Here is a 143,014-nt window from a genome sequence, read left to right as displayed (position 1 = left end):
ACAAAGCATTCCTCACAAAGATAAAGTGACGGAAATGAAAATACCTGATTTTGTTTCAACTAAAAACATTTAATTGTATTGTATTTACAAATCTTCAACTCAAAACTATGATTCTTTTCAAAATCTCAGCCTCAGGTTTATTCTTAAAAATTCGCCAATTTCAGCCTCGATATTCTTATAAGCTAGATGCTTATAAAAAAAAGAGTGTAGTTCCTTTAGATTTACATGAATGGCAAAGTGAAATACTGGCGGAGTGTACTTTTAGGTTCGGCGGAATCTGATTGCTGAGTGTATGAACGGCAAATAACCTGGGAGCTCCGCTTTTAGGCTTGCCTAAATCTATATATTACATTTTTTTATGACTTACCTTTACTGTCTGCCTTGGGGTGGATGCTTCAGGCGCACTGTAAATCATAGCTCCAGGGTCTGCTGTCATGGCCTCTTGCAGAAACCTAGCAGTACCATAATCTGACACCTTACCTCTCCATTGGTCATCACGTCAGTATAACAGCACATTAGCACTGCTGACGTCACGGTGAAGGATGGGAGTGGGCTTCTTTTGATGAAGATAGGCTAATGCTCGAGCCACGTCCAACGAAATAATGTAGACTTCTGCTGGGGAGAGAGGTTGCTGCTCTAACAATGCTCGCAAACTTGATTCCATGAGCTCAGTTACAAACAAAGGACTTCTCTCGTCATTTGTTGCTCCAATGAACTGTAACAAGCAAGGATGGCGGCATCTTGAAGCAATGTCCATTTCTCTTTCAAACTTTTCCTGGTTGTAAGGAGAAATAGCAAACTGGTCGAATAACATTTTCACAGCTACAGTACAGCCACAATATTTACCCTCCACAACATACCCCCAGCCTCCCCAGCCAAGGCATTTATCTGTCAACACAGTGATTTCCTCACGAAGAATAATCCAGTCATGTGTCTCTTTGCATTGATATTCCTTTAGCTTTTCCTTCGTCTCGGAAAGAAATTTATTTAGGTTAACCACGTCTTGGTCTCGGTCTCTGAGCTGTCTTTCTAGGTTATCAACTTGTTGCTGAGTATTTGTAAATCGTGCCTGTAAATTGCCAGTTTCTTTTTCTTTGATCCTTAATTGTCCCTGTAACTGCTGTTCCCTCACCAAAAATTGTTTTCGTAAGCTTTCTTCTTGTTGGTTTTTCGCCAACAGCTGCTCATGCAAAAGGGCCTCTTGTCGAACCTTTTGATACAAATGACCTTGAAAATGTTGCAACTGTTGTTGCATCTCCCTCAACTGTCTTTGTGAGTTTTCTTCTTGTTGGTCTTTTTCCCACAGCTGCTCAAGCAAATTGGCCTCTTGCTGACTTTTCTCCTTCAGTTGTTGTTGTACTGTTCTCAACTGCATTTCAACGGTCCCTTTTTGTTCTTCTGTCACTCGCAATCGCTCTTCCGTTTTTGTCAGTTTTTCTTGCAAATACTGTTTTTTCCAGTAAAAAAAATAAAAACCTGATTGTAAATAACAGAAATAAATGATACTGCGATTATCTTATCACTTACTGTTCCTAAAGGCAGGAATCGAACTTCTCCCCAGTAAACTCACCCTTCGTCGGTAACAGGTATTGGGGGGAAAGTTGTTACGACACTAATCTTTGCACAGCACGGTTGAACTAATCAGTCCTTACCAGCATACCCATCCTCCATCAGATGCAGGCTGTGGGGCAATTGCAATGTTTATATTAGCCCGAGAGTCGGGCACTCTATCTCAGGACAGTACAATGGGGACACCCAGAAGAAACCTGAAAAAGAGAATGGTCACGCAGATTCCCCTCACATTTGCAGCAAACAAGCCAAGAGATTTACTCCGCTTCACAGTATGCTCCTAAATGATTTCACTTACGAAAAACATTTTTTTTATTCAGAAATTTAAATTGGAATTACGTTCCAAAAACTACGCGCAAAAAATACATTGCTGCTTATGCCGTCCCGGAGCGAGATACGTATCATCATAAAACCTTTCCTGCCGTACCCAGTAAAATACAGTCGACCCGAGACGAGAAAAATAGGCCTTTGTGCGCCGCATTGCGGGCCTATGATGCTAGATTCCACACTTATTTTTGTTTTGTTTTGTGTTTTTGGTCTGACTCTTTTTTCACTGCCTATTGTGAGAGTCTATTCCTGCATTGATTCGCAGCTGCTTTTCAAAGACGTAAACGTTCCTCGGCAACTGTTAATTTTCCTAATCCTAACAGATTCCTACCTGTATTAATTGCACACAACTCAGGTAGGTGTTCTATTTCAATGACACACCGTGAAAATTGACATGGAGTTTAAAAGTATTACCATTTCGCAGCACTTAAGCACCATCTTGTTGCAAATGACTGCGGACTATGGACTGGGTATAAAACATGGACTAAGGTATAAAATGCGGGCTACGGACTGCAGACCAGGTATAAAATAAGGACAAGGGTATAAAATGCTTACAAACGCCAAATGAGTGTAACCAGTGTAGAACCAAGCCTATATGCAGAAAATTGTCATTTACCTTACCTTACTGTGCATACAAAACAGCTCAAAGTTTTCACTCAAGGAAAAGCTATTAATCATTCACCAATTAAAAATTTTACCAAAACTCTGCACTCTGTCATTTAGCCGGTGTGAAATAAACATTTTTTATTCAAGCGTTTGACATGGGGCGAATACTGAATACAGCAACTTAATGTTTATCACTCATGCATTTTGAGTTTATTTTTTTAAAAAAAAGCAACAACATGTTGCAGCACAGGATTCACATCATCATGACATTGTTTGACTTGCGTGACTGCTTCCCAAAAGCAACTGATAGCCATGGTTTTTTGAGTAAAATGGCAGTTAAACTTGAAGAGCTCGCTTCTACATGTAAGCTTGTTTATTTTTCTGAATTCTTTTTTGTTTTGGCGTGACAATTTTTTAAGCCATTCAACTGTCTTGTGTTTATTTAATTCAAGACTCAGAACAAAACAAAAATTTGCAAACCTTATAGCTAAGCAGGAATTTGTCCAGTGAGGGGCATTTTGGCACACTACTACAGGGCACACAAACGGCATGACTCATGTAAACCTGGGACCCCGGGGGGGGGGACTCGCATATGAAAGTGACGGGGATGCTCGTCGTCTCGCTTAGGGGTGTAAATTTCGGACTTTTGGTCTCGCTTAGGGTGTTCCGGGAAAAAACGCCCAAAACGCCAATATTTTTAGCCATAATGGTCTCGTTTAGGGTTACACACAAAGAAATATACAAATATAAACTCCATTCTTAGTTTTTTGGTATCTTTTAGGGGTCAAGAAAGGCTTGAGCCACACCCAGATTGGTCTCTTTTAGGGGTTCTTTTAAAAATTTCCGACGAGCATCCCCGTCCGTTTCATATGGGAGTCCCCCCCCCGGGCCTGGGACTTGTTTGTGCCATGGATACTCACTCCCAAAGCTCTGCGGACCGACACACACACCAAAGTGCTTGGTGGCGGGGGGGGGGGGGGGGGAGTGTGGAGGGTAGCATGCCTGGTAGGAAAGGGTAAAGTGAGAGGCTGCAGGGGAAGATAGGGAAGGGGAGTGGAAGAGGAGGGATTGGTACGGTAAAAGGCTAAGGAGTGGGAAGTGGGTAAGTTTAAATCTATGTTTGGTTGTACTGTGCAACCCTTGAATTCTAAGCCAAATCAAGTGGTTAAACATTAACTGCCTAGTTTTAAGCTTCCTCAAGCTTCTTGTTTAATTATAATAATTTAATAATAATTAATAATTATAATTTAATTTTTTACAGCGCTTTTTACATATTCTGATCGGAAGCGCTTCACAGGAATAGTAATTTGTCCATGAATACATGTTGAATTTAATTTTACATTATTGTTAGTTATCCGCAACTGATAACAATTTAACCAATTCCATACCTGCATTCACATCATTTCCAAGATTTTCAATCTGGGAACGGTCCACATACTGGTAATGGGTAGGATGTACAGGTAAAGCCTGCAGTGGCAGATCCAGTCTTGCAGTGGCAGATCCAGGTGGCAGATCTAGGCCCTGTTCATCCAGACCCTGGAAAAAGTGGGGGGGCTGCTCTTGAAGAAAATTTTTCTTGGCACTTTGAGCCTCAGTCTGAGGGGCCCGCCAGGCCCCTCTCCTAGATCTGCCTCTGGCATGTGGTCTATTTATCGCCCTCCGTTCGTCAGCATAAGCTGAAAGGAAAATTTTACTTCCATTTGCATCCATCCATGAAGTGTGACGAATTTAGCAGGGAGTTTTACTTTTACAACGTTAACAGTTTTATCTGGTTACCTGTCACTGAGACCAATGAATCAAGCAATTAAAATCTTGCTCTAAAGCAAATCCTGGAAGATAACTTTTTTTAAACTTGCTAATTTTTCTCCTCTCCATTGCAATAGAGCAGACTTTCATTGAAGTGAGCAAGCAAATCTTGAAAGTCTTGAAACATGGTCGTATGACACTAAACCATTGTCAATTTCGCGACTGCAAACGTTTCATTGGTTGAAAGTGACACATAACAAGACCAAACTGTCAAGGTATTAAAAGTAAAAGTACGCATTAAATCGCCACGCTTCAAGGATGGAAGCAAATGGTAGTGTTATTGCTGTTCAGTTAGTTTGTTTGTTTTCAGCTTGGATTTGTACTTTTGAGTTAAGTGTGGACATCAAGAGTAATAAATTTCATAATCTCGTATAAAATGTGAGGTTAAATGTATTGTCATGTACCACACTGTTTATTGTCTTTACTGCTTTTCAAAACAAAATTATCCACTGAAATGAAATTAAATCACTGAATTTCTTTCATGTATAATACACCCCTAATAATTGAAAAAAAATGAATGAAAGTCATCTGTCATGACTCAACAACTTGAAGGTCACAACTGGATTGTTTGATTTATAACAAAGGTCAAGTTAAATTACTGTTTAATGCTAATCCGTGACCGTAGAGTGAATGAAATAATGTACTTTGAATGTCCTTTGTTTCTATACTCATGTTTTATTCAACTCACAGAGTGAACACAGCCAAAACATCATGACATCTAGTTGATTTATAACTTTAGAAAGGAAATTGATTCCAGTCAATTCCAGTCAACATCCAGCATTTGATTTCAACTTATTGGTGTTAGGGAAAAAGACTCAGCCAAGTTCCAGTGTTCAATTTGCCTTAAAAATTCCTCAAAGTTTCCCACAAAAAATACTTCAACCTCCAATCTGCAATGATGTAGATTGCACATTTAGGTGAAACCCAATCACAAATATTTTGTTTCTTTAAGGAATAACAACATGACAGAATTACATAACACTTCGAAATAGCTGCAATTTATTATTCTAATCCATTAAGTGCCCTTTAGGTCATAGGAGTGCAGTCAAGGACTGTGTATTATTTTTGTGTAGTAAAATATACATGTATGGCCTATAAAAATAGCATACCCTTCCCATTGTTTTCTTTTACGACTATACCCTATTTTGTACTGGCTATTTTGCTACACAAAAATTGTGTGCCCTTCCCTGTTGGGTTTTCTAAATTTTGAAATGGCATTGTACAATATTGGTTTCTTCTTTACGTGTATGTATACTGGACATGTTGCACTGAGGTTAAATCTGTTTCTGACCTAGATTAATCTGCTTCAACTTGAAGATAACACTTTTACAGTGGCATGAAATAACTTGAATTGATAAAAAGGAAGTCCAATAGATTGTTCCTTCAAGTTGAAACAGATTAAACTATGCTGGAAATGGATTTAACCTGAAAACTGATTTCACATGCAACAGACACAGCACAGGCAGCCCAGGAAAAATGAGGGAAACTTTCATATCTGCATCAAATAGTGGTTATACAGCAGAACCCTGGTAACTCGAACTCAGATCAGGTGGGGATCAAGGAAAAATGATGACCGTTTCCCAATAACAAAAGCACTAAAAGTGCAAGCCTTCAGGTCCGGGAACATACTCCCCCGACCAAAAAATAGATTTTGACTCCCTCAAGTGCCATTTCCGGGTATTTTCGGACAGGATGATAACAAATTATTTGTTTTTTGGATGTTAAGACTTGGAAATTTTCTTTAACATAATAAACACTAAAAATATTTATTTGTAATAAAAAGTTTGACCGATTTCCGTAAAACGGTGAAAAAGGGTCTGGATCCGCGCCTGCGGATAACTCAAACACCCCGTTAACTCGAACTAACTTCCATTTCCCTTGGATTTGACCCCACTTTTCAATCATTTTTACACGGTTCACTCGAACTCAAATATTTGAAAACCCCGCTTAAGTACTCGAACTAAATTTCATTTCCCTTGATGAAAATTTGGGTCAAATTTACCCCGATAACTCGAATTCTGGTTCTTGCAACTGGCCGAAAATGCCCATTGATTAGAGTAACGAACAGATCACGTAATGGACAGCCATTTTCTACTCTTATAATAAGAATTAATGATCGTGTTAGAGTTTCTGGTGAGTTAAGTTTAATTTGCACTGTACTGTATAAGGAAGTGCTGAAAAATAAGTAAACTTGGCAAATTTAATATCCAATCGACCCGGATAACTCGAAACCCCACTAACTTGAACTGTTTTTCGTTTCTCTTCAGAGTTCAAGTTACTGGGGTTCTACCGTACTTACAGGCAGTTGCAAGGCTACACAGGGTAATTTTTTTATGGTCCAAACAGCAAAAGAAAAGTTTAAATTTACTAAATAAAGGTTCTTTACCTTTACATCATTGTTCTTCTGGTATGTCCTGGCTGGTTTAAATACCAATAATAATTGCATGGTTCCAGAAAATATTCATACCCTCCCCATGGAGGGTCATTGCAAATTCCAAGGGGGAGGGGAAAAAGAAAAGTACATACAGTGTATGATTTTTAGATGGGAGGTGGGGTTCAAACCAATAAACCCCTTGAGGAGGGGAGTATGGATATTTTCTGAAACAACACATTTTGTTGCTTTTTGTCATTAATTTTTGATGTGTGACAAAAATCCACCTCCAAGTGACATAAGCGACTAAATGGCATTTAATTGTCCACACTCTGCCTAGTTGGGTAAAAAGCATAATCGTTACACACTTCAGACTGCTGATCGCAAACACTTTTTTACAATAAATTAAGTTTCATTTATTTTGAGCCCACAGTTAAAGGAGCCCAAAAGTGTGACCACTTTATAATTTATTCACATTCTTTTGTGTAGATCCAATTAGATGGAGAGGATAGCTTCTAGCAAGCCAACACAAACCGCAAACGATCCTGCATATGAAGAATGGGAAGGCGAAGTTGACTGTTTTTTAATGGCTACCTGTTTTTGCAGCTTTTTCATATAACCTTTTTAGTCTATGGCTTGACCTACCCTAGACTAAATTTGCAAAGTTCTACGAACATTTTTCTATGAGAATTGTGTAAGTAGGCATCCACTTAACAGCTTTTCTACTGTAAATATAAACAGCAATTCTCAGTCATTAGGCTGTAAGCGTTACTAACTTTAAAGGCCAGCATGCATTTATTTATTATTACTTACTTAACTCAGAAATATCATGAGATTATTGTGCATATTTTTTAAGGTCAGTTTTTTGGGTATAAAAAAATTATTTTTTCTGCAGAGACATCAGTCAAGGCTGATTTCTCAGCAGGTTGACTTCTTAAAAGAGGTGATCCAAACTTTTTTGAAATGGCTGAGATAATAGGCTTAATTACCAGCCACTGGTTGGGGAAATGAGCCTGCACTCCTATTGGGGAAAAACAAAGACCTGACTGGAGAAAGCGGTGGAAATTAAGCCTACTGAGACAACACCACAAGTCCACAACATGTTAATTTGTCGCTTGATTTTCTTCTCCAAATTAACAATTTCTGAGAGAATAATTGTCTCCTGAGTAAACTGTTAAGGTATGTGCTGCTGTGAAGGGTGTGGTTTTCAAGCAGTTTTGTCTGGGATAGGGTATAGAAATCAGAGAGTTTTGTTCTAGAATAGGGAAACATTTGCTTGAAAAACAAAAGAAACTTGGAAGAGAAAGAGGCTTTCCTAAACGTAAACAAAATCATCGCAGCAACGTTGTCGACAGATCGTTTTCCATTAAAAACACTAATAGTGATACAGTTCTAAACAAAAGTTGGGCTAGGGCAGGAATTTTCGGTGTCTAGTCTAGTATAGGGTTGCAAAATTAGCTGAACATGGTCTAGTATAGGGTAAGGGTTTCAGAGTCCCAACGGCACACCCCCACCCAAGAATATACAGAGTTCCCCCGGGGGGTACTTTTGAAGACGGATATATTTGGATATATTTTGCTGCCGAGCTAAATGAGCCAAACGAGTCACTAAATCTACACACCGAAGACTTCAGCGCACAATGCAATAAAACGCATTACAACGTCTTCTCATTCTTTACATCCACTGCCAAACCAAACAAGCAACTAAGGGCCATTCCATTTCATATTCACCCCCCCCCCTCCCCCTATCGATGAGATTTTCTGAAGGGTTTTTTTTGAAGTCATTTCGGAGGGGGTAGCCATGTCGGCGCTTTTGATCTTTTGAATATTTTTGAAGGGGTTAGAGAAAAGTTGGCTTTTATTCTGAAGGGAATTCAAAAATTGGATTATTTCTGAAGGGGGGTATTATGCCGGCACTTTGATCTTTTTTTCTAAGGAAGTAAATTTTGACTTACCTCATCAATAGGGGGGGGGGGGGAATATAAAATGGAATGGCCCTAAAGCTACACACTGAAGACACAGCTCATATAATTGACCATAATTTCTCGTTCGTTACATTCACTGCCGAGCCAAACGAGCCACCAGATACACCGTCTTCAAAAGCGGCCTTGCATTCTATAGTTGCTCAACTTTTAAGATGCATGTCGATTTGCTCACGGTGACGCCAGCCGCCATTGAATAATAATCAGTCAATCGGTAAAAAGAAATTTAGATCAATGGAACGTTAGTTTTGTTAAAGAAAAGGTAAAAGCCTACCTTTAGGCTCCGAGGCTTGATACCAACTCATTTCTAGAATCTGGTGTGACGACTATCCCAAAGAGAAAGGAAAATTAAAACGACTGCCAGACAAAACGTCTTGACCTCCTTGATGTATAAGCTGTCACTTATTTCGTGGTGTATTCTGCACGAAGTGTCTCTTTGGACTTATCGTCCCCAGGGCGACAGGGCCCCAGGGGGGTACTCCGGCTTGTAAATGACGGGGATGATCGAATGGAGGCAAAAATCAGGACCCAAAAAAATCCCTTAGTCTTCCGACATTACCCAAAAAAATCCCTGGACCAAAAAATAACACCCAAAAAATCCCTTGTCAAATTACCCCTAAATTGCCAGGAGGGGCAATAATATAACACAAAGAAAATCATAAAAAATTAAACGCTCGTGTTTTTTTATTCATCACACCATAAATACTCCAAGGCCGCGCCAAGGCACTTTAGTTCGTTTCTTAATACCCAAAAAAATCCCCTATTCAAATCAAGTTACCCAAAAAAATCCTTGCCAAATTTTCCAACCCAAAAAAATCCCGGAATCGAAAATTTCAAACCCAAAAAAATCCTTCGATCATCCCCGTCATTTACAAGCCAGAGTACCCCCCCTGGGGACAGGGCCCTTGAAAGAGTAAAACGCCCTGAGGACGGGCTGGAACGACTTATTCTACACTCTGTACCGAAAATAACATTTATAGTTTCAACTCGCACTCCTGAAACCACAGGCCGCCCAGACGTTGTATTCGATTTAAGTGATTATAAGACAATGTATGAGAATACTTTGAAAATTGCTCTAAATAGTACTTAAATGCCTTACCTTATGTTTATCTTGCGTTATTTTGACATTTCTGTGCTTCTGGAGTGGGTTTAAAGCCCTTTAGACAAGTTTTCTTTCCGACGTTGTGCTTCCCTGTCGGAAAGAAAAACTTTAAACTAGGTTTATTAATAAAGCAAATTCCATTCAGACTGGCTCCCCGACAAGCAAAACTTTTCTTCCCATACGCCGATGGTTAAAGAAAATTCACTTTCAAGTCTTGCCTTCTGTTTATTTTATAAAATTTTTGACACCAACATTTGAAAGACATTCGATATAAATTGCTGTTGATTAGTGCATAGGGTGAGGAAAACAATCAATATAAATGGTATATAATAGCAGTACATGGCATTTGATATTAGCCATTTTTAATACCGTAAAATTCCGGCTATAAGTCCCTCCGCTTATAAGCTTAAGCTCCCCGGTTATTGGTCCATCTACCTGGAAACAAAAAAAATCATCCGGTTTTAAACCCCCCGGATATAAGCCCCCCTCTGCTGGATGACAGTACTGAACAGAGCTAAATATTGCTTTTTTATGGCCTTTTAACATAAAAACGTAATTCGACCAACACTGCCGGGACTCGTTTTGAAACGTTTTTTTCATTACGCTTATAAGCCCCCCCCCCCCCCACCAGATATAAGCCCCTCTGTTTATAAGCCCACCCAAAACCCCTTTCGAAGTTGTTTTAGCCCAGGGCTTGTAATCAGAATTTTACGGTATATATTTTAAAAAAATTTATAATGTTCAAAAATGGTCTTTAAGGAACTGGTCAATAAGTGTGTGGGGTTTGTGGGCCGGAGTAGAAAGTGGTGGTGTGTCAAGTAGATTTGGTCTGCACATAGGGGGTGGGTCATCTTAGCGACTTAAAACTGTTATAGTTACAAGAAAATCCCCAGTGTTATTCATCAGTATAAATTGATAAATTTTTTGAGGTGAGCAGTTTTAGATGTAATTCTAGCGATTTCTGAAAGCCCAAATATAAAAATTTCCCGGGGGAACATGCCCCCGGACACCCCTAGAAGGCTTGTGGTCATAGCTTCGGTTTTGGTGCGCTCTCTCAAGCTACCATTTTTCCAATTGCTCCGACCAACCCCCCCCCCCCCCCCCCAGTACTTATTGACCAGTCCGTAAAGGATTAAATCGATGTATAACAACATTTTGGGGGAAATATTTAAACTATATATTTAGTAAATGATCAACACTGAAAACAACATTCGTCAAAAGCATGGTATAAAGTAACAACAGGAGCCATAATTATGGCTCCCGGTAACAATATATGACATCCGGTCTAAAAAGAAAAACTTGTCTAAAAAAATTTGTCTCAAAAAAAATTCGAGCAAAGGGTTACACCCGCCAAAAAATTCCTGTACAAGCAATGGACGTAAAAAAATTCGTGCAAGCCGAAAATCCCCCTCCCTATCACTTTTCTAATCGTCCGTCCAGTTAAGGAGGATTTCCACTGTCGCGTTTTTGTTGACGCACGTTAAGGTACGTAAAAATTGTAAACGTACGTAAAAATGAAATTTTACGCGCGCGATTACGTGCGTCGAATTCACGTTGTCCAATTTCCAATGCCACGTTTTTTTCTCGGTATTTACGTACGTTACACGCACGTATACGCACGTAGCGATCGCGAGTGTTTTTAAAAAAGTTGAACTGAGTTCAACTTTTTCGCGGCTGTCTGCGGTTACGCAGCGATTTACCCAATCATACTTTTGGATTTTGTCACATGCCACCACTTACCATGTGGAAAACCATTTTGTTTTAAATCGCCGTCGATCTACATGGGAAAACAATCAGATGTAGAAGCACTTCTCATCGAGAAAGTCCGAAAATTTCCAGCAATAATCTATAGAACTGACTACAGAACCAAATTACACGAACGAAGTAGTGAAAGAAAACGCCTGGCGTCAGGTCACGTAGGCTTTGAACCGGTAATCCGGGAAGGTCGCCTCAAATCTTTTTTTACTTGATGGTGTCTTTCGGAAGTATTTATAAAATGCCTCTTGGTCATATTCACGCATTTCTTTTACTAGCGTGTGGTACAAAGTGTTTTCATGGCAGCCATGTTGGAAGAGTCTGACAAGATATTTGCATAGAAATGTTAATGATTTTTTCCCAAAGGAAAAACAATTTATTGTTTCACTCCTCCAATATGGCCGCCAATAACACACTCTATTCACCAACTTGATAATTCAGGATAGCGGGCATTTACGTAGATTCAACGCACGTAAAAAAGAAACGCTTTTTATTACTTTTTACGCAACAGTGGAAATTTACCTACGTATCTTTTTTTACGCACGTTTTACGTACGTAAATATTTACGCGTCAGTGAAAATCCACCTCAAAGGCTAACCGGAGTGCTATTCAGGCTTACCGGAGCGCTTGCTAGGTTAACTTGGCTCAGATCCTAGCTCGAATCCTGGCTCGAAGTTTAGGTATCCCCATAATTTTGTACAGATAAGTAATTAAAGTGGTACTAGGACCAAAATTTTACCTTCCCTTTTCTCGTTCAAATTTTCCCATGTAAATGGGCGATTTAAAACACAATGGTTTTCTACATGGTAAGTGGTGGCATGTGTCAAAATCCAAAAGTATGATTGGGTTATAAATCGCTGCGCAACCGCAGACAGCCGCGAAAAAGTTGAACTCAGTTCAACTTTTTTGAAACACTCGCGATCGCTACGTGCGTATACGTGCGTGTAACGTACGTAAATACCAAGAAAAAAACGTGGCATTGGAAATTGGACAACGTAAATTCGACGCACGTAAAATTTCATTTTTACGTACGTTTACAATTTTTACGTACGTTAACGTGCGTCAACAAAAACGCGACAGTGGAAATCCACCTTTAGGCAATCAGAGGTTTCGTGATCGTAACACTGCAAACTGCAAAGGATCCAGACGAGAATTATTCAAAATGTTGGCGTGATTGACGCAAAGTATAAAACACCTCAGTCAATCGTATGATTTTTACTTTTCCTTCCCGCCATCTCGTTTAGCTGTTATCGAAGAAACGAACCTTCCTCCCGTCAGTGTTTACGTTTGCTACAATAGTCGGAGTGAGATAAAAAACGGAAAATGCAAGCTCACCTCCGTACAAATGTTAACATGCTATCAGGTGCACGGTAATAGCAAAGCGTGCAAGGTCTAAAAATAGAATGCAAATGAATATAACCCCCACGAGGCTCAGAAAACACCAGTGTGTTCTAAGAGAAATAGAAGAAATCTAGGCGAAGTTTTCGTGTTATGAACGTGTTTTAGGAACACCGGCTGTTCTGGAAAGTGTTTTAGGAAAGTCGTCCGCCATTTCGGTTTGTTTGTCTGAGTCTTGTCTGAGTCGTGACGTCACTCGCGCGCTTCGCTATTGCAGACAGCAAATAAACTCGCACGAGGCGGTAAATTATGTGAAGTACATACAGAAGGATGCAAAGCTTATTTTCTGCAATATCGTTTTACTGTTTATATAGGTACTGGGGATATTCCCCATGCAATCTCCTGTATACTCCACAGTCTTAACATTTGAAGTTTTTTTTGCTCACCAGCACGTCTTCTGTGCCGATTACTTGTTTTTATTTCTGCCATGCAATGTAGAAGACTACAATGGGACTGTACTTTATTGTGCACTTAAGAGTAGTATGCATAAACATTTTCTGAGGAGTAAACTCAGGATAGAACACTGAAAGCCTGTCTCAGATGCATTATAAGGCTATCCTGATTTTACTTAGAAAATATATATTTATACTTAAGTACAACCAAGGCCATAAGCCATATATTTTTGGTGATTTTTAAAAACAGCATGGGCAATATGGCCTGTGCCAATCACTTATGTTGTGTGCAACAGAGCACTGTTGAAATCCTAGCCACCCAATATTTTAAGTTTTCAAAATATATATTTTTTGCATGCTGTCTTTTGTTCTGGTTTGTTGTTGTTGTTATAATGTTATAATGTCATCTTTACTGGTGTATTAAAAGGAGTTCATTATTTATTGTTAAATTTTATTTTTTTGATGTTATTGCTGATTATTTTAGTTGTTGTTTTATGGTAAAGATTTCATCTTTATTGGTGTATTGAAAGGAGTTTATTACTAGTACTGTATTGTTGTCTGAAATGATCATATTTTTATTTTTATAATGGAGATTGTGCTAGGTCTTATGTTAAGTATGATGTTAGGTCTGAGCTGAAAATGTATTATCCCAATCCAAATCCTATTAAATCTCAAGTGCCTCATATAAAAAATAAGTTTTAAGTCCTGAAATCTATGCACATAATATTCATATTGGTTTCTGACCGATTGATTGTTAGTGACTATGAAGTTCAGATGGGCATTTCCCAAAACAGTTGTATCTTTATTCTAATAAAGGTTGAGTCCTAAGTGCCGAAACCCAAGTGTCGAGTCCTAATAAACCTTTTGAGTCTTGAAAATGATGTACATAATACATATAAATCTGTTGGCTTTGACTTCCGACAGATAAATTAATAATATATCATAGTAGATAGCAGTGTCAGTTCTTGCCTTTTCCTTTTCCATTAAACTGTAATGCCTGGTTCTGTCTTTTGCTTTTCATTTAAAGCTGTAATACTTAGTTCGGATTTTTGCTTTATCTTCCTTAGATTGACCAGACATTTTACCCGGGGGGTACTCCCATATGTGGGCTATATAGGTATATGCCGCGGGATAGGGTATGGTTTTTGAGGTTCTCAGTCCTTAAATAGGGTATCATTTTTGCTCCTTTTGGCAATGTGTTCCCAGTATCCGTGTTCCCTCCTTATCCTTAGATAGGGTACCTAAATTCTATCAGCTAAAATGTTTACACTTCGAAATCCTTGTCATAGTACCACTAGCGCTTTTTTAATGTTCAAAATACCTTGACTTTCCTGGTGAATGCTTCTGGGGTCTCCATTGTCCTGATGCTGGCTACAACAATTCTGTTGGCTTCAGTTGGCTTTCGTGCGATGCAGGTTGAGAAAATGACCGAGTAAGTACACTTATTATTTGTGCAATTAATCAAATAGATGCCGACCCTACCTAACAGTGACAATAGATTCCCAAAGCCTTTAACACGTATTCGTTCAGCCGACAGGCAGGAACGTTTAAATTAAAAAGCGCAAAAAGAAGTACTTCATGGGGGAGGGGCCTCTTGGCTGAAAATTTCATTGCTGTGTACTAGCTGAAAATAGGAAATTGGCGTTGGCACTATATCAAGAATTGATTAGTATGTGAATGCTTGTAATCCTGCAAAGTTTGGTGCTTGTATCAAAAATTGCACAATTCAGGAGTTAAACCGCCGGACTACAAAAATCATCTCCAAGGTCCTCCATTAAATTATAAAAAAAAAAAAAAAAAAAAAAATCTCCAAGGTCCTCCAAAAAAAAGCTTTGTAAAACTATACACGAACATTCTTAGGAATAAATCAACCGTTTAGAACGGCAGAAGGTGATCAATTAACAGAGAATATTACAAGCTAAGTCTGCTTGGAGCGGCTGTTTTTCCAAGTTAGAAACAACCTTACCAGAAATATCTTAGCTGGTGAAAACAAAGGTATAAGAAAATACATCTCTTTATTATATAGACGCAAGTATTTTACTTGAATATAGAGACTGATACAATTCATACGAAACTACATCCGGGACTGACCGTATAAGTGGCCTTCACTAGTGAGGATATCGATGACATCATTTCGCGAAATTGCACGGCTGCCAAGCTTTGCCAAACGCCGGTTTAAAAAGGTGGCGAGTGATAAATCTGAAATAGACAAGTAAAGTTCACTGAAGCCGACTTAAAATCGTTCACTAAGAAGCAATTAGTACAAACATGAAGAAGAAAACTTCACATGACTCAAAACAATTCAAGGAGTTTCTTGCAAAGTAGACCAAAATAAAGATATTTAAGAAATTCCAGCTGCCAAAGTGCAAGACTTTACATAATTTATTTAAAGTTTGTGCTTTCGACACTTCTGTAGTTTTTGTCTATATAATTAAAAGAACATTACACGTTGGCCCAAAGATATTAATTTTATGTTCTCGTGGAAAAAACAATCTCACTCCTTCAATGCGCACTCGAACATAAAATTCATATCTTCTCGCCACCGTGTAATATCCTCTAAATAATGTATTCTACAAACGAATCTCATCCACATTACTAGTACACGGATCGCTACTTACTACTGATATAATGTCATTCAAAAACTGTACAGTATTTACTGACGACTAGAAAATTATATTCATTGTATTGTTTATCAATTCTAACTGATAAACCCCAACGCTGGGGGATTCCTTACCTCTTTACCAAAAAATTATCCTTTTGTAAAAGCTATTGCGCAAATAGATAAATATGTAAAATATATTTTCTGTGAACTTCAATAAGGCTACCCTACTTTAAATATTACCATTTTTGTATAAATAGAGCCTGGTTTTCACTAGCGACGCAAGCACAAGCTCAAGCACAAACGCAAGCGCGCGAACAGGAAAAAAAAATGACCCTTGTGTTTGAGCTTGACACAAGTTATAAGGGTTATTAAAGGAGCTCAGTCACGGACAACTCATTTTGAAAAAACTGGCAAGTTGTTTCAAGTTTGTCGTTCGTAATCCGTCTTAATCTTAACCTGCGTTCACATTTAACCCGAAACATGTTTAGAATAAACATGTTTCAACGGAACATGTTTCACCTAAACATGCTTGTTTTTGCATTGTTCACATTAGGTGTGAGTTTTAAACACGTTTCATGCCTGGTGTGTAATTTATGCGGCTTCACGGTTCTTGCATAAATCTTTACACTTAATTTAACCGTAAAAATATAGCTCGAAATTACAATAAAGTTTCCATTAAATCTTTGTCTTTCTGTCTATTTTCAAGCCCTTCGATGAAGCCGGGTTTTCAAGCGTTTAGCAAGAAGACAGTTTTGTCCGAATTTGCGCTATCAGTCGGTAACAGAATATTTTTATTTTGTGAAGTTTGTTTTTGCATTGCAATGCTGCAATGATGCGCGCTTGTAGCCGCCGTCGTAAACTTTCCTGGCGATATTCTGCCAAATATTCTGCTTTCTTTCCATCACCGATAATTCATATTACACCGCTTTATTACGCCATATTTTAAATAAACATTTTGTCACATAGAAAGCCCAAATTTGTAGCTTTTGGGCACTCGCCTCCTCACCGCATGTCCGCCATTTTTAACTTGTTTAGTCTGATCATGATTGAAACTACCTCGTGAGGTAGTTTCAATCATGATCAGACTAATCATGTTTCAATCATGATTCGCGCAATGCACTGCCTGATGTGAACACTATTCACAACGAAACATGTTTCATTCGTGATGAGACTAATCATGTTTCGGCCTAATGTGAACGCAGCTTTAGTCAGTCAAAACCATCCTTAGTTATTTTCGCGTTTTGTTTACTCCTTTGTTGTTTCCTACATTACACAACTATTATTTTGAGGTTTCCTTGAATTTGGAAGTAACCAGAAAAATGACTTAAAATATCATGAAAATGCTCCTTTAAGATGTTATTTTGCTAGCTTACGAGGATACTCATGCTTGGGTCAGACGCACAAGAGAACGAATCGGCGAACATGAAAGGCAGCTCCGTTCCCAAACGTGAGCCTATTCGCAAGCTATTATTTTGCAAAACTTTTCTCTTATCATGTAAATTGCTAAAGAAAACTCGTTCTAAAAATAAATTTGAAACTTACATGTAATTTGATCATAATAATGTAACTATGACATGTCATTAAGCTGGTTCTTCGAGTTCCTCAATAATCTCTTCCATATTTGGTCTCGTCTCAGGCTCTGTTTGCACACATCTCCGCACGAGGGCTCGAAGCAGGCGGTTTGTAACCATTGCAATTTGTTGATCACGCCTTTCAGGATCTGGCAATTCCCGGATGCACATTTCACAGAGGAGAACACCAAAACTGTACACATCGACCTAAAGACAACAACAGTTTGAAATAAAGTTACAGTACAGTCGAACCTCTTTAATATGGACGCCAAAGGGACACGGAAGAGTGTCTATGTTATAGAGGTGTGCGTATTACAGAGGTAGAGTTCATATAAATTGTTCTCACTTTCGCACCAGGTGAACTGTCAATAATAGGTAGGTTTCCGTATTATAGAGGTGTTCATAAGGAGAGGTTGGACTGTAGATTTCTCACAGTCATCCAGGCGAAGTCCTATATTACTTATTTTGTAAGGGATCTTTTCAAATAACTGTACATGTAACATGTAACAGAGCAAAAAAGGAGCGACTTGGAGCAAGACTTGGAGGTTTTGTGTGAACGAAACTTCGACAGATAACTAACACAAGAGCCTCCATTTCCCCTTCAAAAAAACGTTCTCAACACTTTACCCAATATACAAAAATATAAAGATTCTAGGCTCATCCTATTGTTAAAATTTCCTGTTACCTAATGAAATATCCAATGAAAATCCGACCCGTCCGGCGGTAACTCATTTTTAAGTTATCTCGTGGATCACTCATTACATATACCGCTCTAACCGGACTTACATTGTAAACATGGCAAACTGATGGAATAAACCTTAGAGCGGTTTTCGCATGAGTGCCAAAAGAAATTTGCATTCGCCTTGGTTTGCATTAACACGCTTAATGATTATGATTGGTTTAAAACACTCGCACCACTTTCTCAGCCAATCAGAAGTAAAACCAAAGCCAATCGTGACTGGTTCGCAAACGTTTTCGCACGCTTCGTGCCGGCTACATATATTTACTTGGAGTTTTTTTTGGTCCAATTGGAATATCTGTATCCTTTGTGATTTGCCAGAGTGATTTTTGGTTGTGTTAGTTTTACAAAACTTGATTGAAAACCGCTCTAAAATAAGACATAGCTTACCTTGAATGTTTGATTTGAAGTAAATGCTTCAGGGGCGCTGTAAATCATAGCTCCAGGGGCAACTGTCATGGTCTGTTGCATGAAATTAGCAGTACCATAATCTGACACTTTGCCTCGCCATTGGTCACCTTGTCGCCATAGCAACACATTAGCACTACTGATGTCTCGGTGAATAATGGGTGGTGTCTTGTGATGAAGGTAGCTTAACGCTCGTGCCACATCAAGAGAAATAATGGAGACTTCTGTTGCAGAGAGAGGTCGCTGCTCTAACAATGATCGCAAACTTGATTCCATGAGTTCTGTTACAAACAAAGGACTTCCTTCATCATTTGTTGCTCCAATAAACTGCAGCAAACAAGGATGGCGGCATCTTGAAGCAATGTCCATTTCTCGTTCAAACAAACTTCGGTTGTGAGCAGAAAGAATCAACTCATGGATTTGTTTTACAGCTACAGCACAGCCACAATACTTACCCTCGACAACACTTCCCCAGCCTCCCCTACCAAGGAGTTTAACTGTCAGCTGAATTTGATCACGGGAAATGACCCAGTCAGGGGTCTGTTGGCGTTGTTGTTCAGTAAGTGCTTGCTGAGCTGTGGACAGAGTTATCTCCAGTTCATCCACTTCCTGGTCTTTTGCTCTTAGTTGTCCTTCTAGTGTAGTAACTTGTTGCTGCAAATTACTAGACTCGTCTTCTTTTTGTCTAAGCTGTCCTTGTAAGTTAGTCAACTGTTGTTCCATCTCCCCTAGTTGTCTTTGTAAAGTCTCTCCGTGTTCATCTCTCTCTCTCAGCTGTTGTTCTATCTCCCTTAACTGTCTTTGTGAGTTTTCTTCTTCTTGCTCCTTCTCCCTCAGCTGCCTATACAAGGTCGTCTCTTGTAACTCTTTGTCTTGCAACTGTCCTTGTAAGTTTGTCAACTGTTGTTCCATCTCCCTCAACTGTCTTTGCGAGTTTTCTTCTTCTTGGCTTTTTCCCCTCAGCTGCTCGCGTAAGCTGGCTTCTTGTAACTCTTTTTCCCACAAACGTCTTTGGGAATCTGTCAACTGCTGTTCCCTTTCCCTCGATACTCTTTCCGAGTTTCCCAACTCAAGATCTTTCTCTCTGAGTTGTTGTTCCCTTCTTGCCAACTGCTGTTGCACCTCTCTTAATTGTCTTTGTGAGTTTTCTTCTTGTTGCTCCTTTTCCCTCAGCTGCCTAAACAGGTTTGCCTCTTGAAACTCTTTAACTCTCAACTGTTCTTGACAATGTGCCACTTGCTGCTCCATCTCTCTTACTTGTCTTTGTGACATTTCTTGTTGATGGACTTTTTCCCGTAGCTGTTCATGCAAGCCGGCCTCTTGCAATTCTTTTTCACGCAATTGTCCTTGGAAATGTGTCAGCTGTTGACTCATCTGCCTCAATTGTCTCTGTGAGTTTTCTTCTTGTTGATTCTTCTCATCAAGCTGCCAATGCAGCCTGACCCCTTGTAAATCTTTACCTCGCAATTGTCCTCGAAAAGTCTTTAACTGTGACTCCCTCTCCTCCAGTTGTGTTCGTAAATTTTCGTTTAGCGCAACTTGTTCTCTCAGCTGTTCGTGTAAAATGGCTTCTCCGGAATGGTACAGTGCTGCAGAAAGGTGACCAAAAAAGAGGTTTTGCTGTGTTTAAAACAAGTTTCATCCCTCGGTAAAGTCTGCGTTCGAGCTTAGTGGCCCACCAGGCCGGAGCTTATCCCGTTTTCCGTAGCATGAAGCAACCAGGAGTATTTCTACTCCCCCCTGGATGGGATGCTAGTTCATCGCAGGGTTACCCCAGCAGTAAATTCGCCGGTACCCATTTATACACCTGGGTGGAGAGAGGCGCTATAAGAGTAAAGTGCCTTGCCCAAGAACACAACACAATGACCCCGAAGAGGGCTCAAACACGGACCGCTCGATCCGGAGTCGAACGCGCTTACCGTTAGGTCACCGCGCCAGCCATACGTTTCATCCCTGTATAGCTACAATTTTCAAAAATGGCATGCATGAAGATCGCGAGGTGCAGTTTACACACTCTAGAAATGGTTTGGTTTGTTTATTTGGAGAATTTTAAATAGGCTTAATTTTGGCACCATGCCAACAGTGTTTTTGCAAAAAATAGCCTATGGAAATTCCTTTAAACTTTCTCTAGGTTTCTATCGCTCCAGCGCTTAAAATGTCTGAATGGTCAATAGGTTCTTAAAGAGTTACGTTGTCAGTACACTACAATTTGGACGTCTGAGTTTGAAAAAATATGTTTCACAAAAATGTTTTTAACTTTACCATTTGACACTTGGGATGAATTGAGTCCAGCCGGTTCTGGGATTGCAAACCGAACTTGAAAAAGTTCAAACATGGTCTCAGTGAGAACTCTCGCCTGTCAAGCAATTTAAAACAAATTAAACGGTGTTACACACACTGTCACACACTGTAACATTGATACGTGTGAGAAGTTGGCTAATGTTTCGTACACTGTGCTAGGTACGTTTGAGCTTACGCCATGGCTTCATTGTATTGTGTGTTTGATTAAACCAATAAAAAGTATTTCACTGAGCCACTTGGATTTCGGTACTATTCACCATTTTGTTTTTTACTTACAGGTTTTTCTGACTTTACAGCAAATAGCTTGTATCCATGGCGAGGTTGACTGAAAACCCACGCAAATATATTCTTGTCCTCTGGGTCAGGAGTTACGTATGATATTTTGTTGAGTGGATGATCATGATCTACTTCCTGCAAAAATGTACGAAAAAACATGGTTTGAAACGCATCTTATTGGAACTGTTCTATTCTGTCTTATCCTTTTGGACTGCCAAGCAAGCCAGGAATCAGGAACACCGGCCAGAGAACACATGAAAGTTTTGGTTAATATATAAGGAGCAGGATTATGGTAAGTCATAAGTGGTTTGGTGTTTGTGTTGAGTTGTCAGTGGTGGTTAAGGGTCACTGTTCTGGGCTGATTCAGAGAACTCTTACGATGTATTATTTAGGCAGTTTAGGCTCACTTATTCCAGGGTTTGTGTGTGCTTTTATGTCCATTTATTGTGGTTTTATAACTGCTATGAAACCTGACACTTTAAGGTCTATCTCTCTTTGTTTTAGTTCATGAATATGTGTTTATTCCCAGTGGCGGATCCATACCTTGAACTAAGGAGGGTCCCGAGACACTACTGCACTAAATCCGCCACTGAATCCTATCCTATTTCCCCATTTGGGGAAAAGGAAGACATTGCGAATGCCATGATATATTTACTTACAATACCAATACATGTGTGGTGAGAATAAAATAAAGAAAGTTATCAAATCATTAACAAGTTGATGTTTTCTTGCTGGATTGAAAAACAACTCTGCCAACTGTATGGCAAACAGTTTTGTATATCTTGGAAGGAGAGATGATATTTCTAGCTGGTTTATAGGTACACTCACCTGAGTTTTTTCGTCCACTATCCTGATACCATTTAATGTGACATACATCACAATCCTCTGCTTATGTTCACCATTATCTTTATTTAATTTTGCCAGTAACTGGATGCAAAACATGTCGAGAAAAAATAAAAAATACCTTTGAGTTCTAATACAAACAACAGATACGTTTGGTACAGGTCGCTGTATTTGTACTTCCATTGTTTCTCATAACAAGTCAAGTTACGTTACAAAATGCAAAAGCAGTCAGAAAAAAGTTCCCAAAGTACCGATAATAGTTTAACGTCTCTTAGAACGATTTTCACTTGAATGTACAAAGAAGTTCGCGTTTGTTCTGGCTCTCCATTACTACTCCTAGTGATTGCTTTGAAAAACGCGCAAGTGCCTCGGTTCAGTGCCTCAAAGCGGCTACGGCCCTGCATCTTCTCAACCAATCAGAACAAAACCGAAACCAACTGTGACTCTCTCGCGCACGTTTTCTCGCGCTTCCTGCTGGCTACATGTATTTCGTCAAGCTTTAATTGGTTTACGTACTGTATTGTCTGTGTTCATTGTAATTGGTCAGGGAGATTACTTTGGCTTTGGGTTTACAACACTCAGTCGAAAATCGCTCAATCAGTTTGTTAAACATAATTCATGGCGTGGTGAACTGTACAACTGAAACCGACCTTTAATGTCTTGATTGCATCGACGCACATGCCATCGCCTTCCGCACTACCGACATCTATAGCACCTACAAGCTATAAATAGAGAAAAAAGAGGGTTGTTCAATAAGCACCATCTGACTTGGGTCGTCCGACGTCCAAGACGCGTGTCGACTCGGATAAGAAACGATCCGACTCAGTTACTTTATATTGGACGTGTGTGAGGCGAGAAACTCGTTTGATATGAATCCGGCGAAGAAGGAGTTTTTTCAGTCTTAAATTTTTCTGGGATAGAATGAGCTAAAATGGTTACTCTTTTGAAAGAATTTCGTCTAATTTAAGACGAGAACTTCGTCTTTCCCTCTTCTTTTATGAATTCCATAAGTATGTGCTCAACGTCTAATTTTGTACTTCAGTTGTTGGCTCGCAAAATCGTACAAAAATTTTGCTTTTCTCCACAACCTCGAGTTTTGCCGTTGTTAAGTTTCGCCGCGGTTTTTAAGGGCTTCCTCATGACGTGCAAGTCCAAGGTTCAAGCAAGTGTCGCTCTAGTTAAAGAGTTTTAAAGGGAGGTGTCACGTCAAAGGTTATCGTCCAATAAAAAACTATATTTCAGTTGGAGGAATGACAATACTCATTGTTTCGCCTTTGATCTTTCGGCTCGTAACGCAATCTTTCCTTCCTTCAATGGGGAGGAATGATTTGTGACGAGCTGAAAGATCGTCTGCGTAGGAGGCCACCCGTCACCCTTGTGTTGTGAAATAACAAATATCTGGCTCATTTTTATTCAGTAACAAACTAATGGCTAATGAGTACTCGATTTAGGTGACCTGGCGGAGAACAACGGAGAAAGAATTGGTGGAGCGTGGCCTCACGCTCGAAACGGCAAGACAGCGGGCAGAAGACCGGCAGTAGTGGAGTACCCTTACGGAAGCCCCATGAGCCACCAGGCACTCTGGTTCCTGAAGAATAATAAGAAGGGGGGACTCGATTTCATGTTCCTTGTGAGATACATGCAAATCAAATATAATTAAATACGAGACAGAAGAAGGTCCAGACCTTGCACTTGAACTTTACGCCATCTCCTCGGAAGCGGTCAGCATTAAAAGGAACTTCCTCTCCTAGACATCATAAAGAAACTGTAAAACTAACATATAATGTCAATAATCAAGGATTATTGTATTACTGAAGTGCCTCTTACGCCTTTTAAAAATTCGGGGGGAATACTTCCCTACATTCACGATAATTGAGTGTCGCAAAAAATAAAAAAAAAAATCAATACCCCTTTGAGCCCCAGACTCAAAGGAATGAGACCCTATTCAAGGGTAAAACAATAACTCACCGCCAGGTCGTTTCTATTCCCTTTCTGCAGCATAAAAGTCTATCTGGTAGTTCAGTTTTTAGCAGATCGTATCTTTTTCGTCTAGCTTGACACCCTTTCTAAGGACGATTACACCGGCATCATAATGCCAAAAGGGACAAAAAGATACCCCGATTATGTCCTGAAAAGCTCAAAAAACGTCTCCCTTCCCGAGGCACATATCTATATAGCACACATATAGGAGTACCCCCAACCCTCTGGCCCTTAATTGCGTTCATTTGATTGTTTCTTGTATGTCTAAATTCAGCCCTTTTCAACTCGTGAATTACGAAGACTCCCTCTACGAAGCACAAAGCTTGCTTGCTTACTTCTTCAGTCAGTCATTGTTTTTGAATGTGATTTTGCTTCCCACGACAGTGGCCCATGGGGTGACAGTAACCAACGGCTAACATTTGGTGAAAAAAAAAAACGCCATCACCACGAAAGGAAAATTTTCGCGTGGCAACAAAATAACTCATCAAGTAACCGCGAACCTTAGCTTGTTTCAGGCCTCCGGTAGTTGGGGAGCAGCGCGATAAACGGGATAAGCGCGAAAAACGCGCTGCTTCCCAACAAACCGCACGCCTGGAACAGGCCACGCGAGCCTCGATTAATTAAAATTAGGCGCTTGACAAGCGGTATGATTGAAAGTCAGGGATTGGCTGAAGCTCGGTGGCCCTAAAATTTTGGTCGTGGAGCCTGGAGCCCCTTCGTTTTGCTGCTTGGAGCCGTAATATTAATAAGTGGAGCTTTGAAACGTTTGTCACAAAGCCTGTAGCACTGTTGTTTGAGGGTTCTGGAACCTGAAACTCTGCTCGTTTGTGCCCGAAGCCTTAGAGCCCTAAACCTTCTCGGGACCAAAAAAATCCGTTTAGAAAAGCAAGGCCAAGGTCCTGAAAAACATCTTCGGAAATTTGCGTCGAGAAGAGTTAACAGGAAGATTCGATTCGTTTCGCAAGAACAGGCTTGCGTTCTCCTTCGTTGAACGCAATTAGTAGGCAAAGCGTATCGCGTATGATTGGAATCCACTCAACAGAATAATTCAATAAGTGATGGGGAAGGGACGGAAGTGTCTTAAAAACGCACTATTAGAGACTACTTATTCTGTTACGGTTTATACTTCATCACATAAAGAATAACGAGCTAATCAAAGCTAAAATCAAGCAAGGAAAGACGACGTACCTCTTGCCGACTTTGCCTCTTTCTTGTTCTTGCCTTTTGGAAGCTTTTCTCGGAAGGACATGATTACAAAACTGTTCCATATATATATTACCGGTACACTCCTAAGTCGGCAGAAATTAGTCACTTGGCCGGCGACTTTCAATGACACACGTTTGTTTAAAAAGCCTTCAACGAAATAACAGATGGAAATCGACATAAACTGCCATCAACAACTGATTAACCGTGTTCGGCCATTTTCTCGCTGATGCATACAAACAATGTCACACAATGCATTATTACTCAGTGGCAAGGCGCTTCATGCATGAATAAGCGACTTCAAATGTGTTTATCAAAAAGTTTACAATAGTCACCTTCGCAGCCGTTATTTGCATGGGATATCACGTGACATTTCTCCCTGCGTTGCCTGATGAGCCAAGTAACGGCTGTTCACAGCGTGTAGCGGACAAACGCCACTTCCCGTTTTAGTTGCCTCAAAGTTTATGAGTTTGAAGCGAAACGTGTAAAGAGTTTGCGAGAAAACGTTATTAAAGAGCAGTGACAGACTAAACTACGAGCTGATAAACTATAGGTGGATTAATTATCTTAATTATCTTATCTTAAATTATCTTATCTTATCTTTATGAATCGACCGGTCGGTAGGTCTGTTCGAGATATTTCTGAAGGTCTATTTAAATACCCCAATGACAGTTTCCCCACCTTTTTGTATACTCAACTCGCAAAATTCGTACTTAAACCTGAAAAAGGTACTCCCCGTATAGTCCACAAAAGGGAGAAGTCCCCCGCCAGGGCCCGAAGAAAAATACGAGAACTGATGGAAGGCGGTTAGCAGCATTTATTCGTGCTTTTCCTTTCTGTTTTAAGCATTCTTTCATTTAAACACAAAAATGCTTCTTACAATACGATTTCTTACACTTCCTACTGTACAATACGATTGCTGAGACTACAATAGGACAATTACAAAACCTTTTCTGCTTTACAAGCTTACACAAAATACACGGTCAGGTTGGTGGCTTAAATGATAGTGGAATACACATATGAAACAAATTTTCACATTAAACTTCACTACATTATAAAATCTATCCTTTGAATTCCTTTGTATGAAATCAACTCTACCCAGCGTGACGGAAACTTTCTTCGACGATATATGGGTTTCACCAATTTCACTGTCCCTGATCAGATTTGGTCGACTTTATAGATGTAATGCCTGCAAGTCTAACTAACACAGCAAGCCGCCTGTCACTTAAATGAAATCTACAACTGGAATCTACAAGAGAATTTCCGAAAATCTGTATAGGTTAGCTGAATGATATTGGAGGGGCGCGAAAAGGCTGGCGGGAACCTTGGAGTAAATATTTTGCAATTGGAATAGCGCAGAAGGGCCGGAACCACTTAGGAGGTGGTGGGAGCTGGGAGTAAAAGGTAAGAAAGCGGGCAGTTCAGACGCCCCGTCCCCCTCCGAACAATGTTTATTTCTTAACTGGCCACCAACCTGACACACTAAGCTCTAAACCTAAGAAAGGTTCAGTTAGAGCAGTTTTCAATCGAGTGCCGTAAAACCAAAAGCAAATTAATTACTCGGGCCAATCACAAAGGACACAGATAATCTAGTGAGCCAATAAAAACTCGAAGCAAATACGTCACAAGCACGAAGCACAGGAAAACGTGCATGAGCGAATCATGATTGGTTTTGGTTTTAGCCTTGTTCTGATTGGCTAAGAAAGGAGCGCGAGATTTTTAAACCAATCACTAAGCGTAGTAATGCAAAACCAAAGCAAGCGCAAATTACTTTTGACACTCAAGTGAAAACCGCTCTATATTTGTATCAATACAAAGGACTCGATAAGCTATTCTATCTACACTCAAGCTTACGTAGTAATTTAGAGCAAGAGAGTATAGTTTAGAGCAAGATAGTTGTTAGGATCCACGCAACGCGCGTTCACATCTGCGGAAGTACTGGGTACCATGTCTAAAAATAACTTAAGAGGGATTACCTTTGGAATAAGGCCTATATGGGGGATAGACTCTCTTATCTTTATACTCTCATGTTTAGAGTCTATTTCACATGACTGTAGTTTCTAAAATAACTGTTGTGTTGCGTCGGCGGCGAAATAGAAAAATCTTTGCTCAGTTATCAGCATGAAGTTGATAAGGAAGAATTTGAAAGAATTTGAAAAGGTGACGCCTTTCGATCGAGCAAAATAAAAGTAAAAGCACTCTTTATAAGGTAATCTTGGCAGTCATTAGTTTGGTATTTTTGGACATCACGTAACTCTTTCTTCTGAGCGTTGCGTGACAAACCAAGTGATGGGCTAGCTGTTGGCCAATTAGAAATTGAAGCGAAACAAATAACAGAAACGGGTCCTGCAGTGCTTGTAGGCACGTTCAGTGTCACATACGAACCTAGTAAATAGCCCTACTCATTATGAGTCTTTCTGTAGCCCTGCCCAGTGTTTTGGAAGGTCTTGGGTTCGATTCCCGCCTATGCATATCGCACAACAGATCGCATATCGCAGATCTGAATGCAGGATATTTGTTGTGTACGGTTGACGGATAAAACTGACTGTCTGACCATATATGGGTATCGTGATAACTTTTTGAATAATAAAGGCAAATAAATCGCCTTAGCGACTTTTACGAATATCAACTTCCAGTTTATAATCAGCTTTAAGTGTTTCATTTGCCCGCCGACGCCAACTGTAATAATTACAGTCCGTAATCTCGACGAAAACGTTTCGCTTAGTGTCTTACACGAAATCACTAGCATACAAATTATAAAAGTACAAGAAAAATATACCTCTAAACTTTCTAAAAAATCTCATCCAAAAATACAGTACCTTTTTAACACGATGCCGTATAGACTTTCTCAAAGTCCTTTTAATTTTTTTCTCTCTGGTTGGTTGGGCCTCGCTCGAGACTGCGTCGCTAGCTCGGTCGCTTCGCGACCGTGCTCGCTATCGATCGCTTCAGGTTCTCATCTATTATTAAATACGAGGTCGACTTGGAGCAAGTCTAGATGCCGTACGAAGCTGTACGGTATAATTAAGATTTAGGAATACAAATATATGTTTATATAAAACTGTTTACTTCTAAAACATTAAATGCTGGAAGAACCTGTACTCTAAGCCCAAAGTCTTCCATCACTGAAATTTACTGTAACTTACTATTATTTACTAGTGATGCTTTGTAAATTTTTAAAATTTCGCTAGTCTTTCAACAACAGGCTATACAAAAAGAAGAGTACTGGGATATACCTCTTTTAGAAGGTTCGTGAATACGGCCCTTGGATCATACACAAGAGCAATTTATCCTTGATGAAAAAAAGGAAATAGGCCTGAATAATAGATTAGGCTATTATTTAAAAAGGTAGAGTATTAAATAATTAATAGTTTTTTGTCGTAGCTATTTAACAGGAATTGAACTCAAAGTCGTGTGATTTCCTTTATAACCTCGCATTCTATCATTTTCAATCCTTGAAATTGTTTCAAACAATGAGTTGCTTTCATAAAAAAAAACTTACTTAAATTCAGTCCGTAGTCGTTTGGTAAATCGTTACCATCAAGAAACTACAGATAGCAAATCTTACCAAAAAAGATACCTTGGAAACGATAATCAAACTTCTTACATGCCACGTGAGAAAATATCATAGCTATGACCTTTTATTCAACTCCTCCAGTTCCTCAATAATTTCTTCCATACTTGGTCTGTCCTCAGGGTCTGATTGCACGCATAGCTGTATGAGGGCTTGAAGCTTCTGGTCTTCCACCATTGCAATCTGTTTAATACGCCTCTCAGGATCTGGGCTTTCCCGGATGCACATTTCACAGAGAAGAACACCAAAGCTGTAGACATCAATCTACAAAAACAAAACCAACTGATCAACAGTGATGACAACAAAAACGTCACTAAAGAAAATGTTCCCTAAAAGTAGAACAATGCCTCTGCTACAATTCTTAGCATTCCTCTGACCTCCTTTAAACAAACAAACAAAATAAAAGTAAAAAAAAAAATAATAACTGCGAAAGCACAATTACTGCACTTCTGCAAATCTCGCCAGTTTCTGGCAGTTTTAGTTAAGTTGATCTCGGTGCTACCATAAACGTACCCAGCTAGTGGCACGATGCAAGGCTTAAACCCTGGAGCTCCAGATTACAAGAAGAGCTCCCTAAACCACTTGACCACGCTGCTACCATGAACAAAAACGCGACGTGACCAAATTCTCGAACTTATGGAGAACGTCAATGCCATATACGATCGTAAAATTTGGACTCAAACGTTGTGTCCTTGGGTTTTAACTTTGTGACTTTGTAAACGCTCTTTGGGACGTACGTGAGCTGATTCCTTCATGGAGGATGAACGTGATAACTAAATTGTAACGGCTGCATATTCACAAAAGAAAAGAAGAGGAGAGGAGAGGAGAGGAGAGGAGAGGAGAGGAGAGGAGAGGAGAGGAGAGGAGAGGAGAGGAGAGGAGAGGAGAGGAGAGGAGAGGAGAGGAGAGGAGAGGAGAGGAGAGGAGAGGAGAGGAGAGGAGAGGAAACAACCATAACATCCAATGCGCATTTCCGAGAATAAGCGAACAGGTTAATAAGTCAAGTCAGATCGGGCTAGATCGAATTGCAATCGTAGAATATTGAAAATACGCTTCTGTTTACTTGTTCGATACTGTGGCGATAAAGGGCCTTTTGCTCTGCTCCTGGGGTTTCTGAGGAGAGATACCCAGGAAAAACAGTACTCTTAAGCAAATCCCATTCGTGCTTCTTATTTTAATTGGAAGGGCGAAGCGCTAATAAGCCCGCGCACGCAGGGAGAGTGAGGCGACTTAGAGGGTTAAGACGTATCTTTCCGGTCTTTTCCTCTCGCTTCAGATCCTTTTCACAACCGCGTTTTGCCAAACTAACTAGCACTAAAATACAGAATGTTTTGCAGTCTGGCAAAAAGTAGAAAATCACTGACATCAAGAAAAAAGATGCACTGAACATGTAGCCTAGGAGCAGCCCGCCTCTGGGGATACCATCCCCCAGATTTTGCACGGCTATTTTTCCACAAGCGCTTTTTTTTCACTTCACGCTCGACGAACTGGGGAAAAAAGGACTGTTCCTAGGCTACATGTACATTTAAAGGTTACCGCTAAAGGAGAATGAGCAGATTTCTAATCAACGAAATGAAATGTTAATTAGTGCACACTGAGACTCAAGGCATAAAATTCATCTTTCTCATTTATGCATGTAAACAGAAGGAAGCCCATTTAAATACATTTTTTATGACTAACCTTAACTGTTTGCCTTGGGGTGGATGCTTCAGGCGCACTGTAAATCATAGCTCCAGGATCTTTGGTCATGGCATCTTGCAGAAACCTGGCAGTGCCATAATCTGACACCTTGCCTCTCCATTGGTCATCACGTCGGTATAGCAACACATTAGCACTGCTGACGTCACGGTGAAGGATGGGAGTAGGCTTCTTTTGGTGAAGGTAGGTTAATGCTCGAGCCACGTCCAACGAAATAATGTAGACTTCTGCTGGGGAGAGCGGTTGCTGCTCTAACAATGCTCGCAAACTTGATTCCATGAGCTCAGTTACAAACAGGGGATTTTTTTCATCGTTTGTTGCTCCAATGAACTGCAACAAGCAAGGATGGCGGCATCTTGAAGCAATGTCCATTTCTCTTTCAAACTTGCTCCGGTTCAAAGGAGAAATAGCCCACTTCTTGAATAACTTTTTCACAGCTACAGTACAGCCACAATACTTGCCCTCCTTGACATACCCCCAGCCTCCGCTACCAAGTCGTTTATCCGTCATTACAATTTCCTCACGAGGAATTATCCAGTCATGTGTCTCTTGGGATTCATATTTCTTTAGCTTTTCCTTCACTTCGGAAAGAGATTTATTTAGTTTAACCATATCTTGTTCTCGGTCCCTCCGCTGTCTTTCTAGGTTATCAACTTGTTGCTGAGTAGATATTAATCGTGCCTGTAAAGTCTTTTCGTGTCTATCTCTTTCTTTCAACTGTTGTTCCATCTCCCTCAACTGTCTTCGTAAGTTTTCTTCTTGTTGCTCCTTCTCCCTCAGCTGCTCATAAAATTGAGAGGATAAATTGAAATCTTTGACATCATAGTTACAACTGAGAAAGAAGATTCACCCAACGTGCTCTAATAGATAAAGAAAATATCTCTTCCATGTAGCAGTTGAATCATTTTAAAAATACTCTCTGTAGCCATCCTAACCTCAAAGATCTAATCATGCAATCAACATCTATCATTTTTAAACCGCCCCTCTCATAATCGTTTATTACAGACACACGAGTTACTTTATCTACACCTTTCCACAGAAACTTGAAAAGCAATCGATTCAGTTCACTTACTACTTCTGTTGGTGTTGGTAATATCGAGCAAACATAAACAAACTTCGAGATCAAGAAGGATTTGATTATTGTTACTTTTCCATAAAGAGATAGGCCTCTCGAGGACCAGATATTAATAAGCTTTTTGATACTGTCAAGCCTTTCAATAAAATTCTTCTCCTTTAGAAGTTTCGGATCGTATTTGAAATAAACTCCTAAAGCTTTGATCGGGGTTTTAGGCCACTTAATGCCGAATGGTTCTTCTATTTTTCCTCTAAATGAACCGACCCACATACCTTCCGTTTTTGAGGAATTGGTATTGAGGCCAGAAATATTTTGAAAAATCTCCATCAGTTTAAAGAGTGATTTTGCTGAATCGACAACGGCGAATGTTGCAGTTATATCATCGGCATATTACAGGACTTTTGTTTCCTCTTGTCCAATAACAAAATCTTTGATATCAGGATTCTGTCGAATGGCGATTGCCAGCGTTTCTACCGCAATTACAAAAAGGTATGGAGATAAAGGATCTCCCTGTCGAACGCCACGTTCAAGTGGGAAGAAGTTTGATGTTGAGCCGTTGTTTATGATACAGCTTTTTATGTCTTTGTAAAAAACTCTAACCCAGCGAATGAAGTCTGGACCGAAATTGAATTCTTCGAGACATTTTAAGAGAAATTCCCATTCAACACTATCAAAAGACTTCTGAAAATCGATAAAAACCATTAAACCGGGAATATTTTCCTTTGCAGTGAAATCCATACTATCGTAGATAGATCGTATTGTTTCGCCTATAAAACGATCTTTTACATATCCAGTCTGATTTTGATGAATTATATCAGGTAGAACATTTTTTATCCTCCATGCAATTGCTTCAGTCATAATTTTTGTATCTACATTTACAAGAGAGATAGGGCGCCAATTTTCTAGAAGCGAACGATCTTTCCCTTTTTTTTCAATAAGAGTGATGACAGCTTGTTTTTGAGAGTTAGACATCTCACCTTTTTCAAAACATTCATTGACACATCTAATAAAGCTATCCTTAAGTACCGCCCAGAAGGTTTCATAGAATTCAATGGGAATACCATCATTCCCAGGGGTTTTATTAAGATCAAAGCTGTTTAGAAGACGAAAACATTCCTCTGATGAAATGGACCCTTCGCATTGCTTTTGCTGTTCTTCAGATAATTTTGGAATAGTTAGATCGTTTAAGAACGCAGAGATTTTTTGTGTAATTTCTGGATCAATGTTTTTACTCTTATAGAGGTCTCGATAAAAGCGTTCCCGCTCCTTTAATATACAAAACGGATCTGTCTTAATTACGCCACTAATAAAAAGTTTTCGTATATGTTTCTTTACGTGATTTCTTTTCTCCAGATTTAGAAAATATTTGGTGCTTTTTTCCCCGTATTCATGCCAGCGCGCACGCGCTCGTATAATGATTCCTTTGGTTTTTTCTTCGTAGAAGGTTTCCAATTTTTCCTGAACAGCCATATCGTGATGCGTTTAATTCACTTGGTGTCGTTTCAAGTTCTTCCTTTGCCTTACTTAATTCTTCTTGAAGAGTTTTTTCTTTCTCATTCCTTTCCTTTGATTTTCTCTTGGAGAAATTTATTGCGTGAGCCCTTATATTGTATTTAATCCAATCCCAGACACTCCGATGGTCTGAAAGTTCCTTTCTTCCCTCTGCGGCCCATTCTGGCAGCAGTTCTGTTGCACTGTTTACATACGCATCATCCGCTAACAACGAGCAGTTTAATTTCCAATATCCAGGACCCTTTAGCCCATTTTCTAGCTTTCCAATTTCTAGCGAAATTGTGTCATGGTCTGTCCTAATGGCAGGAATTATCTCAGTCGATCTCACCATGTCAAATAAATTGTTAGATATCAGATAATAATCAAGTCGACAAAATATTCTTGGAGATTTTTGACTCCAAGTGAAACTCTTTGTATCTGGGTTTTTGATTCGCCATAAACTTTGTAAGCATTCGATACAATTAGTAACTGATTTTCTTTGGAGCAGCACGCCCCCTTTTTTGTCAAGTTCAGGATTTAATGGACAGTTGAAATCCCCTCCTATGATGATATTTTCTTCTGATTCTAGGTTTTTTTTTTGTAAGATTGCAAATAGATTTTTGAAGAAGATTATAAGATCTTTGTCTTTGTTTGGAGCGTATATGTTAATTAACACATACGTTCTATCTTTGATGACAGCTTTTACAATGATATAGCGCCCCATAGGGTCAAGAATCTGCTGATGAATAGAACAATCAAATCCAGCTTTAATCAAGATTGCAACTCCACGTGCGTTAGAGCCTCCGTGGGATGTTATGATAGATTGATATAATAGATTGTCTCGAACTTTGACAACCAGAGCGGTTTGCGGAATCGGTCTGCGGTCGTCTTCAGAAACACCAATTATGACGTCACAAACTCGTTTCATTCCCTCCTTTTTCAGTGCACGGTCATTCAAGAAACGTTTTTGTGAAGCCTTCGGAAATCTTCTTATTTTTGTGCTGTAATTCACGCTTTAAGGCTCGGAAAGCAAAATTTTTCTTTAATTTTACTACAAAATGGATAGTTTTAGTTGGTTAAAATGGCATTTTAAGATTTTGGTTCATTTGACCTTTAACGTGGATACAAAAATAATGACTAAGGCAATCGCACGGAGGATATACACAGGCACGCTAAGCGTGCAAGAGTTATTTTTAGGTGATGACAAATCGCCTTATGCTGTGGCCCTAGTTTTGGTGTGAGAATTACCCTCGTCCCCAGGTTCTTCTCGGCGACGAATGTTCGAGGTTGAGGATTGGTAACTAAACACATGCGACACGTTTATCTGCATTCTCGTCCCCATAGCCCTTTCGAAACGAAAGGGCTATGGGGACGAGAATGGTCAAGTTTAGGACAAGAAATCCCCGCGAAAAACACAAAGCAAAATACTCCTTGAAAGTTAGAAAGGACTTATACAAAATATAAGCGAAAGGGTCAAGTTCTATCAGATTCAGTATACAAACTTCTTCTGTAATTTTTTCTGTTTTAAACAATTACGAGACCGCGTTTGACCTCGGTCGTTCAAGAGATTTATCTTATATCATATATCAGGCTTATACGAGATGTCACGCAAGGAGATAACACAACTTTTGTTTCGATTTTGATGAACAGTCATTCAATACAGAAGTTGTCATGTTATTTAGTGTACGTTATTTTTTTAACAAATTTTCTGAAAATATTAAAGATATTTATTTAAATGTCATCGCCTCTGCATGCCGTTTATTTTAATTGATGGGGTGGCTTGGGGTGAGACTAGGTGATAGTCCTATTGGGATAGTTTATTTCATGGGTTGAGCTGTTTGTGTATGGTGGCTCACTGACTACATAGCCTCTTGCGACGACTAAGAGGCTTTTTTTTGAAAAAAAAACTGCTTGCAAACAAAACAATTTTTACGAGCACTTTGTTACGTCAGAACTGTCTCGTTCAATAGTAAATTTTCATCATTTTAAAAAACAAGAACTAATTTAGTTCTCAAAATGTCACGAAATGGGACATTTTTATTCTGTTTATAGCGCTTATTTTGTTGCTAGCTTTTTTACAACCGTAACTAGACTTGCTACAGGTTGACTCTTGTCTTAAGCGACGAAATCGCAATAACGAGCGACGAAACGGGCTTTGAGAAAGTCTAAACCGTAACGTGATACTTTTGTTTGTTACAGAATACTTTCGTCTTTTTGACAAACACTGGCTGTGGTCACATCTACGACGTAACTAAAGTTTAACTTTAGTTAGTCTCAAGTTACGTGACGTCATACCTAACTGTAGTTACTGCTTTCTGTCATCTTTGCGATCACATTAATGCAGTTAACTATAGCTAGTTCTGCCTAGCTTTTGGATAATTTCAAATTCAAATTAGTTCATGGCAGCCCTTGTTGTTGATCTGTGTCTTATTGTTCCTTTTATTTTTTTTCTATTTTTGCACGGCATCTAGGCGTTAAATAAAATAAAATAAAGTTAGAATGCTAGACGCCGAAGAAGTCAAGCTTTATGTTTGCTAACATTGGTGATATGTAATTTCTTGGCATGTTGTTTTTTTTCCCCTTCCCTTCACGCTTTGCATATTTATGTTCATCTTACACATGCGAAAAGAATTGTCGCATTCTGATTGGTTTTTCGTTTGTAAACTTAAGACCAACCCATGAACCCTGCTTGGGTATAACTATAGTTAGTGTGTATTGTTTTGGATCAGCGAGGCGTAAATTTTCTAACTATAGTTAGAGTGAACAGAGAAGCGGTCACATAACCGAAATAGCTTACTATAGTTAACGCCGTCTTAACTATAGTTAGCAGTCCAGATGTGACCGCAGCCAATGTAAAAGATACTTTTGTTTTTCTTTTAAGGTGGCTCGACCCAGTTTTTTTCTAGCGATACCTATCAACTTTGAAACCCTCATACTTAAAGGGATTAATGTCAATGACATATCCACTATATCACATGGATTACACATATACTGAACTGCAATATGATATAAATTTTTGGGAGATCGGAATCAATATCACGTGTCAATGACGTCAAACAGGTTTTTGGCTCTGAATCGAATTTTAGCCCGTAACCGCATTTTCTCTCGAGATCCTCCACGCTACGTATACCTTGGGTGTTTGCCTTCAGCTCTGCGGAGTATCATTGAAATCTACAAGAGGAATTTTGAAATATCTTGGAATTTCTTTTTAGATGGTATAATTTATGCATAAAATAAAGACAAGACTTCATGTAAAGAAATTTGCTTCTTTTTTGATGTTTAATGAGAGGCTTTAGCCCTCATTCCTTTTAAAAATGTCCCATATCCGCTATCCAAACCGTAAGAAGTAGGTAGACCTGCGCGATTTCGAAAAATATGAAATATATGAATCATAGTGAAGCTCAATGTTTAGCTCTATTTACCAATTTTACGCCTACTTTCGCAAAAAAAGCGATTATTTTAAAACTCGTCGATGAATTTTCTCCAAAATTTATCAGGGTGGCATTTGATCAGTACACTACACAATCCCTGAATTTCATGCTCATTGAAAACTTCTAAGGTTGTCTAACATAAACGCAAAATTGAGTAAATATTGAAGCGATCTCGTAGTTTTGAATAATTTTGTGCTCTGGGATTTCCTATTGTTTCGAGTTGAGCACAACATCGAATTCCTGTGCACCACGCGTGAAATGACTACGCTTGGCCACCTTCCGAAAGCTTTCCGAAATCTTTCGGAATATGGTAATATTCTCGAGTTCAAGTAAACAATAATGAATGAATAAAACTCAAAGCCGGTTATGTTTTGACGCCATTCCAGTCATTTACAAATGACTTGACAGCATACTCAGAAACTTACCTCGTTTACACTTTCTTTCTTTTGATGTTTAAATCTCTTTAGCGAAGCATTCAGTACGGTGCCCTTTTTTGTTTTGCTTTTCTTGCTCTTGGCATTTTTAACTTTCAACTCAGCCATGACGTCGACCACACAAGAAAAGTTGTTGCGTGACAATTTATTTTCAATTGTTTTCTTTAAAATGTACCATATTTCGGAAAGATTTCGGTAAGCTTTCGGAAGGTAGCCGAGCGTATCATATTTTTACACGTGGTGTACAGGAATTCGATGTTGTGCTCAACTCGAAACAATAGGAAATCCCAAAGCACAAAATTATTATAGAGCTGAAGGCAAACACCCAAGGTATACGTAGCGTGGAGGATCTCGAGAGAAAATGCGGTTACGGGCTAAAATTCGATTCAGAGCAAAAACCTGTGTGACGTCATTGTCACGTGATATTTATTCCGATCTCCCAAAAATTTATATCATATTGTAGCTCAGTCTATGTGTAATCCATGTAATATAGTAGATATGTCATTGACATTAATCACTTTAAGTATGAGGGTTTCAAAGTTGATAGGTATCGTAAGAAAAAAACTGGGTCGAGCCACCTTAAATGCATGTAACATGGCACTTTTTATCTCACTTTTGTAACATGATACTTTATTTGTTTTTCTTGAAAACGCCATGTCTCCATTAAGTAATTGAAAAGTAATAAACAAAGTAATAAACGAATCAAATCAAAAACCATCTTTTTGGGAAAACTTTAAAGCATAGTACATCTGGAGTATTTGTTTCCTGTCGTAAACGTAAATTTTCATTAAACAAACAAGAACTAATTTAGTTACAGTTGTATCAAACTGTCACCGAATGACATGCTCTTATTCTAGCCTGTGGCCACTATCGATCGTAGTTGACTTTAAGAGCAAAACCATTTAAAATTAATACCCATACCGGTTAATTAAATGTCTAAACGAGGTGTATGAAAGGTATAAACATAAACGCTACTTGCCCGAGAGTTAATTCTGAATTCTGAGTCAGTTGGCACCACGGAGTCTCAAGCAATATTTAGGATGTTTTCTTGTCACAAACTCTTAAAACAACACACTCTGTAGAAGATTCCTTACCATTTTGACGATTCTTTGTTAATATACCCACAGTATTACTCTTCAAATCTGATTTGTGCAAATGCTTTATGCAATTTCTACTAGACCCTTCTAAGGTTAGCAAAACTAGCCCGTCCTAAACAAACGCTCGAATAACTATTTAAGTGTTACTGACAGTAAGAGCCAAAGAAATGGCGGTCACAGGCCCAAATTGGATTTCGCCCATACTTTGTATATTGGTAGGCCCAAGTCCCATACATATGCCAAGGATATTTCTTTACCGAAACATTGACTTGTTTGGGAGAAAAAAATTAAAACAATTTGCAATATTTTCTTCAAAAAATTTTCGCAAATTGACACAATTCGTGACATTGTCGAGTCAGCCAGGCGACAGTTTGAAATGATTTTCACACACGTCCAGTTCGATTGATGCTTCTGTAATTGAATGACCGTAAAAGCGGCCCATTATCTCTGCTCACAAGTTTAATATAATTTTTTTAATAAGTGTACCTAAATCCTCTCTGAAGAGTGTTCGTTGGGACTTCAAACAAACACGCCAAAAATGCATGTGGTACGCAATGAATCTCAAAAGAAAAACCTTCTGAGGGAAGTTTAAGGATGGCTTTAACTTTTTACCGTTAAATTTTATTGGGATCTTTTATAGCAGTACAGTAGAGCATTCCCGAAGTTAGCGAAATTACACTATCCGCCATTATCCAATATGCAAATTAGGTCAACACTCCAAAGATTGCCGCCTTCGCATCGGCAAAGAATTTGGCAATACAAATCCCCCTTCGCATTTACTGAGCGACGTAAAACAAGCAGAATGAAGCAAATATATGTCTGAGCGAAATGTAGAATTAAACTGGTAAAAAATTCGTCGAGCATTCGTAAACATTTTGAAATTTGCTTTCACTCACCTCATGACCACATTCAACAATCCTTCGTGATGTTAAGCTGCGTTTGTTCGTTACGCGGTAATTTCTGCCATATCCTTAACACAAGTAATACTGCAAGAAATCCACCTCATCCGACAATGTTTCCTATCAGAGCAATGTTCGCTGTTGCCTGGCAGAACAACATCTCGCCGTAAACATCCTGACAATTATTTGCAGTTTTCACGGTCCAGTTCCTAAATGTCACGCAATACGATAGCCGTGACTAGGTTAGGAGAATTTGACGCTGAAATAGGCCGGACTTTTTATTAACATATTAAATAAAAGCGTACACAGAGTGTGAAGTTTGTTCTTTCTTATAAACTGCTAAAGTTTGGCCCACTATACGTCCTTTAAATGACCTGGTAACATACCTACTTATTACCCTAATATTGGGGTACAACATAATAAAAGATTGTCAGAGATTAAAAGTATCATAAAATTTCAAATAAGCAATTAAGATTGCTGATTTCAACGCCCTTTACGTATAATTTATATATACTAGCCCTTTACAAACAAAGGGTCATTAAATCTCATGGTTTAACGCCAGAGTAAAGACATCACGCTATTTTACAAATCAATCACAGTTCCCAATCGTCTCTTATTGTTGTCGATTTTTTTTTTTACCAAAAAAGACGAAAATTTACTGGCCAATTATCTTCTAGGGAAAGTAGGTGAAAAGTTGCGCGCATGAAAGCTTTAAGATGATTTTCTGGTTGGGGAGATCGTTCAAAATCTCGCCCTAAATGTCTCAATTGCTTCCACGATTTTCTCCTTTTTTGACGACTTCTCAAGTATTCTGCCTTAGCTCGGCAGTTACATAGAGCAATTAGCTTGCGAGAATCTTCTCCGTTATTTGAATATTCCATTTCTAACATACTTGACCTCTTCTTTAGATAACTAATTCCAATCCTGAAATAATTAATTAACTCAAAATGTGCAGCTTTGATTGCTCAAAACTAGATCAGGGATACAGTGTTTAAAAAAATGTTAAAAACATGTTTGTTTGAGTAAACCATTAAGCGGATATAAAGACAATCACCTCAAAAACCCGCCAATATAAAAGAAACATAGATAAAACTCCTGAAACTCTTTTGAGCTGGTGGCTGATAATTGTTTCAAGCACTTGCCAGGCCATAAACTTGGATGGATAAATGCTAGGCGACTCAGTCCTTACTGTGCAATCGTTGGTGAAAAAGTGATGGTCTTCTCCTAGCTACAAAAGAATGCCCAAGCAAAATGTAACTTGTTAAAATTAAAAGAGCTCTCGCGACTTTGCGGAAAGTTGATTCTGGAATATTCAGATACAAAGAAATAAATAGGCAAAGTCGTTTTAAAGCTAAAAGTCGTCTTAAAGCAAAAATTGAGGGTGATTTATATTGTTGCTATGGTAACCTGTTTTATCACGAAAATGACTGTGACTTGTTCAGTTGCCAGTCATTTCTTTGATTCCATTACGGTAGCTCCAATTCATCCATCACAAGTGTTAGAAATTGCTGGAAACCATTACCAACCACGGTAGAAATCCGCACTATGCAGCTCAGCTGTCTTCAAACGAATCAACAACGTTGTGTTATTTAATCTTGACTGTAGTCACTTTCTTGCACACGAACACTCCATGACAACCTTGGTTATTCGTTCTATCAGTGGCTTTTTCTTCTTTTGTGTAATGTCATCCACGTTTAACCCGAGATCCTCGCAAATCTCCCTCAGCATTGCTACAGTTAAGGTTAATAATTTGTTCGCATACATCAGATTACAAATGTTGCGAGAAAGGGAAACGATAGGGTGCTGCAAAGCAACCTCGTTTTCGACGACTGCGTGAAGCTGTGAGTGCAAAGATTCAGCAATAGCTGCATTCTCTTGTTCTTCGTCTAGGTCGTCACTGTCAGATTCCTCATCCTGGGTCGGTGAAGCTTTGCGAATTTTTGCCGCTAGGCGAGAAAAGAAGCCAGATATTTGTTGCGGCGAAAGAACATCTTTCCCAAGAAAGAGTCGAGCTCCCGATTCACTCCTAACTTTTCGCATGTCCAGCGAAACCTCTTTTGGATCAGCCTTTTTACCACTTTCCTCTCCAATGAGAAATTGTTCCGTCAAGTATTTGTTTTGTTCGGCTGAGAACTTAGTTTTCTTCTTAGCTTTTTTAAGTGCCCATCCCATCTGTGGCGGGAACTTGAAGTCCCCGACTGCACCTTCTGAAGCTACAGCATGGAACTCTACTGTTGGAACTTGCACTCTTTCTCCAGTTATTTTTGCCGCATACCCTCTTTTGGCCTTGTCAAACAATGTCTCTTTTTGCAATGCGTATTTATGCCTTCCCGCATCTAAATGCGCCTGCAAAGCTGAAGACCGCTGGTATGTCTTGATACAACCCTCTTCTGGGCATGCGAATAACTCGTTCTCCTCTGCCAACTCTTCTTCATCTTGGATGGCTTCTGAGTTTTGGGGAGAGGAACTAAGATCTTTGGTACTGGAAGACGCATGATCTTGTCGGGTTTTTACGACCCTAAAACATGACTTCTCGGTCCTTACTGGGAATTCCAAAACGTCTAACTTACTAGAACCCACATTACTCTGTATGTTCTCCCAAGGAACAAGTTTTCCAGGCCCAATCTTGAAAGCCTTCCAGACCCGTATACCACTTGGCTCAAACTGGAAATTGTTGAGAGTGCTTATACCATCCCACTTGATCGTTACCTTGTTGGGAGACGATTCCGACATTTTCACATAGTTGACGATTACACCAGGGATCCCACCATTTGATTCAATTGCTTCCTTCATCTGCACAGCGCTGTTCACATCATGGCCTTCATTTAAATAAATGTTGATGTGACCTTTAATCGTAGCTGCCTGGCGGTCCGCTTCTCCTTTTCCGCCTTGAGGATCGGAAAAGTCAAACCTTTCTACTTGCACACCCGATTCTTGGAAAGTTGATGAGCCTCCAACGATAGTCGCACCACAATGATAACATCCAGCGTTGTCTTGCTTACAATAAACTTTTTCTAGTTCTGGATGCTGCTCTTTAAGTGTAACCAAAACATCTTGCAGGATAGCTGTTACCGCCACATTGTCTTGAGGACAGGTTTGGAAGACGTGCACCAAGGTTTGCTTCTCCAGGGGACCACTTTCATTTGACCGCACGAGAGCAACAGTGATGTGCCAGGGTATGCCTCGTTTTGCGAACCAGTCGCATTGGGATTCCCTGAATTTGCGGGGTAAGTACTTCATTGCCCAGTCCATGACCAGCAATGCTGTCGAGCGGTTGAGGATATCAAGCACGTCAAATTTTGCTTGATCTTGATTAACTGATTTCAGCTGATGAGCTTTCCAAGCCATAATATCTTCCTTTGCTTGCTGGAACATACACATAGTGTCCTCTCTTTCTTCCTCAGATACAACTTCGGTACAGACAATTTCTATGTCAGCCAAAACCTCGTTTAACTTATAGCATTCACAGCAGATCTCAGCATGATCATGGTTGCATTTCCTCTGGAATTGGCCATTACCAGGATCACTCAAAGCAAACGACTGACAGTGGTCAGGTACGTTTGATTCCATGGCCACGTGCACCTTGTAACGAGAAAAAATGTGGAATTTAAAAAAACTTAGCGTACATTAAAAAAATGATGATGACAAAAATAATGATGATGATGATAACATGGTTAGAGCCTTAATTGGTAGGATGCAGACCGGCTTCAGTATAATCGAGGAGTTGATCTAGAAACTACGGCAGCGAACAAGTCCAAATAGTGGTTGGGTGGAGGGCTGGAACCAAGGGCGAAGTTTGCGCGGACATTCACCCGTGCACTCGATCAGTGGCTTAAAAAGAAAACCTTCACCTATTCGTGCTCAATTGTTATGATATAAAGAATATTGTACATTGGCAAAGAGTATGATTTTATATTCGAGTGACAAAAGCAATATCTCACGAGTGAGATGATGTTTTTGCCATGAGAGCATAAAATTAATATCTTTTGCCACCAAGAAATGTTCTTTTTATTATATAGACAATAACTACAGAACTTCTCTATTGGTCTACTTGCTAAAAACTCCAGAAAATTGTGCAACTCTTGACAAGTTTTGTTCTTCCTGTTCGTACTTCCCTACGTCTTAGTGGACGATATAAAGTTGGCTTCTGGACTCAATTAACTTCTCTATCACTCGCCATCTTTCAAACGGCCTTTGGTAAAGTTTGGCAGCCGTGTAATGGCGCGAAATGATGTCATGGATATCATCACTAGAGAGGATATGGAAAATATGCCACAACGGTCCGGGATGTAATTTCGTATAAATTTTTTCAGTGGTTTTGTTTTCAGTAAAACACTCTCGTCTATACAATAATGATAGTCATTTATATTTGCTTACCTTGTAATCAGCTCTCAAATATTGTTTAGAGTCCCGAAGTGATTGTTTCGTTTCTTTAGCCCATGCTTGTGACTTCACTTGTTCTGCAATTCTATCTACTGTTTCACAGAGGTAATCGAAGGCGTTGCTACCCTGAGCCGAAAAGTTATCTAGACCCTGAAGAGATTTGCGTACCGATGCAGAACATGCATCTAGCACTCAGAGTTGAGTGTGCTTGCTCATTGGAGTAAACCCGGTCTCAGCGCACAGCTGAATATACTGCTGCGTGATACGCTCTGGTATCAACATTCGAACAACGTTAGGTGTCTTAATTACCTCCCCGGTTGATAATTTCAACATTTTTTCCCCAAATGGCAAGTCTTGAACGATGTGGGGACTTGTAATGAAGCTGAGGAAATGATCCACCTGGGCATAGTCAACTTTCATACGTCTAGCGGTGTCAACCGGGACAACTGTTCCCCTTCCATGTAAAAGCTTATGTTGCCTTGCAATGTTAAACCTGTAGGCGGTTAGACCAGGAATCAATTGCTGAAGTTCCTTCAGTGGCAACTTGTCCGCCATAATTGACAAAATTTGTCTTCTTGTGCTCCAATGGGTTGCGTTAAAGTAACTTTCAGCTAAAGCTTGCAACAGTTCCTCTTCTGCTTGGGTGCGCCCAGGCGGTATGCTGCCCCCTACTGCTGCCAATAACTTTTCGCTCTGACCTGGAGCAATGACTTTGAGAACTTTGCGAACGCTTTGTCTTGCTTTACGGGTATACCTACGCTTTGTACGTTCGTGGACGTTATCCCAAGGAACACATAATGTATATTGAACAGGACTGACGTCACGGTTGACTAAGAAGTCGTTCAACTTCACCAACGACTGGTCAGGTTTTGGCGGCGATGTCATTTGATTACTCTGTTCGGGAGTCACCAGTGATTCTTCCACGTCTGGAATGAAAATGCTTTCTCTTCTTTTATCAGAAGGAAGAATTGGTGTTACTTCAATGTCAGAGTTCTCAGGTTCCTCGGTTTCCTCCTGGAAAGTAAAAATAGGACTTAATCTTATTGCTCTCAATTGGAACCTCTGTAGGAAGTCATTTTAATTATTACTTTTGTAATTATTATTTCAATCATCAACATCATCTTCATCATCATTATCATCGTCGTCGTCGCCATCGTCATTATCACTATTATTACTATTATTTTTTTAATTATTATTATTATGAAAATATACGTACCAAATTAAGCGCACCGAGATGTTCTGTAATATCCTCAAAATCTTTGTCAGTCACACTGCTTTCTGCAGGACCACTACTTTGAAGGGTCTTTCGGCACTTCACACAAATGGCTAAACAATTAAACGAAGAAACAAATAAATAAATGATAACAATAGAAAGAGAGAAAGAAAAAAAGAAAGAAAGAAAAAAAGAAAGAAAGAAAGAAAAACTTGAAAGGCATGATAGGACACTTTACCAAACTGAGCTCTAAATAAGAGACTGGTGCTGACGTTCGTCAATCTCAAAAGGTGGCGGCGGATTGGGGTAAGTCATTGCTGTTATTATTTCTTGTTTCTTTACATTGTCATGCCGAGTAGTTTGAATTGGTGAGAATGTGCGTGTGGCATATTCCCGGAGAATCTGAAATGCGCAAACAGTTTGATGCATGTGATACTTTTTGTTTTGTTTTGGGAAGGTCGATGAAGTCCCTGGGACTAAAGTAACTTGCTGCTTGGTTGATTCTAAAATGCCACCGTTTTGCGTGTCACGCGCCGTCAACAACAAACGAACGGCTTTGAAAAAGTCTACAATGCGGCGTAGCGCGGGGGACGATAAAAATAATTTAGAGAACTTAAAAATAAAATAAATAATGATAGCTTAGCAGACTGTACAAAAACCCGTTGTTTTCATTTCTGAAACAGACCGCACTCATAAATGCTTGCTAAGGCTGCAAAAAACCCTTCGGCTTAACAATCATCTCGCTTGCAATTGCATTTGTAAACATTACTTCTGCTTTGCGAATAAAAGGTTCTCAGACGAAAATAACCTTCATTTTTTTAAAAAAATTGAGGATTTTTTTTTTGGTGAATTGAAAACAAAATTCGCTTGCTAGTTCACCAATTAATGTAACTTCAGTTCAGTTTTTTCGAAAGCAAAACTTCTGGAAAAGACAGAAATATATAAGATGTTGATTTCACATGTCGGCGCGACAAAAAGGTGCGGGTTGTTTTTGATCAAACTTGAAGGTTTTACACGAAAACATCAATACCTCCGTTTCTTAACGAAAATGACAATCACGAGATCAAAACATGGATTTTTGCCGTCAATATTTTTTAAGAAAATTACCCACCGAGGCCATGGCCTCGGGGACTATAATTAAATTCTGTCTAAAGCGCAAACTTAATTAAATTAGATGATAAAACAACTTTTACGGGAGAACTTCACCGATCAAGTTCACCGATCACGATGCAAAACTATTTCACAAGCATTTTATTACCTGATGTTAAAATGTTTAGAACTGCATGCCTTCGTTGTATGACTCTTACTAGCACAAACTATGTAATTACCTGAACCAATCGTACAAATTCCCCAGTGGCTACCAAATAAGTTTTGACTGGAACAAGTTACATCCCCGCTCTGCATTCTTCGTAGATTTTTCACTGTGACCTGCCACTTGCTCTGGTACTCTGCATAGTCTGATCGACCTTCGCCAGCCAATGCCCAAGCGTTCGTGGTGAAGAGGACAGATAGTCATTTCCTGTATATTTTCTGGCATTCGAAAACAGGCACTCCTCGCTAGAATAAGCTGGACTTCGGTATCGCACCCACTAAACTTCAACAACTTTTTTATGGCTTCTTATGTCCTTTCTGCAGGATACAAGAGACACAACCTGACAAGATCCGAGCCTTGATCTCGAATCGGGTCCGCATTCTCCACCGACCAAAAGATAAAAGGTACATGCCATTCCAAACTTCAAAGAATTCGCAAAGCAACCATATGTTTATTGAACATTGTTTATGACACAATGTTAAAAGGACGATACCTTTGGAAACATGTCAGGAAAATTGACAGCTCAATAATGTGTCAATTTCGAAAAAGAAGAAAAATCGATATACACTAATATTGGCCAAAGATATAGGTCATTTTGGATTTTCAATTTACTTTCGTTTATCCTGCGATAATTTTTGATTGCCTTTTATTTAAAAATTCATTTTTGATTTCTTGTTCCATTTACCAGTTTACTTAATTTGTAATGCATTCCAAACGCGATTCTGGGCATCACACAAACTGAACAGACAAAAATAGTGCTTTAGGGGCAAATGCGGTTACGTTCAGATAGGTTTTAGACCTAATTGACTAAACTACAACTGGGGCTTATATTGCGTTTTGTAAAAAAATAAATAAATAAAATAAAAATAAGGCGTTAGGTCAGCAACCTTCATCGCGTTTACTGTCGTGCACTTGGGTGCACGCTGAAATATTTTTCACAAGCGTGTTTCTACTGACGAAAGTACTCTTATTTATTATAAAATTTTCACGTATGTATGTTCTAAGATTGTCACCCGAAATAAGGAAATTTGGATTCCTGCATTTTCAACAGTGAACATTAGAGATTTGAATATTGTTAAAAAATATATACCTCATAAAGGGGGCGTCACGGGCACCCCAGGACCCCACCCCTCGCTAAGTCCTTGGGTTACCTCACAAGGTACATGTAGGATCCTCCATTTTGAATCTGGTTTATCTTCGACCGAAAAAAAGGCACATGCCATTCTCAACTTCAAATAATTCGCAAGGCAGCCAGTTGCTTCTGTTGTGGTTGCAACTTAAAGAATACGAAATTTAAATACCTTTTAATCTATTAATGAATTTATATAAAAGCTAAAATCAACCACAATTTGATTACTGTAACGCCTGACTGTAACGTTGATTGGGATAACTGCGGCATTGGTTTTTCCGAAAAGCTGCAGAAGCTCCAAACAGCTCGTATTTTAATGTGATGGTGCATCGTACCCCCACCCCCCCCCCCAAAAAAAAAAAAAAGAGAAATAGGGATATCCTTTCTATAAGTCAAATTTAGAGTCAAGGGGACTTTTTTTTGTCGGCGGAACAAAAGAACTACTTGACGAAACAGTTTGTTACTAGAGGGAGTCTGGTAAGAAAAAAGATAAGAAATAGTTGACATAGTTCAGTCACAGTTTGTATTCATATTACGTGACAGATACCACTGGACCGTGAAGACTGCCGACATGTCAACATTTTTGAACTGTAACAGTATTCTGTTTTATGGCCAGCACCGAACAGTGCTTTAAAGGAAACATTGCTGGATGAGGTGGATTTATTGCAATACCAAGCTTCACTTGTATTAAGGATATAGCAAAACTTACCACGCAACGAACAAACGCAGCTAAACATCACGAAGGATTGTTGAATGTGGTCATGAGGTGAGTGAAAGCAAATTTCAAAATGTTTACGAATGCTCGACTGGTTTTTATTCAGTTTATCTCTAAATTTCGCTCAGACATATATTTGCTTCATTCTGCTTGTTTTACGTCGCTCAGTAAATGCGAAAGGGGATTTGTATTACCAAATTCTTTGCGGATGCGAAGGCGGCAATCTTTGGAGTGTTGACCTAATTTGCATATTGGATAATGGCGGATAGTGTAATTTCGCTAACTTCGGGAATGCTCTACTGTACTGCTATAAAAGATCCCAAAAAAATTAAACGGTAAAAAGTTGAAGCCATCCTTAAACTTGCCTCAGAAGGATTTTCTTTTGAGATTCATTGCGTACCACATGCATTTTTGGAGTGTTTGTTTGAAGTCCCAACGAACACTCTTCAGAGAGGATTTAGGTACATTTGTTAAAAAAATTATATTAAATTTGTGAGCAGAGATAATGGGCCGCTTTTACGGTCATTCAATTACAGAAGCATCAATCGAACTGGACGTGTGTGAAAATCATTTCAAACTGTCGCCAGGCTGACTCGACAATGCCACGAATTGTGTCAATTTGCAAAAATTTTTTAAAGAAAATACTGCAAATTGTTTTAATTTTTTTTCTCTTAAACAAGTCAATATTACAGTAAATGAATATCCTTAGCATATGTATCGGACTTGGGTCTACCAATATACAAAGTATGGGCGAAATCATATTTGGGGTCTGTGCCCGCGTTTTTGACTATCATCTTTGATTTTTACTGGCAGTAACACTTAATGTTGGACCTTTTGTTAACGGCGTATGCGTTGTAAGCAGGCAAGCATGACAAAAGATATGTTTCAAATCCGGGGTTAACTCACAACTCACCAATTCTGCCTCCTACAAATCTATAAAATCTTCGAACGAAATCGCTCACTAAAACTGTGTCAGATTGCTTCCCCTTTATAAACTGCAGTTTGATTGGTTCTGATAGTACTTCAAACCTGATTGGTGTGACAAACAAACATACCTACATGGTCCACTGCGCCGACCAAGAGGAATTTTGGAAAAAAAAAACTCAAAAAATGTGTTACCAGACATCATTTATCAAAATAAGACAGGATATGTAAAAGATCGCTATATGGGAGAAACAATACGATCGATTTATGATATAATGGATTTTTACTGTAAAAGAAAAAATATTCCTGGTCTAAAGTTATTCATTGATTTCCAGAAAGCTTCTGTCAGTGTTGAATGTGAATTTCTCTTAAAAAGTCTTGAAGCCTTCAACTTTGACCCGGACTTTCTTTCGGCTGGGTCAGGGTCTTCTATAAAAAAGTGTGTTATGAACATTGGCGTGTCTTCAAATTTCTTTACACTTAAATGAGGCGTTTGACAGGTAGACCCACTGTCTCAATATCTTATTGTGTCTTTTTACCTCATGGTATCATGAGGTATAGTGATGGTTGGATTTGTCACTCCATTCCCGTTAAACAATTAATGTATGCATTAAATCCGCATTAGAAGTGAATTAAACATGGTTTTCCCTGTCTCCCCTACTGGGTTTTGTTTTGTCCACAAAGTCGTTCTTTTGTGTTATGTTCAGTGCACGGCAGTACATGTTTTCAAAATGGCGTCTGTCTTGTCGAGCCCGACGCTAAAATTGTCAAGGCGGATTTTTGTTCCTTCGCATTATCTTTGATCAAAATACACTTTTGAAGACCTCACGAACGAACAGAAAATGTCTCAAGAATGCTTGAGTGAAAAAAATGCGACTCTCCCAATGCGAACGAAGCATAATGACAAAGATTGTGGCTGCTCAAGAAGAAGGCCAATTTGTTAGATTATTGATTAGGAAGAACGTGAGGCAATCCTTGATGGTGATACTTTTCATGATACAGACTTATTACTACGAGAAATGATGAATCTTTTTCCACGATCAAAAAGCTAGACTAAGATTAATCCCTCATTTCTCTCGGCGACATGATCGATTCTCTCGCAGGATGGCTCAACTACAACCTCGTTCCCAGAGTCTCTCCCCCCTCCCCCCAGAGCAAGAAGGGTGCGGGGAGGTGGGGGTTGGGGTGAGAGACCCTGGGAACGAGGTGGGCTCTGCGTGGGCTCTGCTAATCAGTCATAAATGAGCACTTACTTACTGTATACATTTGGAACAAAAAAGTTAATTAGCGCGGTCCCACATTATTCTGGAATAACAGAAATATAATACAAATGGAACACTTCTTAGTTCGAAAAGAGGCAAAGGTTCATAGAATAATTACCACATACCATGACGTAGCTCGAAGGAGACTTTGACTGTAGTAGAATGGCCATCGCCATTTTAAAGAATACAAATATAAAAGGAATTTCTATTGGAAAAGAAGAAACAAAACTCCTGCAATATGCTGATGACACAACTGCAATGTAAGTTGACACTTATTCAGTTGGCTGTAACTTGATAAAACTTGCTCTTATTTAACTATATTTGGACAGTAGTTAAGATTAGTCGAGATTAGGGTGCAAGCCTGTTGATGTCGTCATCAGAGCTCGCTTAAAGTTGGGTTCAACCTGAATTTGAATGAAATTTTAAGAGGTTTAAAGAAGGGATTGAAGAAAGAAAATTTTTTGAAACAATACCAGATAGATGACCCCCACGCAAGAGCACTTAAAGTTGTAAGGGGACTGTCTACCTATTTTTTAACATCAAATTGCCATAGTGAGTTGGCTTCCTCGCTGCACACGTACGCTTCAAAAACTCAGAAAACTAAATTTTTCAATGCGGCAAACTTTTACTCCTTGCTTGTATTCAGACAGCTTTAACAAAATTTACGGTCGCGTAATTAACATCTACAGTGTATATCAAATGAAGAAAGAGTTGGTAAGTAAGTATTAACTGAAGTTTTAGTGTGAGTTTCTTTATTTTCAATTTGTAATTTGCGAAATACACGTAAACGGCATAATCATCTCATGAGCAAGAAAGCTACGATTTGAAGTTCGGTTGAATGACCCCCTTGAATGAATAGTTAACTTGTGTGAGCTGAAATGTTTTTTTTTTCTGTGGTTAAGTTTTCACAGTTTTGTACCTTTGTTATGTGGTTAGACTGCTGTACGAACAATTTCAGCAGTTTCTGTAAGAAATTTGCGGCAGATAAACCAAGTTCATTCCTAATTGTTTTTTACTCAGTGTACTTCATAAACGTTATCTTACCTTCATGCCACTGACGAAAAGTACTCGCTGTTTTGTGTGCACTTCGTTCAATCCTAGTGACAATGCTTTGACTTTTGCTTATGCCTGTCATAGACGTTTGCAGCGAGCTGAAGGGGAAACCGATCAAAACACGGTAGCTCCGCTCCTTTGCATGTTTTCTAGAATGCATCGCCACTACTGTTAAAAAGACGTCGGCGGTTTCAGATACTGAACTGAACTGAAACTTTATTTACCCTCGGTATTATGAAGCGTGTTAGGCCTCTAGCAAGTAATGCTAATGCAACCGAGCATTTCACAGTATCCAGCACAATGCGCAAAGACCAGACCACAAAACTGGAAACTCCATGTCCTACTACTCTTTACCATAAGTGTGTGGTTTCTTTTACGTCCCCTGCTGACTAAAGATGCAGGAGACGGGGCCCACGGTTTATTGTCCTTATCCGAGAAGACTAGAATATCTAACCATTTGCAGATGTCATTGCAAAGGTAGCATATTCTCTTCAGTTATTTTAAGACCCTGAGTGTTAGTCCGGTCTGGGACTCGAACCCGAGACCTCCTGCACGGTAGTACGTTGCTCTACCAACTGAGCTAACAGGTCGGCGGTTACTCGATAATCAGGCTTTGCATATGACTGTTTTGTAAACATTTAATTCGCTTTTTCACGATCCCATAATACATCTTGTTTTATTTAAATAACCCCCCAAAATTTTTGCATAAGCATTGTTTTCAATTTCTCTGGGGACGATTGCACGTCACTGTAAATCCCAAGAGAAATTGAAAACAATGCTTATGCAAAAATTTTGGGGGGTAAACAAAATGTATTATGGGAACGGTGAAAACAGCGAATGGGAAAACGTTTTCTTCAAAATAAATGAAGAAGCGTTCTCAAGTCAAATACTCGGAAAAAAGATTTTCCGAGTCCCCCAACGGGAGTCGAACCCATGACCTTTCAGTATACCGGTTGGACGCTCTATCCACTGAGCTATGGGAGACTCGTGGTGAGCAAGGTCATATACTAGGTTCTTATGTGTGACACATGTCCTGCCATAGCTGCAAGGCTCAATATGTCGAAATGATAAATGTGAATAATTGTTAAGTGGATAAAGTGAAAATAAATGAAGAAAAAATAAAAATTTCGCACGTGTAGCATCCGTGTAACTTGGCAGCGAGATACTGTAATGGGCCCTTAAGATCAACTGCTCAAAAACCGAGGGGATGTGGATTGGAAAATCCCGATTAAAGTTCTTGGAGTATATTTTACCTACGATCGGAAATTGCTAAAGAAAATAATTATTTTTTTATTGAAAGGCTAGACAGTATTAAAAAAGTTATTAATATTTGGCCCTCAATGGGTTTATCTGTCTACGGTAAAGTGACAATCATCAAATTCTTTCTGATTCCAAAGTTTGTTTACATATTCCGGCTTGCTGCTACCTACACCAAAAGGAGTTGTAAACGAACTTTATAAATTGCTGTTTAAGTTCTCATGGAAAGAAACAGCTAAAGTAATGCATCAGTCAATTGAAATCCCCCCCCCCCTCCGACCTGGGTACTTACGTATACCGGGGAATTAAGACGGAATCCACTAGGAAGTCGAGTAATATTTATTAAAGTTGGACAAAAATCAATAATAATAATAATAATAATAATAATAATTTAAATCCTATTGCGTTATTTCCTGCCCTTAATAAAAGGTAAAGATGTAAGTAATTATCCGTGATAACACCAACAACAATTTCTTATCAGAGTCTGAGAAAATGAATTTCAAAGTTCACAAGGTATAGGCAAAATCTCATGTGTAGCCATTTTGTAAATTCGTCTTAAGCGATTCATTGGAATTCAGCGGAACTTCGAAATTTGTTTTCGATGTTTGGTGTTGTTAGAAAAGATTTCTTTTGATAAGATATTTGAAGCAGTAACAAAAAAGTTTGCAATAAGGTGGAAATAATTCTGGTACAACAATTTCTTATCAGAGTCTGAGAAAATGATATTCAAAGTTCACAAGCTATGGGCAAAAGCTCACATCTTTTAAGCGATTCATGGGAATTCAGTGGAACTTCGAAATTTGTTTTCGATGTTTGGTGTTGTTAGAAAAGATTTCTTTCGATAAGATATTTGAAGCAGTAACACAAAAGCTTGCAATCAGGTGTAAATAGTTTTGGTACATACTCAAGAGCGACTTTGAGGAAAAGCCGAGCAAAAATCTTGTATATTGTCCATATATCATTATATAGCTATAAGGTAGGAAAGAAACCTGATGTAGTTTGTTTTCGCAAAAAGCCTTTTACAGTGTACTTCAGTTGAAAAAACTAAGAAAATCATTTTTCGTAGTCAGAGTGACAAATTTGCCAAATTCCAAACCCGAAATTTGCTATTATGACCACACCTGTCGGAAGACCCATAATATCAGGGTGTGATTGACCTACAGAACGTATTTCAGCTTTTGTTGACCATCTACTTCAGCCGATAGCACAGAAACAAGCTTCTTGCGACAGACTTTAATAACTTCATTGAAAGCCTTCCTTGTCTCATATTTAACACTGTATGCGAAGCATACAAAGAATTTCAACAAGGAAACCCTCCCGTACCTTACAGGTTTTTAAAGAGATGCTCAGTCTGATCTTTCAAGAAAAATCGTCCCAATTCAATGGAAAAGATTATCTTTAAATCCTTCGAACAGCCATGGCACGAAAATCGCCGTAGCTTCTGCTAACATCTTCATGCGCAAAATAGAAAACGAAATACTCACACAAAGTAGCAATAAACCTATCCTTTGGAAACGATTCATTGACGACGTCTTTTCAATGCGGGACACAAGAAACGACAAAATAGAATTTCCTTTAAAGGCAAACACCTTTCACCCTACGATTATAATTCACGGCTGTTATCTCAGAAACAGAAACTGCTTTCTTGGAGACAATAGTGTACTAAGGTGGAAGACCTCTTAATACATGAATTGCTATTCGTGTCATCTGCCAGGCGTCAGGAAAGGCTTTGTCAAGGGAGAAGTGTGGAGACTTCTTAGAACGGATTCCTTAGAACGAAAATTTGACGAAAACATTAGTCCTTGATGTTAAACCCCAGCTGTCGTTTCCGCTTCAGGTGATCGCCTGCTGTTAAACTCACTGCTCCACGGCCCTGGTCTACTGGCATTTTGTTAAATCCACCGCCCACCGCCAGAGCAAATCATGTTAAACTTTTCACACTTCAGTTCACTTCATTCAGTTCAATACGTAAATAAACGAAAATTAAAAAAATGCTTCATCACTTCGGTGAAAGATTGCCAAGACTTTGTACCCAGAACATATTCATTTAGCTCAGTGCGTCAGCACCGTGTCTGCTTATCGAGAGCAGGCCGAAAGGCCGTGAGATTGAGTCCCCTATCCCATCCGTTGTAAATTGTTTTATTCCTTTTTCCTTTTTTTTAAATTATTTTTTAAACGCTTGTGTTTAAATCATTTCTCTATAAACATAATTTATTGTGCCGTAATGCCGAGTCATCTGGCAATTTCAATTACAAAATGAAGGCAATGCCGAGAAATGGTCTTGGTTTATTTCAAGAAAACTGATATAAGCACAATATTTCGGCTCTATTATAGAGTCATACCGAGTCATGTGATGATAATTTACAAGAAGGCAACTTGAAATCTTAGGCAATTTAATAGGCGTGTTAATAGTATGTAATATAACAAGAAATGTAGGTTTAATATCAGAGAAACAGGGGTAATTCTCTAGAGGCCTTATAGCTCTATGATTAAATAGAAACGAAGGAGGAAAGGAGGACGGAAGGAGTGAAATTGGCCATGCTTACTAAAACTCGGAAATTTCCGAGTTAAAAAAAAAAAAAATAAATGAGTTCAGCCCGCAATCATGTACAACATATAACTGTAGAACTCAGCCAGGTCACAGTTCAGCTCACCTTTCTGTAAACACATGATTTGTTGTCCGAGTGCAACATCTTGTTCTCTTGGCACAAAGGCAAGGTTTGTTTTTGTTAATAATTTTGCTCCTGGATCACATTTGTTTGTTTTGTGTTTAATTACACATAGCTTTATACATTAATTATTTACTGCCTGGAGAGAGAACTACAACATTTGCTGAAGATTTCACTATGCCAAGTGAACACTAGTTGCCAAGTCTCCAGGGACAGCAGTCTTGGTTGCAAGATGATTCAGGCAAATACATGTACTAATGAAGGAATCAAAACATGAGCAAGTAAACTCTCACTCATAGCAAGTAAATACCTTGATGTAAAAATCTCCAGGTAACAGTGATGGAAGACCTGCAGATAATGACTGAGGCTCAGAGACCATAGTCACTTTTACATCATCACGATTATCAGTGCTTCCCAGCATGGATAAGTGATACCTGTTGCTTTGTTCCCTAGTTGTGCTTCGGCTGTCATCGTTGATAGAAATGCAGAGTGAATCAATGCCAGCTTTTTCAGCCAAGTAGGATTTCAGTTGCTGAACTTCTTGTTGCAGTCTTGCATTGCTCTCCTGTGAATCTTGAAGAACTTTACCTTAAAACATAATTATAATTAAACAGAGTTGATCAATAAGTGACATCAGTTAAGTAAATAATTATACAGTAACAAACACCTTTTATTAATTAAACTTTCTTTAAAAAAATGCTAGCTTTTGTAAGTGGCAGTTACTGTTCTTCATACATGTACAAATACATTTATTTTGTACAAAATGGTAACCTGTTGGGAGGAAAATGTATAAATTATGATTTAAGAGGGTGTATTAGATTTGAACAACTTCAGACAAAAAAAATCAGTTGATGTTACAGGTAAATATGTAGCAGATGTATCTGAAAATATTTACAAGGTAGTCCATTGATTAGTTTGTTTATGCTAATGTGATAGTGACCTGAATTTGCACCAAAGGGCAACACTACTGCATAGCCACTGTAGGTTTCACTGCAATAGCTTTTACAGTGGAATCCTGATCTCTGATGAACCTTCAGATTCTCAAACCCCCAATAACTCCCCTGGATTTGTTTTGCATGGTCGGACACTGTAGTTTTATACAATTTACAATTAAATCAAATTAGCTTAGGCCATCCCAATAAAATGTTTCGTTTCCCATCGCCAGACCGACCCATTTTTTTTTTTTTGAAATGTAAAAAAAAAAATTCCAGATTCACTAATCAAAGAGGCAAGTGCTTTAATTTACAAGCCCATGATCCTGTTTAAGTAACGCTAATTGGTATGATGTGATGTCCTTGTCTTTAATTAACATCAATACTAAGTTTTTCAAAGGCTGTTTCGTGCCAAGGGCATTAACGATTGTTCCACCATTCTCAGCGAGATTGACTGAAACAAAATCTTTCGGTTCTGTATCTCCTGGCTTCTTAAATGAACCCAGACTCCTTAAATTGTTCATTTTTTTTTGCTCCAAGTCAAAAACAATGTTCTTCTATCAGCACTCAACTCTTCTCATACTGCCACTGTGCGATTGTGATAGAACAATATTGTATTTATCAATCCTCAAAAATGGTAACAGCCGACAGGCCCCTGTGTATGATAACTTGTTTTAAAAATATTAACTTTCTTTCCTATCTTGTTCCAAGCACACTCGCGTATTAACTTTACTTACACTGTGCTATACAACCTAAAAGACAAAATTATGTGCAAATGAACACACCCGCTGAACACTTAACAGGTATGCCAATGGACCCTTACACATTTTTCTTTCTTTCAACTTGGTATACTGGCCAAGTAGCAAAAATCTATCAAAATTATATACTGTTTATATATCTTGAAAAAAGTAGTGAAAATGAGGTTCTCCAAGCTGGGAATTTATATATGCATGATCAATGGTAAATTGGTAGACTTTGAAAAGCCCTGTAACTTTTGCAAATTTACAACATACAACTCACAATCTTGACAAAAATATCAGGCTTTCACTACAAGGCCAACCTCAAAAGGCCAAAAAACTGTGGAAGGGCCTTCTTCTCAGTTATCTTAGAGCAAATTACATGTGTAGCCTGTGTTTTCTTTACTGCAGCAAATGATTTACATACAGACCAAGTGATGCAGTACCAAAACTTCATATATATACAGCTTTATTGTCACATACCTAGAACTTGAACACCTTCTGCTCGGATATGTAGAACTTTGTTTTCCTGTGTCAAGTGTTTAATCTCTTTTTGTAATTTTTTTAGTTCATCTGAACTGTTCAGCTTCTCAGATGAATCTTTCCATTTACCGGTACTCATTGTAAACACTCACAAATGGAACTGGTTTCGTCTGGATCCTCACAACTTTTGCTAATGATTGTTTCACACCTGAAAAATACAATTGAGAAGTTTTATTTGACCAAATGACAAAAAATGACCAAGTTTTTGAAGTGTTTAAGTTTATTGCCTGTAGCTTCAATTCCTCACCTGGGTATAAACCAATTTCAGAACATACATGTAGTTGTCTAATTGTCATTCTGCTATTTGGGCACTTTGCATCAAAATAATGGTCATAACGTATAATTTTCTGTAGAACACTAAATGTGTTCCCATGTGAAAGTTACATTGTTGTGTTTCTTTAAAGTCCCTAAAAGGAGTTCTTGGTTTTAACATGTCGTCATCAAAATTCTAAAACCCAGAATCGCAAGACCCCAGGGGGGATACTCCGCCTTGTTAATGACGGGGATGATCGAAGGATTTTTTTGGGTTTGAAATTTTCGATTCCGGGATTTTTTTAGGTTGGAAAATTTGGGAAGTATTTTTTTGGGTGACTTGATTTAGAAAGGGGATTTTTTTGGGTATTAAAAACGAACTTAAGTGCCTTGGCGCGGCCTTGGGGTATTTATGGTATGATGAATAAACAAAACGAGCGTTTTTGTGTTATAATATTGCCCCTCCTGGCAATTTAGGGGTAATTTGACAAGGGATTTTTTGGGGGTTATTTTTGGTCCAGGGATTTTTTTGGATAATGTCGGAAGACTTAGGGATTTTTATGGGTCCTGAGTTTTGCCTCCATTCGATCATCCCTGTCATTTACAAGCCGGAGTACCCCCCCTGGGCGCAAGACCCCTGAGTTTTTATCCTTCACTGGCTATTAGACCTCCTTAATATATATCTTGTTGAAGGTTTTTAGCTTGATAGCATCTGCCATCTTTAAGATAGAGCATTTTGAGTTTCGGAGTTTCATGCCACACAAGATCAAAGATGGCCACCGAAAGGCTGTCACGTTTTCTTAAAAAAATGCCTCATTTTACGATTTTTAAGCGATGACATGACATCACTTGATGCTATCGCACGATCGGTTCTTTTTGTCTGTTTGGCTGGATCGAACAGAAATCAAGTTTAACTTAACAAGAAATCGCCACATAAAACACAAAAGCAAAATACTTCCGTGCAGTTAGAATGGAACAATACAATGTATAAACGAAAGAGATTAATAATATATGATGGGATCTATTAGATTTAGTAAACAGAAATTTCTAATTCTTATAATATAAAGGGCCGCTATAAGCAAGAGACCGTTTGACCTTTCTCACAGCTTAAAAGCTTGCTCGCACGTGTCGTATGTCGTTTATCTGTGATATCACACTACAGTATAACACAATCTTTGTTGAGACGACATAGGGGAATCTAAAAAAAGATATAAAAATATAAAATAAAATATCACTGTTGTTCAATTGAACAAATCTACGAAGAAAATGTATTATTTGTATCCTTGGTCTGTGAATTCGTAACAACTGTATTTATTTGAATTCCATCAGATCCTCAGGCTACATGCTATTTATACAATCACTAACATTGCTTCTTAAATGAAATGAATATATGAAATTCATATATTCGTACTGCGGATATACATTTTAAGCAAATGAAAGATAATTTCTCAAGATAATTTCTCAAGATAATTTCGAAAGACTTTTCTCAACTGCTTAAGTTGAGTACATTACTGCGATGATCTTTCATTTGCTTAAAATGTATATCCGTAGTACGAATATATGAATTTCATATATTCATTTCACATCTTCTTCTTCATCCACGGGTATATTACGAACTCACAAGTGACCAGCTCCCAGTTGGCTTGATAGCTCAGTTGGTTAGAGCGCTGCACTCGTATCGCAGTCAGGTCATGGGTTCGATTCCCGTTCAAGCCTGAATTTTTTCAGGCTTGCCTTTCTCAACTGCTTAAGTTGAGTACATTACTGCGATGATCTTTCATTTGCTTAAAATTGCTTCTTATGTTTAAAAAATGTAAGCTGCAGTTAGATAGCAGTCTTTTTCACACACAAGGTGTCAGCTACTTTTATTTACTTTAAGTTTTGACAAATTTCCTCAAAATTATATAAGACCCCTCGTGAAACGTCATCGCTTCTGCATGCATCGCATGCCATTTGTTAACAATCTGGGCAGTTGAGGTTTTGCAAGAAGTGTTTATGTGAATGTTTACTTGTTCATGAGGGCGATCTGACCGCCCTCATGAACTTTTGTAGCAGAATTCAATGCCAGATGTTTTCATTAATTTTCTGGCTGCCATGTTGGAGCCCAAGTAGTTGGGCTCCAACATGGTGTTTCCATACTGTGCTCTCTAAATTTGCGTGAAACATTTTGACGGATAACTTGAGTATGGAATAACATACAGACCTGAGACTTGAACAAGTAGTTAATAGAGTAGTTTTCTACAACCTGTAATATTCTTGTTTTTTTTTTTGACTCAATAGTTTTGGATTTATTTTTTCACAGGGTACTGACAGTGGCGTGACAGTGAAAACCACCTATAAAATGCAGAATGCATCGAAAACAGGAAACAACAAGAACAATGCATGTCCCTGAAAAAATAAATAAATAATTAAAATCAACAAGATATTGTTAAATATTTAAAATTCCAAGATAAATTTTCTCCTCATTCATGAATTTCAATAGAAGCATCTCTTAGCTTAATGGACAACAACTGCTTTAAAAAATACCCAACAGCAACAACATCATTTGTAACATAATTTTGGTTTTGATCTAGTCAAAGGTTATCGGGTGCCTACCTAGCCTATACACCTGAAGGCCCATGCAGGCCTATAAATTTTTCAACCTACTCGTATTTTTAGAATTACAAAAATGATAAAAAGCTGATGATGCACATTAAAGATGAAATAGAAAGTAATTGTTAACATATTTTAGCGTTATATATTTCGTAACTGCCCTTTCTTGATGAGATTTAGGCTTTAATATCTAGCAAGAGCAGGGGCGTATCTAGCCTATAGGCCTGTAGGCCCAGGCCTACAGATTCTTAGCCCACTCATATTTTTAAAATGTTCTATCAAGAGAGTAATTGTGGCTCACAAGCTGAAATAGAAAGCAATATGCATTATAAATATCGCAACTATCCTTTCTCGAATCATCAAGTCTCTAGCAAGTAGAAATTCTTGGCTGTGTGACACTTGCACTTTAAAGCATAAAAAGGTAAAAAATAAAGTTCTCGCGTTCGAGTATAATATAAAGTGCCAATTCAACAAAATAGTGTTTCAAACGTTTCGGGCTTTTTTAAATAGCACGACGTCTTAGTTCACACCACCGACAGTTAGCCAGTCTGGTCTTAATGTGGGAACTTTTCCACGCACGCACGCTCGCTGCTGCACATGTGATCAAATTCTCTTGACCCCGCCCTGCAGGATCCCAAATGCTTTATCGTTATCAAGGATGCTTTCACCTGCGAAACAACCGGCTCAGAGTATGGCATCTCTTGCTGCCGTTGTTCTGCGATCTATATCACTGAAACTGGTCGCATGCTGCAGCAGCGTTTCGTTGAGCACCTCTGCAGGATCGAGAAAAACCTGCCAATCGCAAAGCATTTCAATACAAATGGCCACACTATTCAAGATGTACAAGTCCGTAGCATCATGTTCTGCGATGGGAACAAACAACGAAAACGTCAGGAAAAGCGACTCATCTTCAATCTTTGAACAAGTCAGCCGTGCTGACTGAATATAAGTCGTTGCGTGCTCATCACGCGCCATCTTGCATTGGAACTTTAAATCTTTTTTCGTGGCCTTAGCAAATTTATCAACGAAACAGCAACTTGACTTCCACTGATAAAAGGCTAAGCTCGAAACATCTGGAAGGATATATTGTTAAATTGGCACTTTATACTCAAACTCGAGAACTTTATTTTACAAAGTAATAGGTATGTGTCGTAAAAGACAAGTGTGTTTATATATTTAACAATGAGTGAAAATTGCCGGACCATTCTCGGCAATAAAATGCAAAATTTAGTTGCTGCCGGCCGATTGCACTTTTGAGGGCTTTTATCTGGAGCATAACCCTGAACAGGCTGAGCTTGTTATTCCTTCCTGACCTTAAATAAAGGAGGTATTGATCTCTTTTTGCGAGTTCTTGATGAATGAATGAGAATCGATCCAGGTGGAAAATAATTGATGGAAATCGATGAAAATCGATCATGTTTAATATAGCTTGAAGGGCTCACAAGTTCAAAATTTCCCTCACTGATTGGTTTGGCCGGGATTTTTAGCTCAGACGTTTTTGAACAATGGGCAGGAACCAAAAGTTGCTTTGGCGGGCCATCACTTCCACAGGTAAGTAAGAAAGATCTTATTTTAACGTTTGCAACCTCATGAAGAGAACACACGACTACTTACGGTTACCGTCATGTCACAAAAACGTGTGTGCTGTTGCATTTCCTCGGCATCCCCAGTAAGAGTATATCGAATATTAAATCCATCCGTAAAACAACTGATAAATTACTTCAGTGGAAAGATAGTTCTGATAATACAAAGGGTAAAAGACGTAAAAACTTACCTAGCTAATGCCAGCTCCTCGGACGACAGGAATCTGTCGAGTGTGAACAAAAACGCTTCATGTATGGGACAGCAGGCGACCACTTAAAAATACTCGTGGTGTATTTAACACAAGGTGTCTCATTGGACTTCCAGCTCCAGGCCCTACGTAACTGAAGCCCGAAGGCGAGGCACGGGAGGAGGGTGTACTCGCATTTGAAGCAGACAGGGATGGTCGTCGGAAAATTTGAATTAAACCTTGTGTGAGTCCAAAATCCAAAAACATTAACGAGGAAAAGAATTAGGGAGCAGTATAAAGGAGTTTTGTAACAAGCACGAAAGTGAGATTAGCGCACGGTAAGGTTTCTTCGACAGGGTCCCAAAGGGGCTTGGGGTCGAGCGCTCCAGGCCCAGAAATCCGGGCTCTAGCACCCCGAAAAGCAGTGGGCTCAAAGACGCAAAACCATAGGGCTCCAGGCTCCACAGCGAAAATTTTAGGGCTTTTGGGCTCTGGCCACCCTGATCCGAGCATACCAAAGCGCAGAGAATGGGGAAAACGGGAATGGCTTATCGACAACTTTTAGTTCGCTGCATATTATCACAGCAATAAAACATATATCTTTACACCTCTTGTCTTTTAAGTAGCCTCCCACGCACGGCTGGAAAACATTGCCCTTTGGGCCTTCCCCTTGGAGTCTTCATCTTCGTCCATGAGGTAGAATAAATAATAGAAAAATAATGGTCTCTTCCAGTAGACATTTAAAGATAACAAAATTCCTTTGCACACTTCGAAAAAGATTTAGTATGATTTTGGATCAGAGTGTACACTTCCCAATTCAGTCAACACAGAAATGACTGGGGATACATTATAAGTATAAACAAGAAGCTTGAGAAGCTTGAGAAGCTTAAAATCGGGCGCTTAATAATTAGCTATCTGTTTTGACTTGAAAGGCAGGGTACAGTACCGTAAAAATCACTGCAAAAACAGTCACTTAAACCTATTCAGGCCGGGGGGAAGGGGGGGGGGGGGCTTTTGAGGCCCTCGCTGACTTTTGACGCTTATAACTTTTTCAAGATTCAATCAAACGCTGCCAAACTTTGCGCGTTTATCGAAAATTTATCTCGCAATAATTTGGTAGGATTAGTTATTGTGCCAGTAACTTGAAATCACCATGGCAACGTCATTTTGACAGGCTTGTTTTCCCAAATTTGAATTTTTCGTGTTTCTATTTAATAATGAAAATCTGGAATGTTTTCAAGATTGCATTATTACTTAATGACATAAATGGTCTCAATTTATAAAAATATATTTCGCACAATACAAATAAACGATTGAACTAGACGTCTAGAAAATATAAATTTGTAACACTTAGCAAAGTGCAGCCTTTTAATAAAGGCGGGGTTTTACCTGAAGACCAAGTTTTCCAACGCTTTAGGTGGCTGACGCATTTCAGTATTTTCCAGTCCTTACACTTTAATGGAACAGTATACAACTCCTAATCAGGTACTATTGTCAAGAAAATGATCACAACTTATTGACCAATGATTAGGTATTTGTTTCATACCATTACTGTAATAGAAACTGGTGAAGAATAGTAGTACTGACCCAAAGTATAAGGGCTGGAAAACACTGAAAACCATTTCAGCCGCGTTTCAAGGAATCCAAAAAAGCTTTACTTATCCCATATATATTTGTTTTGCAGTATTTTGTTAATTTTTGAACGATTTTGGGGGATGTCTGGGAGGCGATAGTTTTTCTCAAAGGATTAGTAAAATCTAGACAAATAAGAAAAATTGAAGATTTAATGTGATTTTAAAATTTGAATTTGAAGTTAAAAATTGGTGGACGGACACCAAACAGTCTCCTGACAACCCGGAGTGCTCTTGCGAGGGGGTCAACTGTTTGAAGGTGTTTCCATTCTTTTCTTCAATCCCTTCTTTAAATCTCTTAAAGTTCCATTCAAATTCAGGTAGAACCCCATCTTAATTTTTGTTCTTGTGAGAAAACAACAGAAGTCAAAGGTTGCGTGATATAACCAAGCATGGATTTTAATTCTCCCTCCCTTTCCATCTCCTTAGCCTTTCACCCCCACCTGTCCCTCCCTTTCTACTCTCATTCAATTTAATGTTTGTTTAAATTTCCTAACCAATTAAGTATCGTACTAATCTGTGCCAAGCAATCAGATAATATCAGAAATTTGCCTTAATTTTGATCTCCCATTCCAAGACCTTGGAGTATAAACCGCTAATAAAACAAAACACACTGATAATAATTCTCTGAGGTTATACACCTTGCAGTATTAACGTACTAACAAACTTGATAACAAGCCCCATGTCGTACTAAGGATTTTTACTGATCAACATAGAAAATGAGTTCACAATGGTTTGTTCCCAAAACGTTTTTTACTGTACAGAGGGTCTGTTTATTGACCTGTAACTTGTATACCGTATTGAAAAATTCAGAACGAACCGACTTCTGCCCGCTACCATACAGCCGTTTACTGGCAGTCTTTGAAAATCCTGAATTTCGTCAAAATGAACCAAAATAAAGTTTTAACATTTCCTTTATCAATATGGTTCTTATCTTTTTATTCAATTCTATAAACTGCTTTTATGCAGTACTGTCCACAAAGATCTCAATTTCCTCAAAGTTTCGGGACAAATGGATACAAAATATTTCGTGCAGAATGTAATTTGATTAAGCGAATGTTTTCACGTCTATAAATACTTCAAGCAGTGAATGAAAAACCGTTTTGTTTTCATCGATGAGAACCACTTTCAAATAGTTATGCATAAAAAATAACAATCAGATCAGAATACAATAATTATTAATGTAAGGTCTGACGCTATTATGTCTCGGCAGAGATACTTCTTTTTGCAAGTTCAAATGTCTGCAAATTTCGTGTGAAATGTAATTCGATTTCATTGTCTTGTTTACAAACTCATTCTCAAGAAAGTTGTATTTTCGTGAATAAAACCAATTGGCCTGTTTTGTTTTCCTGATCATGTTTGTCTGTGATTTTTACCAAACATGTGGTCTTTTTTTCGGAACTTTAAGTTGTACAAAAATTCCTATTTTAAAAACACAGATGTCACTTCCGGAATTTCTAATCTAAAATTCAATTGGTATTTAATTATAATTATTCGAAGTTTTCATTTTCAAGTCATCTTTTTATTCGATAGCTTTACTGATCTCGTAAAAAATTCATTCAAGTTCACACCAATACTGTACACTGCCAATGTTTTGCTGATGTCTTGAGAAGTGTCTTACTAACGTCACTAGTCAAATCTAAAATATATCCAAACCAAGTTGTGCAAACATTCTAATCTTTGTGACAGGCGACTTTGACGCCCAACTGTGCGGAAATGAAAATCGACATACTTCTTGCTAAATATATGAAAAATAGTTTTAAAGTGGAGTCCGCCTCAAAAAAATGTACCGCCAGATCACACTGCTATTTGTAGAAACCTTCAAAACGTCTAGTTTCAAAAGTTTCCCACAAAAACATTGCGTGACATCAATGACGTTACCCCTTTTATTTACAAAAATAGCTTCAACTTGTCAAAGCAACTACAGTTTCACAATGGTGATTATTAGTACTTTACCCCTTAAGCTTTTTCCTCTGTCCTCCCGCCGAAGCAAAGAAGAGAACCAGATTGCAGATTAGCCCAAAAGTCGACCCAGTATTCCTACAACGATTTACTGTCAAAACTGAAATGGAACCGATTGGTCCAGGCTATCCCCGTAATTTTTAGCCGACAGGAGACTATCGTCTAGGACGACCAAAGGGTAAACTATAAATCGGCCACGCCCGATTAACAAAACATGCCGTTATGACGCCGGAAATCCAGCTCACGCATACTATACCCCGTGACTCACGCAAACCTCAGACTTACGTGCTACTACAGTCATTCCTTTCTAAACATTTTTTTTTTGACCACCACCGTACCTTTCTACCCAAAAAACTCATGAAACCGCCCGGTTTTAACCTGTTTTAACCTTTCAAAAATTAGAGCGTTCGAAACTAAATAAGATCCGTAATCACAAACAACATACAGCCGTTTACCAGCACTCTTTAAAACTCCTGAAACCCTTCAAAATCAGGCAAAATAAATCTTTGAAATAACCTTTATCAATGTTTCTTATTTTTTATTCAGTTCTATAAAATGCCTTTCATACGCTACTGTCAAACAAAAATTTCAATTTCCTCAAAGTTTCAAGACAAAAGAATAACAAATATTTCGTGCACAATGTAATTTGATTAAGCCAATATTATCACGTCTAAAAATACTTCAAGCAATTCAGTGAAAACCCGTTTTTTTTTTCGTATCAACGAAAACCACTTTCGAATAATCAATACATGAAAATAACAATAAGATCAAAAGGAAGAAAGGAACCTTTCTAATTATTTGAAGACTTTCAAAGCCGTGATATTATGCATTCAATCCGCGATAAAATTTAATTACAACAAAATCCAAGTTCTCATTTTGAAGTCCATTTTTTTCAGTTGATACCTTTATCCAACTTGTGAAAAATTCCATTCAAGTTCCTATTAATACTGTACATTCCCAATGTTTTGCTCAGGTCTTCAGAAGCGTCTTACTAACCAAATCTAAAATAATTCCAAAACATGCTGTACAAACATTCTACTCTTTGTGACAAACGACTTGACGACCAATTGTTCAGAAATGAAAATCGACACAGTTCTTGCTAAATAAAAAAAAAGTTTTACGGCGGAGTCAGGCTCAAAAAATATACCGCAAGATCACACCCCCATTCATAGTCAGAAACCAGCAAACCATCTAGTTTGCTAAAAAAAAACACTGCGTGACATCAATGACGTTACCTTTTTCATTTACAAAAATAACTTTAACTTGTCAAAGTAAGTGCAATTTCACAATGGTGAATATCAGTACAGTATGGGGCCCAGTTCTCGGCCGGGTCCAGTTCTCGGCCACTTTGTGTTTAACGCGTTTTTTCACACTCCAGTTGAATTAAAAGAAAAAGGTATTTCCTTCAAACGATAGACTGATTCATGTGCTTTAAGTATCTTGAGTTTGATCGTTCAATTCGATATAGAAAGCTCACACGTCGAGTTTACGCGGAGGTAGGTGAATTTGCATTTCCGAAAAATTTGTTTGTTTACGGCTCCTTAAAATTCATGGATGTAGTTAAATTCGTATTTTATCCAAAAGCCCCCACCATACGAGCTAATTTTTGGCATGTGAAACGTAGAATAATTCAGCTTTCTGCTTTAGTTAACTTTTCGTTGAACCGTTGTATTTTTTGGTCTTAATTTACTTCGAAAGTTTTTCTTGCGACGTTTGCGTATTTGCCAGTTCTCGGCCACCCTGCTCGCTATCACAGCTTAGCGCTTGGTTTTTAATATAATTTCATCTGCTGCTGCCAGAATGAAAGAAATAAATGTTTTAAAAATAAAGTTCAATCTTATCTCTAAGTTTTGAGCTGACTCTTGTCTTGTCTATTATTTCTACAACACCTAAATCTTTCAAGACCTTTTCACTGCAAAATAAACCATCTAAATGCACGGGTCACACAATGCGTTGCTAGAACCTGCACATAGGCAACTAGGCGCGTTAAAATCCTTCTTTTCTAAAGTAAAACAAAGCCTCATAAAAATAATTTGGGATCGATATAACATAAATAGGTTTACAGAGTGATTTTATGACTGTGAAAATTAATTGAGCATTTTTTTTACAGATAATTACGCACAAGCTTTTTAGTGGCCGAGAACTGGGCCAAGGTGGCCGAGAACTGGGCCCACAAATGGAGCTTTTATTTTTATTATTGCTCGGGCAAATTAATTTTTGACCGGTCGATAGCTTTACACCAAAAAGCTGAATAATGTAGCTAGCTCTGGGAGAAATTTCAAGTTCCTGCGGTTCTTCTGAGGTAAGAAATACAAGTTTACGTCAAAAGTGGCCGAGAACTGGGCCCCATACTGTACTTTGCCCCGTAAGCCTTTTTCTCTGTCCTTCCGCCGAAGCAAAAAAACACAACCTGATTACACATTAACCCAAAAGTCGACCAAGTGTTCCTGCAACGATTTCCTGTCAAAACTAAAATGAAAACCATTGCGGTATGCGTCACCCGTAGCGGTTTTGTAACAACCCCAAGCTATCCCCGTCTTTTTGGCCGCGCCAGGAGACTATGCTCTAGGACGACCAAAGGGTAAACTATAAATCGGCCACGCCCGATTAATAAGGGAAACTTTTTTTCAGAGAAATCCGATAAATATATCAAACATTATATATCGACGTTCCAAAAACGTTTTTAAAAACGTTTGTAAGCGTATTCACAGCTTATCGCTGACTACCGGCTGATAGCTGATCTATTAACACCGTTAAAATGCGGTTTGAATTTTTTAAAATTCCTCGAAGTCAAGTGCCCAAGTTACAGTTCCTGGGGTGGTAATTTTTAAACTTATTTGTTTTTCATCTTGGTAATATCCTTGCTCACGTCACTCCAATGTGGAGTTCCAGTATTTCATAGAAGCAGGCCGGTGTTTATAAATAGTGATTATACATTTTGTTCATTCATTCGATATGTTCTCCAACAACCGTCTTAAAAAGTGTATAAAACCTTAACAAAATTACAACAAGACATCCTTCAAGACATCTATTCTTCTAAACTATTTTTGTGACGATTTCGTCAAGAATGATAAACCATTTTCCTACATAGGCCCTATGTATGATAACGTCAGTCAAAATTCACCACAAAGCCTCATTTACATGAGTTATTCTCAACCCTCTGCAACCTTCGTGCAGTTTTCACGTGGGTATTCTTTTAACCTTTGCTGCTTTGGACATTTTTCCTTGATAAAATTTACAAGTTTTCAGTTCGAAAGCGAGGCTTGATGGAGTTACTAGCCAGTCTGACGTAAACATGCATAAGGGCTATTAAAGGAGCTCAGTCACGGACAACTCATCTTGAAAAAACTGGCAAGTTTTTTCAAGTTTGTCAGTAGTAATCCGTCTTAATCTTAGTCAGTCAAAACCATCCTTGGTTATTTTCGCGTTTTGTTTACTCCTTTGTTGTTTTCCTACATTACACAACTATTATTTTGAGGTTTCCTTGAATTTGGAAGTAATCAGAAAAATGACTTAAAATATCATGACAATGCTCCTTTAAGATGCTATTTTGCTAGCTTGCGAGGATACTCATGCTTGGGTCAGACGCGCAAGAGAACGAATCGGCAAACAAACCCAGCTCTGTTCCCAAACGTGAGCCTATTCGCAGGCTACTATTTTGCAAAACATTTCCATTATGTAAGTTGCTAAAGAAAACTCGTTCTAAAAATAAATTTGAAACTTACACGTAATTTGATCATAATAATGTAGCCTGCGTAGCAGGCGTCTGTGTAGTTTGTAGTTTCTAGCGCGCGTATGGGAGAAACGCGAAAGGCGCGAGAGGCGGCCTTCTCGCGATCGCGCACTCTTTTACGCGCGCTAAAAACTACACAGACGCCTGCTACACAGGCTAATAATAATGTAACTATGACATGCCATTAAACTGGTTCTTCAAATTCCTCAATAATCTCTTCAATATTTGGTCTCGCCCCAGGCTCTGTATCCACACATCTCCGTATAAGGGCTCGAAGCTGACGGGTTGTAACCATTGCAATTTGTTGATCACGCCTTTCAGGATCTGGCAATTCCCGGATGCACATTTCACAGAGGAGAACGCCAAAGCTGTACACGTCGACCTAAAGACAGCAACAGTTTGAAACAAAGTTACAGTACAGTCGAACCTCTTTAATATGAACACCAAAGGGACAGGGAAGAGTGTCAATATTTCAGAGGTGTCCGTATTACAAAAGTAGAGTTCATATAAATTTTTCTCACTTTCAAACCAGGTGAACTGTCAGTAATAGGGAGGTTTTCGTATGGAGAGGTCGGACTGTAGATTTCTCACGGTCTTCCAGCCGAAGTCCCACGGCACCTATTGTGTAAGCGATCTATTCAAATAACTGTACATGTAACGATACAGAGAAAAAAGATGCGACTTGGAGCAAGACTTAAGGAGGTTTTGTGTAAACGAAACTTCGACAGACAAACTGATGGAATAAACCTTAGACCGGTTTTCACATGAGTGCCAAAAGTAATTCGCATTCACCTTGGTTTTGCATTACTACGCTTAATGATTATGATTGGTTTAAAAAACTCGCGCCACTTTCTTAGCCAATCGGAAGTAAAACCAAAGCCAATCGTGTCTGGTTCGCAAACGTTTTCGCACGCCTCACACCGGCTACATGTACATGTATTAACTTGGAGTTTTGATTGGTCCAATTGGAATGTCTGTGTCCTTTGTGATTGGCCACAGTGATTTCTGGTTGTGTTAGTTTTACAGAACTTGATTAAAAAACGCTCTAAAATAAGACATCACTAACCTTGAATGTTTGATTTGAAGTAAGTGCTTCAGGAGCAATGTAAATCATAGCTCCAGCGGCACATGTCATGGTCTGTTGCATGAAATTAGCAGTACCATAATCTGACACTTTGCCTCTCCATTGGTCACCCTGTCGCCATAGCAACACGTTAGCACTACTGATGTCTCGGTGAATAATGGGTGGCGTCTTGTGATGAAGGTAGCTTAACGCTCTAGCCACGTCAAGAGAAATAATGGAGACTTCTGTCGCAGAGAGAGGTCGCTGCTCTAGCAATGCTCGTAAACTTGATTCCATGAGCTCTGTTACAAACAAAGGGCTTCCCTCATCATTTGTTGCTCCAATGAATTGCAACAAACAAGGATGGCGGCACCTTGAAGCAATGTCCATTTCTCGTTCAAACAAAATCCGGTTGTGAGGAGAAAGAATCAACTCGTGGATTTGTTTCACGGCTACAGCACAGCCACAATACCTGCCCTCAACAACACTTCCCCAGCCTCCCCTACCAAGGAGTTTATCTGTCAGCTTAATTTGATCACGGGAAATGGCCCAGTCAGGGGTCTGTTGGCGTTGTTGTTCAGTAAGTGCTTGCTGAGCTGTGGACAGAGTTATCTCCAGTTCATCCACTTCCTGGTCTTTTGCTCTTAGTTGTCCTTCTAGTGTAGTAACTTGTTGCTGCAAATTTCTAGACTCGTCTTCCTTTTGTCTAAGCTGTCCTTGTAAAGAAGTCAACTGTTGTTCCATCTCCCCTAGTTGTCTTTGTGAAGTCTCTTCGTGTTCATTTCTCTCACTCAGCTGTTGTTCTATCTCCCTCAATTGTCTTTCCGAGTTTTCTTCTTCTTGCTCCTTCTCCCTCAGCTGTCCTTGCAAGTTCGCCTCTTCTAACTCTTTTTCTCGCAAATGTTCTTGACAATCACTCAACTGTTGCTCCAGTTCCCTCAGTTGTCTTTGTAAAGTCTCTGCCTGTTCGTCTCTCTCCCTCAACTGTCTTTGTGAGTTTTCTTCTTTTTGGTCTTTTTCCCCCAATTGTCTTTGCAAATTTGCCAACTGCCGTTTCCTTGCCCTCGATAGTCTTTCTGAGATTTCTAGTTGATGCTCTTTCTCCCTCAGCTGCTCACAGAAGCCGTTCATCTCTGGTAGCCTTTCACCAATTTGTAACTCTTTTTCTCTCAACTGTTGTTGACAATTAGCAAGCTGTTGACTCATCTCCCTCAACTGCCTTTGTAAGGAGTCGTGATGTTCGTTTTCTCTTTGGTGTTCGGGTGAACTAATTTCTCCGGACTGATTTAGTGCTACAAAAAAAAAGGAATTTGTCAGCATTCAACACAAGTTTCAGATTGTAGTTTGAATTTAGTCTCAAACAACAATCTTCCTGGGGAAGAGTCTCAAACTAGAATATAGTCTCAAACTACAATCTTTTTTAGGTGTTCCTGCGGGCCCAACTGCATGGTCTCAAAGCGGGAAAGGCCATAGGTTTAGAATGATAACGTGGAATGACACGGCAGACATTGAACCAGGTCTTTGAATATCATCACAAACGGCTCGCTACAGTCCTCATGTCTGGAAAGCTGCTCGATTTAATCATTTGTTCAAGAAAAGAAAGACTGAGGATGTGGCAATGTAGTCAACTACCCCAGCCATGCAGTCACCCAGTGGCAGATCCAAACCTTGAACTAAGGGCGGGCCCCCTTTATATACATCCAAAAGATTTAAAGCAGGGGAAGTCATTAAAAATGTGTTTAACCAAAAAACAAGGAGGGGCCCAGACCCCTCCCCCAGATCCGCCACTGTCACCCCTCCCCTCAATCAAGAACATTTAAGGGGTACTTTACTTGATGTTCTGTCATCATTTCCTCCGTGAACATCATCCTGTTTCTTTGATGTTTCCTTTTTTACAGCCTGTTTAGAGTTTCCATCAAAATCTTCCTCTTTTATAACACTTTCTGGTGCAACAAACATAGCAAAATCTCTGTCACAATCAAAGAGTTGTCTTCCATTCCATTTTCCAGTTCCATCTCCAACCCTTTCATCCTAGTAAAAAAAAGTACACTCAGTTCACTCAGTGCTTAACAGTGGAACCACAATATGATGAAGGACCAAGGGACTGGCAACATAATTATGTTTAAGAAAGTAATATAAAATCACTTGAATGAAAGTTGTGAATATTTTTTTGCTGGCTTTTCTGTTATGAATCATTTCATATACATTACATCATAATTACATGTAAATGTATGTTCCCTATAACAAAGTGGTGTTCAATCTGGGGGATTCCCAATAGTGGACTATACAAGGAAGCTACACCCAAAAAGGAACCTTTTTAAGGTTGTAGGCACAAAAAAGGATAAGGATTTCACAAGTTAAAGTATACAAAAGAGCAACTTGAAGAAAAACCTGTTATAAGTTTGTAGTACAAAAGGGCCGTTCATAGTCAATACTGCTGAAATATTGCACAGTTTGAGAGTGGGAAGTGTACCTTCCCACACTTAGCTGCAACAAAAAACTTGCAGCATGTTACACAAATTAATGATTGATAAAACAAGTCTTGCTGATTTGCTTTTAAATCAAGTATTCAACTAGACAAGTAGTTCATTTGAATAAAACCTGAAGGTGTTTACACATGAGGGAACATGTAGCAGGGAAATATAGCAGGGACAAAATCCCAATATCAAGTGTGCAAAGAAAGTCCCGTCTGATAGCCTGTGGGTAGTGGGTTTTTTCTGTTGGGGTTTTCAATTTTGTATCCCATCACTGTCCTAAGTCCAAATCTGGAATTTTAAGTTGGTGTATATGAAGTACATTATGTAAGGACGCAGGGAAATGCCTTTGAGCTAGCACAAAATGGTTCTAACTTGCACAAAGGGCCCGTGGGGGGGGGGGGGGGGAACTACCATATGAAAGGCACGGGGATGCTCGTTGTTGCTCTTAGGGGTATAAATTTCGGTTGGGTCTTGTTTAGGGTGTTCTGGACAAAATGGCAATATTTTTAGCCATTAGGGTCTCGTTTAGGGTATGTTACATACAAAGAAATATACAAATAATTCTCTTTTCAGAAGTTTGGTTTCTTTTAGGGGTCTAACATAGCTTCAGCCACACCCAGATTGGTTTCTTTTAGGGGTATTTCCAAAATTTCGGACAAGCATCCCCGTTCCTTTAATATGGGAGCCCCCCCCCCCCCCCGGGACAAAGAGCTAGCTGGAAAATCCATTTTCTTTGCACCCTGAAGTGCTGATAATATTAAGATTGCATTAATTTTGTGCAACACAATGTTTGCAGCAATTTTGTCCTCACAACAAGTTGCATGGAGTTTAACTTGTTGAATTCAAAATGTCACATCTTATCTAGTCTTTGTTTATTACCTTCCCTTGATGTACACTTTTAAACACACTAGAAAAGATAAGTAAAGTCTGCATATCAGCCTAGTGGCCCATCAGCAAGCATATCCTGGTTTCTGTAGCATGAAGTGACTAAGGGTGTTACTCTACTCCCACTCTGGATGAGATATGCTTGTCCATTGCAGGGTTACCCCCAGCAGTAAATATGTAGGCACAAAAAGAGTAACTAGAACACAACACAATGACCCCTGCCAGGGCTCAAACCCAGACCGCTCAATCCAGAGTCCTGCACGCTAACTGTTAGGCCATCACACCTCCCCTAGAAAAGATATGCATATTAAAATTTTTAAATTAAGAAAATGATACTGACATTGTGATGTCAAGATTTCGACCCTTCCTGACATTTTTCATGTCAAAACGATTTTCACCCGCCAAGCTGGATGTAGAAATGGTCAATACAGTTGAATCCTGATAACTCAAACCCAGTAACTCAAACTCCCGCTAACTCAAACCTTTTTCATTTTCCCTTCTGGTCATTATCTTACTAATTTCTGATTTCCCTTAAAGGTTTGAGCTATCGGGACTCGACTGTACTTTAAAAAAATGCAAAAATGCAAAATAATTTCTCTCACATGATAAAATAGCTTACCATTTCCAGACCTACAACTGTTCTCATCTTGCCACTTGCATCTTTCTCCTGGCCAATATAACGTACAGTTCCCCTTTTCCAGCTTTGTGCTGGATAATCCCCAATAAAAGTGACAACTCTTTGACCAACTTCAAATATTACACTGTCAATTCCATTCTTAGATGACTTTTGTTCATGTTTCCCTTTTAGAAAAGATGGCATAACCATATCCTTTAGTCTTGACTTAATGTTAGCCTGAGAGTTTTTATTCCTTTTTGGAGAACTAGGAGGAGAATCTGTGCCAGGATCTTCTCGCAGTTTTAATTTGTCAAATCCAACAAAAACACCAGAGCTTTTATTTCTTTTTGGAGAACTAGAAGGAGAATCTGTGCCAGGATCTTCTCGCGGTTTTAATTTGTCAAGTCCAACAAAAACACCAGAGTCTGGTGGACAGGTAAAGTACCACTTGCCTTTGAATGTCCCACCAGTTGTTCCTTGGCCTGGATTTCTCTAGAAACAATGTAAACAAAATGTACATAAGCTTTTATCGTATTTGTGTTCAACACACTTAATAATAACAATTCTACCACCAGCCAACTAACAATTTTTGTGGAAAGACAAATTACATGTATAGAGGTAAAAACATTATCTTCATTGCAGTGTAAATGCCAATTTTTAGTTTCTTTTAAATATATCATAATATTATCAGCCAATACACATAATCTACAATCAGGGTTCGAACACATTTTCAGGCCAAAAATTCAAGGACTTTGCAAGGACTTTCCAGGACCTTTTTTGGAAATTTCAAGGACTTTTTTTATGAAATTTACCTCCAACCAACGATTTCCAGTCTGTCATGCCGTTGATGTGCTTGCTCTGAAGAACTAAAAAAATCGCTTAATTTGGCAGTCTTCTCATTGCCTTTTGGCAGTCTTCTCATTGCCTTTTGACGTTCAATAAAAAAAGCAAGGACTTTCAAGGACCGAAAACCAATTTCAAGTACTTTCAAGGCCTTAAAATCGAACTCCTGAAATTCAAGAGTTTTCAAGGGTTTTCAAGGCATGTACGAACCCTGTACAATGTACACACAATGCCTACATGTGGCTAAGATATCAAAGTTGCTATAAGCCACTGAACTTGGAAAATTAATAAGAAAACAAGAATCAGTAACGGCAAGCTGACAAATAGAGATTAGCCAGAACAAATCATGTTAAACTTTCCACACATCAGTTCACTTCACTCAGTTCAATACATCAAAAAAGAAAAGAAAAAAAGAATCGCTTCAACACTTTGGCGAAAGTTTGCCAAGACTTTTTTCCTTTTTACCTCATGGTAATGAGGTTGAGTTAGCATTCTCAAAGTCAAGTGTCTCACTCACTCACTCCATTCTGATATTAAACCGCAATTAATTTATGCATTAAACGGTAAATGTGCTGACAGAAAAGTTCTTTAAAACCCCATTCAGCACATGGTATCAATCAAAAACAAATTATTCTCCAACCTTGTTCCCAGGGTCTCTCTCTTCCAGGGAACAAGGTTGATTATTCATAAGTCAAAAGAGGATCAGTTACACCATAGTTATGGTTACACTTATCCTCCGCTGGTGATAAGAGAATAGAATTCGCTCTACAAAGCCTCGGAACATAAGGGACCGGTCATTATTTATGTAGAGGGGGGGGGGGGGAAATATGTTGGAAAGATCAAAATTTCTGTAAGGCCCCCCTCCAGGCCATGTAAGTAGCAAGTGACCCCCCCTTCTTTATTCAATATTTACGTGATGACCCCTCCCCCCCGACCTCATATCTCCCTTTATATGCCTCAAGTAATTTATTATTAAATGCATGTTACATACAATCTTAATTGCACACTTGTTCTAATGCAAAAAGGCTGGATCAACACTTAGTCAACCAAGGCTTCTTTGCTATGGATACTTGTCCAGCAATACGGCAAATTTTTGGATGAGTTATGTGTATAGTAAACATACCTAATTATTAACTCCTTAACTTTGGAAAAGTGGTAGTTTTTACAAATTATGCTCTCATGGTGAACACAAATGTAATATCCATGCAAAATATAATTCCTTTCCAATGATTTTCCTAAAGTTGTAAAGGGATAACTTTGAATTCTTGTTGTCATAAATATCATGTTTTATTACTTCTTGGGCTATTGCAGTGATAATCATTTTGTAAAAAGAAAATAATTTCAGTCAAACCAGATATTAAAGCAGATTATAAAGGTCTGGTTTCTTTATTAACTAAAATTAATTTTAAGATAACAATGGAGTTTAGAGTGAAAACAGTATTTCTGTAAAATACAAATCACTAAAGTTGTACATAATAGTGGAGTTTAAACAAAAGAAAACAATAGAAATAGCATAAAATTGTACAATTTAGCATCTCACTGTTTCACATATGGTGTTTGCACTGTTCTATTTAACTGTTTTACCCACCTCAAACTGCTTATCCCCCCCTAAACTTCTTAAAAAAATTTTTAGCCCCCCCCCCTCTTGCCACTCTGAAATAGCCTTGACCCCCCCTTCTTTTTTTCCCTCCCCCCCTCTACATAAATAATGACCGGTCCCTAAGCTATCAATGACCCATTCACATAAGAAAACATTCGAAGGCAAATGAAGTGAGACTGTGACATTACTGATAGTAGCTATTAGCTACATACAGCTACGCTTGCCATGTGATGTGTTTTTTAGTAAACATGACATCCGTGGAACACGCTTTTGTTTCACGTCACATCGTCTCATTTCACGCCATCCGTTTTCATCTTTTTTTCCAACGCATCTTTTTTTGAAAAAGTAGCTTTTTGACAAGTGCTCACTTCTCGCAAGGTTACATTTTGTCAATGCTTGTGCTCGCAAAGAAAAACGAAGTGTTCACATGCTAGCCAAGACCTTTCAATACCCCACCTATTCAAGACGGAAAACCGTCTTGAATGGGTTTTCCGTCTAAACAAGACGGAAAAGCTGGTCACGCAAGATATGCTGAGTTAAAAAGAAATTTATTTTGAAAGATGGGATGAAAACAGTTCAACGTACTCACCTAAATCGAGAGTCTGAAATCTTTAAACTGCGATTGATCAAAAGCTAGTATATCTGCAGCCGGATACTGTGTTGCAAAGAAAAAATGACAAGCTTATCTGCTGCAATAGTGTTTAATCTAAGAATTTTATTTTTAAATGGACAGCTTTTTTATGACGCAGTCAGATTTTATTTTCCAGGATAAGTATTATTGTTAGGCATTATTGTTATTATCAATCGGAGTTACTGGAAAATTGAAGATTTGCTGTAGCCTGTGGGCAATTCACAAATGCATTGTGACCTGTGACCAGCGAGCTTCCTGTTTATTTCGAAAATGATCAATTTCAAACTGCAATTTTTAAAGCTTTGAACGAGGTCTGCGTAGAAGTCAAGGTGCACTTGTTCACTAGTAGTTTCTGTCACTTGCTCCGTGCGCTTGGGGAGGAATTGAACCCTCTTTGCAAACTTTCCTCCGAAATCTCTGACATCCTGTTTGCACAGGAAAACAAAGAAAGACTGTCTGCATGACCGCAAAACAAAAGCGCGTTAGAGAGCATAGGAACAAGCTTTTGGGTGCCGTTGAGCAGACGGACTATATCAAAGATTTTGTGACACGTCTGGTTACAACACAGGCTATACTCTTAGCTGCAAGTCCCCCATCAAGGCCAAATACGGGAGTGCATGTACCCACACCCCTCCCCTGGGGGATATCATTGAACAAGCAACTGTACTTACAATCAGTTCAACTCCAAACATTGTTCCAGAAAGAGTCGGTAATTCACCCTTGTATCGAACGACACCAGGTAAATCCCTTGAAATCCTTCCACCTGTTACTGAAACATGAACCTGATTTCCTTCTGTCAGTCGTCGCCCAAACGCCAGCCTTTTTCTGTCGATAAACGTTTGATATCTCAGTTGAGAGGGAGAGATCGCCAAAAGCAAGTTTACATCTTCGTCTGAAAGTCGAAATAAATCCTCCGTAGAACATTCCAGGCGCAGTGATTTCAGCTTATGATCAATTCCAACAAGGGCAATTCTAGTTGAATCTTCTGGTTGTTCGTCATCAGGAAGAGCCTCCAATAACTCGCCTCGCTGTACTTGTGTTGGTGTGGACTTCGTAGAATAGATTGGAAGCAAGAGATTTCTCTCAAGAACCCGTCCCATTCGATCATGAAGTAAAATATATTTTTTCTTCGGCGCTTCCATACCGCACTGTAGTCAAAGTAACAACTACTTCCTCTTCTGTAAAGCACAATAATTTTAAACAAGGATTGACAATGCATGCTTGAAAACACGACCACTGTCGCGCTCCACCGCTCATTCATTTCGTGCACCATTTTGTGTCCCAAACGTCTCGCATCCACGAGCAATGACGTATCACCAAGGGACATGGGGACGGAGCGAGGATGGGGTGGGGGGGGGGGGGGGAGCGGAGGTGCAGCGGAAGCAACGAGAGGGTCTAAATGGGTAATGGTCTAATTGGGTAAAATGGCCAAAACTTTAGCTGTTTGGCATAAAACTGGATAAATTTAACCGTTTGAGGTAAAAAACAGTCACCGTAAAAATTCCTAGCCACAAAAGAGAAGGTCTCAAGATCTCTTGTCAAGACTTTTCCGTGTCTTGCCTAGACTTTCAAGCGACTTGTGGCAACTCTACGTAGTGTCTAGTGCCTGATGTCTTGCCTTGACGAGTCTTATTACCAAAAATACTCTTGAAAATAGGCAAACGAAAGTGTCGAAAGTGTCTGCCTTATGTGTTGAGCACTAGCAACAATGGGAAAAAAATTAACTTTCATTTTGCAACAACGAAAATTAATTTTCAACTCTTTTAAAAGAATGAAAATTAATTTTTACACTTCCGTTAACCGTAATGAAAGAAATTAACTGTTAGCCGTCAAAAGCCAAAATATTAACGGTTAATGTTCAGTGTGACTGATACTGTTGTTCTTGTGACTCAAAGCGGCAAATCCGAGGGATCTGCCAAGAATTTCACGTATTTTTTTTACTGTAAGTTACAAAAGCGACAGTCACGCCCATTCAGCATTGACTTGCTCAAAACTTTCGCTACTCACTGGAGGTTCTTAATAGGGTAGAGGCGGCGGAGCGTTTTTAAAATGTGGGGGGCCCACCATACTCCAAGCCAAGCGCATACCAACCCCCTCCAGCGAAGGCGCATCCCCCGCTTAAATTTTTCAAAATGTTCGGTGGTTCCTTAATCGATTTGCGACAATGCATAACTTGGCAGTTTGGACGATCCTGCTTCAGAGTGCTTTTTGGGCTGTTCTTTAGACGTCGGAGGGCGAAAATGTACGCTTTGAAGTTGCTGATGCCACAAGTAATGTCACATACGCGGGGTATACGATCTTAACAGATTGTGGACCTCTCCTAGTAGCGTTTTGGGGAAATGAGTTTCGTTAAAAGTTCTACACCATATTATCCCGCCAATGACGATTACCTAATGACGATCCTGATAAAACGATTTGTGTCTTGACAAACCAATTTTGTGCTGCCCTGCGATACTTTCGGCACTGAAATGGGGGAGGTGGGGCAAATTTTTGTTTGAGGGGCTACACCCCCCTGCCACCTCTGCTCCGCCGCCTATGTGGAGTGACAGCTTTTAAGCTGAATAGGCCATTTCCGAGTTATCGTTTGCCTCTATTTCAAAACGAGTCTTCGTGCGAAACCTTTGAAATGAAAACGAGTTTGATTTGCATGAAATGGACCTGTAGGTGAAACTCATTTTCATATGAATGGTTTTGCACGTAGACTCTTTTTACCCCACTAACCGAAGAGCACTGGGAACTAGAGACAAGGATGGCAACTAGCTACAGAAATAGCGGAAATAAATGAGACGTGAACAGAGATCAAGTTTGGCACAACAAGAAATCGTTGTAAAGGACACAAAGTAAAATACTCCTGGGAAGTTAGAAAGGACCAGAATAAAAATAATAAACGAAAAAATACAAATTATGTTTGAAGAGTTCTGTTAGATTCAGTTAACAGACATCTCTGCAATTGGCCTGTGTAAATAATCACGAGACCGTATTTGACCTTTGTCGCTCAAGAGAAGTATCGCGTACCGTATTTACTCGAATAAGCGCCGCCCTCGAATAAGCGCCGCTGTTGGGCCCAAAAGTTAATAAGCGCCGCCCCCGAATAAGCGCCACAGTACCGATGCGGCGCTTTTTCGATGAATTCCGTTTAACAAAGCAACTCTAAAACAAACTTGGAAGTTTCTTTCCAGCAAAAGTGATGTTTTGCAGAAGCGATTGTTTTACCGCTCGCCCATTAGTTTTTGTATCCAACATTCTTACAATACGTAGTTCTGTAAATGTTGTGAAGGCCGCAAACTTTGCCAGGACACTTAGCGCCACTTCTCCCTTCAGCAAGAGACAAATACTGAGAACCAAAAGACGCTATTTTCAATTACTGTAAAAGATTAGATTCTTTCTGGCGGCTTAATTTTAAATAAGCGCCGCCTTCGAATAAGCTCCGCATTTGAGGCGCGAAAAATTTAATAATCGCCGCGGCGCTTATTCGAGTAAATACGGTATTGTGTATTAAGCTAGCATGTTCCAGGCGTTCGGTTAGTTGGGAAGCCGCGCAAAGAACGGGAAGTGAAAAATGGCGAGAGGACTAAGGCGACCCCTCCCTTTATTTTTCGCTCGCCGTTCTTCGTGCTGCTTCCCGAAACCGAACGCCTGGAACATGCTTATGTAAGGCTTATACCAGATATCAAATGCACACTACAAGCTAAGATAACGCAAGTTTTGTTGAACAACCATACTGTACAGAAGTTGTCAGCTGCCTCTTCGTTGCCGCTCAAGATTAAACCCAGAGTCGCTTGCCTGCTTACCACGATAGTGAAAACCCGCGAGTAAGAACCTAGTTTTCCAGGTTAACCTAAACAGGTTCTTAAATAAATGGAAGTTAACACAAATTTAGACTATTAAGGTTCTTAATAGGTTCTTATTTTCTGAGGAAAAATTTACATTGTTGCTGAATAGAACTTTTAGTGATATTCGGCCTATTATTTTGTATAAAATTTGCATACCCCACAAGTGTTTATGTAAAAACTTGAAGCACTGATTATTCAAAACATGACATTGTATACATGTACAGTAAAGCCTTCTCCAAAACTTATTTTACCAAAAGTAAACATTTCTAATCAGTTTTAGAAAATTAGAACCTGTCTTTAAATTTTAGGCTAAATAGGTTCTTTACTTATAAAAATGGGGTCTAATCTGAAAATTTTAGCCTAACAGGTCCTTAAATGTTAGGTTCTTTCTCGCTCATATAAGGTGTCTTTCTTTAACTGTCATATCTAAAATACCTAACCTAAACGTGAATCAGACAGAGGTCTAATAATCACCTTATCTAGGCTTAATTTCATCTAATAATCGAGAACACAGCTTCAACCTAGTCCAGGCCTAAACTAGAGCAAGCATCGTCCGGACGAAAAGTTTGGTTACCAATGACGGGCATGGACAGTTAAAAATGGCATCGATCGTTTACAAAAGGGAAATCAGCACCGGCGTTACCCAATAACACCTTGGTGGAGAGAGGCATTGTGAGAGTTGTTGTCCCAGACTGTTCGGGAAAGAACGGCGAGAGAACTGGACGCCAGCGCAAAACAAGAGCTTGCTCTCGCCCCATCCCCTTCCCCCGCGCTTCACGCTCACACTCACTTCGATCGCCGAGAGGCTGTAGACAGTCTATTGTTGTCCATAAAAACAACACAATGACCCCGGCCAGGGCTGGAAGCCGGGCGGCGACCACACTTTCCGGAGTCTAGCAACAAGTCCACTGAACCTCACACTTTTTTCTTGTAACAAAGCGAACAATAAATTATAAATATTAAGAGAAAAAAAAAACATGCAGAAGAAAAGCCGTTATATTTGTAGAATTGAAGGATATAAATAGATGCATCTAAAGGACAAATTATAACCAATGAGATATTTATTGAGCTGCTTGTCTTCGTCAAACTGGGCATAGTTATTTGAAGAAACTGCATCGTTAACTGTTATACTGATCAGTTTACCTGAATTAAACTAATTTTACACTTTTATTAACATTCATCCACTTACGAGTATCTCTTATGTTTTGCTCATAAGCACTTCAAAATCAAGACACAAATAATAATGTATAAACGAGCTTAAATGAAAATTGAATGGTAATCAGTTTTTAATTGTCTGGTTTACACTCCTTGCAGTTTGTAAATGCAGTATTGATTTTATTAAACATTCTTCCAACGGTTTCCTTTTGAGGAAAGCATTTTGACCTTACTAACACTTTCAGTTTTTAAAAGCAATTTTTCCTAAAGATTTTCAACGATGACACGAGCATGGGATAAAGAAAAATTCTGAGTCCCGACGGGAATCGAACCGAGCGCCCAACTGGTATATCTGGGAGGCCACGGGTTCGATTCCCGTCGGGGACTCAGAATTTTTCTTTGTCCCATGCTCGTGTCATTGTTAAAAAATACATCTTTATCATTTGTCACCGAGCTAAAAAAAATTATCATCTTTATTATTTACTACAATTTTTCCTATTTCTAATTCAACTCGCTGTACTTGTGTTGGTGTGGACTTCGTAGAATAGATTGGAAGCAAGAGATTTCTCTCAAGAACCCGTCCCATTCGATCATGAAGTAAAATATATTTTTTCTTCGGCGCTTCCATACCGCACTGTAGTCAAAGTAACAACTACTTCCTCTTCTGTAAAGCACAATAATTTTAAACAAGGATTGACAATGCATGCTTGAAAACACGACCACTGTCGCGCTCCACCGCTCATTGATCATTTCGTGCACCATTTTGTGTCCCAAACGTCTCGCATCCACGAGCAATGACGTATCACCAAGGGACATGGGGACGGAGCAAAGGTGGGGTGGGGGGGGGGGGAGCGGAGGTGCAGCGGAAGCAACGAGAGGGTCTAAATGGGTAAATAATAAAAATAAATAAATCAACTTTGTTTAACGAGGGTTGCACATAACAGTCTTTCGACTGACAAACCTGTGGCCCTCGGATTCCCGATCGAATTGGAATTTAGAGGTGTTGGTTTTTGAGGGATCTGCCAAGAATTTCACGTATTTTTTTTACTGTAAGTTACAAAAGTGACAGTCACGCCCATTCAGCATTGACTTGCTCAAAACTTTCGCTACTCACTGGAGGTTCTTAATAGGGTAGAGGCGGCGGAGCGTTTTTAAAATGTGGGGGGCCCACCATACTCCAAGCCAAGCGCATACCAACCCCCTCCAGCGAAGGCGCATCTCCCGCTTAAATTTTTCAAAATGTTCGGTGGTTCCTTAATCGATTTGCGACAATGCATAACTTGGCAGTTTGGACGATCCTGCTTCAGAGTGCTTTTTGGGCTGTTCTTTAGACGTCGGAGGGCGAAAATGTACGCTTTGAAGTTGCTGATGCCACAAGTAATGTCACATACGCGGGGTATACGATCTTAACAGATTGTGGACCTCTCCTAGTAGCGTTTTGGGGAAATGAGTTTCGTTAAAAGTGCTACACCATATTATCCCGCCAATGACGATTACCTAATGACGATCCTGATAAAACGATTTGTGTCTTGACAAACTAATTTTGTGCTGCCCTAACGATACTTTCGGCACTGAAATGGGGGAGGTGGGGCAAATTTTTGTTTGAGGGGCTACACCCCCCTGTCACCTCTGCTCCGCCGCCTATGTGGAGTGACAGCTTTTAAGCTGAAAAGGCCATTTCCGAGTTATCGTTTGCCTCTATTTCAAAACGAGTCTTCGTGCGAAACCTTTGAAATGAAAACGAGTTTGATTTGCATGAAATGGACCTGTAGGTGAAACTCATTTTCATATGAATGGTTTTTCACGTAGACTCTTTTTACCCCACTAACCGAAGAGCACTGGGAACTAGAGACATGGATGGCAACTACAGCTACAGAAATAGCGGAAATAAATGAGACGTGAACAGAGATCAAGTTTGGCACAACAAGAAATCGTTGTAAAGGACACAAAGTAAAATACTCCTGGGAAGTTAGAAAGGACCGGAATAAAAATAATAAACGAAAAAAAAAATTATGTTTGAAGAGTACTGTTAGATTCAGTTAACAGACATCTCTGCAATTGGCCTGTGTAAATAATCACGAGACCGCATTTGACCTTTGTCGCTCAAGAGAAGTATCGCGTGTCGTATTTACTCGAATAAGCGCCGCCCTTGAATAAGCGCCGCTGTTGGGCCCAAAAGTTAATAAGCGCCGCCCCCGAATAAGCGCCACAGTACCGATGCGGCGCTTTTTCGATGAATTCCGTTTAACAAAGCAACTCTAAAACAAACTTGGAAGATTCTTTCCAGCAAACGTGATGTTTTGAAGAAGTGATTGTTTTACCACTCGCCCATTAGTTTTTCTATCCAACATTCTCACAATACGTAGTTCTGTAAATGTTGTGAAGGCCGCAAACTTTGCCAGGACACTCAGCGCCACTTCCCCCTTCAGCAAGAGACAAATACTGAGAACCAAAAGACGCTATTTTCAATTACTGTAAAAGATTAGATTCTTTCTGGCGGCTTAATTTTAAATAAGCGCCGCCTTCGAATAAGCTCCGCATTCTGGGGCGGATCTAGGGGGGTTCGGGGGGTTCGGTCGAACCCCCTCAATTGAAACCGCTAACGTAAAAATTCTTGTAAAATGTTACGTAAATAAATTCAATCTTATACTGCAATAAATTAATGGACAAATTAAACCTTAACTGCTCCCTAACATTAACTGTTTGCTACGAATTGTTTGCACTATACCAGCCACCTCTGTCTAACAGAGTTTCCAACTCTCCCGTTTTGGCCGGAAACCTCCCATTTTTGGCGATAGTTTCCGGCCTCCCGTTTTCACTCAATATTCTCCCGATACTTCTCTTCTAGAAAAGAAAGGTAATCTTTACTATCGTTTAAGCATGATCCTTTGTAGTTTTTCTGTGGTACATTAGGCTTCTTTTACGGGATCTTCAGGGAATCCTAGCATGATCCCTCGGTTTTGTCGGTGCGGTAATACAGTGGATCGCCTCGACTCCGTGCAAGGTTTGCGTTTATTCGTTTGTGGTTTTTGAAGTCGTTCTGTCCGTCGTTGATGTCAAAATGCAGGAAATGGCATCTTAGAGGCCTATATTTTCAAAAACTTTTCCGGGGAAGCATGCCCCAGGCTCACACCAGCCAGACTCACACCTTCAGTGCTTGTGGCCGCGGCTACGCCGCTCCAAATCTTCCTCTTTTTTCTTTCTTAGGGTTGGAACTCTGCACCTCAGCCCGGCTGACGAGCGAGCAAACAGCACTTTGAAGCTTGTCAAAGGATATTTTCAGACCACTATGACAACGGAAAGACCGTTAGGCTTGGGATTCATAAACATTCATTAAGAAAAGCCTGTTAACTATGATGCTGTAGTTCAAATTTTTGCGGAAAAATACCCCCGAAGAATGCTTTTTGTTGATCCCGTCTTTGATGAGACACGAAATTGGAAAAATTTAAAACGCAGTATGGTTTTGTAAAAGGAAATTTGAATCCAAATACATAATTTTTGATAGTTTTAGCGTATCTTTGCAATATTTTGATGCAAAAGAGTGGCACTTTGACTTAAAAAATAGGAGGCATTTAAACACACTGACTTGGCCTCAAAATGTTGGAAATCGCATTTCCGAGGACTTGAATTTCAAAATTTTCCGGGGGAGGATGCCCCCGGACCCCCCTAAAGGGGACCGCCTTTGGCGGTCCTAATATCGAACCCCCTTCTGTTAAATCCTGGATCCGCCCCAGGCATTTGAGGCGGGAAAAATTTAATAATCGCCGCGGCGTTTATTCGAGTAAATACGGTATTGTGTATTAGGTATAGGCTAGCATGTTCCAGGCGTTCGGTTAGTTGGGAAGCCGCGCAAAGAACGGGAAGTGAAAAATGGCGAGAGGACTAAGGCGACCCCTCCCTTTATTTTTCGCTCGCCGTTCTTTGTGCTGCTTCCCGAAACCGAACGCCTGGAACATGCTTATATAAGGCTTATACCAGATATCAAATGCACACTACAAGCTAAAATAACGAAAGTTTTGTTGAACAACTATACTATACAAAAGTTGTCAGTTGCCTCTTCGTTGCCGCTCAAGATTAAACCCAGAGTCGCTTGCCTGCTTACCAGGATAGTGAAAACCCGCGAGTAAGAACCTAGTTTTTCAGGTTAACTTAAAAAGGTTCTTAAATAAATGGAAGTTAACACAAATTTAGACTATTAAGGTTCTTAATAGGTTCTTATTTTCTGAGGAAAAATTTACATTGTTGCTGAATAGAACTTTTAGTGATATTCGGCCTATTATTTTGTATAAAATTTGCATACCCCACAAGTGTTTATGTAAAAACTTGAAGCACTGATTATTCAAAAAATGACATTGTATACATGTACAGTAAAGCCTTCTCCAAAACTTATTTTACCAAAAGTAAACATTTTCTAATCAGTTTTAGAAAATTAGAACCTGTCTTTAAATATTAGGCTAAATAGGTTCTTTACTTATAAAAATGGGGTCTAATCTGAAAATTTTAGCCTAACAGGTCCTTAAATGTTAGGTTCTTTCTCGCTCATATAAGGTGTCTTTCTTTAACTGTCATATCTAAAATACCTAACCTAAACGTGAATCAGACAGAGGTCTAATAATCACCTTATCTAGGCTTAATTTCATCTAATAATCGAGAACACAGTTTCAACCTAGTCCAGGCCTAAACTAGAGCAAGCATCGTCCGGACGAAAAGTTTGGTTACCAATGACGGGCATGGACAGTTAAAAATGGCATCGATCGTTTACAAAAGGGAAATCAGCACCGGCGTTACCCAATAACACCTTGGTGGAGAGAGGCATTGTGAGAGTTGTTGTCCCAGACTGTTCGGGAAAGAACGGCGAGAGAACTGGACGCCAGCGCAAAACAAGAGCTTGCTCTCGCCCCATCCCCTTCCCCCGCGCTTCACGCTCACACTCACTTCGATCGCCGAGAGGCTGTAGACAGTCTATTGTTGTCCATAAAAACAACACAATGACCCCGGCCAGGGCTGGAAGCCGGGCGGCGACCACACTTTCCGGAGTCTAGCAACAAGTCCACTGAACCTCACACTTTTTTCTTGTAACAAAGCGAACAATAAATTATAAATATTAAGAGAAAAAAAAAACATGCAGAAGAAAAGCCGTTATATTTGTAGAATTGAAGGATATAAATAGATGCATCTAAAGGACAAATTATAACCAATGAGATATTTATTGAGCTGCTTGTCTTCGTTAAACTGCGCATAGTTATTTGAAAAACTGCATCGTTAACTGTTATACTGATCAGTTTACCTGAATTAAACTAATTTTACATTTTTATACATTCATCCACTTACGAGTATCTCTTATGTTTTGCTCATAAACACTTCAAAATCAAGACAAAAATAATAATGTATAAACGAGCTTAAATTTAAATTGAATGGTAATCAGTGTTTAATTGTCTGGTTTACACTCCTTGCAGTTTGTAAATGCAGTATTGATTTTATTAAACATTCTTCCAACGGTTTCCTTTTGAGGAAAGCATTTTGACCTTACTAACACTTTCAGTTTTTAAAAGCAATTTTTCCTAAAGATTTTCAACGATGACACGAGCATGGGATAAAGAAAAATTCTGAGTCCCGACGGGAATCGAACCGAGCGCCCAACTGGTATATCTGGGAGGCCACGGATTCGATTCCCGTCGGGGACTCAGAATTTTTCTTTGTCCCATGCTCGTGTCATTGTTAAAAAATACATCTTTATCATTTGTCACCGAGCTAAAAAAAATTATCATCTTTATTATTTACTACAATTTTTCCTATTTCTAATTCACTTTGTGTAAATGTTTTAAAATGAACTAAAAATAATAAATCAACGTGACTAAGATATATTTATTTATATAGCTGTTTGTTGTGGTAATCCTCGTTACCTTAACAAAATGAAGCGAAAGTAAACCATACTTGAGAAAGAAAATGTTATTTTATCAACAAGAAATGTTTCTCTCAAAAAAGTGTAAGTTGTCCTTAAGACTATGATAGATCTCAAAAATCGCCCTTGGCTTTCTCAGTCAAACAATGAAAACAAAGTTCATACCAAGTGAAATCTATTTATTCAGCTGCTAAAACACGTGATTTTTCACAGGTGCATTAACAACACTTTCACTCACACAAGGTCACAGTTGTATGAAGAAATATTGCTAAATATTGAGTTATTTATCAAGTGTTTTTAAGGAGCAGAATTGAAGGTAAGTTTAACTTGAGCACTAATTAATATTTGCCTGCTCATCTTCTATTCATACTCATTCGAACTTAAAAGCTACGTGTCGTCTATTGCTTTTTAACTGAATGCAGATACATGAATCAAATAATAGATAGCTTAGCTGTAACGTTAATTGTCCACCATTTTACAATTCGCAAGAATTCATACTGAAGAAGTTTATGTCACCAATATTATTTCACATGGTCTCAGTATAAGCCGTTAACAGGGATTACATTTTCCTGTATTTTTATCAAATGAGGAAAATTTTTACTACCTGCTGACATGTATTTTACATAGAACCAATTTACTTCTTCACTGGAAATGATAATGCTTGTAAAATGCATGCGAATAATTGCCGTTTAATCCACCTTTAAAGTGGTGGAACAGTTCTCATGTTATTGGAGGTATTTTATATCCACAACAAGAAGAAAACCTAAAAACATTTATAAAATAGGTCTTACGAGTTTTCATATTTTATTTAAATTTAGATTAACACACATTTAATGCAACACTATAGGTGCCGGTAACGACACGTTCAAGTATATAAAATCAAAGAATAAAAACCTTGAGATAACAGTTTTCTAAGGTAGACAAAAGAAGTATATATATTGCTAACGATAGTTGCAGCTGAGGAAGATTCAAAGACAGATAACCGAGCGATAACGAAATTAAATAAAGGGCCATTTTCCCCTCATTCATTTAAATTAAAAATCTTTAACTGTGAAATAAATGTATGTAAATCGTCTTGTATAATATCATTTTTACATCTATTTTTCACGTTAAGTTGAAAATTCGTACAACAAATTACAGGTTTTTCAAAACATTTAAATTTTTTCACGTCAGGTTGCTTCAGAATCTCGGCTTATATGAGGCTTAATTCATCCCGCCGCCCCACGAAAGCTAAATAGAAAATTTCAAGAAATATACCCTAAAATTAATTCCGGAATATTCACTGTTCTGCATTGCTTAAAGTTGTCACGACTACATAGCGATCAGTTGTACGTTTGAGCGATGAGTTGCTTGGAGATAAAAACTGTGGGCTATTCAGGCTGTCCGGTCTCTCGAAGACGGCCGGGGTTATTCACCGATGACTGGCACTGTGTAAGACACTCCATTTTAGCTAGGATATATGCAAACTCTTTTCTTTTTCTTCCAATATCTGTCCTAGTTTATTTGATCCAATGCAAATGCTTAAGTTCGGAATATTAAATCCGGTTAGCGTGAGTTGGCAACTTCTAGGGCTAGTAACAAGACTCGTGCCAATATTTGGATGACACTGCAGGTCTGGAAAACACAGCAAATCCGCCAGAAGACTAGAATATTCGGGACAGAAATTAGGTCCAACGTAGACTTTAATCTGTAGCCAAAGTAAATTTTGCGCAGTTTTTAAGACACCGTACAATTTCGAAATTAAACAAAATACGGTCCTAAGATTAATTTTTTGGCAACTACATCTGAGCCTTACACAGAAAGCGCTCTCCCCATTTTAAATCTTCTAGACGTCTGGAGAGTAAATAATATTATTATATACTCAACAGAATACCGCGTTTTTGATTGGTCAATGACGAATGCATAAATAGGTTATAGAGTGCAAATTGGGGTTATAGAGTGCAATACAGAAGTTGCTATGGAAACACCGGGGAAGCGCCAAATTTGAAAACCAAATTAAAAAATGGCGGACAGCCGGTTTGCTTTGTCAAACCAAAATATCGTCGAGCAACTTAAGGAAAATGCGAGAAACAAAAACACGTTGAAAGCTACACAGACCTGGTTGAATGTTTGGCAAACATGGGCAACAGAGAGAAAAGTAAACCCAAAAATGGAAGAATACGAGCACGAACAACTCGGTGAGATGTTGCAAACCTTCTACACAGAAATACGCACAAAAGACGGGTTTGAATACGAACCTTGAGTTGCTGAAGCAATACCTCAGTAGACGTCCTCAAGAGCTGCGAGAAAAAGGTCCTTTTTACCTTGCCAAATTGAAAACCCCAAAACAAATGTTTGGTACAAAAAGCAGCGCCTCGGCGTAAACAGTATCGACAACATGATGAAGAGCGTTGTAAAGAACACACCTCTGGAGAAAAGCAAGAAGAGATTGACTAACCACAGCGCAAGGAAGACGGTTGTGAAGAAACTGAGGGCAGCAAGCGTCGAGAGGCAGTCGATAATCCAGGTGACTGGACACGTAAGCGAGAAATCTCTTAACGACTACGATGAAGGTAGCGAGAAGGAACAGCAACAACTCTCCAACATTATCAGCATGCCTCCACAGTCAGCAGCTTCGAGCAGTTTCGCAGGTGTACCCGCAATGCCGTCTTTTCCCGCTACAACTTCAAGAGGTGAACAGGTGAACACAAGCAGCCATGCTTACACCGTGAACAATTTTCACAACTGCCAAGTCACATTTAATGTGATTCAAGGACAGTGCACTTCACCTAAGTCTGTGAATCCGAATGCTATTTAGTGAGTCCGATTGAAATTAAAAACATTCAGGAACATTTGAAAAGAGATAAGTGAAGCAGTATTCTTGTCGCTTTTAACAACTGAATTAGTATATTTTCTCAGAAACTTTTCAAAACTTCACGCTTGATTTGCCTTGTCACAACATGATATTTTTTGATTGGTTCAAATAAAACATGTGAGCATTTGGGAAACCATTGAAGCGTTTCATGTGGTACGCATGGCGTGCAAATAGCGCGACGCAGTAATTTTTGTTGAGTACATAATAAATAAAAAATCGTATGAACTTGCTCGTGCATTACGTGATTTATGGTCACTCGTGATGTTTTAAAAGTTCTCAAATTGCACTCGCCTACGGCTCGGGCAATTTTGAGAACTTTTAAAACATCACTCGTGCCCACAAATCACGTAATGCACTCGCGTTCATACGATTTCCTGTACTTATTATACATTGGTGTCACCAGCTTGATTTTGATTGGCTATAAGCACGCAGCTAATTCTTGCTTGCTGTTTCTCTTACGTCATACCTACAGACATTAGATTTTACATATGTAGAAGTGACGTCATACCTACAGACAATAGTTTTATGCATGCAGAAGGGACGAAAGGTTGTAAGCTTATAAAAGTATATAAACAATAAAGTTTGTGCGCGCTCTTGTCTTAACAAGTGCAGCTCAGGAATGTGCATAATAAAACAATTATTGGATTCGGTTTTCGCATGATAGCGATAATTATCAAGGCCTCAGTTTCTGTTATCCGCCTCAGCCTTCGGCTTCGGCAGATAACAGAAACTTTGGCCTTGATAATTATCGCTATCATGCTCAACCTCATCCAATAATTGTTAATTAACCGTCTCCGAGCGTAAAAATTTACACATTTAAGGCATTAAGGGCTTTTGCCAAACCTGTCCTAGCAGCCGGAATACATAAAACACAAGGTATGCATCGTAGCAAACAGAAACTTCTGCAAACCACGTCTTAGCACCAACGTTGGAAAACAAATGCTTCCTATCGGCACATTTTGTACCATCATCATTCATTTTTTTTAACATAGTATTAGGTTTAAAAGGGTATGATGATATGTTGATTTAAAAAATGTGTTTGCTTTACTTTTGTGTTTCTCTGAGGACGGTGTAGAAACAGTTTAAATGAGAAAATGTGCAAACTAACCAAGTGTTTTCTTCTCTTACAGTATTATTGCTCCTCAAGTCCGGATTCAGCAGAAGTTGCAAATGACAAAAAGGCTTTCTGCTTTTAACAACCGACACACTTTCCTTTGAAAAATAATTTCCGCCTACTGAAGAATCACACTTTAACTTGGCAAACTTGAGCGCGGTCGATTTTATAGCCTGGTTAAGATGTGTGTAACAAGACGCCAGATAACAAGAATGCTGTGGTTCAAATGGCTACTGATATGCTTGTTTGCATTCGTTTCAATGGGTGTCCTTTTAGTTTGCTTCTCAACTCTGCCGTCTTTTAAATATCATGAAATACACCAACCCATAGCAGCAGAGCATAATCTTGCCGAGCTAAAGGCATTGCTCGGTGACATAGCGAGTTCACCGCAGATAAACCCTTTCAGCCTTTCAACTAAGCCCTTGCAGTATCATAAGAGAGAAGAGCAAAATTCTGAAGAAAGAGCAAAAGAGCAAAATTCTGCCGAGTTTAAGGCACTGCTTGGTAAGAAAGAAAGCACAGCGCGCAGAAACCTTATCATTGTAACGCACGGCCGCTCGGGTTCCACGCTGACGGGCGATATTTTCAACCACCACCCTTCAGTATTTTACATGTACGAGCCATTGCAGACCGCGATACGGATTCGAGATAAGCAAAATATTGATGACAAGGGCTACAACAACCTCGCTGAAGAGCTCCTTACTGCCGTATTTCGCTGTAAATTTGATAAACCCGAGATATTAAATGACATCGAGAGGTATTACCGAAAACCCGATCACCCGCGAATAAGCCGCGCCATCGGCTCGCCGCCATTGTGTCCTTATGAGATGACAGACCCTAGATGGAGCCCGGGGCGTTGCAAGCGCATGACAAGCGAGGTACTGGGAAGTGCTTGTATGAACAGCTATAATCTAACTGTCCTAAAAGTTCTCATTTGGCGTATTCCTGAGAACAGCATCAAAACCATTTTGACTGCCTGCGGCCCCCCGGATGTTGACTGCCGGGTAATTTTTCTCGTGAGGGACCCCCGTGCCATGGTCCCGTCCTCGCGTAGGATAGGCTTCTTCGGAGAGGATGGACCGCGGGACGCTCATTTGGGAACGCGACGTTATAGCAAGGAGAAGTGTGAGCAAACAGAACAAAACTTAGAGTTTGTAAGAAAACTACCGGACCCACTTCGGGACAGAATCAAACTTCTACGATACGAAGACCTGGCGATAAATCCGTTAAAAACACTAGCAGACATTTACGATTTTGCTGGGTTGCCTGTGCTGGAGAGCGTTCGTAAATGGCTAAACGAAACCACGCACTCAAGTAGGGGGGCCTGTAATCAACGTTGGGATGGAGGCCCAGTCACGTGCACCAAAGATGACGCGTGGGTCGGAGCAAATCGCTGGAGATGGATGACGCAACGGGACGAAATTGACATCATTGAGCAAAACTGTCGACGAGTGATGGATCTGATGGGATACATTCCAGTGAACATGTCTTCCAACTTACTGGCTAACAAAAATATTCCACTTTTCAAAGATGACTATGAAGCAAAACACTGGTTTCTACATTGAATTAACGAAATTTAGGTTATGCTAGATAGGCGATTCTGTTTACATATATAGTTTTTATCGGAGAAGGTTGCCCTACAGAAGCATAATCAAATTTTACGTTTGGTTTTCATACCTTGAGTATAAATGAGCAGCAGGTGATTCAAACATTTCTTTGATACATCAAAAAAGAAGAAATTAGGAAACATGCGTAACAATTGCAGATAATCAGCGGTTAATTAGAACCCACACTGTCTAATAGTGATATAAAATGTATTCATCTCGCATGAATGAGCCTGTTCGATTAGCTCCCTCGAGAAAGTACCGGGATGCGGGTGGAGATGTTGTGAGTTCAACTCCCAGTGGATCGAGTCAAGTTAATGGTTTGTTAACTATATCGCTCCGTAGGTATGCATATGAGAACATATATAGGGGATATCACAAGGTGGCAAGAAGTTATGAATTTTATGTTCGAGTGGCAGAAACGATATCGTTTTTGCTACTCGAACATAAAATTCATATATTTGAGCCAACGTGTAATGTTCTTTTTATTATATGGAGACCAGATGTAGATGATCTTGCCGATTTTTATTTCCTTGTTTTCGAATAATCTAGCCAGTTTTTAATACAAATTAGCGTTCGTCTTCATAGACAATACAAAACAACTTTGCCTAGGATATAGAAACGCTACCTAAATTCCAATCAAACAAAATACTTGTCAACTAAATAACACGTAATATAAGAACTGAAAACATTACTGACTTTGACTTGAATCCGATGCGGAAAAATCTTGACGGCTGATAGTTTTCGACTGCTTTTGTTTTCTTCTTTACGAAATCTTGCACTTGTGAAATCCCTTGCGAAAATTCCCTCTAAAAACCTTGAAATCGTCAAGGTTTCCCTTATCGTGTTCTGAGTTTGATCGTAGCACGAGTCAAGTTCGAGCCCGAGTCAACTTCGAGTCACGAGTCAAGTTCGAGTCACTTTTTTTCACTTTTTTTTCAAAAATATCGTTTGACTATACCGTAATTGTTATTGTCAAACAAGATAAACATCAGTTGTTTGGTTTGACACGAAACGATTTTCAACTCACCAGCGACAGAATTGTCGTTCAAGTTTCCAAAACGTTTGCTGCGTTTTCAATACTGATAATGTTTCCACTCACAGCTATGAGGTGCTTCGAAAATCTTAGACAAATTCTCTCTGTAAAACCCGCACACACAAAAAAATACATTGGACGTGGTTATTCTGATGCAAGAAATGATATAAACTGTTTGACAGGTAAACAACATGTCCTCCACCAATTTGGCCGTGGAGAGAATGGGCTAGAATGTTTTATTTCTTGTATGGGATCCCTGTGGATAAAACAAGATGGCGCTCGAGTCAAGAAGGGCTAATATTTTTTAACTTCGCGTCAATTTTCACGCTTTCTTGTTGAAATGGAACCTCTGCCTCAGCTGTGTGTAATTAATACAGGTAGGAATCTGTGAGGAAAATCTATTATGAATGCCGAGGAACGTTTGAAAAGCAGTTGCGAACATATGCCGGACTAAACTGTCGCAATCGACAGTCAAACTGAAAGAAGAGGTCAAATGACTCAAATCTTGCTGTTCTTATACCTCTGGTACGTATATAATTTTCACACAGCAATTAGAAATAAAACTGCAAAAAAAAAAAATTAACTTGACTCGAACTTGACTCATGACTCGAAGTTGACTCGGGCTCGAACTTGACTCGTGCTACGATCAAACTCTCGTGTTCTCGTTCTTAACTTTTTTGAAAACTCATTCTTTTTCGTTGCTTAGTTAATAAACCTTCGTGTCGATGCCTGCTAACAACAAACGACACGAAACCAAAAGTTCATTCAACAAAGAAGAAAAGGCGCGAATCGTGACGTCAATGAGCGATATGCCACTCGCAAGAGCGTCATATACGAAAAATACGCCATTCGGGTCCCGGATGGAGTGGCGTATAGAATCTACGAGTGGTTTAGTTCCCAGTATAACACTCTCCTCCATACAATAAAGACTTATTCAGGTAAAAAGGTACTTTTGCTGTTGCCGCCTTAAAAGCTTTTTTATTTTCTTGCGAACAAGCAGCCACGCACTCGATTTTAGCCAGCGCTCTGGTTTCTAGATAGATCCATCGACAATGAAGCTTATGTGAAACCCGATTAAATTTTCGAATGCTCCTTCATGTACGCAAGCTCCACAGATAGACACGAAAGTCATCGATCGAATAATGGCTCTCGATGTCCACTTTTTTGGCGGCTGATTGTTTTCTACACGTAATTGTCAGCCACATTTTGTTTCTTTCTTCTTGTTTTTTTTCTTGTTTTTTTTCTTCTTGTTCACTTTTTGAAAAAAGTCCACCTTAACCCGAAATCAAAAATACGCATAGAGAACCTTCAGAAATCTGCTTCAATCTTCTCAGTGTTTTTTTTTTCTAGTTTTTTTTTTCCATTTAGTGAAACACTGAGAAGATTGAAGCAGATTTCACTCTTTCAGAAGGTTCGTTTTGAAAAAAGTCCAAAGTGGACTTTTTCAAAACGTGAAAGCCAGTGTCCAGGTCAGCGCGGTAAGAACGCTGACAATGCGCTTTTATACGACCGCCTTGCTTTTTCACAGCGGTCAAACGCAAAAATTGACGTCAAATCCGGTCTTCGCCGCCTTGAACTTTTGACTCGAAAGTGGGCAAACTTTTGTAAGAAATTGTTAAAGAAATAGTACGGTGAAAGAACAGTTCAAGCTGGGACACTCAGTGGAGATGAATTATCGAATTTCCAATCAATAAGCGGCATATAAACCTTAACTTTCCAGGGACGGCTTTAACTTTTGGCTTCAAAGCGAAAGTTTTCGGAAAATTTAAGACTTTGTATGGAGAATTTTGGCGGGAGTTGCACAGGAACTGCGCACGCGCGCTGCGTTTGACCGCTGTGTGCCTTGCTTCACTCTTTGTACTATTATATCCGCTGGTCAGAGGAGTTGCAAAAAATGTTTACAGATGATGGACCGACTAACCATGTGAGTGCCGTGTGGCTAGCCACTAAACTTCCTGAATTAAACTTCAGTCGTAAAAAGCGTTAATGTGGAAAGTTAAAATGGTTAATAGTAGAAAAACATAGCACGCATTGAATACTGAAACGATATAACAACGTAAAAACATTTTTGACGTTTCATTTTTATTTTAAACCTGAGAAGAAACCTAACTTTAGGCAAAATATATTTCAGCAGAATGTTTGCATAACATCGAGCAAATGCAAATATTTTAGGTGTAAAGACTGGTAGATTTCATTTTCACTGATATGCAAAACTTGGATGAATGAATGTAAGAGAATTCATTTCCTACTGCACGACAGATAGAAAAATATTTAAAAGTAATCGGCCATTACACAGGGTCGATCAGCGTTTTTAGGTATACGGTATACAGGGGAGTTTTAATCAATGGGAGAACCAATCAGATTCACGGATTTTAAACCGAGCACTGCTGAGTTTTTACTTAATGCTCTTTATCCACTTTTCCAGTTTGTGAAAAGGAGAAAAAAATAATGTCCCCCCCCCCCCGTATGTAAATTTTACATCCAAGCCCCCTATCTAAAGTTGTTATTTTTCCCTTTGCCTCCCCTCTGGTTTCCCGACCCCCCTCCAGGTAATTATTGCACAGTCCCTAAGTGTTGAAAATGTTGCTGATTGGGCATTGATAGATAAAATGCATTCGATCACAGTGAATAGTGAAAATTAATCTGGTTAAATAGCTGCATCAATTAAAAAAAGGCCGATCTCACATAAAGAACACTGTTTGAATCACACTAACTTTACGTTTTTGTAAATTTTTTAAAACGAACTAAAAATAATGATTGTGAATAAGAAATATATTGGATTTTTATAAAGCTGTTTGTTGTGTTAAACCATAGTTAGTAGTCTACTAACTATGGTTAAACTGCGTAAATTTGTGGCTTTGCAAAATAAAGAGAAAGGAAACCAACTTTGGGAAAGAAACTGTTCCTTAATTAACAAGAAAGTGTTCCTCACAAGTAAGTGTAAGTTGTCCTTAAGAGTACAGTAGATCTCATAAGTCACTCTTGGCTTTCTCAGTCAAACAATGAAAACAAAGTTCATACCAAGCGAAATCTATTCATTCAGCTGTTAAAACACGTGATTTACTCACAGGTGTATTAACAACACTTGCGATCTGTCACTCACACAAAGCATTAAAATTATCCGTTATGCAAAACAATTTTCCTCAAATGAACACTCGATTGAGTTCACAGTTGTGTGAAGAAATATTGCTAACTATTGAGTTATTTATTAAGAGTTTTTTAAAGGCAGTATTAAAGGTAAGTTAACTTGAGCAATATTATTTGCCTGCTCATCTTGTATTCATACTTCAAACTTAAAAGCTACGCGTCGTCTTTTGCTTTTTAACTGAATGCAGATACATGAATGAAATAATTAAAGATAGCTTAGCTGTTACGTTAATCGGCCCCCATTTTGTAATTCTTAAGAATCCATAGGAAGAAATTTATGTCACCAATATTATTTCACATGGTCTATAAGCTGTTATTAAACAGGGATTACATTTTCCTGTATTTTTATCAAATGAGAAAAAAATGTACTACCTGTATTTTACATAGAACAGATACTTAAGCGTTCTAATTTGTTTTTCACTGGAAATGATAATTTTTGTAAAATGCGAACAATTGCCGTTTAATCCTCTTTTAAAGTGATGGAACAGCTCTTATGTTATTGGAGGTATTTTATATCCACAACAACAAGAAAACCTAAAAACATAGCTTAGAAACATACGTAGCTTAAAAACAGATAATTGGTTGATGATCTACTCAAAACTTGAGGACAATGTTTTAATACAGACTTGTTTCGTAGGCCAACATTAGTTGGCCCACTAAGTTAATATCGGCCCTAAGATTAATTTTTTGGCAACCACAGTGGAACCCCGATATAACGATATAACGACATGCCCGTAAAATCATGATACCCGAAAATATCGTTATATCGGGGTAAAACAAAACAAGTACTTTTTATAGACTCTTGGTTTTAGGCCATCGTAACTTGAGTAAAAATGTAACACAAACAGCGATTATAAACATTATGAAAAATCGCATTTTTATAAACTTGACGTTTCGTATGCTAAGCTACATACATTTTCAAAAGTATGACCGTTAAAATTTTTGGCAACTATTTATATATTGTATGAAAGGGGTCTGGAACCGAGACTGTGACAATTGATCTACAGCAGTAACTTAATATTTACATTTTGGTTAATAAAGTAACAACCTCTCACTGCCGACATTGGCATTTAAAGAAGGTTGTAGTTCATTAATGTATAAGGTCTCTTTAATCTTGCAGTGGAGGTCAGTTTTGCCTGACGCGAGGATTTCAAAATGATCCCATTTGATGTTATGGCCTGTGGTTTTTATGTGATCAGCAATAGCTGATTGATGGTCGCATTTAGTGAGGGCCTTAAAGTGTTCAGTTTTTCTGTCATGCAATCGTCGTTTTGTTTTCCCAATGTAAACATCGTCACAGTCCCAGCAGCTAGCTTTGTAGATGACCTTAGATCGTTGAGGTTGACGAAAGAGTAGAAGTTGGATACACAGGATTTAAGGCGTTTAGTGATTTGGATGCTCGGAAGACCTAAGTAGGGTAACAGGATTATGACATCTTTTTAGGAACTGTCGCAACAGGGGTGTCTGGCTTGTTTTTGTGCCCGGGGGGGGGGGTACTTGACCTAAGTTTAGGTATAGGGGTGCCGCTGGAGGTTTGAAACCCTGACCCTGTTTAGGACAATAAAAACTTAAAATGCCTACCCTGTGTAGGACAACACCCCCTATTCTAAGACCCTATTTAGGACAAAGGACAACATCAACAATCATTTACGCTTTATGGTGATTGCGTCCCATACGCGATGTTTGAAGCATTGAAATGCAAAAACGCCTATCCGGCCGAATAAAATAATGCTTTTTATTGAAGCGAAAGCGAAAACAATGTAAATACATGGACGACAGTCTTGCAGCCATACCCTGACTAGGACAGCTTCAGGCCCTGTTTAGGACAGAGGAGCTTGAAATTATATACCCTGTTCAGGACCGGAGGAGTCAAAAACCATACCCTATCCAGCGGAACGTCCCCGTATAGGCCATATAGGGGAGTGCCCCCCCCGGGTGCCCGGGGTTTTTGTGTCTGTTCAAAACATCGTTAACGTTGTACGTGATACTGCCTTGAGGGTAACCATTTTGCAGCAAGAGCTTCGTGAGATCTTTAATAGCAGATTGTAATAATGAGGCAGAGGAACAGATTCGGAAACAACGATAGGTAAGTGGGCGGATAAGATTAATTTTGTATTTTCGAGGTGTAAATGAATCCCACTTGGTGTAGAGGCCGGTGAAAGTCTTCTTCCGGTAGACAGAGGTCATGAAAGTGTTGTCGGGGCAACGTTTGACAAGAATGTCTAAAAAAGAAATCTCATTGTTGCGACAGTTCCTAAAAAAGATGTCATAATCCTGTTACCCTACTTAAGTCTTCCGAGCATCCAAATCACTAAACGCCTTAAATCCTGTGTATCCAACTTCTACTCTTTCGTCAACCTCAAGATCATTTTTCAGAACACACGCCGCATCAAATCACCCCTCTTTCCGTACAAAGACCGCCTCAACCGTTCTCAACGATCTAAGGTCATCTACAAAGCTAGCTGCTGGGACTGTGACGATGTTTACATTGGGAAAACAAAACGACGATTGCATGACAGAAAAACTGAACACTTTAAGGCCCTCACTAAATGCGACCATCAATCAGCTATTGCCAGGGTCGTAACCAGGTATATTGTTTTATTGCTGATCCCAAATTTTAGCTCTAAATTTTGATTCCTGATCCCCAAAATGTGGCAACATTTGATCCCTGATTCCATTCTGATCCCATCTGATTGGCCGATCCGGATCCCATGACTTGTGACCCGGGATCCCGGGTCCATGATCCCGATCCCGAGGCTGAGATCCCGATCCCAAGGCTGTGATCCCTGATCCCATATACCTAGTTACGACCCTGTATTGCTGATCACATAAAAACCACAGGCCATAACATCAAATGGGATCATTTTGAAATCCTCGCGTCAGGCAAAACTGACCTCCACTGCAAGATTAAAGAGACCTTATACATTAATGAACTACAACCTTCTTTAAATGCCAATGTCGGCAGTGAGAGGTTGTTACTTTATTAACCAAAATGTAAATATTAAGTTACTGCTGTAGATCAATTGTCACAGTCTCGGTTCCAGACCCCTTTCATACAATATATAAATAGTTGCCAAAAAAAAATAACGGTCATACTTTTGAAAATGTATGTAGCTTAGCATACGAAACGTCAAGTTTATAAAAATGCGATTTTTCATAATGTTTATCACCGCTGTTATATTTTTACTCAAGTACTTTTTACTGCATATTAAATGAGGATAAAGAAAATAACTTTGAAAAAGAGGCTTACAACACAGTATCATTTTCGTATATCATCGCACAAAGCTGTTGTCAGAAACGTTTGAGATCACTCAATAACTGCAATGTTATTGCATTAAATTCAATGTTTTGCAAATAAATTGTGACTGTGTACTGATAATATTGTTTTATCGGGAGGAATTTACCGCAGTCTGTCCGCTTAATTCTCATCGTTATATCGGGAATATCGTTATATCGAAGATCGTTATATCGGGATTCCGTCCCATACATTTTACTGTAACTTTTGCCGGGACATTTCACTGTACATCTGGGCTTTACACAGAAGCGCTCTCTCTTTTTTCAATCTTCTAGACGTCTTAACAGTAAATAATATTCGAAATATTTACCGTCTCCGCGCGTAAAAATTTACACATTTATGACATAAGGGATTATGTCAAGTCTGTCCTGTCTGCAGCCGGAATACATAAAACACAAGGTTTGCATCGTAGCAAACAGAAAGAAAAACTGCAGCAAACCACGTCTTTATACTTACGTTTGATAACAAAAGTTTTCCTATCGGCACATTTTGCACCTTCATCGAGTGTGATGATATGTTGATGTATAAGAGTGTATGCTTTACTTTTTGTGTTTCACTGAGGACGGTGTAGAAACAGTTTAAATGAGAAAATGTGCAAACTAACCAAATGTTTTTTTCTCTTACAGTCTTATTGCTCCTCATGCCCCTATCCAGCAGAGTTTGCAAATGGCAAAAGGCTTTGTGCTTTTAACAACCAACGCACTTTTCTTTGAAAAATAATTTCCGAGTACTGAAGAACCACTAAACCTAGAATTGTTTTGGCAAACTTGGGCGCGGTCTATTTCAGAGCCTTGTTAATCACTGAAAATATAAGATGTGTGTAAAAAGACGCCGGATAACAAGGATGCTGTGGTTCAAATGGCTACTGATATGCTTGTTTGCATTCATTTCAACGGGTGTCCTTTTAGTTCGCTTTTCAACTCAGCCTTTTGAAAATCATGAAGTACACCAACCCGTAGCAGCAGAGCATAATCTTGCCGAGCTAAAGGCATCGCTCCGTGACATAGCGAGTTCATCACGGATAAACTCTTCGAGGATTTCAACTCAGCTTTCCCAATATCATAAAATACAACAATTTGTAGTAGAAGAGCACGATTTAGCCGAGTTTAATTTGAAAGCATTGCCCGATGAGAAAGGAAGTATACCACAGGGAAACCCTATCAGCCTTTCAACTCAGCCTTTGCAACTTCATGAAATACAGCAACCTATAGCGGCTGCGGATGATTTTGCTGAGTTCAAGGCATTGCTTGGTAAGAAGGCAAGCACAGCGCGCAGAAACCTTATCATTGTCTCGCACGGTCGCTCGGGTTCCACGCTGACTGGCGATATTTTCAACCACCACCCTTCAGTATTTTACATGTACGAGCCATTGCAGACCGCGATACGTATTCGAGATAAGAGAAATCTTGATGAAAAGAGCTACAACAGTCTCGCCGAAGAGTTCCTGACCGCCGTATTTCGCTGTAATTTTGATAAGCCAGAGATATTAGATGACATTGAGAGGTACTACCGAAAACCCGATCACCCGCGGATAAGCCGCGCCATCGGATCGCCGCCATTGTGTCCTTATGAGATGACACACCCAAAATGGAGCCCGAGGCGTTGCATGCGCATGACAAGCAAGGTACTGGGTAGTGCTTGTATGAAGCACTACAATCTAACTGTTCTAAAGATTCTCATATGGCGCATTCCTGACAACAGCATCAAAACCATTTTGACTGCATGCGGCCCCCCGGATGTTGACTGCGAGGTAATCTTTCTCGTGAGGGACCCCCGTGCCATGGTCCCGTCCTCGCGTAGGACCGGCTTCTTTAGAGAGGTAATTGGACCTCGGAGCGCTCATCTGGGAACTCGTCGTTATAGCCAGGAGAAGTGTGAGCAAACGGAAGAAATCTTAGAGTTTGTAAGGAAACTACCGGACCCACTACGGGACCGGATCAAACTTCTACGATACGAGGACCTGGCGATAAATCCGTTAAAAACACTAGCAGACATTTACGAGTTTGCTGGGTTGCCTGTGCTGGAGAGCGTTCGGACATGGCTAAACGAAACCACGCACTCAAGTAGGAATGCCTGTAAGCAACGTTGGGATGGAGGCCCAGTCACGTGCACGAAAGATAACGCGTGGGTCGGAGCAAATCGCTGGAGATGGATGACGCAGCGGGTTGAAATTGACATCATTGAGCAAAACTGCCGACGCGTGATGAATCTGATGGGATACATTCCAGTGAACATGTCGTCTGACTTACTGGCTAATAAAAAGTTTCCACTTTTCAAAGATGACTATGAAGCAAAACACTGGTTTCTACATTGAACGAAATTTAGGTAACGCTAAATACTAGGTGATTCTTTTTATATATATAGTTTTTATCATGTGGACCATGTTGCTTAATGTTAATCTTTTAATCAAGTCCAACCGAATTCGTGACAACATACAGCCTATTTATTTAAACCTTTATGTTCCCTTTAGGTAAGTAACCAAGAGGAAAAGTTTTGAAAATCTAAGAACAATTCTATTTCAATGAAAATTCCAGAAAAATGTTGTCTAAATGATTTTCGGTTTATCATCGACAATAATGGTACAAACATGAAAATGAACTACTTTTAAGAGAATTATTAAGATGGAATCCGCCAGGTCTTTGCAAACTTCTGTGTTACTGTTTCAAATATCTTATCAAAAGAAATCATTTCTGAAAGCACCTAACATCGAAAGCAAATTTCAAAGATCTTTGAAGTTCCACTAAAATAGCTTCACGTGACGTTCTTCTGTAGTTTACATAGTTCTTTTGAACTTTGAAATTCAGGCTCAGGCTCTGATAAGAAATCGTTGCTGGGGCTAGCTCGGATAAGTTGCTTACACCTATAGTTTTAAAAAAGGGTAGAAAATAACGCAATAGGATTCAAATTATTCTGGTCGACGTCAGAACTCGATTTTTGTCCAACTTAAATGAAGTTTTAAGCAAATGATGGATTAATAATAATAATAATAATTAATATTTATAATGCGCAAATTATACATGTAAAAAATGGTAAAATGCGCATAACAAATCATAAAATTGCTAAAAACTACGTTAAAAAATACTAAAATTCTTACAATGTGCACTCTTAAATCTATTAAAAAGCTAAAAGAATATACAAAAAAATTAAATATTTAACAACAAAAAAACAAATTTGAAACTAAGGTTAGTAATATCAAGAAAAGTAAAATCTAATTAAAAGCTAATTTTAAAAAAGATGTGTTTTCAACAATGATTTAAATCGATTAATATTTCTCTTGTTACGCAACTCTTGCTGCAAATTGTTCCATAATTTCGGAGCAGTCGCCGAAAAACACGGTCTCCTAGTGTCTTTGTGGTCACATATTTTGGCGGCTGCAGACACAAACCTCTTGAAGATCGAAGATCATATAAGTTGCTAATAGTCGTAAACATTTGCCTGAACAAAACTCTTGATAGTCATTATGGACATCGTCATGGCCGATCAAGTTCATCAATGATACTTTCCATATTTGGTCTCAGCCCAGGCTCTGTTTGCACGCATCTCCGTATTAGGGATTGAAACAGGTGGTTTGTCACCATTGCAATTTGCTGATCACGCCTGTCAGGTTCTGGGATTTCCCGGATGCACATTTCACAGAGAAGAACACCAAAGCTGTACACATCGACCTAAAAACGACAACGACAACTAATACAATCATGATTACATTCACCAACTGGTAATTGAATACGATATCATTTCACGCGCAAAGTATGCCACGTTATTATAATAATAATAATTAATAATTAAAGCATATTTATACAGGATGCTACAGGATGACCATTACACAGTAGAACAGGGCAAAAATACGGATGGACAAACTCACTCAATACGGACCCAAACTATAAGTGAAAAAATAGTGGAATAATAAATCCCTTATTCGATGGTTAACATATAATACGCGCGGACATTTTGCTGATTGCTAGTATCTATGTAACTCGCAAAATATCCGCGCGTGAAAAAATAATTTACTAGGTTGAATAAAAGTAGCTCCTAACCTTACAGCTGATAATTTGATTATGTGCATCACCGTGGGACTCAGGTGCACAGTAAATCACAGCTCCAGGATCGTCTATTGTGCATTGACGGACAACATTAGCAGTGCCATAATCTGACACTTTGCTTCTCCATTGGTCACCCTGTCGCCATAGCAACACATTAGCACTGCTGATGTCGCGGTGTATGATGGGATGAGGTTTGTTTTGGTGAAGGTAGTTCAAAGCTCGAGCCACGTCAAGAGAAATAATGAAGATTTCCGTCGTAGAAAGAGGTCGGTCTTTAAGTAATTTTCGCAAACTTTTTTCCATGACCTCAGTAACAATTATAGGATTTCCACTATCATTCGTTGCTCCAATGAACTGCAGCAGACAAGGATGGCGGCATCTTGAAGCAATACCAATTTCTCGCTCAAACAAACGTCTGTAGTAAGGAGAAATAATTTCGTGGTGTATCTCTTTCACAGCGACATAACATCGGCGAAATTTCCCCTGAACAACCCTGGCCCACGCCCCTCTCCCAAGCTCTTTATTTGTCATATGAATTTCATTCCGATTTATTATCCAGTCCGGAGTATTTTCATTTTCACCCCGCTCCCCCACAATTCTCTCATCATTTCGTCTCCCCCTCTTGCTGTCTTGTTCTTAGCTCTTCTTGCAGCCTGTTAATGGATTGTTGCTCCGTTCTTAGCTGGTCATGTAAGGCTAAATTATCTGTGTCCTTTATGCGTAATTGTTCTTGGATTTCTTGCAATTGACTTTGAAGCTGGGTACTTTGCCCCTGTGCTCCCTGCAGTTGTTGCTCTTTTGTTCTTAATTGTCTTTCTAGCTCAGTAACTCTTCGTTGTTCTGCATATAGCTGTTCTCGAAATTGTTCTTCCGAGTTAGACAATCGCTGTTGGGTTTCTTCCAGTTCTCTTCGTAATTTACTATTTTCGTTTTCATTTCTACGTAATTGTTCTTGGATTTCTTGCAATTGACTTTGAAGCTGGGTACTTTGCCCCTGTGCTCCCTGTAGTTGTTGCTCTTTTGTTCTTAATTGTCTTTCTAGCTCAGTAACTCTTCGTTGTTCTGCAATTAGCTGTTCTTGAAATTGTTCTTCCGAGTTTGAAATTCGTTGTTGCGTCTCTTTCAGCTCTCTTCGTAAACTGCCGTTTTCGTTTTCTTTCTCCGCCAGATTTCCTTGTAATGCGCTCAAATCATGTTCCTTTTCCTCTAACTGTTTACACAAATCGTTCGTTTTTTTCTCAATACCCACTTTTAATTGGCTTCGTAATTGTATCTCTTTTACTCTCATTTGTTCTCGAAAGTTAGGTGGTAGCTCTAAGCTAATTTCTTCCCGTTTTCTTTGGGCATTATTTTCCAACTGTTTTGTTCGTCTTCTTGAATGCCTCAAATCTTTTCGCTTGAGATATAATTCGGTATCTTTGTCGTCTATTTTTTTTTAAAACTCATTCGACCGTTGTTTCCACTTATTCACCTCTTTTCGTAAATTATCTATCTGTTGATCTGTTTCTGACAACTTCAAATGTAATTCTTCATTTTTCTTATCCAACTGTTTTTTTGTATTAGTTAGTCTATCAAACCTACATTTCATGCTCTTTGATTCCCTGTCTTTCTCTTCCACGTTGCTCGTTGCCTTTTCCAATTGTTTTGCAAGAGCTTCTTTACTTTCTCTTGTCAGTTTTAACTGACGGTGCAACTCTCTGTGTACTGCTGTTTGACGGCCTTTAGCTCTGCGACAAATTTTTACCTCCTCTGGAAAATCAGCTTCTTCATCGTTTCTTTCCAATGTGCCACTCGAACAAGCCTGGCCTCCTTCTTCATCTGCAGTTCAGAGTGTCGTAAAAGTGAAAAACCAACAAAACAAAATCAAACTATTTAATATAAAAGTGTTTGCCCTGTATCTGCCTTCTCCTTCATTTTTAAAAATACTGCAAAACCAAGGAAAAATTCACCAGCCAGACCTCTCGCTTGTACAATAATTAGCTCTTGTTAGCCGGGCATTACGTTTATGTTGGATAATCCCAACCGTGGTCGTGGGTTCAAACCGAAAGCATTGGCGTCTGTACTCTCGAGCGACGTCACGATTCTACCACACAGATATAAAGTTATTAGCTTGGTTAGCGGTTTTTTTATATAGCTTATCAATACTACTTATTAACCGAGAGTGAGGTCATTACAGGGGAATCTCAGACCGAGGTCTGAGATTTCCCTGTAATGACCGAACGAACGAGATTAATAAGTTATTTATTATATGGCCTTTTAGCGCTATTCTAAACTGAAATATCTAAAAAACACCGAGGTAAAACTCGCTCTCGTTCTCTGCAGCTCTCTTCGTCGCTCATACTAAAGAAGTAACGGTATGCCAATATTTTTCTTTCACTTGTTGAAAAGATAGTTACATTTTGTCGGTATTTATTGTCGTTCTCGCGATTGCGCTAGTAGCTTTTACTCACAACTCAAAAAACCCATGTAAAAACCGCCGAGCCGAGAAAATTTTTCATAATGCCCGGTCATTACAAGAAAATAATGCCCGCTCAGCAGCCAATCAGAAAGCGCGTACTATTATAGCCATATAATAAAGAAACGTAATCCGCTTAATCAAGCCTGCTTGTTCTCGCTGACATTTTGATTTCGAACGACGAAAAGAAATTTGGACGAGAGAAGGACGAATAATTGGCCGGTTTTTTGTCCCTCATTTGCTTCCTGTTAAACAACTGTAAATCCTCTGACCGGTGTATAGCGCTTGCGCAAATATTTTCCACGAGTATTGCTATGAATTTTGTGGTATAACAAAGCGAGCATGTTTCATGTTGATTTATAAGTTAGATGTCTTTGGAGCGAGCTCAACTTGGAGCGCAATCAGCAACTTAAAAAACAAGAAGATTAAAAAAGCCTTTAACCGAGTTAATGTTTTACCACTTCTTTGGCTAACAAGAAAGCATAAGGCTTTATAGACGGACCCAGTAGCGTTACTTTCTTTTGTTGTTGTTTTACAAAACGTACGCGTGCGCTTTATTGAAGCGCGACATCCGATATACGATACTCGACCTTCGGTATTAAAGGTCAAACGCTGCTTTGATCGCTTTAAAGAGTGAAAAGGCCAGACATTCCGTTTTCGTTCTACTTATGAAACTCATAAAATGTAACGTGTCTCTTTCGTTTATTTCTCGTACTGGCGCCAGTTGTACAAAGAGTGGATAACGCTATCCACCGGATAAATCACTATCCAATGAATAGCGTAGTGTGTTTTCGGTAACACTTTTCCACTGGATAGCGATTAATACAGTGGATAACGCTATCCACCCTTGGAACAACTAGGGCCAGGTCATTTCTAACTACCCGGTTCTATTTAATTTGCTGCGTGGTCTAAGGGAAGAATTCTTGTCGCGTAAACACATGCAAAATTTTTAGTTCTATCACCTTTATGGGTCTCAAAATTATCAAATTATTAAATACATATGTAATAAATAAATGGCATTATAAAAAAAAAGACCAAATGGGATTGCGCGAACGGTAAAAGTAACCCATGCGAGGCGCAACCCTAAAAATTAGTAAAGATTGTGATAAAAAATTCTAATTATATTAAGGCAAGCAATATTAACGCGAGTAATAGAATTCTTAAAGTCATTGCCCTGTATTGCATTGCGCATCCTCCCTGCGCATAATTTTACGTGTAATTAGCGCGCGCACATATAAACAAAGTGGCGGCTTTTTTCTAGGCGGCTTTGCTCGCAAGAAAAAATGTTATGCTAACATTGCTTGAAAGACGCTGTACTTAGAGAACAGAACTTATAGGCTTTCTATTGTACCAGACAGAGATTTGTTTAGTCCAAGGAAGTGTTGAATTTGAAAAGCGAAACAGCTTCACTTCACTGGCCGTCGAGTTGAAAGGGCTCAAGCGAAGCTCGACAAGTAGAAGCAAAATAACAAATACAAATTGCACTCGCCTTACAGGCTCGTGCAATTTTGTTAGCCTTTGAAAAATTTACTCGGGCTTATTTATCCCAAATTGTCCTCGAAATCATGTGATTACCTATACATAACGAGCTCCCCCGGAAAATTTTAGATTTTCAGAGCGCGATTTTAGGGAATTCTGGAGGAAATGTTCTGTCATTATACACACTTAACGGTATTTTCTACAATAGTTCCTTAGCATTTTACCCTCAAGGTTAAATCTCCTTTTGCAAGATTTTTTTCTTCATTCTCGGCTTGCAAGAATTTTTTTCCGGGCATTTTGGCTTACATCAACGTTTTTTTTTTTGTAGTGCCCAACCCTCCCCGCCCCCATCTCTTTTCTAATGGTCAGTCTCCCTATCTAAGCAATTTCAAGTGGCAAGTAAATACGAATTTGCATGGCATATACACAGAGCCGTGGCTCTTATCCACTGTTTCAAAAAAAGGATTTAAAACCTTTGATGTTTGCGGACTTAACGGAAAAGTTGAGTGAAAAATGGCTAAATTGCCATTGTTTAGCCAAACTGAGCTCATTAACTGGAATTTACCTTTGATGCATGTTTCGCTCCTTGGGCGTTCACTGTTATCATGTAATCCAGAGGCCTCAAGACTTTCATTTCCAGTGCCTCTATTCTGCAAGATAAAATGATACGATAATTGCTGATTCATGAGATCGAAGTCCTCTCGTCCCCTTGTGTAAGCCGGAAACTTTATATTTTCTGGAAATACCTTCCCTTTTAATATAACAATAACTTAAATAACAATAAAAATAATAACTGTAATTATAATAATTAGTTTTAATATAATTTCAAAGGTGAATACAGAGGAACCCCGTTAATACGGACACCAAGGGGACAGGCCAAATTGTCCGTATTAACGGGTGTCCGTATTAAGCGGGGTCTCAGAAAAAAGTCACGGATACATGATTTATCGACACAAAGACGAAGGCAAACGTTTTTACGGCAACAGAACGTTGTTTATTGTACTGTAACTGTAACAAATGCAAACTGTGAAATCTCTGACTAAAATAAAAAGTTTTTACGAAAACCTTACGAGCTAGTCGGACACTCGAACTAAACTTCAGTAAACTCAACAGTGGAATTATTTGAAAATGACACAACTTTACTGATACAAGTAAAAAAAAGCATTTCGACAGCAACAGAATGTTTTCTATAATATTTCCTTTGTAACTGAAACTCTGACCGTAACCGTTCTTAATTGATTAATTTATAAACTCTACAAACTCATTGAAGAGTGGACAAAACCTTTGCACGACACGCTATTAAGCTACTCTTTGTAATAAAATCGTTTTCACTCGTCCAATTCTGTCATTATTTGACCAGGGTGAAGTTAGCAAATAACCACGACAACGAAAATTGACAGTGCACGGATAAAAAGTGTCCGTAAAGCGGGGTTGACAATGTATGAAAGTTTGTCACTTGGGACGCGGAAAAGTGTCCGTTGTCCGTATTAAGTGGGTGTCCGTAAAGCGGGGTTCCACTGTATAAGAATCGGAGCATTGAGATTGGTCACGAATCTCGTCTTATCATTATGACGCTTAAGGTTATTATTGTTAGTGGGTACTAATTTTAGCGATTTTCTCGGTCCCCTTCCATTGTCGACTTGAAAAATTATTTTAAAAATAGAAGCCGGGAACGTTGTATTTTCTGGCAATGCAAATGTTCGTTCAATTTTAAGTGAGTTTGTTCCATTACTGAACATTAATTTCCATCTAGAATATAAAGGTTCATTTCGTGACCTGTTATTGCCTCCAGGGCAGTTTATGTAACGTATGCAACGTTACATATTAAGGATAAACTGCCCTGGCAAGCAATAACTAGTCCGTGTAGCTATCTCTCATCTCGACTGGTTCAAAAAGGAAATTAACAGGATATCTTGTTTTACTTTGCACCGACTGAAACTACAAAAAAATCCCGCTTTCACCTCGCCTGGCTATCTCAAAATTAAAGTTAAAATACTACGCGGTGGGTGATTGCTTTACTTTCTAATTGAAAGTGAAAGCGATCGAAACTCTTCTGGTTTCATTCGGCTTGCTGACTGGCTGCAATTTTAATGGACTGCTCTTGGGCCAAGAGCACGTATTCGAGCTTACGAATGTTTATTATTGATTTAATTTTAACTGTTATTTTAACCATTGACAGTTAATCACTATCATATCGATTGTTTGGTTTTGATTTAGTTCCTCATTTCACATGTGAAGCCCTTTCTTTGGCAGCACTTACTGTCATAGTAGTCTGACCGAATTCCGTGGAAACATACGGCCAATTAAGAAATATATTATTTAAATTCGGTTATATGTACAAGCTTAGTACAATTATCCATTACTGCTATCACTACCTTATACCTTCTCTTCGGCTAAATGGGAAAACTCAGAAACAAATGATCATCATGAAATTACATCGACTCACCTCTTCTTCCGCTTGTTGTTGCTGTTGATATCTGTCCTCTGGCGATGAGATCTTTAGAAGCCGTTCGGCTTCCTTGTCCGTAAGTTTGGTTAACTTATTCGCCAAACTTTCATTCCGGCAGTCTAGGTGCACCTCATTATGATGAGCTACAACAAATGTTTTTCGTTGTGGATCCTTACTCGGTCGTTCTTCCATTATTGTGCCTCGCTGCAGTTCTTTCCTTAATACCTTTTTGGGAGCCTCAAAAACATGTGGTTCAAGGGTATATCCTCTAGTTTTCTCGAGCAGTATGAAGTATTTATCCCTGACCAGTGATTGATCCATGTTGCAGTTAGAAAACGACGAAGATATTTACATAACTAATGAAGTGAAAAAGGCTAATCATTTAGAAACGTTACCAGTTTCCATGGCTTCCATTGACCCCTTTACGGCCAATGTCACAATTCTCGCGTGGTCATTGGCTTTTGGCTCCATGGTCGAGTCCAGTGGACGAGTTGAGAACACAATGTAACACAAGGCAAAATTTGCCAAGCTGCTGTAAGTCATCTGAAAGAAAATGAATGGTACCTTAACTAATGGGGCAATTGATTCAACTGTGAAAAACAGTTAAAACTAAATTTTCATGGTGGTCATGTCTTTGTCTGCCTCATGAAAAGCAAGTACATAACATTGATAGTCCGAAAAGCTTCACCCAACTTGATTAATTTAGTGGGCAGGAGCGTTGCATGACAACCAAAATCAGATATTGCTTATGCAAAAAAGAGAGAAAAACGGCCCTGATGGGTTACAAACAATTAACAACTGAAGCACCTTGAATTTGTCGTTGAATAGATATTAGGAACCTTCAGATTGGAGTACGAATACGAGATTGAGTACGAGTACGAGTTTTCAAACCAAATTTGTGTGCTTTCTATAATCACTTATCACACCAATCTTATCCTTAAGGTTTATTTATGTGTTAGTCAGCAACAGGGAAGGGTTATAGTTTGGGGGATACAATCGTGTCGAAATTCCAAAGTCGTATTCGTACTCGATCCCGTGCTCGTATTCAAATCTGAAGGTCGCTACTACCGAGCAGACTTAATCACAGGCGGTTTATCAGGCCAGAACGTAGAGTACGCGCTCTGTGTTCTGGCCTACTTACCCGCCTGTGAATGCAGGATAACATTTGGGTGGAATAGTGAGCCCCTCCCAGGGGGTGTCCATGTTCTCTTGTTGATGCTCCCAAAAAAAATTCCCTTGTGTTCCCTTGTTCCCTAAAAGTATTTTTTGTCCATTTTTGTGATCCCTGTTCCTTAACTGAAATATCAGAAACACAGCTTTTGTCCCCTTCCAGCTTTGTTTTCCTTTTGTTCGGCCTGAGCGATGAGAGGCGGCTGTACACGCAGGCTATTTGTTCCATGTTCCTTTGTTCCCTCGTTCCCTGAAACCCCGGAGAGGGGCTCGAGAGTCAGATATAAATGGTCGCCGACTTTGTGTATTAAAGCGGGCGTTGCTGTTGCAGCTTTTAATCTAAATTAACTTGATGTATAGGTATTTTATTTTTTAAATTGTCTTTTATTAGTAATCTTTTTAAAATATGTACATATTGTATTATATATTTTTAACATCTCCCGCCCCCCCCCCCCCCCTGCTTTTTTATTTTTTATTTAATGTCTTGCAGTGATGCCTCCCTTTGCAAGACTCCCCCCACAATGTAACTGATTTGCTGGCGTAACATCATTCTCAAAGGTATTTGAATCTTTTATAACGTCTAAATAACTCAATAGTTGTCAGTCTAGACTGAGAGCAGTATCTTTCTTTTCCTAGCGTGTGACGCGAAAACAAAACGGTCATTTGACTTCGAGCGGCGAGCGCCAAAGGAGTGACGGTTTCCTTTGACTTGCATAATTTAAACCTTTCCCGTTGCGCATAGAATTCCAGGAAAAGAGAGAAGCCTTTATTTTAATAGGGTTACTCCATCAGCTTTACAATAAAAACTGTTATCCTTAGAGGCCCTAGTAAAAAGTAAAAATTAAAAAGTCGCTAAAAGTCTTACAGTGTACCTAAAATGGAAGTACAAATTAAAGTACATTTTAGGTACACCTAAAATGGTGTACCTAAAAAGAACTACTAGTAGTACTTGTGATTCGGCTTCTGCTCGGTATTTCGTGAAAACGAGGCAGTTGGCGTGCGAAAACGAGGTATTTCCCGGGGCCCTACACCAATCTCGTTCCCAGAGGCCGCGATCGTTCCTGGACTGCGCCAAGGATCGGGACCTCTTGGCTAATCTGAGAGCCCGCAGAAATTTAAAGATGGCCAAATCTGATTGGCTGTTGAAAACGTTTTCTTTTCACCACAATCTCCGGCGCAAGCGCACAATCAAACCGGAACCAGGATTTCCTGGTTCTGGTTTTAGATTCAGTCTCGTTAAGTTTCCCGACCACAGCTGGTCAAGGGGAACGCAGGCTCTGGGAATAAAACTCTCACACATGCGTACATACACGAATAAGTAAGCTGATTAGCTGATTCGCTTTGCTGCGCAGCAATTGTGAAGTGATATCTGCTAAGGTTTTATTGTTCAGTAGCACTTACTGGATATTACTGACATTTTGCATCACCTACTACAAATTACGTGTGGAAATTCGTGGAACAGACCACACAGTATTATCAATTATGTTAATACATGCACTCACTGCACGTGACACTGTCTGCGTTTTCCTGATTGTAATTTAAAAAAAAAAAACGCTCTTCGACTATCGCGTAAATTTCCCATAGGCGAAGTAAACACAACTTTCGGAAAGGAAAAGTCGAGTTTCTGAAGATTATTTTACTTAAAGTACAGGAATCAGTTATTTGATTATCCTGCCGAGACTGCGCTCACTGACTCGTTCCGTTGGAGAGCCTGATCGCAAGCCAGTATCATTAAACCACTCTGAATTAACACAAAGATAAAAATAAAATAAAAATAAAAATAAAAATACGTCTTCACACTAAATAAACTTGTTTTAATACAATTACTCTTTACTCGATTTTCATTTTCACGCTGCCTTGGTCTCGTTAATGCCAAAATTAAGGTCGAAAAGACCGCTGTCAAGTTGCAATACCAACACATCCGAAAGTTTCAAATATTGTAAACTGAAATTAGGCGGAATTGTTGTCATTATATCGTGCCTCTTCTTAGCATGCTTTGGGTCATGATCATTGGTCTCGTCAATAAGTTCCTTTAATAAGGGAAGTGTTGCGTGACTACAATAATATCGGCTGCTGAATGAAATAAGCGCGTCAACTGTAAGGCACGAATGTGAAAAATGTAAATGTTGTTTATCGTGATCTCACACTTTTAGCTTCGATTCAAGATAGTTGCCAGGCATGGTACTGAAACTGCTTCTTCTTGGCGTGCTTTGAGTGACGGTCATTTGACCTGTCATTGGTGGAGTTTGTTTTCACTTTCGATTCAGTGTATAACAACCGATATGATTGGCTTAACCTCTACGTAACTCAAAGTCCTCATGGAATTTGTGAAAGTGAAAGAAGCGTAGCACGACATATAAGCTTCACAGGAGGCTACTTGCTCGCTGACAAGTTATAAATGATAAAGGGCTACTTAAATTAACCAAAGAACAGGGTACTAAAACACGGCTTAACTAATCTATATCGACATCAAGTACTGAGTACGTAACTATCTTATATCGCATCGCCATGGATTCCGAGGGAAGGAAAATAATCGTCTGCGACACTGGAACAGATGTAAGCTTTAATTACACAGTAAATCACCGTACAGTTAATGCCTTCTTTCAGCCACAAATTATTTGTACGATTCTTGTGTTATTTAGTCCATCAAGTGTGGATTTTCCGGCACAAACATCCCAGAGCATATTATTCCTTCGGTCGTGGGTAAACGGTTCGGTGGTTCAAAACCGGAAGTACATGCCATAAAGGTTAGCATGTAATCACTTCTAGATCTTTAATATGCTTTACTTTTTAGAATACAGTTGAGTTTTGGTTCAAACTAAAGTCACCATTTTACGGCTTTTGCTTTTTCTTTCCTAAGGAGTTGATGGTCGGCGATGAAGCTAAAAAACATTGTCGTGAGAATGTGGAGTTGAGCTATCCAGTGAATGATGGAATTGTTCAAAACTGGGATGACATGATGCATCTCTGGGACTACACTTTTGGAGTGACGAAACTAAACATCGAACCCAGAACTTGTAATGTGAGTTACGTGAATTGTGATCTTAATATAGTGACTATTTCACAAATAGATTCCATTTTGCCGTGCGTCTGTTCAGTTATAGATCACAGATGACGTCAAAATGTGGTAAGAACAAAAAAAGTGGCCCACGAGCCGCTAGGCGAGTGGGTCACTGTTGTTCTTACCACATTTTGACGTCTTCTGTGATCTATAACTGAACAGACCCACGGCAAAATTGAATCTATTTGTTTTATTTAATATAATACAACTGATTTGGACTATGATTTCTAATCATGCGCGCGAGTCACACCACCGCGTGACGTCATCTATGCGTCTGTACTCTAATAGATCATAAGTAAGAACCAATCAAAATGCGCGTAAAATTCAGATTTTGCTTAACTTTGACAGTTTGAAAGCCTAGGTGTTTTACTGAAAGATATGGCGTTTATTTTTTTAATAATGTGCTACTAGGAGGTCTTTATAGTATAAAGACGTTTAGGTATCGCCCTTTTTAGTGTGAACCAGCATTATAATTCTGACAGTCAGTTTATTTAACCTTTTTTCTGGTATCAAAACTTATTTTAATTTAGATTTTTCTTAGCGAACCGCCGATGTATCCAATGTCGAAAAGGGAAAGAATAATTGAGGTGAGTATTAGCTATGCTTATCTAGTACTAGAATTTGCAAGTTGCTTAGTTGCTAGCTGGCCTGCTCTCCAACTACATCCCCGGGCTACATGTACTGAACCAACCAAACGCCTAGAACAGGCTTCTCCGTTGCTAAGAAATTTTCATTTAATATTTCAAGATTGAAAAGAACATCCAGTTTGCTTGTCAACAGTATTTTGTTCATCCAAGGTTAAAGTCATAATGACACAGCTGTTCGCAACATAAGGTTTTTTGAATAAGCATTGTTTTCGAGGGCCTTAAATAAGCGATAATTTTAAGTTTTTTAAAAAATACTTTAAATAGTTAGTTATAATTAAGAAAATTGTAAATAATGCGCCAGATTGTAGAAAAGTGTCTCCGTACGTTTTGGGGTAACTGCTCCTTCTTCAGTGGAAGTAACCCCGGAAAGTATGGAGACATTTTCTACCATCTGGCGCATTATTTACAATTTAAAATACTTAAAATTATCGTTTAAAATCACTAGCTATATGCACTACACAGTCGCACGAAATTTCTTTTAGAGATTTCTATGATACTATGGCCTTGAATAAGCGCCGCACTGTTATCGAGGGATGCATCTCTTAATCAAGGGCGGCACTTGTTAGTATTTTTGCTAGTACGACGAGAGTGGTGCTAAATCAGGGAAAATATACACTTTTTTAAGTGTATTTTTGAGTATATTAGTTGGTAAAATACAACCTTTGCAAATTTGAAAACTTAGACATGAAGGGTTTGGGTAATTTGTGCCAACTGATGCACGTTACGGTTTTATTTTTTACCAGATCATGTTTGAAAACTACCAGTTCGATGGTGTTTACATCGCAATTCAAGCTGTTCTAGCTATGTATGCTCGAGGTCAGTTATCGTTTCTTTTTTCTTTAAGGGTTTTTTTTTTTCAAGTAATTAAGCAATACATGTATGTCGAGTATTTGTTCTAGTGAATAAAAATTCGAATAAATTAGAGTTAGTTAGAAATACAACCTCAGAAATACGTTTTTTAGTTTAGGTTAAAAGTAACTGACTTTCATGCTTCTGATAATAAACAACCAGAAACTTTTTTCACGAGACTTAAAGTTACCTTTCAAAACTATCGCTTTATTTCAATATTTTGATAGTTGTATAAAAGATTACCTTCCTCACTTTCTTGAGTGTCCGCTTTATACAGGTTTGACTGTATGTAACAACACTAATGAATAATCGCTTACGATAAAGTCAGTAAAGTGACCGTAATGTGATCTTTTTCAGAAGCTCGACTGTAGTTATATGTGTTTTCATGATCAGTGTTCCAATTGTTTTACACAGGATTGTTGACTGGCGTTGTAATAGACTGTGGTCATGGATCATCTCACATCTCCCCCGTGCGTGATGGATTTTTGGTCCCTGATCTCACGAGAAGGTTTGAAATTGGAGGTCGAGATATTACCAATTACCTAAAGGAGGTACTGCTGGCACATGATACAAAAGTCTGCTCACCCACAATTAAACTGATTGTAATGTAACTTACAACATCGCTATAGATAGAAGAAGGGAGGGGGAAGATAAGAGGAAGCCGGAATTTTTCTTTAAAGACAGACAACAATAGCAAGACAATGTTCAAACCGTTGCTTAGCATGCGTCGGCCAATATTTGTCATCATCATGCAAACATTTTACACGCTGAGAGAGCTACTCCGTGTAGAAAAGATACAGTCCCCATCACAATAAGAAGATAGAATTCGCTCCTACTCACTAACTTAATCCTCTTCATGCTAAGTAGCACATAAGGCCATTACTAACGAATGTCAGTGCTGTCTGCCTTATGTCCACCGTTGAATCTCAATTCCATCCAGCCTATGCTATCTCTTTTACCAATGACTTACTCCATGTCGATCACTTTGGGGCGTCCTCTTTTACTCTTTCCTACAGGGTCCATCTCATGGCTATCCACCGCCACCTCTTCCATTTAATCTCAACTGATAGTGATGCTGTGTTGGTTCTGCGGTAAAGGTTTTCATTGGAAATGGTTCTTGGCCAGAAAATCCTGAATATTCTCCTGAGACAGTTATTTGGAATACATCTATCTTGTGACTTTTGAATTGCGAGACCTTTCAGGATTCTGCACCATATAGGAGGAATCCAAGAACATTGCTTTTGAAAATTGTAAGTTGGTTTTGGTGGCGATCTTTGCTTGAAGACTTCCAGATGCTCTGAAATGCTGCAAACGCCTCACTTGCCTTTGATAATCTACGCGGAACGTCTATTTCCGGGTTGTTATCTTGCTTACCAGATAGACGAATTCTTCTTCGTCCTCAATAGCTCTCAATGATATCGTTATTAACGATAACCGGTTGATTTGATAATTCATTGATCTTCATTAGTTTTGGTTTGTCGGTACTGATGTTTATTCTGATATGCATGCCTATTGAGGCATGCAGATCCACTCCAGTTGTTACAATTAGTCCGATCTCTCTTCTTAAGGAGCTTGGCGATAAGGCCTTTTTTCCAAGACACGGGTGCCTCTTCCGACTCCCGGATGTCATAGAATGTCAGTGAGCATTTTTGGTGTAATTTGCTCATCAGCCTTCAGCATCGCTGAATATATCTGATCTATGCCCTGGGCTTTAGCATTCTTTAATGCTTTAATTGCTCTCTTCAATTCCTCAACACGAGGTAGATCAGTGTCTATCTCAAGTAATTCTGGTGATGGTTGGATGATTGCTTCTGTCTCAGGATCGTCTCTATTCAACACTCGTTCGAAGACTCCTTCCTAGCATCTTAGCTTTTCCTCACCTTTTGTGAACATGTTTTCTTGTTGATCTCTCACATGCATGTCTGTTGAAGGGAAGCCTATCTTTGTTTGTGGCTTTGGTAGTTTGGCTCACCGCTCTGCTGTCTCCGCTTCTTCTGCTATCTTTTCGATGTACCTCTTATTATCTGCCCCGTGCTCTTTTTAACCTCCTTGTCTAGGGTGTGATAGGACTTCTTTAGCTGAGCCTTTATTCTGGCAGATCTGGTATAAAGGATATTTTTCTTCTTTTCTTTCCTGCGTTCAGTTTTCTCCCATGTACCCATTGAGATCCTTTGCTCCTGCGTCCTTCATCTTGGTCAAAGTACTTTCTTTCCCACTTCCATCAAGGTTTAATTTGCTTAAAATGATACAAGTCCATTTCCTGTTGGCCTAGTAGAACCGTAAACACATTCCTGATCTCTGTTTGGTAAGTCTGACGTACATTTGGATCTTTTAGTTTACTTCATCTCATGGTGGTGTCCCTCTGGTCTTTCTTTAGACAAGTTTAACGCCTGTTTGCATTAACAGTGCTGCATGTATGTAATAAACTTAAGCTGCAAAAGTTTTGCTAGTATTTTTCTCTTAAACCTCAGGACAAATAAGATAACTATTTGCGGCTGTGTGACTTTAAATATACGCTAGTTGCATGATAACGGATGAAAAGCAAATTTAGAAAGTTAAGAATCTCTGTCAGTAACCTTCTTTGCTCCCTATTACAATTTATTATAGAAGTGAAATAACAATGACAAGTAATTAAGGTAATAACTTTTTTGTGTTTCTCTGACAGCTCCTTTTGCTCAGAGGGCATATAGTTGATTTTGAAAAAGCGCGTTTGATTAAGGAGAAGCTTTGTTATGTAGGGTAAGTAGAAATTTTCTAACATTGTGCCTTAAAGGTATAATCTCGTTGGTAATGAATTTTTAGTTCATTACCATTTATGGATTTATCCCGGTTGAACGGACTGTTTGTAGCTTCGTATGCTTCTAAACTTACTAGTTCATGTTTTGCCTTATGTTTGTTTTGTATCTTTAGATACAACATTGAAGAAGAGAAAAAGCTGGCGTCAGAGACAACAGTTTTAATGGAAGAGTACACAGTAAGTAAACTATCAGGTGTGTGTCCCACACACTCATCGCAAAGAATAGGGCATGAAGTTCCCGGTGTTGTGGACTGTTCTATTCCATGGGTTGGGTGGTGGTGTGAGATCATACACATGGACGGATAGCGGCTGCCATAGGCGCCTTATATGCTGATGTCCGGTCTCATCCCATAGATTCGAATTGTGAAGCGCATTGATCACGAGCTTTGTAAATGCGCTATATAAGCACCCATATCATCATATCATCATCGTCTTGATAGCGGCCATTGTTGCAATTCCCTAGCAAGTGCTACTGACTACTGGGATCATTATATATTAAAATTTCTTGACGGTATGCATCTCATAAATGATGGTGAAGTTACGTTGCCTATCCACAATGAGCAATGATCCGTGACCATAGCCCCACGCATTCCTACAAATGGAAAAGACTATTGATATTACAAATTCGCTCAAGACGTTATTTCTGTGTTTACTTTTGTGAAAGTTAAATAGAAGTTGATTTGTTGTTGTATCTCAATATTTCACTTTGTCGTGGATCTAGCTGATCAGAGAAATTACATCTGCATCATTTAGTACATTAAAGGTTTTTGTTGTTGTTGTTGTTGCGGCCTTTGCTAAAATTATCCCTTTTTGTCAGCTTCCAGATGGACAAGTGGTGAAGATGGAGTGTGAGCGATTTGGTGCACCTGAAGCCCTGTTTCAGCCGAACCTTATTGGCGTTGACAAAGTTGGTGTGGCAGAGATGCTCTTCGATACCTTGCAAGCAGCAGATATCGAGACAAGAGCAGATTATTACAAGCAGATTGTGCTGTGTGGTGGAACCACGATGCTTCCTGGGTTTCCAAACAGGATAGAGAGGGAAATCAAGCAGCTGTATTGTGAAAGAGTGTTTAAGGGAGATACTTCAAGGTTATCGGTAAGGGCGACTGGTATAGGGAGACCGATTGTGGCGTGGTTTTTTTTATACTGTTTCAGTAAAACCGATTTATTCTTTAAGATGGTCCAAATAATGGTTGGTATCGAAATGTTAAAGTTAAAGGACTGGAAGGCAAAAGTAGCTAAAAGTCTGAAACAATACAGAGAAAACGGAAGAAAGAGAAACGGATTATTAAAGTCAGCTTTAGAAAAAATAGCAAAAGTTTTGGGAAAACTTCTTAGCCTCGTAGACGTTCGTCTGAAGCAAGGGCACGTTAACTCCTCCCTCAACGTAGTTTATTAAATACTGAGTCACACAGCACACAGTTGTGCATATTAAAATCATTGCTCTCCCTGATGAAAATTTGAATCAACCTGGTGAATTTTTGTCTGACCTGGTCGAGTTTTCAGTTGTTGAAAACCTGCATAGTGAACTATCAGACTTCTAGGTCTGTCACAAAGGTGTGTATGGTATCAACAAACGCTTCGCGTTAAGTTAATAAACTTATTCATGAATTCTCCGTTACGATACCTACTTCAATAAACTAACTCTTAAATACTCCAGTACATATAAACGCACACCGTTTTTGCTCCGACGAAGGGCTGGCCAGGGGCGGATCCAGCAAAATCAGAAAGACGGGGTCGAAAAAATTTCGGCCACAGCTCAACCTAGCCCCATACTCATAACACACCCTTATTACACAATACCGCTCGAAAGGCGGTTGATTACAATGGTTTCTAGAATAAAAGGGGGAAGGCGGCCCCCTCGGCTCTCCCACTAAATCCACCCATGCTGACGTTAGCTTTTCTAAATTTGCTACGGCGATTAAGCTAATTTACTTCTATTTCGATTCTAGTCAACGTCATGTTGATAATCAACTACATTAAGTGTTTCCCTTGCCCCCCTATGGTTATTCTAAAACGCATAGAGTCCTTGCTTATGCGTCTGAAAAGAAATTTTACAATTATTACTTAAAAATATGATTGTCGTTTACTGTTCTCCTTAGAAATTTACAGTCCGAGTTGAAGACCCACCAAATCGACAACATTCAGTTTTCTTGGGTGGCTCCGTGATGGCAGATATTATGAAAGATAAGAGAGGATTTTGGATGACAAGACAGGAATACGAAGAGAAAGGAATCTATGTTCTAGAGAAGTTAGGAGTCAAAGTAAGAGGAGAGGTAAGTCAAAAATAATCTCAGTTCCGGTAATAAATACGCATATCTAAATCCGCAGAAGGAATATGCAGTTTGAATGATGCGTATGACCAAAAATAAAATCTATCAATCTATCAATAATTGAATAAAATGAGTGAATGGCAGTGTTTACCTAAGCAGACGTACGAATGAATGACTAACTTCATTTAAGTGTCGGGGAGGTATTTAGCTTGCACAACTAATTGTTGACACTCTTCTACATTTTAAAAGATTAAAACTGGATCATCATAATCAACATCATATATAAGAATTAAAAAATCCAGAATGTTTGATTTCGAACAAATCGAAAAAACATTACCCGGCAACCGTAGTTTTGCATTTAACAGTAAATGAACTGATATCTAGAGATGAACATAAGAATTATTAACTTTCATCACATTTTGCGGCGTCACAGTTTTGTTCCTATTCACCAGTTAATTAGTTTCGTTTCTTTGTCTGAATCGGAGTTAAATTTTGGAAACTATACCATCTATTTCGGCACGATTGAACCAGAAATTTTTTGTTGAGACATTATACTTGTACTATCATTAAGAAGTACCGTAATGATTCGATTTAGCGCCCGGGGCGCTTATTTACTTTTGTCACCTCAAGGGAGGGCGCTTATTCGAGACAGGGCGCTTATTCGGGGGCGCTTATTTAATTTTTTGTAGAAACAACCAAATGTTCAACACAAAACTTAAATAAATATTAAAAAAATAAGAATAACAGAAACTGTAACAGTAACAAAGTTGTGGAACGTTCAGTTACTTTTTATAAAGAATTGTTCATTTTAGCAGTAAATATATACATGTACGGTACGGTGAATGTTCATGAGTTTACTATTCGACGTCGATGACTTCAGTTGGGGCAGTTATCCACAATTGGGGCGCTTATTAGAATAGGGGCGCTTATAAGAATGGGACTGCTAATCAGAATGGGGGGCGCTTATTGGAATAGGGGCGCTTATTGACAAAAACACATTCGAAGGGGGGCGCTTATTCGGAAGGGGGCGCTTATTTGAAGGAGGGCGCTAAATCGAATCATAACGGTAGTTTCTTTTGTCTTTGTAGAAAGAATACTTTGACGAAACGGATACTGGGCATCTTGATGATGTGGATGGAAAGTCAATTACAAGAGAAAAGGTAAGATTCTGGATGACAAGCACTCAAACTCGGCCCAGTACAGCTGATTTATTAGCGGAGCTCCCAGCGGCCCGAAGGGCGGCAGAGCGGAGCCCCATACACATAGAAAATCTACAGAAATAGGAGAACCATGCATTGATTTTTCATGGTCATCATGGCTAGCGGCACGGTTCGCGGGCGCGTGCGCTGTACGAGGAACGACGAACGTCGCCCAAACATAGCGGCCATACTCAAGAAAAAGGTTAACGTTAAGGTTAACGTCAGCTGTCAATTTTGATATTAGATCTTTACACCATTTTTAATTGACAGCTGTCAAAACAAGGTATCCGCTGACCAGTATCAAATGACCATATCCTAAGCTCAGGTGTTTAAGGTTGACCGTTGACCAGGTTATGGTTTTTTATGGATCGCAGGCTCAAGTCGTATTTTGTTCTGTCTATAGTCAGAAAATACAGATTCGAATAAAGGGGAAATAAACTAGCCGGGGAGCTCCGCTTTTAGGCTTGGTTAATCTGTTTAATAGATATTCATTGTGTATAGCAATTTTGTAGAAAAGTAAAGATATTCACTTATTAAATCACTGTGAGTAAGAAAATGGTAGTGATCCTGCTCTGTGAGCGCGTTTACCTTATGTTATTCAATGTAAGGTGGGAATCACGTGGTATTGTTGATATCTAAAAAATTTGCAACTTATTTCCATTTGTGTAAATGATTTTTCAGGATTCTTCCTGAATTCTGCCTCGATTAAGGTCAAAAATGTCGAAGTCTGCCGGCATAATTGCTGAATGAGCCTAGTGTTTATAATATTCGGCAAGAGAAGATCCTCTCTTGTACTCGGAGACCCAGGGACAGGTAGTGGAGATGAGGGAAACGCGAAACTGCGCATGCGGGAGAAAAAGTTCAGCATAGAAAAGTTGGAGAGATTGAAAGATGCCCCTGGGGAAAAAGTCTTACCAGGCCAGTTCCAAACAGCTCTCTGAATACTGCCTCCTGATTGGGCAGAAAAGTTCTTTGTATTCACTTTGTATTATTCTGCTCAATCGGCGGCCTGCTAATTGGACAGAGTCAATCGCTCCAACATTTCTATGCTGCATTTCTTTTCTCAAAGTTTCTTGTTTCCCTCACCCCCACAAAACTGCCCTGGGTCTCCGAGGATGGGTGTAAATAATATCCCACACGAGAAACATTTAACTTGCATTGCAGGTTTTATGTGAGGATGAATATAGATCGAGTACAAGAAAACGACTGTTAAGTAACTTGAGGAGATTAATTCCCGTGCTACCTGACGTTTTGATGGAAGGTCTCGTTTCAGGTAATGCTCCAGTTTTGAAGGGAATGTGTTTGACCAAAGCTTAGGCCCCGTCCACACTAACCCGGAAAATTTTTGAAACGCACCTTTTTTTCTGTTTTCGCCAACTGTACACATTAATCCGGATAAATTGTCTACCGAAAACAGAACTTTTCGAAAACGCTCTTCAAAGTGAATTTATTTAAAAATGCGCTGGCTTTGCTTTTCAATGTGGACGGAAAACATTTTACATTCAAAGAAGGCATTTGAAAATGCATTTTATCTGCTTTTGACCAAAATAAATGCGTTTTCAAGTTTATCTGGACTAGTGTGGACGGAAATATAATGTTTTTGCGGCGTTTTTAAATTTTTCCATTTTCTAATTTATCCGGATTAATGTGGACGGCGCCACTTTGGAATGAAGAAACCTCGGACTCTAACAGATGTGAATAGTTTGATTAGTTTTAAGGCTGCTATTAAGAGTCGCGTTTGGAAGAATTTTATGGATTCATAGAACCCTTTTATACGTAGACCTTTTATAATAGTTAGGATGATTTTTTTTTAACTGTATATTTTTTAATCGGTCCCCGACCAGAAGAAAAGTATAAGACGTGGATCTATCCTTTTTTACTAAAATAATAGAAGGCCCTAAGGGTCAAGAAAAATATTCTCGCTCCTTATTGGAGCGCAAGGTTGACGTTTACACTAGTACTGTCCCTTTTTCCCCCTTCACCGCCATTTGAAGCACTTCTGCAAGCCCCACGGCAAACCACACAGTGTGCGTTATTCGAGGAAATAATAAAATGCAGAAGAGACAGATTTGGTCTTGGAAGCGATATATGTTTAACATTTTTTTCTTCAAGAATCATTTTCCCCGATTACCATGTAGCTTTTTAAGTTTTTTTGTTTTCTTTTCACAATCAGCTTCAGATGTGTCTTGTGAAGAAGGCATTCAGCCATTAAACGAGAAAATGAAGAATTTGGATCTTGGTGGTCCACCAGCAAACGAATCTGAAGCAATTGCCAGCCTAGTGCACGAACAGAGCAATACAAAGGCCGAGGCTGTGAACAAAACTGAAACAGGTTTGTCCAGACTTCTTAATGGGGCGTCCACTTATATATTCTTTTTGTTTTTGTTTTTTTCGTTCAAAAAACGTACAGCTTTATTTTAGGTAAATATCGATTTAACGGAAGAAGGGAGAAAAAATATTCAAACGTAAAGAGGTATGGTCAACTTATGCTCCAAAACGCGATTTTTTATTAGACGAGAGTGTAAATGAATAAAGGAAAATCACTGTAGGATAGAGAACATAAACTTTTCACTATGCTAAGACGAATATAAACTCTGTAGAAACATCAAGACTTCTCCTTTCGACATGTTCTGCGCTATCATATGCGTTTACTTATTTCACGTGGCAAAGTGAAAATATATGATTGGCAAAATCCGCTTTATGAACGAAACTTCCAGGAAATAAATTCACTTATTTTTCTTTGGTGACCAGGTTTGGAACCTACATCCCCTCCTGTGCCAGATGCATGACTGCATTGTAAAGAACCTTATCACTGTTTTGCCGTATAGCGTATGGAGAGAACTGATCGTCAAGTTGGACCCTCTTCGAGAATTACAAGGTGATTACAGAGATCTTGCCAGCGAGCTGGGATTTAATGTGGAAAAGATATTGTTTTATCAGTCCGAATTGTTCGGCCTCTATTGAAGAACTTTGTAACAAGCTGGAGGCAATTGGAAGACCTGATGCAAGTTTACTGATAGACAAATGGGTCAAATCTCAAAATTGCAAATGTGCAGCCTGCAACAATTTTTAAAGAATTTCCCAGGTGCAATAAGAAGACGCTCTTTAGTAATTTTCTTGGCATGTAAAATCATTTTAAACGGCCCCAAAAAAATGTTTTAAAAAAAATCTTAATTTGAACACATACATTATAAACGTAGCTTACAACCTCACTGAATTTCGTTGCATTTGGTTGTAGAGTGCTAGAATATGTATTAAAGTTCTTTTAATTACGTGATATTTGTCATGTGCAATCAGTTTGCATATACCTAATTGAAGAAACGTTGACCCTGTGAAAAGCATAAACCATGAACGATATGACCCAATGGTATCCTGGGTACACAGCCTTGGTAAGCTTAGTCATATTGATAATCAAGATGTTTTCTTTCTTTAAGAGCCTCGAGAGCAAGATTTATGCAACCTGTCTTATCATCATGTTTATTCTGTCACAGACGACGATTATTTTTTCCGATTTCCCAGTAAACATTTGGGCCGCATCATCCGCGGTTTACGCTTTTCATGGGTCAACGATTCTTCAATCAGGTGTATGTACGGTCTCAAGTTAGTTGAGCAACTTAAGATGGGCTGCATTCTTCACAGCTACAGTGGCGTGTTGCCCATTTTATTATTTTTTTCAACATCAGATCTATCCACTTCTTTACTTAGAAGGTGTTTACAAATAAAGCTCATGGAACGTGGGATTGAATTTGTTTTAACAAAGCTTCGGTGAGGTTTCTTTGGGCGCCCAAATATTGGATATCATTTTGGTTCATACCAAATGTACCAAATGTATGCGCATATTAAATTATTATATTATTACCAGCCAATGAGAGGTAATCCCCTTTAAATGGCCTGGTTAACGTTGGGTCCAGACGTTTCTGTATCTCCTGAAACGCGCCTTGAAAGCTATTGACAATGTTGGGATGTTTATTCTTCATACATTTTGTGGAGCGGGCAAAACAAAAGCAAACAGTTTTATAAGCAGAACGTATAAACAGTTATAACGTAGTTTTGAGTTACTCAAAACCGCTGAATGAAATGACTAAAGCAATAGTGATGGACTCTTGACTTGACGCATTTGTCGAGTGTCATACTGGTCTGAAGTAGCATTCCTTTCCTATTATTTTCTTATAGTGCTCCGTCCTATTTAGTCCGGCAGCTTAGCTCGAAATTTAGTTCAATTGTGCACTTTTTGATACAAGCATGAAACTTGGCACACTGAAAGAGGTCACCAACAGAAGTTTTTTCAGATATAGTGCCAAGCCCGAGAAACGCCAGTTTCCATGGAAACCGTAATTTATTAAAATCAATGAAATTTCGTGAAATATTTGTTTGTCCTGGTTTATAGACAAATACTATTATGTCAGGTAGTGATACCAAGTCGCACGTACAAAATTTAAAGTTAAATGCCGTAATTAAGACTGTTCACAGCCCTCTTTTTTTCCTATTTTTCTTCTGTTAGCGAACGGCGAACGCTAGGATCGGAAAATGAATCGCAAGAGACCTGGACGCTAGCGCAAAACGAAAGACGCGAGGGAGCAGAGGGCGGGGAACGAAAAATCTTTTTCCATGCACTAATTTCCTAGCAAATTATTGGTATTAAAAAGGTGGTAAAAAATAACAATTGGTAGCCTAATTTAAAGCATTTATGTCTGTATTTTTGAAATAAAATCTACAAAAAGCACAAAAAGAAGTACTTCGTGGGGGAGGGGCCTGTTGGCTGAAAATATCATTGCTGTTTACCAGCTGAAAATTGGAAATTGGCGTTGGCACTATATCGAGAATTGATAAGTATGTGAATACTTGCAAAGTTTGGTGCTTGTATCAAAAATCGCACAATTCAAGAGCTAAGCCGCCGGACTAATTGAAATTATCCCAAAAGCGCCCGCGCGGATACTCTGGGCTAAAATACGAACGGCTTATTAGCGACTGATCAATGGGGTTATTCCCGAAACGTCTCTTTTCGAATTAAAAACAAAAGTACTTTTTTAAACTTTGTTTGTACTAACTTCTCTAGGACAAATCCTTTTTTTCACAGTAAAAATAATCGATTGTTTACCCATTAAAATTCACCGATTTGCAATAGACCTCAACAAATGCGGAGCGCGACTGATGTTTTCTTCAATTTTCTCATGTTCAACTTTAAACAATTAGTCAACTTAGGCCCCGTCCACACAAACCCGAGTAAATTTGAAAACGATACGCTCCATTGGTGAGCGTTTTTGAAGAGCTCCGTTTTCGGTGACCGAAACCGCCGGTTCAGCGTGGACGATTGGCCTTACCGGAGAAAAAAAGATGCGTTTTCAAATTTACCCGGGTCAGTGCGGACGGGGCCTTAGTTGGTTGGGCGCTTCGTATTTTTTTGTGAGAAGTTGTAAGTTTGAATCCTGGCCAGACCAGCATTAGCTTGTATTCTTAGAAACTGCAGCCTGTTCTGCTGCAAGTAGCCTCCCGACAACTCTGACGTCTATGTAGGAAATGATTGTCCTGTCTATCAGTTGGGAACTTCTATGTACTTTTCGCTTGCTAACTTTTAACTGGGTTCCGAAAAAAACCTTTACAATGCGCCTCGCCGTTCGTTGACGCTTTTCGAACTAAATTAAGTTCGTGTTAGTTTCGTGGTATTTTACAACGAGGTACGAACCGACATCAGTAGAGTCCACGTTTTAAACTTGAAATTGGCTCTGCTGGCTGGCCATTTCCCACTAACCTCCGAAAACAAAAATCAAATAGCACAATTTTTTTCCTCCTTCAAGTTGCGTTATCCTCTTTGTCGCTAGTGAGGGCCTTTTGCCTCTGCCTGGCTTTCTTTTTTTAATTCCCCGTGGTAAAAACACAAACATTTCACTTCACTGATAGGTAATGACAATGACAGTGAAGGTTGATTAATGCAGTATTTTTTCATTCAAAAAATTGCAAAATAAAGTTCGTTCTTACCCAAAATTCAGCCTTATGCACGCCTAAGGATGTTCTAAAATTTTGGCCTTTCTGCCTCGACGTTCCTATAAAAAGGTGCTTATAAAACAAAAAATAATGTAATTACTGTAATAACGTTGTCAGGACGATCACTACTTTTTTCTTTTCAGACTGAGGATGAATAAGCTTTCTAAAACTTTAACCTTACTCGTGATTACAGTAAGCCTGCTGGTTCTACAGAAACTATGACTGACATGCCATTAACTACTTCCAAGTTCAGTTATAATTTCGTCCATGTCTGGTCTCGTTCCAGGCGTGAGTCGCATGCAAGGTCTTATCAGGCGGGTTCGAAGCCTCTCGTTTGCCACCCGTCTGACTTGTTCATCGCGCCTTTGAGGATCTGGCAATTCTCGGATGTACATTTCACAGAGAAGAACGCCGAAACTGTACACATCAACCTATTAAGGAAAGAATACTATACTTTAATCGCGTTATGACATTCTTCGAGTTTCTTCATGTAACTTCAGAGGTTTTCATTTACGCTAACATTCGTGTGTCATGAGAGCTGCATTCCTCGTTTGGTCTGATGATGGTGATGATAATGGTGATGACAAGTAGTGGTACAGTAAGGCCCGCGAGTAAGAACCTAACATTTAAGAACCTGTTAGGCTAAAACCTGAAAATTAGACCCTATTTTTTAAAGTACCTATTTAGCCTAAAATTTAAAAACATACAGGTTCTTATTTTCTAAAATCAATGAAACATGTTTACAATGGATACAATATCATGTTCTTAGATGATTAGTGCTTCATATTTACATAAACACTTGTGTGGTATGCAAAATTTATACAAATAATACGCCGAATATCACTAAAAGTTCTATTAGCAACAATGTAGATTTTTTCTTAGAAAATAAGAACCTATTGGGAACCTAAATAGCCTAAATTTGTGTTAACTACTATTTATGTAAGAGGCTGTTTAGGCTAACCTGAAAAAACCTAGGTTCTTACTCGCGAGGGTTTTTACTGTAATTGGACCGAATGGAGAACAATTCAGGATGTAATCAGACGAGCTAGAGTAATTTCGAAATCGGCTGAGCGCGCAGCCCTTGGTCAATTTCAAAATAACTCCTTGAATTTAAAACTACTCCCTGAATTGTACGACACGAGATTCACATGAGTTGTATCGATAAACAAGAGACAAGTCGTAAAACTCGCCATCTTGAAGAAGCCGTGAAAGAAAACTTTAACAAGTTTAGATAGGATAAGCTACTGACCTTACAGCTGATAGGATCCTGGGCTTCACTTATGGCCTCAGGTGCGCAGTAAATCGGAGCTCCAGGATCGTCTCTAGTGCATTGCCGTACGAAATTGGCAGTACCATAATCCGACACTTTGCCTCTCCATTGGAGACCCTGTCGCCATAGCAACACATTAGCGCTGCTGATGTCACGGTGAATAATTGGATCAGGTTTCTTCTGGTGTAGGTAGTTCAATGCTTGAGCTACATCAAGCGAAATTACGGAAATTTCTCTATTAGTAAGTTGTTGCTCTCCATACAATGATCTTAAGCTACGATCCATAAGCTCCATTACTATCAATGGCCTTTCGTCAATGGTTGCTCCAATGAACTGCAACAAGCACGGATGGCGGCATCTTGAAGCAATGTCTACTTCCCGCTCAAGAACTGTCCTGTTGTGAACGGAGAGAAGGACCTCGTAGATTTGTTTTACGGCAACATTACAGCGGCGAAATTTACCTCGAACAACTCTCCCCCATGCACCTTCCCCAAGTAATTGATCTACCATGAGCATTAATTCATTTCGATTTATTACCCAGTCATGTTGAATTTCGTGTCTATTCTCGAGCTCACTGGAGTGAGTTCGGTCTCTCACCGTGCCCAGTTGTCTTTGTAGATTAGCAACCTGTTGGTCTTTTGCTCTTACTTGTTCTTCTAGATCAGTAAGTCGTTGGTCTTTTGCTCTCACTTGTCTTTGCAGATCAGTAACTCGTTGGTTTCTTGCTCTCTCTTGTCTTGCTCTCACTTGTCTTTGCAGATCAGCAACTCGTTGGTCTTTTGCTCTCACTTGTCTTTCCAGATCAGTAACTCGTTGGTCTTTTGCTCTCACTTGTCTTTCCAGATCAGTAACTCGTTGGTCTTTTGCTCTCACTTGTCTTTCCAGATCAGCAACTCGTTGGTCTCGCACAGTCACTTGTACTTGGAGATCACTGATTTGTTGTTCCGTCGCTACCTGTGAAGTCTCATAAACTCTTACTATCGCTTCTATTTGCTCTTGCATGTCATTCACTAACTGTTGTTGATTTCCCAGACTTGTAATAACTAGATCTTTTGCTCTTAATTGACGTTGTAAGTCAGTGATTTGTCGTCTTTGGTTTCTAAAAAGAATGTTACTCATGTGCTGTCCCATCTCTATCCTCCTCCTCTTCCTCCTTCTTCTTCGTCTTCTTCTTCTTTTTCTTCTTCTTCTTCTTTCTCTACTTTTTCTTCTACGGCATAATTTAAAAAAAGAACAGATAGTAATGGAAGTTCTGTTACCAGTTTAGTCATCATATCTTAAACACAAATTCGAGAAAGCAAGCATGAAAATAACTTAATCCACAGTAAAGCTACTCTCAAATGGCATAACCACTAGCTAATGAATTTAAAACAATATTGCGCAAGCTAGATCACCTTTCTGAACCAATCAGGATTTGGTCATTACAGAACAAACATAACAGCACTGTGATATAGAAGGGGCAGTAAGAGTACTAAGACCTCTAGAGGATAAGTCCTGTTCTCGGAATACCTACATTTATTAACAAAAACACACCTAATTACCTAAGATATTTAGGTTAATTTCTTTAAGATTGTCATTACATGGCCATGACTGTAATAGCGCAAAAATATAGTGCTAATATCAGTTGTCTTGGTATAATAAAACCAAAACTTAGTTTTTGCAATAATATCGTTTCTCGGCCTTGCCTTCTTCATATCGTATTGAAAATTGTCACATGGCTCTGTATTACGGCACAGTGAATAGGAAAAATAAACAAGAAAGAAAAAGTTTTCAACGGACGGAGTAGGGGACTCGATCGCACGGCCTTTCGGCTTCCTCTCGATGAACGTCCACGAATGGCGTGCCGTAAACTACTTTAGTTATTAAATAATAAAGATGGTAAATTTCAAGCTCGGTGATAAATAGTGAAGAAATTATTCAACATGACACGAGCGTGGGACAAAGAAAAAAATCTAAGTCCCCGCATGGCCTAAGCTCACAATGAGTCTCTTGTAGCTCAGTTGGTTAGAGCGCCCAACCGGTATTCTGGGAGGCCATGGGTTCGATTCCCGTCGGGGACTCAGATTTTTTTCTTTGTTCCACGCTCGTGTCATGTTGAATAATTTCTTCACTACTTTAGTTATATTGCCCAAGGGAGTCTGCTTAACTTACGTTCAAAGGAAGACTGACATAAGATTGCGCCGCAATATGTAGCGAAAAAATTACAAATAACATTACAGCAGTTCGAATTTCAGTCTATATTATTTACCAGGCATAACTAATCGATGATCAATGACATCAATTGGTAATCAATGAGTAATCGATGGGTAATCAGTTGATTAGTCATTGATTATTGGCGATGATCAATGAGTAATCGATGAGTAATCGAAGCCCAAAAATTTTGTGGCCTATCGATTACTCATCGATGACATCGATTACTCATTGATGTAATTGATTACATATTGATGTTATTGATTACTCATCGATGACCCATCGATTACTCATCAACTATCATACTGCACACCAAAGACACATTCCTTGCTTTCTTGTACCATTTTTTGTGATTTTTTTTTTCTCTATGTTAGTCATATTTTGCTTTATAACTGGCATTCTTGTTGACAAAATTACGCCCTCACAAAAGGTCAAATAACCTTCCGGCATATCAAGACGTGAAGGGCTAAGCACAAATACAGATGATATTTTAATATTTCACTTTACCCAATTCTTTATTTAATAACAAAACAATTGAACAGGAAAACCAACCAGTCTTGAAATGAAACTAACAAGTACGAATCGACTACGTGGTTATAGATTTTGGTCGGTGGATGTTTGTTTATAGCGTGTTATACTTTTACAAGTTCCGGTTTTCAACCACGAGACTATATCGATGAGAAATCAATGCAATCAATGACTAATCGATGACCAAAAATTTTGTGGCCTATCGATTAGTCATCAATTACTCATTGATCATCGGCAATAATCAATGACTAATCAACTGATTACCCATCGATTACTCAATGATTACTTATTGATTTCATTGATGTCATTGATGTCATCGATTAGTTATGCCTGATATTTACCAGTATAAAAACTGGAACGTATGGGTTTTTCTATTTTAGTCATCATACGCATGTACGACTCTGTCTTTTCTAATAGTTATGGGGCTCCGTTTTGTTGCCCAGCTCCGCAAAGATGATTGGAAAATGCGAGAGTTGCATTTACCCCAGATCCTGGTACCTAATTGGGAAGCTAAGACCCAACTACGGATATTCAACACCAACGTTAAGTCGGTCCTTCTCTATGGCTCTGAAACGTGGATGGTAACAAAAGTAACCTCCAACAAACTGCATTCCTTTGTCAGCAGATGCCTGAGGTCCATCATGGGACTCCATTGGCCAGAGGTCATAACAAACGAAGAAATGTGGACAACAACTGAGCAGGAAAGGATCAACATCCAGATAATAAGGCGAAAGTGGGGTTAGATAAAGCACACCCTCAGGAAAACAAACGCAATTTCACCAAGCAAGCATTGAAGTGGGACCCACAGGGAAAAGAAGCCAAGGCCTTCTCAGGAACAGCCGGAGGAGAACAGTAAACGAGGAGATGAGCAAAGTAGGCTGCACCACCTGGATATCGATGCACTTGGAAGTATAGCCCAAAACAAGCCGACATGGCGACCAGTTTCTATAGACCTAGGCTCCACTGGGAGTGAAAAGGGAACATATCAAGTCACTACACGTGAGAGACGTGAGAGAAAGTTGCACGCCGCATATGACTTAATACTCAGCCCAGGCCCTGCTGGGCAGTAGCTGTCGCGTTGGATGAGTTAGTACACAACAACATGCCAACATGGCAGCTTTAATCCTTTTCCTTTTTTCATGTATTCTCGGGAATCCCGAGTGACGTAATACACGTGGGACTGTAAAAATGTTGCTTTTCGTGGATTTCTCCATGACAGTAGTTATAGATTCAGATTTTTCAGATTTTTATTATTTCACACTATTTACAACAATTAAACAATATTAACACTATTTACAGAAAATGCAATAATTAAAACAAGGAAAATATACAATAGATACAAACCCAAAATAAAATGTGCTCAGTGACCAAAGAAGCATATGCTATCGTGTTGGTCACTGACACGTTCAAAAAAAACAAAAAAACAGACAAGACACATAAATTACTAGAAATAATAGAATATGAATAACAAACGTATGTAGAATAAATATGTTAAAAGATGAATAAATCATACTAAATATAAGCTAATATACAGAAAACAACGAAATTATGCACAAGAGTAAGATTGGTTATTTAAGAGGTACATTTTATAGTGCTTGTAAAAGGAAGTATAAGGCAGTTTTTTTAAATCAGTTGGAATATAACTTCTGTAAGATTGCGCAATCGAATGAAGTAGTTCTATCGTGCTTTGCGTGCCATCTGCTTGACCTCAAAAGTGACTGTACTGATCGATTTAAATCCCGAGTCTTTTGTGCCACGGAACGGATTACGAATTTCCAACTTCTTGTTTCTTAACACATAAAACTACCTCAATAGGCCAAGTACACGAGCCTCATTCAGCGTGCGAGGGTTTAATCTTCTATGTAAAATTTATCCGAAATCATGTGAAATATGTTCCTTTCAAGCTTGTTTTCATTTGTCAATCTTAAGTTGGGTGTTTTAGGTGCTAAAGGGACATCGATATGACATTAATCTTTGTTTTGAGTTATCGGTTTTATCTGATTATCCTTCAACGGCGACCGGACTTAGTTTTGTGTTTTATAAAGGCTTTAGAAAATTACTGCAGTACTCCAGGAAAATACAAACGAGTTGTTTCATTAATAGTAAAATAAATATAGAGCGAAGAAAGTATAACGAATTTAATTTTTGGAAAAAACCTCTAGTTTTCAGAGTTTTGTAAACGATACTCTAGTCTCCTTTAGCCGCTATTTGGTCGTCACGCAACGCTTCCGTCAGATACGATACAGGAAGTGAAACCGTGAGCGTAATTGAACCGATTGCAAACGACAAAATCGAGATGATTCCCGGTGCAGACGTTAATGACAAGAAATTCTTTCTAGTGGTGAACGAATTTCGAAAAGATACTCTGATACTCTAGGTCTTAATCTGGAAATAAAGGGAACATAATTTCAGACGGCTGGATCACCACCTAACGTATGTTAGGTTACGTTTCAGTGGTTTCGTCGTTTTGTCGTTTCGGGTTTCGGTATAAGCAAATCAAAGCAAGATACAGCTTTATACGATAGAGACCCTTTCGGTTCGCGTAAGAGTTTCTGTACTTGAAAAATGTCCTTATTACAGGTAACTGAAACTGACAAGCTCCTCGGCACTTCCTCGGCATTAGATCGTAAAAATCTCGGGTCCGCAAAATCATCATCAGTTGGAATTCACTTACCTTCTTCCTTGATGATGTTGTCTCTTTCAAGTTAAAAGCTCCAGTTACTTGCACAATTAGGAAAGAAGGAGAAAAATGCCGCCCCTTCCGCCTGACTGAATTTCCACACGTAATTTGCAATATAATTTCCCTGCGTCGACGTTAAACATAAAATCGATTCGTCTGCGTTTGCAGCCAGGACATGCTTCAGCGATCTTTTATAGATACCTGTCTCATACGATCAATGACGTCACAAAAGGAGGAATGCAGAGTGTGAAGCATGCACTTTAGCGACATAAAGACATAACGGCAAGGTCACGCAAATGCAAAAAAACGCCTCGCGTTGATGTTTTATGTCACCAGTCTGAACAACATAACGACATAGTTGGAACTTAATGACATAAGCATAACGACATAAGGAAAGAACAGATCTTTCTTTTTATGTCGTTATGTCGCTAGTGTGAGCCGAGTAGAATGCTTGTTTGCTTCGCCTCCGTACTTTGTAGAGGAACGGAGACAGAATTAGAATTATAAAGGACTAAAAGTGCTTGGCTTAAAATAAATAAATAAATTATGGAAATAAATTGGGAAGCCGGAGAGAGGGAAGTAGTAGTGTACCCGCCCCCTCGAGCTCCACCGGTGAGTAACTGCAGCGATTTAGATCTTGAGCGAATGGAGCCTGGGAACGAGTTCATGACAACAGACAAAATTTTGATTTTCACCTGACGTCATCAAAATTCTAAAACCCAGCATGGCAAGGCTCCAGAATTTTTATCCTTCACTGGCTATTAGACGTCCTTAATATAGATCTTGTTCAAGGTTTTTAGCTCGATAGCATTGCCGTCTTTAGATAGAGCGTTTCGAATTTCTATCACGTTTTCTTAAAAAAAAAATGCCTCATCCGCAATTTTTAACAATCTGAACAGTTTAGGTTTAGCTAAAAGTGTTAATGTGAATGTTTACTTGTTCATAAGGGTAATCTGACCGCTTTTTGTAGCAGAATTTTATGCCAGATGTTTTCTTTGATTTCCCGCCGTCATGTTGGAGCCCAAGCTGATTTCTACTAGTTATTAACATAAGTATGAAGACATTACAATTCAGGAGGATTACAACACAGGACACTATTTTGTTAATTAAACAGAAACACCTAACTACTATGTATTTAAGAATAACACAGTTTATACCTCGCCTAAGATGATTTTGAAGACAATAGCTGATTGGTTAAAGTTTCTACAGCCTGGTTTTCACTAGCAACGCAAGCACAAGCGTTATATATAAGTAGTTTGTGCCAAGTGAAAATGAACTTCGACATAAGCATAAGCATAAGAACACGATGTTTACTAGTTATATGGCTCAAATGAACAGTCGCGGGGGAAACTGGAACGAGTGCTTAAATCCGGCAGACACGGCCAGACGTCATAAATTTCCTTGTGCTTACGCGGTGTTTCGTTTTCACACAGCATAACGTGAACGCAAGCACAAGAAAAGGAAAAATTTTGATCCTTGTGGCGGTGCTTGCGCTCGTGCTTACCCTTACGTGAAGGCCGTTTTCACCGTCACGGTAACGGAGCCTATTTTGCTATAATATTGACTTTTCTAGACCTACTGAACATCAGGCAAAATAAAATACAAATACGCTAGAGTGGTTTTACTTCAACTGTGATATCGTTACTACTAGACAGTAATTCCATTGCTTTCTTTTGTTTAGGTCGACTATTTAGAATTAATTGTTAGATGTTGTTTCATGGGTTAGATGAAAGCACTATAAGGGCCGATCTACACGGTACGACTCTTCTCGCACGCGACAAGCCTACGACATGGCTTAGGACCATTTACACACACGCGTGTCTGTCGTAAGACATGTGATAGGTTGATATACACGACACGATTCGTGTTGTAGTCATGGCGTAAGCATGTAACATGCGATAATCGTAGGCAAAATCGTACCCTCTAATTCTCCCCTAACAAATACGCATGCTAACTAAATACATTTTTTTAAATATTCGTGTCAGTTATTTTACATCCTTGGAGATTAGGGAATAGATAACTTAGGGCCGGGGCAAACGTCGATCTTCACATGAGGCGAACTAAATGGCAATTTTGGTCGACCCAAACAGGTAAAGCTCGACCGTTCGGTCAAACGTCGAACATAATTCGATCGTCGAACCGACCGTCGAACCAAACTCAGAGCAGCGAGAACAAATATTTCGAGGCTTGTATTGTTATACAAATTTAATTTAAAATTTATTCATTTAGTTCGTTTCATGAAAAGATCGACGTTTGTCCCACAGTCGATCTTCACACGTTCTTTCCGTCTGGAGCAGACGGATAGAACGTGTTGGTCAGTTGGACGAACTCAACTGAGTAAAACGTCAAACTAATCATGAACTTGATTCGCTCAGTTTGGTACGTTTTATGTGAAGTTCGACGTTTGGCTCGGGCCTAAGATAAATTTAATCTATTACGCTAGGTTTAATATTCTTTTGTTTTGATTGTCTACCCTTGGATCACCTGCCCAGTTGGTTAGTGTATATCACTTGTTGCTGCCGCAGCGAAGTGAGCCTGAAGCGAACGAGCAAGGCAGCTCTCTAATCGCCGGCAAAAGGATTACTTTACTGCTTTATGGGGCTTGCGCGCAATCGCTTTTTTTTTCTTCAAAACGCAAAGAATTGTGGTCGGTAGATCAAAGGCGCAAGGAATTGTGGTTATGCGCGAACGGAAGATTTAGGATGCGCATCAAAGGCGCAAGGAATTGTGATTATGCGCGAATGGAAGATTCAGGATGCGCAGTGGAGTTCAATGTGATCTTTGTGCTAGTGCTTTGTGAATAAGGGCGGAAGATGCAGACGAAGCTCGGATGTGCGTCCTTCTTCTTTTCATAACTGCGTTTATCCGTTAAGTCCTGGTTGTGCTGATTGTAGAAGCCACAGCTGCAATACAGGAAAATAGGCAAGATTTCCACACAAATTATGCATACAATTTTGTGACTGACTAGTTCTTTTTATGATTGCTGTTTGTGTATAGTGATAGTATGAAATAGTTGCATACATAATTAATGTATGGGGCTGTGCGGAAATCTTTCCAAATGGGCAAGATTTCCACACAGCCACCTACATTAAATATGCATACAATTTTGTGACTGACTCATTCTTTTTATGATTGCTGTTTGTGTATAGTGATAGTATGAAATAGTTGCATACATAATTAATTATGGGGCTGTGCGAAAATCTTTCCACCAAAGGAAATGATTTCTAACGTGAGCTGAATGCTTTGCATTTCAGTGTTGAAAGGAAGGAAATTCGCTATCCGGTGCTTGCTCTTGCGTCATTCCAGATGTAAGCGAGTGGGAAAAGCAACTGTTTTTACGAGAGAAACAACCACCTGAAACGTCTGCTTTCACTCACTGAAACCCGGGACTGAAATGAATCCATTTTAACAATGAGTAACGCAATGACTTTATAATCGTTATCTTTCTCATCAGAACATTGTCCTTTGGTACATGTGACGATATTCCCACTACTTGTTACTACGGAACTTTTTTAAGGCACAATATTTAACAATTATTCGCCGAAGGCGAAGTGATTATTTAACAATTATTCTATGAGCCCGCGTTGGATACGAGGTGGTAAATAGCCAACGAGGCGCGAAGCGCCGAGTTGGCTATAACGACTCGTATCCAACAAGGGCGAATAGAATAATTGTTTTATTAAATTCTTCTTTAAGTTCAAATCGACTGGACATTTCAGTTTGATGTAAACGAAGTGATAGTATGAGGCGCAGGAAAATTTGTGGCGGGGTGTTCACTTCTTGAGTTGAGTGAAACACACGAGGAAAGCGAGCGAGAGAGTTTTCTTCCCAAGATTTTCATTCCATTATCTCCTCTAAAGTCGTCTATATATCCTGGAAATTGTGACAACAGTTAAGATTTACGAGATGAACCGAAGCAAAAGCTTTTCTGAAATTTACACGTCTTGTGCAAGTAGAACGAAGCAAGCGTTTACATTGTACTTGTAATTTACGGCTCCACGGCTGTCATCAAGACTGCTTTATTATTTAAAGCGAAATTGAGCTCAAAGTGGAACAGGTTTAATGAAGTATAAAAAGACAAGAGCAAGATTTAAAGGTAACAAACTTTACAGAAGTGCTGAGCCTAATTTTATGACGTACAATGAATGAAACTGTGTCAGTTTGCCGTACTTTCGTAAATTATTTGCTGCTTTTCTACTTTATTCACTCGTTCTTGTTGTCGTTTACAAGTATTATTAATTAAACTTTTCGCATCAATCCTTTTGTTTTTCGTAGTTGATTTTACTATGGCATTTCTGTGGTTTTTGTAGGCACCGCTGATTATTTCTTGTTCATAAAGCTCGCCAAATTTGCTGTTTTCAACCATTTTTCCGATGGAACTGTCGCTTCCCGCAGAAAAATTTTACGCTGAGCGACACTTGCCGCACTCATTTCCTATATAAGGTCAAACATAGGTATACGAGCTGATAATCGGGATTCAGTAAACCAATCAGAAAGCTAGAAATGCAATATCCGAGGTTGAGAATTTAATAATGTTGAATTTCAACGATAATCACTGAGCCTGAGGCAAATAATTGTTTTAGTATGATTTTTAGAGGTGATCATCGAGAACTTAAAAAAAATAACGATAGCAAAAAAGAAAACAGCAAACACAAGTGTTCGCTTGCATACGGTGTAAACCAGTTCAAATCATCGATTGCAATCAGAATGTATTTAGTTAAAGCAATAAAACGGAACAAAACAAACACAATGAGAAAGATAGATGTCTGTTACCTTTGTATGATTGTGGATGACTTCTAAGCGAATGTGCGAATCCTCTAAAAATAAGTAGCTCCGATGAGAAGAGAACTAACTAATGTTTGCTCAATCGATCTGACTGAGTTTCTCATCGATCGCCAAAACCGCCGTATTTACGATCATTTCTAATGCCTTGAGAACCATCTCTTGAAAATGTTTTCGGTCCAAAAGTCTTGGTAGTTATTTTGAAAAATTCCCAATGTTTAAAATATCCAGGACTTGGACTGGTTTCTTTCAAATTAAAGAAATTTTCATTCTGCAAAAGTGGCCTTGTTTACTTCCCTGAATGTCAAAGGTGGCGTGGCTAAGTAACCAAGCCTTCAAAGCTATAATCACCTCGCGTGGGGTGATTATAGCCTCATAAGCCGAGCTTCTCAACCAATCAGAATGCTTCAATTCTTATAATCACCTTTGAAATTATACTAAATAGCATTAACCTTAGAAATACAGTTAACTAAAAACGGAACAACTTGTCGGTGTCATCTTGGCGCCATTACTCTCATTATCATTTTTGACACCTCACTGAAAATTTATTCTATTTCACACCTTTACTTTTGGTATAAATTATTTTTTCTCGTCACATACTTGATAATCGTGCCACTCACCAAAATGTCGTTCCGCTTTCTCGCTAATCTTTATGGTTAACAATATATAGCAATGTTCCTGTAAGTATTTCTCGTTATTTTTTTAGTGCGAGCAAATTTTTATTGTACCCAAAGGCCAAACCAGAAACGAGCGCCAATTTGTCGGCCTCGTTGATTGCGTTTTGATATGTGACCAGGCGTGATGCAGGATTTCAAACAAGTCAGGCCCTGCCAGGGGTTTTGGGTCTTTTTAACCAAGGTATTCAGTATCTTTTTGCCGTAATACGGGTATTAAGTATCTTTTTTCCTGAATGTTTGGTATTCTGTATATAAGCGTAATGTTGGTGTGTTTTTCTTTTTTTTAAATGTCTTATCCTCAGTGCTTGTGTCACTTTAAAAAAAAAAATCATGAAAGATCTGCAGTTCTTGCGTCACTAAATCCGCATACGAGCGCATACTGCGACTGGTCATCATGAGTGGTGGTTTTGACTTTGTCAAAGCTGTTAATTAGGGACAGACCATTATTTTTTGGAGGTGGGGAGGGGAACAAAAATCCTGAAAAAAGTTGTTTGAAAGAACAAAAAGGCTCAAATAAATTGTTGGAGACATGAGGAGGAGAAAATAGATAGTTTGATGACAAAAGATAGTCAGCCATTGATGTCATGATATATCATCAACAGCACTCATTTTGATGCCCAGAATGCTGGAAATTGCATTTCTGATCTTCTAGATTTCAAAATTCACTGGGGGAGAATGCTCCCAGGGCCCAGACCCCCCTAGGAAAAGGGGCCTCATAGCCTCCTCTGTGGTCACATCAACCTATTTCCAACCAGAAAGCGGCTTATAAAAAATGTCATTGAAAAAAAAAAGGTAAAGCAACTTTATTTATACACGGTTTGTGTTTAAAGCTAAAAGCTTGTGGGGCCGTGTATATGAAACAAATACTAAACAAATATGATATATTAAATAAACATAACATGGTTAAAAATCCTAACTGGCAGGAGACAGACCAGTTGGCTATTTACAAGCATGACCGAGGATTTGAGCTCGGGACGACCGAGAACAAATCCAGATAGTGGTCAGAACGGGTAACTTGAACCCGGGACCTCCAGATTTCAAGTCCGGCGCTCTAACCACTCGGCCACGCTGCCTCTGTAAAACCCTGAATTACTTGTTTGTGTAACTGTAAAACTCCCTGATCAAATAAGGTGTGCGCTGGTCACACGAAACACGTAGACTAGTAGATAAAAAGTTCAACTAAAGTAGCTCTCCAATGCCACTATCTGGACACTAAAGAAAAAATTGTCTGAGGGAAGACCCAGCCTGAAAAAAAATTGTATACCCAGACAACGACACATAAAGAAACTGTTTCTGTTAAAAAAATTTAGATCCCTCCCCTCCAAATAAATAATGGTCCGTCCCTTAGTTACACCAGCCTTTGTTATCAGATTTAATAAATTTAGGTATTTGGTATCAACGTTTTTGCAGTTTTCAGGTATATTGGTATCCT

General features: G+C 39.0%; 9 protein-coding genes, 1 non-coding gene and 2 pseudogenes across 15 annotated transcripts in view; 5 read left to right on the top strand and 7 right to left on the bottom strand.

Moving 5' to 3' along the window:
• Nucleotides 1-4,040, bottom strand: part of LOC144651515 (uncharacterized) — a 9,230-nt pseudogene extending 5,190 nt beyond the window's left edge. Inside the window, exons 1-2 of the transcript XR_013570328.1 lie at nt 3,891-4,040; nt 368-1,447 (exon numbers count right to left, since the gene is read on the bottom strand). The product of XR_013570328.1 is annotated as an uncharacterized LOC144651515 (transcript). The remainder of the gene's footprint in view (nt 1-367; nt 1,448-3,890) is intronic.
• Nucleotides 4,041-16,367: 12,327 nt separating this feature from the next.
• On the bottom strand, nt 16,368-25,433 carry LOC144651439 (uncharacterized). Of its 2 annotated transcripts, none has more exons than XM_078511376.1 (8): nt 25,216-25,433; nt 23,733-23,794; nt 22,698-22,769; nt 22,033-22,131; nt 21,205-21,339; nt 20,890-20,983; nt 18,610-20,216; nt 16,368-17,687 (listed from the first exon to the last, which is right to left on the bottom strand). In XM_078511376.1, exons 1-8 carry the CDS (start codon nt 25,409-25,411, stop codon nt 17,490-17,492), a joined length of 2,463 nt encoding a protein of 820 aa, XP_078367502.1. In that variant the 5' UTR covers nt 25,412-25,433; the 3' UTR covers nt 16,368-17,489. The 2 variants fall into 2 exon arrangements, with proteins under 2 accessions (XP_078367502.1, XP_078367503.1); XM_078511377.1 differs by having other exon boundaries at nt 16,369-17,687; nt 18,610-20,087; nt 25,216-25,431.
• Nucleotides 25,434-28,574: 3,141 nt separating this feature from the next.
• Nucleotides 28,575-57,249, bottom strand: LOC144651500 (uncharacterized). The gene is made up of 4 exons (XM_078511455.1): nt 56,999-57,249; nt 55,157-55,434; nt 30,485-31,282; nt 28,575-29,068 (listed from the first exon to the last, which is right to left on the bottom strand). The coding sequence occupies exons 1-4, from the start codon at nt 57,135-57,137 to the stop codon at nt 28,862-28,864; spliced, it is 1,422 nt and encodes a 473-aa protein (XP_078367581.1). The 5' UTR covers nt 57,138-57,249; the 3' UTR covers nt 28,575-28,861.
• On the bottom strand, nt 40,535-46,041 carry LOC144651598 (uncharacterized). The gene is made up of 5 exons (XM_078511542.1): nt 45,915-46,041; nt 44,529-44,638; nt 43,622-44,326; nt 43,307-43,462; nt 40,535-42,511 (listed from the first exon to the last, which is right to left on the bottom strand). The coding sequence occupies exons 1-5, from the start codon at nt 46,039-46,041 to the stop codon at nt 40,535-40,537; spliced, it is 3,075 nt and encodes a 1,024-aa protein (XP_078367668.1).
• Nucleotides 57,250-58,950: 1,701 nt separating the features above from the next.
• Nucleotides 58,951-59,026, top strand: Trnat-cgu (transfer RNA threonine (anticodon CGU)). Its single transcript has one exon. It is a non-coding gene; the product is annotated as a tRNA-Thr (tRNA).
• Nucleotides 59,027-67,878: 8,852 nt separating this feature from the next.
• LOC144651433 (uncharacterized) lies at nt 67,879-78,374 on the bottom strand. The gene is made up of 5 exons (XM_078511368.1): nt 77,786-78,374; nt 74,044-74,532; nt 71,895-72,093; nt 70,066-71,354; nt 67,879-69,381 (listed from the first exon to the last, which is right to left on the bottom strand). The coding sequence occupies exons 1-5, from the start codon at nt 78,254-78,256 to the stop codon at nt 69,184-69,186; spliced, it is 2,646 nt and encodes an 881-aa protein (XP_078367494.1). The 5' UTR covers nt 78,257-78,374; the 3' UTR covers nt 67,879-69,183.
• Nucleotides 78,375-88,217: 9,843 nt separating this feature from the next.
• Nucleotides 88,218-94,504, top strand: LOC144651503 (carbohydrate sulfotransferase 1-like). The gene is made up of 2 exons (XM_078511461.1): nt 88,218-88,320; nt 91,989-94,504. Exon 2 carries the CDS (start codon nt 92,155-92,157, stop codon nt 93,535-93,537), a length of 1,383 nt encoding a protein of 460 aa, XP_078367587.1. The 5' UTR covers nt 88,218-88,320; nt 91,989-92,154; the 3' UTR covers nt 93,538-94,504.
• On the top strand, nt 89,861-90,805 carry LOC144651550 (uncharacterized). The gene has a single exon (XM_078511516.1). The coding sequence runs from the start codon at nt 90,382-90,384 to the stop codon at nt 90,799-90,801; it is 420 nt and encodes a 139-aa protein (XP_078367642.1). The 5' UTR covers nt 89,861-90,381; the 3' UTR covers nt 90,802-90,805.
• A 7,394-nt stretch (nt 94,505-101,898) lies between the features above and the next one.
• On the top strand, nt 101,899-103,465 carry LOC144648154 (carbohydrate sulfotransferase 4-like). The gene has a single exon (XM_078507784.1). It carries the CDS (start codon nt 101,899-101,901, stop codon nt 103,366-103,368), a length of 1,470 nt encoding a protein of 489 aa, XP_078363910.1. The 3' UTR covers nt 103,369-103,465.
• Nucleotides 103,466-104,352: 887 nt separating this feature from the next.
• LOC144651493 (uncharacterized) lies at nt 104,353-106,469 on the bottom strand (annotated as a pseudogene). Its single transcript, XR_013570324.1, has 2 exons — nt 105,089-106,469; nt 104,353-104,719 (listed from the first exon to the last, which is right to left on the bottom strand). The product of XR_013570324.1 is annotated as an uncharacterized LOC144651493 (transcript).
• An 8,290-nt stretch (nt 106,470-114,759) lies between these two features.
• Nucleotides 114,760-126,409, top strand: LOC144651485 (actin-related protein 2-like). 2 transcript variants are annotated; one of them, XM_078511429.1, is made up of 14 exons: nt 114,760-115,203; nt 115,290-115,394; nt 115,508-115,669; nt 116,239-116,295; nt 117,099-117,171; nt 117,619-117,755; nt 119,870-119,943; nt 120,115-120,178; nt 120,819-121,097; nt 122,104-122,277; nt 123,363-123,434; nt 124,638-124,746; nt 125,653-125,805; nt 126,225-126,409. In XM_078511429.1, the coding sequence occupies exons 1-14, from the start codon at nt 115,156-115,158 to the stop codon at nt 126,260-126,262; spliced, it is 1,545 nt and encodes a 514-aa protein (XP_078367555.1). In that variant the 5' UTR covers nt 114,760-115,155; the 3' UTR covers nt 126,263-126,409. The 2 variants fall into 2 exon arrangements, with proteins under 2 accessions (XP_078367555.1, XP_078367554.1); XM_078511428.1 differs by having other exon boundaries at nt 114,761-115,203; nt 125,647-125,805.
• Nucleotides 126,410-129,360: 2,951 nt separating this feature from the next.
• On the bottom strand, nt 129,361-131,865 carry LOC144651508 (uncharacterized). Of its 2 annotated transcripts, XM_078511469.1 has the most exons (3): nt 131,741-131,865; nt 130,705-131,656; nt 129,361-129,886 (listed from the first exon to the last, which is right to left on the bottom strand). In XM_078511469.1, exons 1-3 carry the CDS (start codon nt 131,854-131,856, stop codon nt 129,689-129,691), a joined length of 1,266 nt encoding a protein of 421 aa, XP_078367595.1. In that variant the 5' UTR covers nt 131,857-131,865; the 3' UTR covers nt 129,361-129,688. The 2 variants fall into 2 exon arrangements, with proteins under 2 accessions (XP_078367595.1, XP_078367594.1); XM_078511468.1 differs by having other exon boundaries at nt 130,705-131,847.
• Nucleotides 131,866-143,014: the final 11,149 nt, after the last annotated feature.

Source organism: Oculina patagonica, chromosome 4 (genome assembly GCF_052425735.1).
Source record: "Oculina patagonica isolate OP01 chromosome 4, crgOcupat, whole genome shotgun sequence".
In the NCBI taxonomy this organism is placed as follows: Eukaryota; Metazoa; Cnidaria; class Anthozoa; order Scleractinia; family Oculinidae; genus Oculina; species Oculina patagonica.
The sequence above is the reverse complement of the archived record's forward strand: the minus strand, read 5'-3'. Positions and strand labels throughout refer to the sequence as shown.

Excerpts from the sequence above, each read along its gene's own strand:
- LOC144651485 (XM_078511428.1), top strand. The coding sequence starts at position 115,156 with ATGGATTCCGAGGGAAGGAAAATAATCGTCTGCGACACTGGAACAGAT. Across the intron at positions 115,204-115,289 it reads TCTGCGACACTGGAACAGAT|TCCATCAAGTGTGGATTTTC; the intron begins GTAAGCTTTAAT and ends TGTGTTATTTAG. Across the intron at positions 119,944-120,114 it reads GAGAAGCTTTGTTATGTAGG|ATACAACATTGAAGAAGAGA; the intron begins GTAAGTAGAAAT and ends TTGTATCTTTAG.
- LOC144651439 (XM_078511376.1), bottom strand. The coding sequence starts at position 25,411 with ATGTCGATTTCCATCTGTTATTTCGTTGAAGGCTTTTTAAACAAACGT. Across the intron at positions 23,795-25,215 it reads AGAGGCAAAGTCGGCAAGAG|GAGAGGAAGTTCCTTTTAAT; the intron begins GTACGTCGTCTT and ends TATGATGTCTAG. Across the intron at positions 20,217-20,889 it reads TTCATCCCAAGTGTCAAATG|CACTGTACCATTCCGGAGAA; the intron begins GTAAAGTTAAAA and ends ACCTTTCTGCAG.
- LOC144651503 (XM_078511461.1), top strand. The coding sequence starts at position 92,155 with ATGTGTGTAACAAGACGCCAGATAACAAGAATGCTGTGGTTCAAATGG.
- LOC144651550 (XM_078511516.1), top strand. The coding sequence starts at position 90,382 with ATGATGAAGAGCGTTGTAAAGAACACACCTCTGGAGAAAAGCAAGAAG.
- LOC144651500 (XM_078511455.1), bottom strand. The coding sequence starts at position 57,137 with ATGAGTACCGGTAAATGGAAAGATTCATCTGAGAAGCTGAACAGTTCA. Across the intron at positions 55,435-56,998 it reads AGAAGGTGTTCAAGTTCTAG|GTAAAGTTCTTCAAGATTCA; the intron begins GTATGTGACAAT and ends TTATGTTTTAAG. Across the intron at positions 29,069-30,484 it reads CCCCAAGGCAAACAGTTAAG|ATTGATGTCTACAGCTTTGG; the intron begins GTTAGTCATAAA and ends TTGTTTTTGTAG.
- LOC144651598 (XM_078511542.1), bottom strand. The coding sequence starts at position 46,041 with ATGACTATCTGTCCTCTTCACCACGAACGCTTGGGCATTGGCTGGCGA. Across the intron at positions 44,639-45,914 it reads GAAGAATGCAGAGCGGGGAT|CCATTTGTGTGAAGTGCCGA; the intron begins GTAACTTGTTCC and ends TTAATTGTTTAG. Across the intron at positions 44,327-44,528 it reads ATCTCGGTGCGCTTAATTTG|GAGGAAACCGAGGAACCTGA; the intron begins GTACGTATATTT and ends TTTACTTTCCAG.
- LOC144651508 (XM_078511468.1), bottom strand. The coding sequence starts at position 131,844 with ATGAGTAACATTCTTTTTAGAAACCAAAGACGACAAATCACTGACTTA. Across the intron at positions 129,887-130,704 it reads AGGATCCTATCAGCTGTAAG|GTTGATGTGTACAGTTTCGG; the intron begins GTCAGTAGCTTA and ends TTTCCTTAATAG.
- LOC144651433 (XM_078511368.1), bottom strand. The coding sequence starts at position 78,256 with ATGGAAGCGCCGAAGAAAAAATATATTTTACTTCATGATCGAATGGGA. Across the intron at positions 72,094-74,043 it reads CAGTTGTAGGTCTGGAAATG|GATGAAAGGGTTGGAGATGG; the intron begins GTAAGCTATTTT and ends TTTTTTTACTAG. Across the intron at positions 71,355-71,894 it reads AAATGATGACAGAACATCAA|CACTAAATCAGTCCGGAGAA; the intron begins GTAAAGTACCCC and ends TTTTTTTTGTAG.
- LOC144648154 (XM_078507784.1), top strand. The coding sequence starts at position 101,899 with ATGCTGTGGTTCAAATGGCTACTGATATGCTTGTTTGCATTCATTTCA.